This window comes from Gymnoscopelus microlampas (assembly GCF_963454915.1).
Source record: "Gymnoscopelus microlampas genome assembly, chromosome: 12".
In the NCBI taxonomy this organism is placed as follows: Eukaryota; Metazoa; Chordata; class Actinopteri; order Myctophiformes; family Myctophidae; genus Gymnoscopelus; species Gymnoscopelus microlampas.
This window is the reverse complement of record NC_139949.1, coordinates 35942852-36087030: the sequence shown is the minus strand read 5'-3', so window position 1 is coordinate 36087030 and position 144179 is coordinate 35942852. Positions and strand designations below refer to the sequence as shown.

The window sequence follows — 144179 nt, the reverse complement described above, 5'->3', positions numbered from 1 at the left end:
GGACTTAATGCAGAGTAAAGATGCCTGCTTATATGCTTATAACCCTAGCATTTGCCAATCCAAGTTAACTGAAGTTCAAAACTCAATAAAGTAGCCCTACAAACAAACGATATTAACGTAATATTGTTTGTTTGTACTTTTTAATAACGTCACATAAATAAAATAGGCCTATGCCAGCACTGCAAATCAATGGAGATCATTTCAGGGGCAAGGGCCAGTTTGTGCAAGGGCTGACGGCACAACGAAATGACGGGTGGCTTATAATATCGCCAGTTGCAACAGGCTAAATAGCCTACATTGAACGGCCATAGGCTATAATATCTGGGGGCACGTGTTCTCTTATTTTGAATGGTCACCTGTGTTGGCTAGTAGTGATTCTAACACACTGCATCGAATTACCCATAGCCTATTCTAAATGGAGGTTGAGCCAGTAATTATTAGTGTAGAAAATTAGCAGTTATCCCATTGTGTTGAGGTAATGTCAATGTTTAAAGTTATTACAAAACAATATACCTTCCGATTCTTCAACATAAATTCAAATACCAGGCTACGTGAATGTAGCTATAGGGCTGTGATAACACAATTAATTCCAAATTATATGTCTAATCTTTGTAAAACATAGCCTATAAATATAGCGTTGCATTGACAGTAGCCTATGTTGACATCAAGTCAATTTTCTTCGATGGGGTTGGGCAATCTTGAAAATAAAAGCACTGCAGCTGCGATTGAAGTATACTAATAGACGAATTATTAATGCAAATGAATACAAAGAAAGACCGAAACGCAGACAATAGGTCAAGCTAAAACGTATATGCATAACAATCTTAAGTCTCCACTTTTCACATCAAAATGTGTGTGTGTATATATATATATATATATATATATATATATATATATATATATATATATATATATATATATATATATATATATATATATATATATATATATATATGTGTGTGTGTGTGTGTGTGTGTGTGTGTGTGTGTGTGTGTGTGTGTATACAATGCATAAATTCTAGGCATGCGGCAATATAGTCCGATTTTGCGCGGAGGAATTGCACATTAGGACAACATTAAGTCCTATTTATAATCTATTTAATAACGAGCCTTTTCAAACTAATGCTGCAGAAGGACATAAGGTCTCATATAAATATCTCGCCATATATTCACATTCACGGTTCCCTGCTCATACTACATCACACGTGGCCAAGAGCCACGGAGGAGGAGGAGGAGGGGGGGGGGGGGGGGTATGGAGGGGGCGTGACGTCACCAGGAGACTCGCAGAGCAGCGGTGTGGTGAAGAAAACCAAGGCAGCGCAGCACTGAGGCGACCAAAGCGCTCATTATCTCGGACATCACGACATCTACAGCCCCACTAACGTGGATTTATTGAACACCTGCATGGGGACATTCTGAGCTTTTATTCCTTTTTTTGTGTGTGCGTGTGTGTCTGCTGCCACTGCTGGGAACCAACTGGTGAGTAGGCTACTAAATCGGCCTATATACTGTTAAATGCCTGAGTATTTGACCAAAAAAAGTGCCTTGCAATTCATATCATCCGACAGCCATCCGATCCGTCCATGTTTGGATACCGCGTCTGAGATGTTTATTATGTGCGACAATAAATCGAACCTATAGTGCGTGGTAACCATAAAATGTTGTAAATATTGACACCTATACCTATACCTATACCCTATTACCAGAGTGCATGTTTTAGATGGGGTCACGCGGGTTTAAGGCTATTGCATGACTGCAGTAGGATATAGCTTACTCATTGAATGGACATCAGGATGGTAGCCTATATATATATGGCGTTTTTGCAAAAGGAATGGCTATCTTTGCAGGAAATCGAAATGTTTTCAGTTGTAATTACAATCTTTGTGCCAACATAATGACACATAGTCGGCTGTAGGCTATGGATGCTTTAACCCAGTGGTTCTCAAAGTGGGGTCCGGGGACCGCCAGTGGTCCTTGAGAGTGTTCCAGGTGGCCCCTCAGCAAAATGAGTTAGTATAGCATCCATGACCATGTATCAGTTTAACCACTTGCCTTTAAACCTATATACATCAGCTATTTGAAAACGCAAAGGCGTTGTGAGCTTGTAGATTTGCTATTTTCAAAAAAACTTGAAATTCTTTGGAAAATGTTGACTATTTTTTAAACATTTTAACAACACAAATCTTGTGTGGGGGTCCCTGGCACAAAATATTTTCTGATGGGGGTCCGTGGCCAAATACATATAAATTGTGGGGTCCTTGGCATGAAAACGTTAGATAACCACTGCTTTAACCGACCACACAGCTCTAATAAAGAAATTGCCTCCTGCGATTGCAAGAATGTACCATTTGTCTGGGATTGTTCCACTCACTGCAGTGAAATGACAATAATCGCTGACTGACATGGATCATATGAAATGACAATAATCGCTGACTGACATGGCAAATTAACCAGATGAGAATCTGTGCCAACCAACCTGTGTGCGCGCCACGACGCGCGCGTGTGTGAACGCCGAGGAGCGAAGGAAAATGATGTGAAGATTTACGGTCGACGTAGAATGAGCAAAGGGATTCCTGGAGATAAGAGGGGTTATGTGTGTATACATCATGGCAAAGATAAACTTTTAGCAACGTCAAGATAGCGATCTGTGAGTGTCACGGCTACATAACACGCACAATATAGCCTACTGGTTGAAGCATTTAACCACTGGGAAGTTGGAACATCTGAGGGAATAATTCTCTAACGGTTATAAAAGGTTTACATGGCTTATCGTTGGCTTAACAATACGATGTATATATGCATGACCTATAATTTATCCACCATTTGATGAATGTGGGCAATTCATTATCTATAGGCCAAACGCAATAGATTCCAAATGATTTGACAGTGAGATATGTGAATTTTGATGTTAATTATACGTTTCTCTTGTTTTCCACCCTGCAGGCAACTGGAATGGAACTGAATCTGTCAAAGAATGTAATCTCTTGCGGGGACCCAGGTATGAATGCATGCACGTTGTGCAGAGTGTATAATTCAAGTCCTGTTTTGTCATTTTAGGGAGCTATAGAGATTTGCCTTTTGAATGCACTGCAAAGCGTAAAAGTCTAAAACAGCAAGGTTGTTGGAACAATAGCGAGTGTGTGAGTAGCAGTGCAACCAACACGTCGCTATAAATCACTCCTATTATGCGGAAACACAGTGATATAATGCAAAAGTGATCAAGATTAAATATTTGAATAACATTTTCGTATCCATGGCCAATGAAAGAAAACGCGCCGGCAAACATTTTTTAAACAATAGCTTGTTAATCCTGGGTCATGTTCCTGATATGACTTCTTTGAAGCCCACATCATTTTCGTCTATAACCACCAGACCATATCAGTGCTGCCAGAAACGTTATTTAAAATAGTCATATCTAATTGGGATTAAAAAGAATTCCCTCATTGTCTCAGAATATCTGCGTAAATCGTATTTTCAAATCTGAATTAAATTTGTCACGTATAGGCCAAGCCTACTTCTTACTAAAATAATTAAATTAACTTCCAACATAATTAGGCCTACAAACTGTTAGCCTAAAATTTTAGGAAAGCATTACCTTGACTAAAGGGTACCCTCCAATTCACCCCCCACAGCAATATATAATATATATATTAATATTTTTCTAATGAATAATATCTATCAAGGTTGTTTTTATGTTAGGCCCATGCATTCCATCAGGTGGCATTAGAATTATATTTGTATTTTTAGACTATATACTTTACTTAAAGGCTCATCCTTAGTACAAAGTACGTGCGGGTAGACACGTCACTGCTGTCTCACTTAAAGCTGATGGACAGAATTGGGGAAGGATTGACAGCATCCTACACATAATGGACAGTTCCTCGTCTATTGATCTAAAATGTTTAAATGTTTAAAACGTTTGTTTTGTTGGGTAAAACACGAGGGTAAAATAGGCCTGTATAGTAGGCTACTGTCTGAGAGTTATAGGTAGCCTACAAGTAGTAGCCTATAGCTACAAATTAATCTGAAATAGAGATGTAATGGATCTTACACACCGGCCCGTGACGTTCTTCCAGAGGAATAATTCCCCGCGTGTTGTTGTTGGTTTGTCGGACCGGCGGGGTCAAGCAGACCCGGACCGAGTGTCCAGTACCAAGGGGACACGATCGCCAGGGTGATAAAGTCACATCACCGTCCTGAGTGAGTGCTCACATTACCTGCCGTGTCCAGTTGCATCTGTATGCCCACGATCCCTCTCCTTTCAAATGAGCAAACCAGCTTTAATTTGCTATACGTTACACCTTATAGCTTGTTTGTTGACTTTCCATATAAAGATAGCGTGTGTAAAACAAAAACTCTATACCAAAAAAAAAATCAAATTCCCGTTTTGTTTGGTTTATGATTAACGACAGTCGTCGGGTTTATTTTTGCTTCTTGGGGGGAAAAATGTGAGTGTTAGACTACCTTTAGCACTTTGTTAGACTAGTGTTAGTGTTGCTACTGCCCTCGTTGACCTAGCCTGCCGGATGAAAAGGCTTTTCATGTCATCCTTCACACGCGAGGCGAAGTACACACTCCTAACCGGCTAACACAGCTCCTGATGGGCCTATTTAGAGAACAATCCCCAGCATTAGCATAATCATTGCCACTGGAATCGATTGGATTGTAAATTCATAAACTCACACAACACCAGCCGCTCCGCATGTCTAAACACACACCGGCGGTATATTTACGCACGGCGTTTACGCACGCTCGATGACACAATGAAACCCCAAAATAACGACTTTATAAGTCCGGTTGGCCAACTGCCCTACTGCTGCACAATCACCACAGTAAGAAGAGGGGAAAAAATAAAAGATTAAAACACATGTTGACACAATTTAGAGACCGCAGCCACACGGGATGAACACATCTCTCTCTGAGGTAATTTATTACAAAACGGTGGAGGTTCGCGCCTTGGTCATCATAGTTATTATTATCCATAACTCGTCGACGTCACTCAGTTTGACTGTTCTTATAGTCACGCACTAATGTGTAATTAATCAATTATGCTGATTATTTCTTTAATTTTAGGAAAGGGGCTTTGAAAGCCGACGCATGTTCTCTTAACAAAAGCTACAACCATGTCGACTACAAAACACAAATTTAACATAATTTTTACAAATTATCTTATATTAGTTGTAGGCTATATTGTGAAAATAGCTGAATCAAAGAAATGCTTTTAACAGGACAGATTAGGATTGCATCATCAAAAGCACGCATTAAAACAACAGTCTAGTGCTCAAGGCTTTGTAAGACAAGAAGTCACTGCGGTTATAAGAAGGCTTGAAAAAGTATACACGGGGAAAAGGCAAGTGACTCTTGAGAGGCTGTACAATTGGCTTTTGAAAGGGCCTTCAGGGAGTTTTCCAGTCGGACGGGGTCTCATGTCAAAAGTCACTGTCATACAATGGCCTAAAATGCTTCGTACTGGCGCCTGGCGTGATCTTTGGGCCAGACGGCGCACTGAACAGGCCTTAAGCCGACATACATTATGATTACCTGATACATGCAGGTTAGCCTGGGCAGGTCAACGTGCGTAATTGCGCATAAACTATAGGAGAGGAAGAAGAGGAAAAAAACATAGTGCTTTCAACCAATTAACCACTTTAACCTGGTGTCCCTATTTTGGCCATGCCATTACAAGCGAAGATAAAGAAATACATGGATTCATAATTATTTCCTCACCCAAAATAGTAGATCTGTTGTTTTCACGACACCATTTGAAACTATGGCGTAAGTGGTTAAAACTAATATTGAGTATAGGTACTATAGGTATATCTGTCTCAAATAGTTTATAAATTATATTCCACTTCTCCGTGAGTGTGTAAACTAAACTGTTCGCCCGCCTAAGCCCAGAAATGTAACAGCACAGTGTCTATAGTATAGATAGGCCCCATATGCTGACGTCAAAATAATTGGCAAAATGACATTTCGCCTGGGTAGTTTTTGGCCAGCAGGCGCCGCTGAATTACAGATGATTGTGTGTGGCAGCAGACTAAGTTTGGACATCAAACAAATCAGTTCCATCGGGTTGTGCTCCTGCCTCCTGCAGAAAATGGCCAAGGTTGGTAGTTGGTAGTGAGAGTTCGTATAGTGCTCTGTAATACTGTATGTGTTCTTGCGTGTTTTTTGGTCTGCACTACACAAGTATGCTACTTAACCACTTAAAACCCCAAGCATCCCTATTCTGGGGGAAATATTAACCAAAAATAGCAGATCTACAAGCTCACAACATGCTGGGTTGCGATAGTGAACTTGTAGATGGCTATTTTTGGCAAAGAGATTTGGTGTAGACGGAGTGGTCCATGCAAGCAACTCAGGTCCGATTCACTAGGGTTTAAGTGGTTATTAATATGTTATACTCCCCTTTTGGACCAAGTCGCACCTGGCCAACATATCAATCTAACTCCTATTCTATTTGATCAGGTAACACCATATTGCAATATCAGGGATTTGATATTGACAATAAACCCCTTTTAAAAAGCTTTTTTGGCCTCCAGAGAAGGTTGATGTCACAGGGACGCTGAAATGCCCCCAGCCATTAAGTGATTACTTTTCAGATTACATATTCAGTAATTAGCAGGACACTGGCCAGACGCGCCATCAGTGTTTGTGGAATTTTATATAAGAAATTTTTGTTCAGCTTGAGGGCAGTGGAACATGTGGTTCCAATATGCATGGCTGGAGTGCAGTTCTTGACGTTTCAATACGTTAGGTCCGTATTCATTTGAATTGTATTCATATTCATTTCAATGTATGTTGATTGAAGCAGAGCTGCATGGGGATCGATATGTGATGCATTATGGCTTGTTGTGTCCCTGGCTGTGCCACTTTCTGCAGATTTTTGAGAAGTTTATTCAGCTGTCAGATGGATAATCCAGTATTATCATGATTATATCCTGCAGCAGTTTTAATTGATTGTGTTTGGTCCTATACGATAGGAAATAGAATGTTGACATAACAGACATTTTGTCGTTATCTTTGAGAAGACTAGACATGGCAAGCACTGTGTAGCGAGAGAAGGCGTGAGCGAATGGGAGAGAAGGGAGGGGGGGTCCTGCCTTACTTTTATTATGCGTGATTGTTTACATGTCGTAGAAAAGAAAAGCCAACTAAAATCTCTCTGCCCATAAAACGATAGAACGACACTTCATATACTATAAATAAAGCTCGATAAGAGAGTTCTTCCACTTTTCGTGCACTACTTTAAAAAAAACACACACAGGGTACAGTAACAGGGCAGACCTACATGGCAAATGTTTATTCAGCTCCGCACATATTCGAGATATACATTGTGTGCGAGTGTGTATATAAGCGCACCCAGCCCAGCTGCCCCGTTCCATTGCTTTAGCTTGCTTTGGGGATGTATTTCAAACATGCCTGCACGAATATAAAAGACCCATTTTTACTCCGCAAAGTTTCCAGTGTAGCCAGCGCAAAAAAAGAAAAGAAAAAAAGAAAAGCTAAAGCAAGCGCGTCACCGTCACCCCGTGCGCTCCCGTGAGATAAAACTCCCCTTAAAAAGCACTATCCGCAGTCTGTGCTGTGCTGTGTGTGTGTGTGTGTGTGTGTGTGTGTGTGTGTGTGTGTGTGTGTGTGTGTGTGTGTGTGTGTGTGTGTGTGTGTGTGTGTGTGTGTGTGTGTGTGTGTGTGTGTGTGTGTGTGTGTGTGCGTGCGTGCGTGCGTGCGTGCGTGCGTGCGTGCGTGCGTGCGTGCGTGCGTGCGTGTCAGTCAGTGGTGGAAAAAAGTACTCACATTTTTTACTTAAGTAAAAATCAGTAGAAATACTTCACCTAGTCTAGTATTCAGAATTTACTACAAAAGTATTGGCATCAAAATATACTTAAAAGTACCAAAAGTGAATAATCATTATGCAGAATGTCCCATTTCAAGTGTACACATCTTTTGAAAATAGCAGATCTACAAGCTCACAACAGGACAAGATGTGCGCTTGGAAATATCTATAGAGCTTAAGTGGTTATGTTTAGTAATAACAATCTAAATCTAAAAAGTAACTGTACTAACTAAAGTTTTCAAATAATTGTAGTGGAGTAAAAGTACAATATTTTCCTCACAGATGTAGTGGAGTAGAAGTAAAAGTATTGAAAATTGGGCAAAACTCCACTAAAGTAAAAAAGAATACCTAAAAATTGTACTTAAGTACAAAAGTAAATATACTTAGTTACTTTACACCACAGTGTGTGTGTGTGTGTGTGTGTGTGTGTGTGTGTGTGTGTGTGTGTGTGTGTGTGTGTGTGTGTGTGTGTGTGTGTGTGTGTGTGTGTGTGTGTGTGTGTGGGTGGGACTGGCTGAGTTCTGGGAGGTTAAACACAGAAGATGGGTGGGTCTCATCTCTCTGGCTCCGAGAGCGAGAACTTCCACTCGATCACGACAGACATTCTCACCAACGGAAAGAAAGAACAGTAACAACAGCAGCGCGGGTCGGTCTTCATTCCTTCTTGGAAAAGAAACCCAGGGGTGCCGTGTATTTTGTGTCACGAAACAAAAAAAATCGCGTGGACATTTTTTTTTTTTGCATAGTTATTGTCTTCTTCTTTTTTTGTATTCCCCTTGCGATGGCTTCTATTTGGCAACGGGTGGATACTTTAATAGCATATAGCTGTTGAGGAAAAAAGATCCCGCACACACAACCAAGTAGGATTCACATCCTTTCCTTTCCATTACGCATCATTCTTTTTCTAAAGGTGGGATGAATTTGGACAGAATCGCGGAGGCCGTGAGACCACCGCCGCAGCGCGACGTCGTGGCCCCTACGTTTCATTTGCCGAGATCCACCACAGCCGCCAACAACAGTCGAGAAACGTTAGAGAACTCAAGCAGCGAGTCGTCAGACACAGAATTAGCAGGTACATTACACTCACATGGTGCAAAATGGCATTGCAATAGCTCTGCAATAACTCTGAACTCTCCTTGGTTGCTAACAAGTAATTTCATGTTGACATAAGCACGCCTATAATACCGTGAGCTCTATATACAGGGAAATGGGTGCAAGAAATCAAACTATGTGTGGGGCTTATTATACAGAATACAACAAAGTCTGTCCATATGCTGGGGCTCCACTCTTCCAGCATAACACTCACGTTTGTTATACGGGAAATAAAATGGTCTAGCTTATTGTTGGTTGACTTATATTTTTAAAAATCCATTCCATGCGTATTATGCCGAGCAAAAGTCTTGGCAGGATCGACAAAGCAAAATCAGCAGTGTTTAACTCTCTGAGTGTAAAAATGAGGGTCCATTTTACACAGAGATAGATGAACACTGACGATTTTACTGTCTAGGCCTGTCAACAAAAACTGCTGCCAATTAACTTATTGTGATTAGCCTCTGAGTAATATATGCTATATGCACTGCGTTGCGCTATAGGCTACTAAAAGACCAAACGCCTGCATTGTCAATAATGTGAGCAGAAGCTTGATGTGTTCGAGGTTTGATTTGTATGTTCTATACAAGTTGGCCATATTATATTTGCAGGCAAACAAAGACGCATTGTTCATCGTTGAAAGTATGCAGGCCTATTGTATTATCTCTATACATGAGCAAGAAATTGTGTTGTGGAAACAGCATAGATTTAAGAAATAGTTCTTTGAGTTTTTGTAATCATAACACTGTGATTCATTATAGGGCCTAAATTAAATGTGTTATATGCCTTCTTTTAATTGCTTTTTGGGTGCGAGATTTGAACAGACCTCTGCATTTGTATTGAACCTTGTGCAGGCCCTTCAGTTTAATGGGCTATCTTGAGGGAACATGAATGTAAGATAGTGGAAGTAAGATAAGAGTGGACAAACTCCGCGATAAAAAGGAAAATATTGATCTAAAGTGGAGCGCGTTATTAAGAGTGTATGTGAGACAGAAACAAAGTTGTATGCAATGGCAATGTTTGGTTTAATTCTTATAGATATGAAACCAAACCAGATATTTCCTTTCTGTGGCATATAGTATATTTTCTATGCATTATATTATTTTGCCTTTTGACTTGCTTGCACGCAGGATTAACCTTTGCAGACCTAGACGGCCTGATAGGTTAGGTTTGTTTTGCTTGTTGTAGCAGCGGGGTGCTGCCTTTAATTGTAGTGCTTTCCTTAACTTTAACATTTTGGGGGAAGAAGATAACACGTTTGGGGCCTTATAAGTCATCCAAAGTGACATGTATACAACAAATAGTTCCTGTTTTATGGTTCCACAGAAAAGGAGCGGAGTGTCGAACATCGAAGCGATGACGGGAACGCGGACGACCCCAAAAACAAGAAGAAGCAGCGACGGCAGAGGACTCACTTCACCAGCCAGCAGCTGCAGGAGCTGGAGGCCACGTTCCAGAGGAACCGCTACCCGGACATGAGCACCAGGGAGGAGATCGCAGTCTGGACCAACCTCACCGAGGCGAGGGTCCGGGTAAGAAAGCCAGGCCTCATGTCCTACTTATAATGTATAGTAGGCCTGCAGTGGTTCTCAAACCCCCAAATTAATATGCTTGGCCGGCGGTGCCCCAAAATGCCAAACATTTGTGCCAGTATAGGCTAGGGCCTATACAATATATATGTTTTGTTACATTTTTCAAAATATATATATATCTTTTTTTACCTAGCAGATCTACGTGATGCATTGTGAGCTTGTCGATAGGTGTTTTTTTTTCTTCAAATAGCCTACTATAAATTATAAGTGGGGCAGCATAAGACCTGGCTTTCTTACCCGGACCCTCGCCTCGGTGAGGTTGGTCCAGACTGCGATCTATATGTTTAAAGTGTTTTTTACTCATTTTGTTGGGGACGTCACCCAATGGAAGACCTTCAATGACCCCTGGTGGTCCCCGGACCCCACTTTGAGAACCACGATGTTGGAGAACGGTGTAGCTTGCCACAAAGAACAGATCTGCAAGATAACAACGCGTCGCATCGTTCATCACCACGCATTGTTAGCTTGCACGCAGACCCATGTTCTTTAAAATTAGTTAGGGTGCATGCATTTGAAAAAAATAAAAAATAAATAGCCAACACGTTTTTCAAAGGCAACACAATTGTGCATGAATTTCAATGTGTGAATGCATTTTTGGAAATATATTACTCAAAAGTAACATTATCTGACAAAGACAAAGGGCCAGTTAAAGTGTTTTGCGGTAGGTTGATTGGCTTCAAGGTTACAGATTATTTCATCATTATAATTACAAGGTATTGAGGTAAAAGTGACATATTTAATTTCCCCTCCCCCAAGCGCCATAGTCACTGGTTAATCCTTGTACCAGAAGACAACCTAGTAGCCTATAATAAACATTATGACAATAATAAACATTATAGATTGAAACAATGTTTATATTATTATATATAGGCCTATACCATTGATAATTTATTTAGTCTATTAAAATAGATGTTTCCATAGACAGACGAGTTCAATAAATCTGTGTTTATTAAAGAGATATTCTGTCTGTCATAAAAGAGAATTCTCATACAGATAGGATATTCGCATGAATTTATAATTGAAAAAAATAATTCAAAAGTTGTGAACACAAACTCTTTCCAAGAAGAGCCTAGAACTATAAAGCTCTGTAATGTTATTGGGTCAATAAATAAATAAATGCAAATGCTATGTTGAATAAATAATTAATCATTATAATATTCTTTTATTTTTTAGGTTAATTAATGGCCAGATCAATCCATTTTGGTTGACTTATAGGCTATCGCGCACGACATGGAAATATTGCATCAATCTGTGCACACTAATAGCCTAAATTGGCCTAATACGTCAACATTTTGTTTCCTATAGAGCTAATGAGAATTTTCCTTGTGATGAGATCATAAGTTTGGTCTGTGCTTTCACTGCTTTGCGATAGGCAATTTAATCATGAGAAGAGTACGTACGCAATTTAAGAGATATATATAGGCCTAAACAATTGTTTTTTATTTTAATTGATTTTCCCAATAAAAACGAACCAACAAATTAGGCTATATTACAGACCAACTAGGCTAGTTTCTGCATTTAGACATGTATGCATATAGCTTTTCGTATTATTTTGAAGAAATCAATTAACCTATATTCCGTAGCTTCTATCTAAGTAAGAGATGATGTAAAAAATCTTTTATACTACCTACTGACGCAATCTTTTAGTTTTAACAGCTGGCGCCTAATTTTCCACCGTGAATAATACAATGCAGAAACACCACGCACACGCGCACGCACACACACACACACACACACACACACACACACACACACACACACACACACACACACACACACACACACACACACACACACACACACACACACACACACACACACACACACACACATTTTGATTGCTTATTTATTTATTACTCGTATAATTATACATTTACTTTTATTTTGATTTTACCAAAGAGAAATTAATTTAGTCGACTATTTTACATTACAGCCTGCTGCAGTCCAATGCATACTCCTCAGCGTCACACGTATGGCGCCCTAAATATTTCAAATTCATTATGGGATGATAGAATGTGTAGTTTGGACAATTTAAATGGTTGGAATAGACCTCTGTATACACTCTAAACCTGGAAAGATTGACATTTTGTGGTGTAACGTTGCAGCGGGCTATTAATCCATATGAATGATATTATTACAGTATAAACTGTTTTGAAAGTTGTTAATAAGTCGTTCATTAGATTTATTAAGTGTGTATACCGAGTTGTTGGTTCGGTATATGTTAAAACCCCACGCTTACTCTACGCATGTTGTGGCAGATCTACAAGCTCTCACACACACACACACACACACACACACACACACACACACACACACACACACACACACACACACACACACACACACACACACACACACACACACACACACACACACAACACACACTTGCAGCGTGGCCATTTTCGGCGCGCTGCACCGTCGTACGACGAACTATAACGCATGTTTTAGAGAAGCTAAAAGCACATTGTTGCTGACGAGGCTTTTTCTGAAATATACGGTGCAGTCCATCGCCCTCCGTAGAGCTCCTTGGCTTGTGTCACATCGCTCATGTCTTTGTGGACAATTTGTCAATACCACCATGTTCCCTGCACGACTATAAATAGCCCCGCGGGGCCAACTATAAATGATGCTGCGTATAAACTGTTTCTACTGAGAATTAAAAAATGAATCGTAAAGTGGCCTGCGAAGTGGAGGCTAATGGATAATATGTCACATTTTCATAAGGAATGGGGGCCATGCAGTCGTTTTTTTGTGATTTAGGGATATCAACATGTATTATCCTGTGTGCATTGCACGTCATTTTAAACGTGTCTTTTTGATGGCAATATGCTCTAAACGCCAATAGGCCTATCCCAGGCTATAATTATACATTAGACATTATTCGGAAGTGGGTTAATAGCCTACACCTGATTCATTACATCTCACTTACATTCCACAATATTGACGTCAGTGGTGTATAGTAACTATAAGTACATTTACTCATGAAGTGCTGTACTTAAGTAACATTTTGAGGTAGCCTACTTTTACTTTTATGGAGTATTTCCAATTTACTGTACTTTTACTACAGACCTCTGCATAATCTCAGAGGCAAATATTGTTATTTTACTCCACTACAATGATTTAGTTACTTTGTATTTTGTATTATTTGTACAAAACATATACCATACTTACATCTCAGCCCTACATTTCGGCCATTTGAAAATAGCAGATCTGCAAGCTCACAATGCAACACATTGTGAGCTTGTAGATGTAATAATTTGAAAATATTTGCATTTGAAAACTTGTGAAATGGGATATTCTGCATAATGAGTACTTTCTACTTGTGGTACTTTAAGTACATTTGATACCAATACTTTTGTACTTTTACTCAAGTAAATGTTGAATTCCAGACTTTTTGTAACAAGAGTATTTCTACATTGCAGTATTGATACTTTTACTTAAGTAAAAAAAAAATGAGTGTACTTTTTCCACCACTGATTGACGTTCCCAACCACCACCTCCAATAGGTCTGGTTCAAGAACCGCAGGGCCAAGTGGAGGAAGAGGGAGCGCAACCAGCAGATGGACCTGTGCAAGAACAGCTACCTGCCGCAGTTCAGCGGCCTGATGCAGCCCTACGACGACATGTACCCGGCCTACACCTACAACAACTGGACCAACAAGGGCCTCGCCCCAGCGCCGCTGTCCACCAAGAACTTCACCTTCTTCAACTCCATGAGTCCGCTCACCACGCAGTCCATGTTCTCCGCGCCGAACTCCATCTCCTCGATGACCATGGCGGCCTCCGGCATGGGCCACTCGGCCGTGCCGGGCATGCCAACCCCGGCGGGCCTCAACAACATCGGCAACCTGAACGGCATCGGCACGTCCGGCATCAACTCGGCCATGTCCTCCTCCGCCTGTCCGTACGGGCCGCCGGGCTCCCCGTACAGCGTGTACAGGGACACGTGTAACAGCAGCCTGGCGACCCTCAGACTCAAGTCCAAGCAGCACCCGACCTTCGGATACAGCGGCTTGCAGAGCCCCGGTTCTAGTCTGAACGCCTGTCAGTACAACAGCTGACGGGTCGGCAGCGACACAACGCCCTGATGATTGATAATCACCGATAATCGATGGGAAGGTCATCGTGCCCTGATCGCTGCCATCCGTCATGGGGACAAACAAGACAACTAAAACTGGATTAGTTGCAATCATTTTATTTTTCAAAAAAATGGATTATGCGGGTTGTATGTGTTTACCAAATGAACTTGCACAGCAATTTAAAAAAAATGTCCAAGTTTTTGGATTTTGAGTAATGAAGACGTGTTACACATTGCTGCATTTGATGTACATAGGCCGAGCACAAAGAGACAATGGAGCGGTTGTTGCTTTTTATTATTATTTTTTTTTCTTCTGCTCGCTTTGCTTTGAAGACTCGCACCAGTTTGAACATGGTTCTTATGGGGGGGTTCCTCTGCTATACGCACGGATTAGGAAGAGAAATTTCAAACATAACACGAATCCGGATCTGGTTAAAAGAAGAAATATATATTGTACATAGTTAAGTAGACTTTTATATTGCTTGTTTGTGATTTATATCCCGTCTATGCAGGGGGGTGCCTGCCACAGGCCCGTTTTAATGCGAACCGTTTCAGTGACTTTACTTTTATATGTTTTGTCTGGACTGGAGGATTTTCGTTTTACTTGTTTGCTGAAATAGAAACCACGCATGCTTTATCTCGAGTGCAACGTGTTTTGTACAAGTTGGTAATAATGTAAAACTTGCAAAAGTAAGTTCATTAGCCTATATATACAAAAGGTGATTCAAAGTCTTCATGTGTTTATGGTAATATGTTTGTTTGAATAAACAAAAACAAAAAAATAGAGGTTCATTTCAAGTAGCCCATTCTGTAACATTTTTTTTTACGAGCTCAAGGAGACAAATTTAAAATATTTATTTTCAAGTAACCACTGGTGAGGAACGAAGTGTTATTGAGGGGGGGAATAAATAACGGAATGCTTTTTGATCGATCCAGCAAGAAAAGATGGTATAGGCTATAGGAAACAAAAAATCGCCTATACATGTTTTGTATAGGCGATAAGTAGACTAGACAGCAACAAATAATAGGCTATGTTGCTACCAAATTTAACAAAATGCTTAATTTTGGTCCTTTCCTGTGTTCTCGCACTTTTTATTTGTTAATTTGACATCACAATTTCTGTTAACATAGGTTTTTTCATGTTCCCCCAACCGCAGAGGAGAAACAGACGCCCTGTAACGGAATTTAGCCTGCAATTTAGACTGCATACTCGCTGTGTGAGAGTTGAATACGAGAGGCAAGTTGGCACTAAATTTCTCTTTGGATTCTTGATATAATTTCTTAAAATGTGTCTGTTTCTTTCTTGTGCAGCCTATTAGGCCTGTTTAGTCTACTTGATGTGGAACACAAGTCAACTTGCATGCAACAGTCTCACCACAAGGAATGGCAAAATACATCCACTGTTCTTGTGTCTCAGTCAGATTGTTCAAAAAGGGCTTATCGGTCAAAATTCACGTAAATGTCTCTCTTCAGCATGCATCTTCAGTCAGAACCCTTCCACATCAATGGACGGCATGTTGTATGGGTTAGCTTAAGGACGACCATTTAAAACGTTCAGTCAATACGATATCTCATTTTTGACACCTGCAGAAATCCCCATATCTATATTACCAACCATTAGACTGATATTAGCGCTTTGCAGGCATGTAACAGCAATGTTTACTCTCAATTAATGGAACTGATAGCCCTTTGAAGGGAGTTTTGACTAAGAGTATAATACAGTCCTCATTTGATATTGACGTGGTGTTGCAAGTGACATTTGTTTGTGAAATATTTTGATATTTTTTTGTCCAAAAGTTGAATGATAGAGTTAAAGCTCTATAATCCGTTGTCATTGCTATAGTGTTTGCTCAATAACAGGGGTCTCCCCGTATTTCCAGCTTAGTAAACATAAAATACATGCTCATGTGGGTTACACATTTCATCCAATCGGGAGAGAGAACCCGAAAAAGATCATTTATCAGCATGTGTTTGAGTTCTATTTATTTGTTTAATAAAAATGTCACTTGTTTAACCTGTATGGGGTCTATCCTGATTGGATGAAATTGGTATCCCAACCTGAAAATGTATTTTCTGTTAGAAAGATGGGAAGACCCATGTTATTGAACAAACACGCAATTATACAGGAATATGGAGCTAGCAATTTAACACTTATTACAAATATAAATAAAAATCACTTTGGAGCCCCTATAACTACTAGCCTATAACATTTTCCAATTAGCCTTTAAAACAAACTTAACAGGGTTTCATGCAATGTTTGATGTAAACCAGGGGTCTTCAACGTTTTTCAGGTCAAGGACCCCTTAGCTGAGAAAGAGATGAAGCAGGGTGCACACTACATTGCACAAAATTGTGTTGAAGATTAAACTTTTTCATAGATTTCTAAGCTTCATTGACTATCATCAGTGTTGTGTAAATTAATGTGTTTTCTTCATTTCAGACATTTAACCACTTAAACCTCAAAACCTCAAACCTCTTTCCCAAAAATAGCTGCTGCAAGGTAGATCTGCTATTGTCGGCTAATGTTCCCTCAGAATAGGGATGCTAGGGTTCAAGTGGTTAATGTAAAAAAAAATAATCCTATCACACGTATGTCTTGCAGTCTGCACTGCAGGGTGCGCCTGTATGCAAGGGTGAGAGTTTGCTCAGATCAGAAGGAGCATGCGCACATACTGCTATAAAGACTGTAATTGTAGTCAGTGGTGGACTCACATTTTTTACTCAAGTAAAACTAAAATTATCAATAATGCAATGTAGAAATACTCTGTTACATAAGTAAAAGTCCGGAATTAAAAATGCACTTGAGTAAAAGTAGGCTACAATAGTATTGCCAAAATGTACGTTAAAGTACCAAAAGTAAAAGTACTCATTATGCACAATGTCCCATTTCAAGTTTTCAAATGTATAAACATCTTTTGAAAATAGCAAATCTAAGCGCACAATGTGAGCTTGTATACGGCTGAAATAGTGGTTAATGTATGTTTTGTAATAATAATTTAAATCTACAAAGTAACTATAGTAACTAAAGTTTTCAAATAAATGTAGTGGAGTAAAAGTGCAATATTTGGATCATCTGAGATGTAGTGGAGTAAAAGTATTGGAAATTGGAACTACTCAGAAAGTAAAGTACAAATACCTCAACATTTTTACTTAAGTAAATGTACTTACTTTCCAACACTGATTGTAGTTATCTGCCTTGATTTGGAAATATTTGACGAGATAACAAAACGAATTCAATCCTCATAGAGATCACAGCGGCAAACAAAGCACGATTGTCGTAAATGCAATAATATACCTTGTAATTATATCACAAGAGCTGTATATCACTTGAAAAGCAGCTCATGTAACAGCGAATAACCCGGAGGGTAAAGTTCAAAATGTCACTTTATAGCCGGTAAATATTTGAACTAGTATTCCCCTGCTTGCAGAGAAGGAAGTCCTTTCAGGTGCGTTAGCTTGTCCGGACTTAAATCCTAGCCAGAACACACTAGGTCTACCTAGATCACGTTATGTAACAGCAAACAGCAAACAAACAACAAAGAATAGAGGCGAATATGGAATAGAAAAACAAAACAGAGACTATAGAACAGAACCATAATTATTATTTAGCCTGGGTCATTCTATCTTATCATAATAGGCCTAAACGTTTTTAAACTTGCGAAAGGTGAGGACTCTTTTCAAAAGTTAAACTTCTGTTTCTGTACACAGTAGACAACACAACCCCACTCCCAGCGGTGGAGGGAGAGTAACTAAGTACATTTACTCAGTACAAATCTGAGGATTTTTTTACTTCACTGGAGTATTTTAAATTTTCAATACTTTTACTTACTCCACATCTCAGAGGCAAATGCTGACATTTTTACATTACATTACATTATTTTAAAAGTTTATTTACTAGTTAGGCTACTTTGTAGATTTGGATAATTATAAGAACACATAGGCTTCATTAACTACTTCAACCCTATATATTTCGGCTATTTGAAAATAGCAGATCTACAAGATCACAATGGCGTTGTGACCTTGTAGATCTGCAATTTTCAAAAGATTTTGTAGTGAAATGGAACATTCTGCATAAGGAGTATATTTTGATGCCAGTATTTTTGTACTTTTATTCTGAATACCGTACTTTTACTTGTAACAGAGTATTCCTACATAGTGGTATTGATACTCTTACTTAAGTAAAAAAAGAGTAGGCCTACTTCGTCCACGACTGCCCACTCCCACTGTGTTGCACTTGCTCACAACAAGGTGTTGTCCGGTATGTCAGGCAGTATTGTCACCAGTAGAGGGTGGGGCAGGTCTTGGGCAACATATCAGTCAAACATGCACAAAATATAACATTGATTAGCCCAGTGGTTCTCAAACTTTTTCATGTCAAGGACCCCCAAAATGATATGTATTTGGCTGCGGACCCCATCTCAAAAATATAAAAAAATATCAAGCTCATAGTAGGCACTTGGTGCTGTGCTATGAGCTTGTATCTGCTATTTTTGAATAGCCGAAGTATAAAATATAGTTTAAGTGGTTAAAATGATTGTGATGCTATATTAACTAATTTTGCTGGGGACCCCCTGGCAACCCCCTGGGGATCCCCGGACCCCACTTTGAGAACCAATGGATTGGCCTACTTGCTCAGATAGTTTGTTCGTTGTAAACTATTTTCAATTGCTGCCTCATCATGCGATATGCTATTTCATTTGAGATATTATGCTTCCACAGAAAATAAAAATGTACAGGAGATAAACACATCGTCCTTCACAGTGCAGGTTAAAATAGTATAGCCGGGGCCGGGTGTGCTTTTTTTATCATCTAAAACGGAGCTTCCTTGCCAAACTTTGAGCCAATTTGATCCTTAATTTAACAGATCTAACTATTTCAAACTGAGCTGAACCCTTGATTAGCTCTGGTCTAGGAGTTCTAACGCTTTTGATTGATTGATTGAATACTTTATGAACTGTTAGATTGTACAGAGGTAGTTTACAAAGATCTTTAAAAGGATAACACAAAAAGCCCTGGGGGCTAGTTTCCATTGTGGTCCTGTGTGTTCAATTCATTGAATACTATAGACCAGAGACATGGACCAGAGCTACCCCTTGATATCAAATCAATCACAATTTTGGGAAGAGAACATGAAATCCAAGACAAGACTAAATAATTGACCTTGAGAATGTTGGCACAAGATGGCATCACAGTCAAATGTAGGCCTATGTTTGTGCTTTTCCTGTCAGCCAGTCACGAGTAAGCTCGAAAGTAGCCGACCTACAAGCTCACATGTTGGTTGTGAGCTTGTAGATCGGCTATTCAAAACAAAGTATAAATCGGGCCGTACTCCACAAGCATACCCCCCTGCCCCCCCCCCCCCCCAATACAGCAAACATGCACAGTGGACATGGGTTATAGTGTTCCAGTGTCTTTCCATTTGAATATGTAAATATGGACATCCCAGAATTCCCTCATGACCTAACTGCCCCACTCTTCCTTTAGTTAGCATATGGTTTATGTAAATAAACAGAACATATGCACCTCTTGAGGCAAATTATTAGCAAATTGTACATAATAGCATTGTTTTTGCTTAAAGCAGCACCATGTAACCTTTTTGTTATGAATAAAATGTAATTGTGTCCAATCTGTATTGTAGAGTATGCTAATACAATATAACTTACAATTGGAGTGGTTGTATTTTGTCTCCCTGCTCTGCTATTGAGACATTTAGATCGTGTCAAGGGTCATGTCTCACCTAGACACAGGATTTGACACAAATTTAAGACCTGATGGGTAAGATTCAATTTATCCCCTAATGCTCCATTAGCTCAATGGTAAAACATTCAGCAATTGTGCAGAGACATGGGTTCAAATCCAGGGAAAGGAAAGTTACATAGTGCTGCTTTAATTCGGCACAAAATGTGTGGGGTTTGCTACGCAAGACAATAGAATGAGCATGGTAAAAGTTCCAATGCACCAATCTTAAAAATGTAAAGCATTGGAATTGTCTTTCTATAGTCATCACCACTTACCTGTTACATCCTTATGAAACAAAATACCAATAATGTTTTGCAGATACTTATTGCTGGGTCAGTATTTACAGGTCAGCATTATGATAACTTTTAACTGTCTCTTATCTGTCTCCTCTCTGTCGAACAGACATTCTCCTCCAGGAGAGCTCCAGAACTTTAGAGCACCACGATCTCAGACTCAAGAATACAGCTGGTGTATCCCATAAACAAGGCCAAGTCATCCTTATAATTCAAACGTGTCATTTATATGAGAGCCTACACCATGATGGCAATATTGGCCCCATAATTAAACATACTGGGGGAGCATTAAGGTGGCTATGGCTGTGGTGGCATTTATTTATCCTGACATGAGTGATGTTTATATTACTGGATGTGAGTGACCATGTAAGCAACAGCTGTCGCTCCCTGAAAGGAAGCGACACACACACACACACACACACACACACACACACACACACACACACACACACACACACACACACACACACACACACACACACACACACACACACACACACACACACACACACACACACACACACACACTCTCAAAAGCAGGCAGTAGCTTTCACACCATAGAGCCGAGGTAAGCTTAACCCCTAGGCCGATAATTGACCTAATTTAGCCCCTCTTCATCCAGTGCCATGTTTGAGAAAGCTATTGTCACCCCTGTTAAAATGGAATAGCCCTGCTCGATAGGACGGCTAGCTGACCTGGTACTGAATGTACGTATGGTTACGGTGACTTTAGGGCTTTGCTAACGGTTAAAATGGGTTCTGATGCAGCTTTCCTTGGGTTAATTACACCATGAAATGAAATGACTAGTCTGCTGCACAGTTGATGATTAGGGTAGGAATAATTATACACACACACAATAGTTATACACCAAAAGCCCTCAGGCCTGCTCCAGTACTGGAGTATCTTTGTTTGTTTAAAGAAACAATAAGTACAATGGAACGAGTGATGTGAGGCTTTGTGCAAGCTTGAAAAACCCTGGAGGTGAAACATGTCTGTGTTCCGATGTACTCTTTGGTCCAACGAAACATTAAGTAATTGAATATGAAAGTACTGGAAGTTTCAGAGTGCAGCTGAATAACAATGGCAACTTCAATATGCTGTACAATCAATTAAATTAGCGTTTTGTTCTGAACGTACATAATTCGATTTAAATAAATATTTTCTTATGACACACTGTGTCGTGCACACACTGACTTGGTTCCAGTAGCCAAAACTATGATTGAAAACTTGCCTAATTTAACCACCTTCAACTTGTCGTCCCTATTTTGGCCATGTCATTACAGGTGAGCTTGTTGATATTGTTTTCACTATTCGTCGTTATTCTTCGTATGAGTGGTTAAAGCACTGCTGCTCTTTTTACTCCCCTTTCTCAATCAAGTTATTGTTATTGTATTATTCTTTCCATGCCAACAACATTGGCTACATTTTATTATCTATAACTGGAAATCCAATAAATGTGACTTATCAACAAGCACATACAAATTACAAATGTTATCTTTACGGGTGTGACTTTACCCTTTCATCTCATTCAGCATAAAGTCATCATAAACATGGCCATTGTCGTATTTGGAGTAATAAACTAAAATTGATACTGTGCTGTAAAGGCATAACCTTAGAATTATGGAGCTAAACATTTATAACCAAAGGTAAACAGCAAAGCTGATTGGGCGGATGACATGCAGTCAAATGACTGCATTCGGCCAATGGGTGCATGCTGTTGCATGCCCCAAGTACAACAGCAAAAATTACTATAATAATACACATCCTGAGAAAATGATGTAATTACCCTCAAGACTTGGGTCTCTGAATCAGGGTAAAGCTGACACATGACATTCATTTTGGGATTAGCGACTGTGCTGAGTCTAGCTTCGGCGCACAGCATACTTTTGTAGCCTACCCTTTAGCCTTAGCCTGTTTGTGCTTGGCTAACTCGCTGCTGTCTGCAAAAATTATGCATGACCAAACGGAGTGTTCTGCCACTGCGAACGGTACTCCAGAACTCCACTGATAAATTAAAGGCGAAAAGCAAATAAGTGTGAAAACACTACCTAAAGGAAAATGGACGGCCCCTCCCCCCGCCACACACACAATTTTAGTCGTTATGCCAATTTCCCATTTCCTTTGTCCCTTGTCACTGCTTAACCCTACTAGTCTGTTTACTATGGAAGGTGTACATGAGCATGTGTCTCCTCCAATGCACGTGAAGTCACCAGCCACTTCTATTCACCTGACAAGAGAGGGGTTTCACTGGGAGGACGAAACGTATGCAAAGGAACACGCTATTCCTCCCATTTCATCTCCCCACTGACCAGGCCGCCTGACCAACCCATAGGAGTCGCTAGTGCAGTGACAGAGATCCCTGCCTGGCTTCCCTCCCACCAAAATACACCCAATTGTGCTCGTTGGAATGCCCGGCTTAGCCGGAGGCGCCGTGGAGGATTCGAACCCCTAGTCTCCACAGCTGGCGGTGGGCAGGAACGTTTACCCCTGTGCCATCCGAGTGCCCGGAAAATTGACATCTGACATGGTTACGGCGCCATGCTTCCTGAACAGATTGATTGATAACCAAATTGTCAGAGACAATTCAACCCTCACAGCTTATCAGTGCCCCACCCCCACATCCACCTCTCTCTTTGGACGGTCTTTCCATGTCTCTCCTCCCTGTCTACAAGGCCCCTTGATTCAGACTCTGAATGACCCACAGGTGACACCAGAGAAGATGTAGAGCAGGGGTGGACAACCTTTGCGGATATGTGAACTACTTTGCCTTTTCCAAGGCTAGGGAGATCTACCATTGTCAGCCAAGCTGACGGCAAACATATCCAACGCTTAGCTGCTAATCAGAATGATGCAAACACACAATAAGTCAGTCATTTAACCACTTAAGCCCCATTTCATACTTTGCCGTGCAATGGCATCAGCCGCGTCACGTGGCGAAAATAACCGATCTACAAGCTCACGACGCATCATACGACGTGTTGTGAGCATTGTAGATTCGTTTTTTTGATGGCCCAAAATAGGGAGGCCAGGTGGGAAGTGGTTAAATTTAATATGTCAAAATATGTGAAGAAAGATTTTCTGCACATCAAGAAATTAATGGAAGTTTTTTTTTGTCTGGGTTTGTAAAATTATCTACTTGGATCTCCTTAGAGCAGCGATTTCCAACTCATGGGCCGGGGCCCATTGGTGGACTGTGAGGATATTGCAAGTGGGCCCCCAAATAATTGCCAAAACACTAAGATTTGAATGGTAATACAACATTAATATAAAAACAATTATGTACAAATATGTTATGGTATTTTCTTCTTTAAAACTTAATAATGAGGTTTCATCATGATACCGAAAAATTACTTAAAAAGTATACTACGTTAGTTCCATTTATCTAAGCCGTAAAGAAACATGCTTGCCCACCTCTGGTGTAGAGCATACGGCAGGTGTCTGGGTTTTAATATGCATCTGTATCAGCCACAAATACAATTCTAAGTTTGAGACAACAGAGATACCTTCAGCAAAGACAGAGACTGTATGAGCCGTCATTCCTTCATCTCACTCTGGGTGATGCTGCATTAAGTGGTGTAACATGAATTATGAAGGGGGGGGGGGGTAATACTGAGGACAGAAGGTATACGTTTATATATTCCAGTGGTATTTAGAGTGATGGATCTATGCACCCTGAAGAGGTGGTATAAACGGAATGTAAACCTTTGTTAACTTTACTGCACTTACAGAAGGACGTGCTGTATACATACACTTTTCCTTATACTAGGGTGGGCAATCAGAGTAAATGTAATTTTATCACATATACCCCAGCCTTTATTTTCCCTGGGTGATGGGAGTGATAGGTGGGAGGGAGGGTGATAAGGCTAGCTGACCAATCAGCGCAAAGATGAAGTGCATGCTGAATGGTCAGTTCACTGCAGAAGGAACTTGGCTTGTCAACTTGACAAGGGCCAAATGGGCCACTAAACACTGTGTGTGGCCCATTTGGTGTGGTCAAATTCATGGCTGTGGAGACATTGGGGTTTATCTGAGCAAAGGCACAGCAACAACAAAAAAGAAAAAAGAAAAGATTGAATGGCTTCGTACCAACAGGGGCGAGGCCATTATTTCAGCCAACTCCCTCCCCACACTGTGGGGAAATCCCAGTGGGACTACCATTTCCTTTGCCGAGTCAGTCCCTTGTTTACAGTAATATTCATCTATTCAATCAATCAGAGTGTTGATCAAATGCAAATTGTTGTTGTTGTGTTTGCAAACCTGGCATCCTATATTTTGGCATGTCATTAGAGGCGAAAATGCTAAGTGATGTTTAAACATTTTCACAAATATCAAAAGTGGTAGATGTACAAGCTCACAGTGCATCACTTTCTAAACTTGGCTACTATTCGTCGTACAACAAAGTATTTAGGACATAAGTGGTTTATAAATAAGGCCATGGTTATGTGATGTCAAAGGATCGCCCGGCATTCTTCAGTGCCCTATTCAATGTACAAATGCACATTAATAGTATATATCACAATATATTTTTTTTGTCAGTAATTGTCCCTAATCTTTAATCAGTTGGAAGGCGTCCTGCTCTGTATTTACAATTTTGCTCTCCTCCGGAAATCAGGGAAAGCAGTCTTGTCCAATGATTTGCAATGTCTACAAAGCTGTGTGTATTTGTATAACACAAATATAAAGCAAGATACTAAACGATACGATACGATAATACGATAATACGATACGATACGATAATACTTTATTGTCAGTTCACACTGAAATTTGTCTTGCGACCCAGCAGCCATGTATGCAACAATAAACGGTTCACACATTTGACATGACACAAGAAAAACAAAACACAATACAAAATACATACATAAAGACATACAAAGACAAGAGCAATGTCCACCTCTCAGCCTACCCTTGGCCTATAAATCCTGATTGAGCCTCAGTGTCGTCTGATGGACAAAGGACCTCTTCAGTTTGACCTTATTGTATGTAGGAACACCGTATCTCCTTCCTGAAGGCAGCAACCTATATTCTCCATACAAAGCATGGCTAGTGTTTGAAGTGATATTCCTTGCCAACCTTATCATACTATCATTATACGTAGTTGTATAGAGCCTCTGAAGTGGCTGTCCAACAATCTTTGAAAAGAGATAAATACATTTAAAAAAAATCTACCAGGAGACAATTTTCTACCGTCACATAGTATATCGTCATACTGCTTAACACAATTCTAACCTTGAATATATTAAGCATGGGTATCGAGCAATGGTTCTCAAAGTGGGGTCCAGGGACCCCCAGGAGTCCTTGAAGCCGTTCCATGGGGTCCCCAGCTAAAGTATTGATAACTAGGAATTTATAGGAACCAAATGGACCCTTACAGGTCTCCAGTTTTATGAATAATTCAGGAAAAGAGCTGCTTTGTTTTGATATCTCACGTTTGTACACATCAGGTCTTAATATTGGAGAAACTCCCTCCGATAATTCACTCCGTTATCAGCCCTAGATCCAATACCAGTATTAGTATGAAAAATTGCTGGTTTCACAACGCATGTTTATTCAATTGTTTAGCTAATGAGACAGTTGTTTTGTTTTCCTATGATAAATCAAACCACAGAGTGGTGACAACCTTTATTCCAAATGGAAAAAGACAGCATAAAACATTCATTTGTTATTTGAAATTACTCCAATATGTTTTTGCTCAGCGAAACAAAGAATAATCAGTGACTGTCCAGTAGTTTTTGGCAGACCACATGGCATGGGAGTCGAGACAAACCATGCATTAGATCAAAAAGCAATTGACATACAAATGTTCCTGCAAATGTTAAGGCTCCCTATAGTTTTTTTGGCATGTACTGCATGTTGTGATTGCTTTCAGCACCGCGTCTGCTGTTGCAAACCAGAAAGCAAGGCAGCAAGGGTACTTGCTGCTAACCATTGGCTGACACGATCCGATAGAGATTTGGGGCAAGTAGTAGACTCAACTCAAATTTTACTCTCTATGACCTTGTTATCTTTATTCACCCGTATCAGATTACAACCAGCGGCCTCCCCCGCAGTAGCACATGGCCAGGGAGCAGAACTACTCTTCACACACTGGAGGAGAAATATGGGCCGCTATCACGCATAGCAGCAGCTACTTGGAAGAAACCCAGAGACCCTCTCTCACTCTCTCCCGCTCATGTCTTTTTCTGTCTCACTCACTGCTGAACCTCCACCCCCACCTCCCACATATCTCTCTTTCTCTCTCTCTGTCTCTTTCCTTCTCTTTGCTCTCAGGGGCACCAGACATTTATGCTTGAGAGAATTATTATTTTTCCATCTCTAGGTATGGAAAAAAAAGAGAGATGACATTATTAACTCCCCGGCTGCCCTCCGTCTCCCTGGCCTCTCCTCTCATCCATTGTCAGGTCTTGTTTCCATTCGTCGCTCTCCGTTTCCCTCGGTTCGCCTGCTTCTCTGAAGATTCTTTCTATGAACTGTCCTACATGGACCGTTCCTCTCTCTTTGTCATCCTCGTCAACGTGTCTGTTTGTCCAGCTTCCTTTTTTTGTTTAGATTGCAGGAAAATCCGGTTTCTTTCTCAAATCCGATCTTTAGGACTGACTGTCATCATTCACACTATTATTTGCAAGAGATCAGATCATATTTGTGTTTTGAGCTTGTAGATCGTCTATTTCCGGTGAGTGACACCGATTTGTATGACAAAGTATAAATCACAGTTGAGTGTCTGGGCCACAGACAATTGTCAAAACCACCTAGGAATGTGGTTCAATGTCTGATGTAGTTTTGTGCTGTTCAGACTTGATAAAAAACAAACCAATTCCAATCTGGAATGCACAGGACACAAATCTGATTTGGGCTGCCAGTCTGAACGTTGCCTAAAGGGTCTGTGCAGAAGGGTATACTGGTGGTTGTGAAAAGGAATGGTGGAGCAATAACTTAGCACTAATGGGGTGCTGGGCTCCCTGTGCTGGAGTGGCTGGGCTCCCTGTCTCTTCTGACCATAAACATGCGGCCAATTATCTGAAGGGTTCACATCTAGTCTGGCCTGACTTGGCTTGACCTGCCAGGGCCCAAATGTCTGGTGCCTCCCCAGACAGAAGAGAAAGCAGGGCAGCAGGGTTAGATTGAATCCAGCCCCACAAATCAGTTGTTTTAATCTTAGTGCATATTTTTTATATTGAGTTGCTGAAGATTACCAGTTTTTGCTGGGACTAATGGCTGCCTGTGAGGGCTTTTCCTTTCCCCTGAATTAATTGTGGCCTGGTCCATTATTATATTTACCTCTTGTCATTCCTATAAGCAATCCACTTTAATCATTTGGGTACATGTGAACAAACACAGGCCAACAAACTGGCGAGTCTAATCAATTATTGATTATTGTAAAATGAAGATGACAATTAGTTATTCATGAAGCTGGATCCAGTTGGTTAAACCCATAGCAATAGAAGTATAATAGAAGTTGAATTGCCATTCAACGATGCGCAACACATTTGTTCAATATGATTGTTGACTATAGGAATGAATGTTATCCATAGTGGTCTCCCGGCAAAGTAGGTGACTGTGAACTCTTTAGTAAACAGAAAATACATTTTCAGGTCAGGATACCAATTTCCTTCAATCAGGAGAGAGAATCCAGATCAATTTTATGATGTTCCAGTTCCAAAACCAGCTCAGTGGCCTTGTGGCCTGCCCTGAGATTGGGAGGTCAGAGTTCAATTCCCCAGCCGGGTCATACCAAAGACTATAAAAATGGCACCAAATGCCTCCTTGCTTGGCGCTCAGCATCAAGGGTTGGATTGGGGCTAGGTCCCTGTGACATCTAGCATTGTGTCCAGTGGGTGTACTTGTACATGACTGGGGGATGTAGTTGTACATCAAGCCGCATTACGCTACAGCAACATGAGATAGATTCCTGCCCTGTGGACCACATGGCTCAGCTGTTTCCCAATGTTACTTAATTACTTTTTTTTGTTCCAACTTCTGTTCCAACCACCACTCATCCTGTATCCTGTAGTTCTCTCTCCTGATTGTATAAAATTCATATGGAGCCTGAAAACATATTTTCTGTTTTCTAAAGAGCTGGACAGATGGGGGCATTTCTAAAAACAGCCACATGCAACTCAGACACATGTGTACAGTCATAGCTTCAAAACAAAAAGGTGACCTAAATGGATCTCTCTAATGACCATGTGAACAGAACACACCTAAACGTAACAAAAGTTGACCAATCTCTAATGACCATGTGAACAAAAAACACCTAAATGAATGGTGGTGAAAATGTGATTGCAGTCCTCTCTCTCCAGATTCTGCAGGTTAAGCCACAGATCTGTCAAGACAAGAAAAGACAGGACAGGACAAGGGAGAGGTCCTGCACTCTACGTAGAGCCCACTGCACTAACACACACTGAAATGTGATTAGTCATGGTGAAACCAAATGCAATTTGTTTTTAAGACATCACTGCGATCGCTTACGTCAGTGAGCGAGTGTTGGCAATTCAACACTGTGGGCAATGTTTGTCAGGTATTCTGGAATGAACAAGGAACAGAACAAGGAAGATGTTTGTTTTAAACTACCTTTCTTCAGACAACGCTCGGCTGGCACAGGGGTGAAGTTCCACCCGCGGAGACTAGGGGTTTGAATCCTCGTGGTGCATCCGGCTTAACCAGGCATTCCAACAAACACGATATGCCGGGTAGGGTGGGAAGCCGGGCAGAGAGGGCTATCTTTGTCGCTCCACTAGCGACTGCTACATGTTGGTCAAGGGAAACAGCCAGAAGGGGTGTTGAACTTTGAGGAATAGGCTCTGTTCTTAACTGTACTCCAGGTTTACAAAAAGTGGCATACCCGTTTCCTGTTCCAGTAAAGTTTCCCATAGCTTCATTTGATTGGCTCAGCAGCAGATTTGAACCAAATACACATATTAATGTGTCATATTATGGGAGGAGGCCAGTGGTTCCAATACCATCCTTAGGCCCAACTAGTCCGAAGACCAACAAGTAGTGGTCAGTGACAAGACTATACAAGTGTGTGGGGGATTCTGGAATCAGTATGACTAAAATAGGAGAACAGGAAGAATAATTGGCCCCAAAAAAGGTAAAAAAAGTTTTTCAAAAGGGTGAATTACCTACTACCAAGCCACTTGCATTGTTTTTCCACACGGTTTCAACTTGAATGGCATGTGAAAGATGTTTAGAAATGTAGTAGGCTTAGATCTAATAAAGTACTGTATATATTGTATACACTTAGGGTATGTACTATGTACACAAAACCTTTTGAAGACAGGGGCAACCTTTGAAGATTGATAGAAGTCAACTTTAGACAGGTAAGGTCCTTTAAGTTCACAGTGTAAGAGACACAGAGGTAGAAAGCAAGACATGCACAGACACAGACAGACAGGATAATTTGTCCCCGTAATACCAGTAGGACATGTATGGACTTGTATTATTCTTGACCTTGAGGTTGTCCATCTGAGAGAGGATGTGGAGATGGGGAACTTTTGATGTTGTATAATCTAACACAGAACAGATGTAAAAACTGCCCGTTTTGGGTCATAACATGACTATATGGATCTTTTTTATTTTTTTATTTTTTTATTTAACCTTTATTTAACCAGTAAAATCACATTGAGACCAATGTCTCTTTTACGAGTGCGCACTGGCCAAGAGAAGAGGCAAATAAATGTTACACAGCTCTGCCAGTAACAACATAACAAGACATAACAAAGACAAACATGTCATCCATAATACCGAAAATCTACTACCAAAAGCACCAAATACAGACTAATTATTAAAAGGCTAATAACAACAATACATCTTAAAACTATTAAACTAATACAAAACTAAGATCACAGCATTTGCTACTCGTCAAAGCAGGAGCAGTGGCTGGAGAATGTGCCCATGTGCCCATGGCAATCCTCTTAAAATGTATGAATCAGGGTTCAAGTGCTCACAAATCATCCAAGTAATCTAATATAGATTTAACCACTTAAGCCCTATACAATACAGTAGGAAAAAACAGCCCATCTACAAGCTCACAACAAGCTTGTAGATCTACTATTTTTGGAAGGGGGGGAATATGTAAATAAATAAATTCATTAATTAAATTTTATTTTGTGACATTCTTTGAAAATTCCAATATAATTTTCAAATAAAAAAATTGTCCTACATGGCAAGATAGGTACGTCAGGGTGAAAGTAGTTAACTTTGGTCTTTAGCTCAATAATATAGCTAGGCTTTGGGTTATTATAGCAGAATTCTGAGCCCATAAGATCACAGTCCAGGTTCTACACATCAGGTGCAAATCCACCCGAGTATGAACACGTCTAAAATGTAGGTTTCATTGTTTAGAACGGAGCGGCGACAGAAGACCTGCTGTCCTAACAAACACATTCTGTGCAAATAACCTGTCAAAATGTCATGTCTCTTGTCATGTTGAGACCATTTTGGACTACAGTTGACAGGTTGATGCTGGTCTTGAAGAACATTGTTTTCATGCACACTGTACATAAAGTGGCTGAACAACTTACTGTAAGATATTTTAATACCAGAAGAAACACGGGGGAATAAAGGCGCACCTGCATGGAATATGGCGTTATGGCAAACTGGTTAACGGCAAAACTGGTCTAGCGGGATGGACCGTCTAAGCTACCTGGTAAACAAACCTTCGTTCGCTAAATAATCTGGCGTACCTATTTTGCGCATTTGTGTTTATAAGTGAACATTTTAAAAAGTTTCAACATTTTAAAAAGTAGCAGATCTACAAGCTCACATTGCCCTGGATGTAAATAATTCTGAGGTGTACACTTTCAATGACGAAAATTTGTCCCAGCTGGCCTCAAACTTGGCGGGAGTCATGAATACTAACGTGCGTGTGCAGTGTGCCAACAGTTTCATAGAACCGAAAAAAAACACAAATATCTACATGTGTCTGTTGCACAGGTCTGTGGAGGACGCACCCAATCTCTGTGTGTTTGGGAGGAGGGTGGGTACTGGCTTCCCTGATTGGTCAACCAGACCCGTTGGCTTAAAGGTTTGGCTGAGCATCGAGTCACGTTTGAGCTGCTGCGCTATTGTGTTTGTTACGTGGGCACCGGCTAACCGGATTGGCTAACGGGACCTGTCAGCTTAACATAACGGCTGTGCTTTGCATCACGTTTGTACTGCTACGCCAATATAAGTGGTGGCGTGTGAGAAAATGTGAGATGCGTTTAAGACTCCAACATATCAGACAACATCTATAACGACTACATCAGTAAATGAGTATTGCACACTTGCATTGTTCCAAACTTGCATTGTTCCCGAGTAGATGGAAAACATTGAAAAGCTTTTGTGCAAGTGTCCCCCATGAGAGAACATTGTCAACATCTGTCATTATTTTTTGAAAATAGCCAAAGTATAAAATAGGGCTTAAGTGGTTAAACAGTTCCTCTTTTTGCTGGGGACCCCCTGGAACCACCTCAAGGACCAAGGACCCCAGTGGGTCCCTGGACCCCAATTTGAGAACCAGAGATTCAAATGACCACGGTGAAAAGGTATCCGGAAGTTATTTACACCATATACAGTACAGTACACAAACATTATTAGAATACAGCAAATGCAACCACAGAAAATGTCAATCTGTTGTTTTGGTCCATTCTAGAGTCATTCAATAAGAGGAAACGCCATATAAGCGTAATTTTGCGTACAACACCGGCACAACACAATTACACATTCATAACTGCATGCTGCCTGTATGGCTGTAGTCTTCTACGGTTGTCCAATGAGCAGCTCCAATAGGCTACAGTAGCTGAAGGGTTAACCACTTAAGTCCTAACTTTGTTGTACAACGAATACAACGCATCATGTTGCGACTCGTTCTGAGCTTGTAGATGTGCTAGTTTCACCATTTTTTAAATTCGTTGAAATTTTATGGCAATTCGTTTTTTACATTCTGAAACTTTTCACCTATAATGACATGGCCAAAATAGTGAAGCCAGATTGAAAGCAGTTGAAGGTCGTTGCCCAAATGCCCAGTGACAAGCTAACTGCTAAGGGAAGAGAGACGCAGCCACAATACTAGAGGGAGGGTAAACAACGATCTGGCAACACCCACCTATAGAACAAACATGGGTAAATTCTCCTACAGCACTGCCACCCAAGTGTGGTTCACTGGCTTCCTTTAAAACAGCCCTGAAAATTCACCTCTCAGGAGGCCAAAGGGGGAGGTAATTATGACTTCTTCCTTAGCCAATTCTTCCTTGGCCTAGTGGGGATGTGCATACAAAGTTTTACGGAAATCGGAAGCCATGTTCACATAAGCCATTTGTAACACTCATCTTTTAATTATTATCATTATTAACTAATAAAAGAACCCTTGTTGTAAAACAAAACTAAGTTGTCCTTTAAATGTGACCAAATTCTATTACATTGTATTAAATGAGTTTGAGGCAATGTAATCCCAATATGACTATACGGTGCGACTGAGTTTTGCCATGAGATGGGACTGAAAGCAAACCGCACGATAGAGATATCCTGTTTAGGTTATGTCACGTGGCCTCAACGTTACCAAGCAATGTTGCTAAGCGGTTCTACAGTAGTACTGTCAGTGGGATGTTTTGGGGAAAATTCTGACAAGATGACTTAGTTCCTTTCTGCTGCAGTTGGAATCAGTCAAGCGAGGTTACAATCTGTATTCTCTGTAAGACAGCCAAACTAGAGAACTAACGGCTTCATGGGTAAATACAAGTTTAATGATGAATGGCTTGAGAATGGCAAATACTCAACGTGGTTAAAAACCTGCGCCTGGTAACGTCTCCGAAACCCGCAGTATGTTTATTTTTGGTGCAAGTTTAGTCTTAAATTTAATTCGAGGTGACATTCAAAAAAAGTCTTGAAGTCTTAAACTTCCTGATAAGTGCAGACAAGCTGCACACGTTGCCAACATGACAATGGTCATACTGATTTGGTCTCTCACACTCAATTTAGGCCCCAAATAGAAAATCTACAAGCTCACAACGCATTGCACTGCAACGCGTTGTGAGCTTGTAGATCAGCTATCTTCGCTGCGCGACACCCAAGCGCAACTGAGTACTGTATATCTCAGGCTTTGCTCTTTGCTGATGCTCGCCCAATGGCTTCCCAGTCAGGAAATCACAGTAGTGCTATCTGGCTCAGACTAGATCGTAAATCGAATAAATCCACTCCTACTGTCTTTGACCCCTTCTTCATTTTTGCTCACATTTCTTCAGTGCCAAAGGGAGGAGACAGGGTCTGGCCAAAGCAAGGCGGACCGTTGTGTGTGTATCCTTGGCAGGCAGACATCAGGGAGTTCATAGTGGTGAACCATGAAACCATTAACGTCCATTCACTTCCAGTGTTAAAAAGCAATCATGGCTGAACAGCCGAACACACAGCATTGAAATGGAATCTGCTGGATTCAAGTTAGGAATGGAATTCTATGTCCAAAGCATAGAGACCACTCGCAATGCAGTTCCCGTGATTCCACATGATTCAAGAGTCAAGGACAGGCTATAAAGCAGCATGTATGCACTATTGATTTGCAAATTTATTCTCAAAATGTAAAGCTTGTACAATGTATGCTGTAAATGAAATGTGTTTCAGAAGAAACATATAGGCCTACTGAAAAGAATGCAATGGTACAAAAAAAAACATTTGGTTGAATTTACATACTAATCACAATTTTGTCAATAAACTTGGCCATTTTAATGTCCCGTTTCGACAGCCCCCCACAGTCATGTGTAGTCAGCGTAATCTGGACCTGTGGACAATATGAGAAGTCATAATTTGCTGGCAAACTATTATAAAGGGAAGCAAAACATATAAACATTTGCGTTTTAAGAAGATAGAATACAGAATATAACACACTGCGGTAAAGTACTGTGGGGTAGAATCCGAGAGGACAGAAAAGAACAAAACTGGAAAACGTGAAGAATACAACGGTGCAGAATGTAGCACAGTAGAGTAACGGTATTTTTTCCACATGTTTTTCACGAACCTCAGTGTTTTTGTTTTGTTTTTCTGCACGTCTACAGCTCAAGTGCTGTGAAGGCCCAGAGACCTGCGCTGTGCAGCCGCTTTAATAAGGCCTGGATTAGGACTGGAGTTCCTCTCAGAGAGCCAGGGTTCCGCCACACAGTAACTCAGTGGCTATAGCCTAAAGCCTGATTTACGCTCTTGTCGTACGACGGTGTCGTGTGCCAAATATAGTAGACCTACAAGCTCACAACGTGTCTCGGATGCGACGCGTCGTGAGCTGGTGGGTCTGCTATTTTTGGCCAGCGAAACCGTCGTACGGTGCAGCATAAATTGGGCTTAATGCTGAGAGATTTTCAGGGACTCTCTTTGTCATATCAGCCACTACTTTTCCCCCTGAAGTGAGGAAGAGAGTGTGAGTGTGTGTGTGTGTGTGTGTGTGTGTGTGTGTGTGTGTGTGTGTGTGTGTGTGTGTGTGTGTGTGTGTGTGTGTGTGTGTGTGTGTGTGCACACACTAGGGGGATGGGGAAGGGACTGCAGTTATGTGCAGAGCTTTTCATAAGAAAAACGATGGGATTACGGTTCGAAGCTACTGCCCTTTTTTCCCCTCAACTCCCCGTGTAGCTCTGAGTCACTCTGCGTGTTTTGGGCTTTTGAGGGGCGCAGAGGAGAGAACTCCCCAACCTGCTAGCGTTGTTTGACATGAAAAATCTCACTTTATCCCAGGCTGATTGATCTGTGTGAGTGTGAGTGTGAGTGTGAGTGTGTGTGTGTGTGTGTGTGTGTGTGTGTGTGTGTGTGTGTGTGGGGGGGGGGGGGCAGAGAGCTCGAAAAACCTCAAATGAACCATAGAAGTGCAAATACGGCAGGAAATCTGTAATCTCTCATTGACGTTACTGTTGTATGATCTTATGAACTGTGATTTCAATGTGCGTTGATGACAAAGAAAGAGAGAGAGAGTATACTGGATGTCAAACCAGTCATAACACTGAAAAAAAATAAAAACAGATTTTCTTTCTTCGCCGTTACCATCTTTTAACATGGTTAGCTATAGCTTAGTGCTGGCTGATATCACTATATATTTTATGGACCCGTTGATACTCAATAAAGTCACATTTTCTTTAAACCTTCATCATTATACAACAGCACACTTTCATATTATGCTTGTCCTTACTGCAAACAAATGGCAGAATAACAAAGCATTAGAGAGAGAGATGATAGAGAGATCCTCCTGGTGAATCGTTTATCCTTTCATGGTTCAAAAACACATGAAAAACTAGAAAATGTTCTATATTTTGATTGGAATTCTTCATGTTTCTCCTTAGAGATGTATCACTACCCTATTAGAGGACTATACTATTAGAGGACTCAAATGATCACCTTATTATAAACGTTGAACCATTCCGGATGATGGTTCATCTTCTCTGCTTGCAGCGCCACCCGAGACATGAAGCCAAACGCCTGGTTGAGAAAGACAGACAGACAGACAGACAGACAGACAGACAGACAGACAGACAGACAGTGAGACAGAATATCAGAAACCACAACTGAAGTAATTTCTGTCAAGTCGGGACTTTCCTTCAAAATTAAAACACAGAAAAAAGGCGTTTACGGGCAATCTTTTAAAAAAAATGAAAAAGGAACATTAGCAATGAATGATGGCTGACATTTTGAAAGTAGTGAGGTCGAAAGCAAATGCATCCCAGCCCTCGATGGAGATACCCGCCTGACTCACGAGAAGTAAAATTAATCAGTTATGATGACAAACTCCGCTATGTGACAAGAAGCAAACATGGTGGGCTAACCGTTGCTAATAAAAGTAAAATGGAGACTAGAGAGGAGGGGATAAATGTATGATATACAATAAGCCTGATGTTTGTTTCAGACGTTTAGCGGTCGAAGCCCACACCATAAACGGCATCGCTGCCATCTGACCCACACACACACACACACACACACACACACACACACACACACACACACACACACACACACACACACACACACACACACACACACACACACACACACACACACACACACACACACACACACACACACACACACACACATCATAGAAAACAGCCACATATACACGTGCTAACACACGTGTATAAGCTTGCACACGCGCATAAACACGGACGCACACACACACACAGCATATTTTTGGTTGAGGGGACATGTGGTTTTCTCCAATCACAAGCCATCCAGGGAGTGATTATGGTTATTGTAATTATCTACAAAGAGGAGAGTGAAATCCCTCATCATGCTCACCGTGAAAAAAGAGAGAGAGGGGGGGGGGGGGGGGGGTAGAAAAAAAATCAGGTAGAGCTATTTGAGAGCAATTTCCCACTGCAATCTCAATTAAAGCCCTAAACACTTCCTCCCTGGCTAATTAAATCAACTGAAAGTCCATTGTTTACAAGGGAGCAGCGCTGTGGCCAAACCTGCTGCTCCGTCCAGCCTCTGACATGACGAAACACAATTACTCCAGGAGGAGGAAATTGAGTTTAGTCCCTTTTTCTCTGGTGGAGGGGGGGTTGTGCTGGGGGAACGACCGCCTGTGCCCGGCGTGGCGTGGCGCGTGTAACACGATCGGCCGCTTGATCAAATTGGTTATCAAGGAAGCCCATCTCTCCCGATCAATTTAAGTAATTGGCATATTCCTGCAACTTGACCCCAGCGGCACCAATTTGAAGAACGAGGCGGTCTGCTTTTTCTCAGCCCTCATTGGCTCTAATGGAGACGGTTAGGAAGGCCGTCATGTCAGGTGTTGTCCAAACACGTCCCCTCTCTCGGGGGGCCGGCTCGGGGCTAATCTGTTGCCGGGGAGAGACAGACTGACAGGTAGATGGATCCTCTGTGAACAACAGTCAAGACAGGGTTCCTACACGTTTCCTTTTCAAAATTACATGTTTTTTTCTCTACTTCTATACTTCTGCTATTTTCGCTATGTTTGTGCGACACCGTTGTACGACAAAGTATGAAATAGGGCTTAAGTGATTAATCAGACTAATTGATTTAGTCGAAAAAATATATATATTTTTTTATATTCGTTGATATATATAAAAAAACATGCTCTCCAATTATTCGATTAATCGAAAAATGTATCGATAGACTAATTGCTAATGAAATAATTGATGGTTGCAGCTCTAGACAAATGCAAAATGAACGGCTTTAGTTTTCCACTTTTTTTTGTGTTACCAAACTTTTCAAAATCTGGGGATTATCAAATTCATTTTCCATACTTTTCCCATACTTTCCAGACCTCCATCTGAGCTACGTAAAGAAGCAGTTACTCTCAGCCTATATATATGATCCAACTCGCTGTCAATTCAATCAATTCAACAAGTGGATTTTCTTCCAAATTCAAACACAGAAAACCCTTTTTGGCATGAGGGTTGTGTCATTTCCAATCCATTAAGAAATAATTGAGAATGAATGCTCTATCATTAGCAGATGAATTGCCCATTTCACATTTTGAAGTTTGTTTTGAGTGAATTGATTCAAGCCGTGGCTTACGTTTTTTTTTTTTCAACAAAACCGAAAATGGCACAACATAGAAACTGCTGGGATTTTTTTTCTTTAAGCACAGTTTAACATACACCATCTCATATATAAAACCTCCTAATTTCATGACACCGTTTAGGCCTAACAGATGTGTACATCAACTGCAGAATGTAAATTGGAAGCGAGTGGAATGTGAAACATAAAACGGGTGTTCAACATATAGAATCAAGCCTGAAAAACACATCCTACATGTTCCTCCTCTCAGTAAGAGCCTCGGGGGCCGTGGGTGAGGAGTAGGGAGACACAATACTCAAACGGTGGTTGGGTGGGGGTAGGGATGGGGGGTGGGGGCGGTGGGGTGAAGCTCCCCGTCTGTCACCGTACAGGTCATCACAACACAATCCACTTGGGTCAGACAAGAAAACAACACCCGACTCTCAACTCCTGGCTGAGGCCCTGATGTCAACAGAGGTCAAGGGCTTTCGCTCTCGGGCCCTCTTTGTTTAGCTTGTTCTATTGTACGGGGCCACACTTCTGGAGCCAACAGGTCAGCCATCCAGCCTGCCGTCCGCCCCGTCTGTCCATCCATCCCTCAGACTGGCCCACTCCGCTCAACCGGCCCAACAAGCTGTAGCTGTCATGGCGGGCTAATTTGACATGACGCTTCGCAGACCCCCGTCTCAAATAATAAGAAACACCCGATGGCGGGGCACCCCCCCCAAAAAGCCCTCGACCCCCCCCACCCCCCACCCCACCAGCCCTGATACGTGTTCCTCCGCACACTGCCTTTTTGAGGGGCCATTTCGGCGCTATTACTGCGTGATTGTCATAAAACACTAGATGAGACAATTTGACGTCGGAGCGGAGTGGTGTTCTCTCCGGTTGCGGCCGTGGGGCTGCTGGAGCACAGGCCTCAGTTTCAAACACATGTGTGTTATTTACAGATCGGTTTTCCACCGCCGCGCAGTCCAGGGGCTTAGGGACGCCTGCTCTGCCTGCCAGGAGTAAGTGCATGCAGATTGTGCCTACTCTTGGTAGCCTCTCGCGCATGCACACGCATGCGCGCACACACACACAAACACACACAGATACATACAGTGTATCTGTGTGCACATGAGCACCGCATACAAGTAAATGTACTGTATGTGTGCACACCCGTCTCAACAGACACTCAACTATACACACACACACACACACACACTCTCTCTCTCTCTCTCTCTCTGCAAGCCCTCTCCTATATTATGCACCACCTCAACAACCCAGTGATTATCATGCGAGCCCCATCATCACTAGCACCAGCGTCAGCCCCCTGGAAAACATCTACTCCTCCACAGTGAAAGGCAAGAAGGCTGTGAATTGCACGCCGGCGGCGGTGGCGGTGATGATGATGATGACGACCACACCTCTTACACTTCAGATTTCTACACTCCCCCCCCCCCCCCCCCCTGCCTCATATACGGCAACTTCAGCTGATTTCCAAATTGGCCGTGCGAAAGCGCTCCCCCTCAAGACAACGGGTAGCTTAAAGGAAACTCTGAAAAGAATTCTCGCGTGAAGCTGCCAAGTACCGCGGTTCTTTGATGTAGCAGGGGGAAGGTTTTAGGCACGTGGGAATGTGTCACGTATCGACATTAATCTCCTCAAATCATAACGCCACTCGCAAGACGCAACGCTGAAAAGCGCAGTGAGGGGGGGGGCGTCGATTTGATACGCCTCATCAGAGGTGACACACACTCCACCGTGGCTATGAGGTGGCGTGTAAGTAAACTTGGTATCGCGCGTGACGAATCCTTATCAACGTCAGCTCCTATTTATGTGCGGAGTGTCATGTAATTCTCTGGCATGGCGTTAAGGCCCTCTTATGCAAACTCCTGTTTAACTATGGGGTTACTACACAGGGGGGCTTTAGAGAGACACTGGGCTCGTCAAAAGGCAGCAGACGTCACAGCCATCTTGGTTTACCACAAGGACTGGGAGCCAGATTATTTCACCTCCACAGTTTGGGCGCCACACCTCGCGGCTCCCCTCCGGCCGTCCTCGCGAGGTGAGATCAATGCAGTGCCTCCGGTTCCCAGGGAAAGTGCCATTTTGGAGGCATAGGTGGGAACTGAACACCGCTGAGCCGATTACCCCCCCGCTCACTCACACACTCTTTCTCTCTGTGTAGAAGTTGGTGTGTGTGCGTGTGTAGGCCATGTGTGTGCTTGCATGGGCGCATGTGCAATTGTGTGCGGAGTACCGCACACACATGTGACAGTGTGTGCGCGCACAGCTGCACACGCACATGTGGTGTGTATGCATATGCACGTGCGGCGTGTATGCAAGTGTGTATCCCCTTGCGTATATATAGAGGGTGGAGAATGGAGATGGCCTTGAGAGTTGAGGTTTATCCAGGGGGCTCAGTTTTAGTTGTAGGACAACCTATTCAACACAAGCAGAGCAAGGCCCATAACGAGAGGGAGAGGCTTGAGAGGAGATTTGGCGGAGAGGGGAGCCCCCTGACACAGAGTATAAAAAGGAGGGATCAGCTTTGTAGAATGGACCTGAGGGACCAGAGGCAACTGTCTGTGAGCAGAGAGCGGTTACGTAGCCTGTTCTCTGGAGCAAACGTTTTCAAACGTTTGAATTTCAAGGACCCCCAGTTTTCTTATGCATTTAGGGCAGTGTGGTTCCCAAACCTTTTAGCTCGAGACCCAGAAATTAAGACGTTTCCCCCGGGACTCAAACTACTGAAAATAGCAGACGTTTTTTTATTTATTTTTTTATTTATGGATTTAAAAAAAAAATGTATTTATGAAATACTTTTGAAAAAAATTGGAATTGTTTTTAATTGAAGAATAGTTGTTTTTTTTGTTTAAACTTTTGAAATAATTAATATATATATTTATTTTTCTTAAATGTAGGAAACAAAAAAAGGGGATATTTACTACTCATAAAAATTGGTCCGCGACCCAAACATGGGTCCCGACCCACTGTTTTGGAGGTTAGTTAATTAGGCCATACCATGGACCCCTATAACTTTCTGATTTACAGACCTGTAAGAGTCCATATGGTTCCTCCTAACTATCAGTAATTTGGCTTGGGACCCCCTGTAACCCCATCAAGGACCCCTGGGGGTCCAGGATGTCACTGCTCAGGAGCAACGGAAGTGAAGTCTCGGTTAAAACTGTCTATGGCTGGCTGCGCATCTCACCGTCTTTGTGATGTGGTTCTGTGGTGAAGCTGCAACTTCGGTGTTGTACATGTCACGTTAGATTTTCTTGACAGTTTTATCATATCAAGTTGTGAATGTTGTAAACGGCTCGCTGTTTACGTATGCATGGTTGGTAAAGTACAGGTTTTCAAAAGTCAAATTCATGCGTTCTTCAAACAGAGTCAAATGTTACGCCAGGATTGCGCAGTTTCAGTAATTCTAAAGCCACACCTCTCTAATGACTCTCTCCTCAGCTGTATGTTCTGTGAGAGCATGTCACAGTGATTAGAATCATTATCCACACCAATTAAGTAATTTAGAGCATTTTCCAGCTTTTTTGAAAGAGTATTGGCATTCACAATAACACTGTTGAGGAGTAATTTGGCATTTTAGATGATTGGCACAAAACAATAATATGACGGAACCAATTAAAATAAGAAATCTGACATTCTATATATTCCAGTGGGAGGTGTGCTAAATGTTTCAATTTGGAGCAATTGTTCACAACAATTTGATAATCATGATGTACCATGAAGTGCTCATTCTGAGAGACAATTAACACAAGCCCCTTTAAACTGCCTTAGCTAGGTAACCTCCTACCTGTTACAGGATGAATGTCTACACAATTAATCTAAACTCATTTAAATAAAGACAACGTTTCACCAATGGCAGTGCTGCTTATCTCAGGGTGACAGAAAGATGTAATAAAATGAAAATATTGAAATCCAGAGTAGACTAAAGTTTTTAATCCCCTTGCTGGAGCATTTAAAGTTTGGGGGGGGGGCAATCAGTGTCAACTCCACAGTCTCCAGCTAATACTATAACAGCCCTATTTGAAAAAAGAAAGCGCTGATCTACAACCTCCAACGAGTTGTGATTGTGATGCGTTGTGAGCTTGCCGATCAGCTTTTTTTCCCGGCTGCACACAGCTGACCTCCTGTGTAGTAGGCCGGGCTGTTAAGCTGTGTCGCATGAACGTTTCCAACTCTCCCATCCACTAGAAATGTAAAGCAGATGGCCATCTCTAAACATGCACAACATAGAGCTATGTATATAAACAACATCAGTTGCTTTTGGAATCCGGAATAATCAATGACTGCAACTTCAAATATGTGCAAAATCAACCCCAAATTTACCCTGTGAGAAGCAGCATTGGGGCCTGCAAAACGAAGGCATGGGATGTTTCCGCACATGTTGATTGCTCGGGGATTCTCATCGACTAAAGCGGGTCCAGAGAAAGGATTTCGCCTCTCAAACCCAATTAAATACTCCTAGACTTGACGAGGAAAATGATTCGCCTCTACTCTTCAGGCTGCTGCCAGCGGGGACCCATTGTCCACCCGCATGGCAGAGGATAAATGACCAAGTTGGGTTGTAACAACATTGCACCGCTTTCCACTTGCTGTAATCAAAGAAAAATAAACTGCACAAAGCCAGTCCAACTGTCATGTTCCCTTTGACTTAATTGGCAGCTGTGAGTGGCGTCAGCTTCCACTCCAGTTTTGCACCGTGGTTTTGCGGACAAGCCATGAGCATGACTCTAGCACCCCTTAGAGGACGAGGAGGGGAAAGAAACCACAGTCCTCTTTGCAGAGAGAGGGGGATTTGTGCCTCTCATTATAAACTGGAGGAGGATCTGATTACTCCAGAGCCCATCACTGGGAGATAAAGTGGTGAATGGAAATCAGACAGCGTGTCGTGCCTCATCTCCGTTCCCCTCCGGTAAAAGTGCCATGAAACTCCAGCTTTTGAGATTTGTGAAGATGCATAGGAGGATGGTGGGGTGGGGGGGTGGCGGGTGGGGGGCAGAGAGAGATGGAGAGTGAGAGAAAAGAATTGAGAAAGAGACAGACAGTTCAAATTGGAACGACGTGAACTCATCATCCTTACCACTTGGTATCAGCAGGGACTAGGGAGAGGGAAGGGGGCGAGATAGACACACAAAAAGATAGAGAGGAAAAAAGAAGACAAGAGAGACGGAGGCATTGAAGGGTGGATAGAAAAAAGGAGGGAGAAAAAAAAGGAAAAGCACATGTAACCAGGAGGAATGATGGGATTGTTAGCGGTTTCTGTACCAGATGAAACATTTTAACCAATTTGATTGTTTGTGAAAGAAATCATTCTGATCAAGACCCCAATTGCTGCCAACTGGGAGCCTGTTGTGCTTCAGGGTAATGCTGCTTGACGTGCCGGGGTAAGAGGAGAGGGTTTAGAGCCAAGCGGAGGAGATGGGGGAGGTCAGAGCGCGCCTTGTGACTTCAAACGCGGGGAAGTGTAAAAACGGAGTATGTTAGGGGCTAAAACAACTAACTACGGGATTAGAGGAAGTCCGCTAAGTGGCCTTGAGATGCTGCAGTTTACTTCAGCAAATACAAGGCAGAGGGAATATGGCCTAGTATGTTGGCTACCAGACCTGGGTCCAGCACTTTTTTTTTAGCGTCAACGTTGACACGATTAGTTATTATTTGAGATACCTTGAATTATGTAATCATACAAATGTATTGTGTAATGCATATGCTACTAGCCCTCATATGTACACTTTCTACGTGAACAATAATCAATATGTATAAATCTTTCTCCCTATAAACTGCTATATCAGCCTCTACAATCTACAGTGAATTACAATTGATATCGCTATAGTCATTGTATATTGCATATTGCACATAGTTTCTTGAGATTTCTGTTTATATCTTCTCTTCAGTGTAATGCAACAACGTCACTGAGACAAATTCCACAAATGTGCGAACACCTGGCAATAAAAATCGTTCTTATTGTAGTTCTGATTTAACGCCCGTTCAAAGCACTATACAGGTGAAGTTTTCCCACATAAGACAATATAAAAGACAGCATAAGAAAGCACTTGAGAATAAATTACCTCTACTTTTTCCTAACTGACAAGGCATTTCATACTAATAGCAGGATGAAGGTTTTGATGTGACCCCCCCCCCCCCATTCCATTTAAACTCACTGAATTATTTGCAATTTCTTTTTGACCTACATCTGTCAGGTACCTGGCTGGTAGACTCTATGGAGCAATGCCCAGTCAGAACTAGACTCTCCCGGGGGAGGCAATCCCGTCATGTAATGGTTACAACGTCAACCATATAACTGCAAAGTCCATTCTGGGTCAGGGACCTGCGCTGCAGGACGTCTGTCCTCTGCCTCTTCTTATACTGTCCTATTCATAGTAAAATCAGAAATGCTTTAACAGAGAGATTTCCTGTTATGTCGAATGTCTATAGGAATGCAGAGCAGTGTATGATATGCAGTGGCGGATACAGAACATGTCTAATGACTGGGCCTGGAAGTATCTGGATGGGCCTGAGTTTTTTAAGGTTAGATTGATACATATTATAATGACTGGTGGATGATGTCAATATGATCATTTCTGTCACTATTTGGCTGCTTTCCGCAAGTGGCACACTCCAACAAGAGAATAGGCACGTGTTTTTAGCGGAGCGCGTGCAATTACTGCTTCTGCGATATGCCTGAAACGGGTCTGGTGGAATCGCAAGCATTGTCTAGACCAGTGGTTCTCAAACTTTTTCATGTCAAGGACCCCTAAATTGACAATTATTAACCCACGGACCCCCATTTGAAAAGATATGCCAGGGACCCCAATAAGAGAAGATTTTTACAGCTCTCTAGTCTCTTGCAGTGATTCTCAACCATTTTAATTTCAATGACCCCCAGTTTAACATGCAGTAGGGCTACGGACCCCCATTTAATGGCATTTATATCTCTGGGACCCCAATTCTTACTGTAAAATCAATGTTAATTTAACTCTGAGAGTGTACAAATTTGTTACAGACCCATAAGGGTCCATTTGGTTCCTATCCATCATTTAGCTGGGGACCCCCTGGAACCCCCTCAAGTACCCCTGGGGGTCCCCGGACCCCACTTTGAGAACCAATGGTCTAGACTCTGGAGTGGCAGCGATCAGCTGCGGCTGCCGCATGTCTAGCGCTTTGCCTTGTCCCATAGCATTCTGGGACCGGGCAATGAGACATCCTATTTTTCTTGCACCAATTGATTTTGTACAAAATAACGTATTGCTATTTTGCCATCATTGTTGCCCCATTGCTAGTATTTACCTTATTCTATATATTTTTGTCTAATCTACACACTGTTGAGGAAGTACAATCATTTCACTGCCTACAATGTTGCTACCAGCTGTATTATTAACTGTATGTGATAATAAACACTGCCGAACCTTCAACATTAGTTCAAGGTTGTCTTCAAGACAAAAGTAAAGGGATACTAATTTGACTTAATACGAAACGTGTGCATTGATAGCCGTCTGATGATAATTTTAATTTAAAAAATGGGTAATTTTTTTCCTTAATGCCTAAGCTAATCAGACTACACCTGACAACCTTCAGCACAAAATAGGCCTACCCCCAGGGAGATAGGAACTAAAAACCAGGAACCAAAATATAAAAGAAACCCACAGAAATAAGACAAACCTGTCCCTTGCTACACCTGCAATCAATCAGTCTATAAACACACGTGAATTTGTGCGCTTCCGCTCAAATTCATGAGCAGAGCCAGCTGTGCGTCTGGTGGTCTGTCCGTCATGATTCATGTAAAAAATAAAAAAAAACTCTACTCGCCATAGTACTGTGTAGCCCCTGAAAGACTCGAGAAGCTCACCAATGTGGAGACACTGATAGCTCACTCCATTTATAAGACAGACATCCCACATGCTGGTATGTGAACTATCATGTCACAGTAGGGCTGGGCGATATTACTTCAAATCAATGTCACGAAAATGTAAAACTTTTGCCTTAATTACGATTAATGAACGATTTGAAAGAAAAGTGAAAATAGCAGGTCTACAAGCTCGCAACGCGTCGCATCGTGATGTGTTGTGAGCTTGTAGATCAGCAATTTTTACATGCCACTATTGTACAACAAAGCATACTGTAATACAGGGGTTAATCAGACAAGTGGTTACTAAGACCAATCGATTTAGTAGAAGAAAAAAATCTGTTTGAATTTCTTTGAGTGTCTATTTGCTGTTTTAGGCCTATAAAAAGATTATCTTTTAAAAAACTGCTTCTCAACTATACGATTAACCTACATGAGCACGATTAAGTTGTTTATATATATATTTTGATGTTAATTGCCTAGCTCTACATCGCCGTACTTCATAACTGGTACTTTCATGTTTCTGCTTGTCTTTCTTTTTTATTTATTCATGTTTAACTGGGAGGACGGGGAGCACTTGAATTACACACAGCTCAACGGAGAGAACATTCCTGCTGGCGTTATTACTGTCTTTGTTGGCAATAACTGCAATAACTGTAGAAAGGTTAAGACAAATGTATTTTTTTTTATGTGGTGCTTGGTGCCAGTTTAGGTCAAATGTGAGTGTAATCAATCTTAGCAGACACAAGCAGACCTATGAAGAAAGACACACACACACACACACACACACACACACACACACACACACACACACACACACACACACACACACACACACACACACACACACACACACACACACACACACACACACACACACACACACACACACACACACACACACTTTTGTATTACTACACTTGTGAGGACAACATTTTAGGCCACCAAATTCATGAATGCCATTTTTGAAATAACCCCGTAACCCTAAATCGGAAAACAGCCGACCTGAGTTTGTAGACCTGCCTTTTCTGTGCATGACACCCGCATGCACTATGTATAAATCAACCATAACTCCAGCCCTAACCCCACACCTAACCTCTAAATACTTAATCCTAACCTCAACCTGAGTCTTTTCCCAATTGTAAGCCTGAAGGCCTGCACACACCGGGAGCGTAATGACCTCACCTCTTGACCAAACAACAAACAATGTCTCTTGTGAAGACCAGGGGGAAAATGGTCCTCACAATGTCTATTTGTCAAATTCTACTATACTTATGGGGATGTTTGTATAGTAATACAAGAACACACACACACACACACACACACACACACACACACACACACACACACACACACACACACACACACACACACACACACACACACACACACACACACACACACACACACACACACACACACACACAGGTGTGGGGGTCAAGTGGACACTACAGTTTCCAGTTGGCACTGTTCCTGGAAAGCTGAATGCATACTGTGTTTCTGGTGCGCACTGCGCACACACACACACACACACACACACACACCTGGTTGAAGGTTTTGAAGTGCAGTTCTTTGTAGATGGCGTCGCGCTCTTCCACCTCCACCCAGCCGGTGGCTCTGAGCTCCATCAGCAGCTGCTCTCTGTCGGACGAGGACAGCCAGTGAGAGTCTGACGCCTTGGGAGGGAGGGAGTCACGCACGCCACACGCACACGCACACACACACACACACACACACACACACACACACACACACACACACGGTTGGAAACTTCAGGAGTTGTGAGAGCATTTTCATAAAACCTGATAACATTTAAAAATATATATATACATATATATACACACACACACACACACACACACACACACACACACACACACACACACACACACACACACACACACACACACGCGCACACACCTGTGTGTGTGTGTGTGTGTGTGTGTGTGTATATATATATATATATTTATTTTATATATATTTATTACAGTTTTCAACCTGGCATCTCTATTTTGGGCATGTCATTATAGGCAAACATTTGGAAGCTTCTCCTACAAGCTCACAACGTGGCATTGTGAGCTTGTAGGTCGGGTAGTTTTGCTATTTGGCATACGAAGAAGCAGGGCTTATGGGACAGTTAAATTATATTTGTTGAAATCATGACTACAGAAGGTAAAAGAACCTGAGGTATCAGGTCTGTTCAATGTTCACAATCATGATTCATGTGCCCAAGGCTTGTGTGATGTACCTACATGTCCGCCAGGTGGCAGTCTCACATTACAATCAAATCTCATGATGATGGAACAAGTGGCGTAAAAGCGTAACAAAAAGGGCAAAATCGCTACACGTGATTCTTTACCACAGGAATGTTTAGTGCAACAAAAATAATAATAATCGAAGAAACGCTTGCTGAGCACACCTTCTTAATGCATGCAACGTAGTCACCACCACTTAATGATTAGCCTACAGCAGCTGTCGCATCATGGTCTTCCTCTCTCATAAAGTGTCAGCCTTACATAAAAGCGTGGAACACAATGCGAACCTTCTTAAGTTACTAGTTCACTTAATTGTTAAGGCTATAATATTCCACGCATTGTATTGTTCAGCATCGGCTATATTATACAGTTACTCAAAGAACTGTGATCTAATGTCACTCACCATTTTGGATGCAGATCTACTGGCCAGCCTCCAAACATGACTTGATGATCCCAGTATGCAGCTGTTCCTAAACATTAACCCCAACATACCTCCGGCTTCAGTGGCTAACTATTCCTATCCAATTCTGACTATCCATTCACTCTGCCTGCTCCCTATGCTGCTCGTGTTTAATAACAAATCTTATAGTGGTTCAAAATAGTGCCTGATGAAAAATGCCAGTGTCAGTGGTTCTCAAACATTTGCATGTCAAGGACGGGCCTCCCCACCATAGCGCTATATGGCCTACCTACACTTGAAAAATATTTTTGTGCCAGAGGATGAGGATTGAGGAACCTTTTAAGAGAAGATTTGTCAACATTATTTTGTCAAGATTTGTGAACTTTTTTTTAAAATAGCAGATTTACAAGCTCTATTTTTGAATAGCCAAAACAAAAAAATAGGGTTGAAGTGTTAAAACTGTTCATTTAGCTGGGGACCCCCTGGAACACCCTCAAGGACCCCTGGAGGTCCCCAGACCCCACTTTGTGTACCCGTGGTCTATGGTACCTACTACACAGCAAATTCCTCAGCGTTAAAGCTGCTATCCGGAAATTATTTCAATTAATAAATCTTTATTTTGTCCAAACAGTATGGTAATGTTACTACAATATATCTTGCAATGTGGTCTCCCTTCTGTTCCTTGGAGAAATGTAGACATTTGTGGTGCTGTCAGGTAGCAGGACACCTCATAATGAAAACTATACATCACACAAACTGGTACACGACACAAGTCATCCACACATAATTTATTCATCTTTACAAGTCTTTACACGACAAAATAAGCAGCAATTATTTAATAACAAACAAACCAAATGCATTTACACAGTAAAGTCCTCAGTGTTCATTTAATTCTGAGAATGTACAAATGGAACCAAATGGATATTATTATACCCTTTTCTTTATTATTGTTATTTTAGCACAGTATTGTGGACCTTACCGTACTTGCATTTTGCTGCTTGTACCTGTATGAGTAGTGTAGAGATGAAAGCGATATCAAATCTCACAGCTGATGTTTGTTAGTTTTAGTCCCAATCTGTGAAACTGCGTAAAAGACCCCCCCCCCCAAACACACACACACACACACACACACACACACACACACACACACACACACACACACACACACACACACACACACACACACACACACACACTTTCCTAAACAATTAGCACAATATGTAGAATTATGATGTTTAGGTATTATCATTCTAAAACTATGTTCTTGCTGTTCTACATACAGTCAACCAGTTGAATACATGTTGCAGTTGCTTTTATGAAATATCCAAGACCATTAGGGTTTGATGGAAGATGCTTCTGAACATGTATTCTACTGCTAGTTGACCCATTCTAATACACTTAAATCTTATAAAAATGACTGAAATCAGTTGTGGTGACTTAGAACTTTAATCCATGGTAGTGTCAAATAACCAGGAGGATCAAAAGGAGGTCACGCACATCCACAAACCAATTAAAGGCATGTGCTGAACTCAAAAGAACATGCGTTTGCACACTGTAGCTCCCTGCTAGAACTTTATTGTGGCATCCACCAGAAAAAGTGGAGTTTCGAGCAACACTGGTCTGAAGAAGAGCAATGTTGCACGAAGCGTCACTTTTTCTGGTGGATACCAGGGAGTTACAATGTGCAAACTCATCTTTTTGCCTTTGATTAGTGTCAAATAACCCCTCTTCTTCTTGGACCCGTATGGGTCTGTAACTCAGAGAGTACAAATGGAACCAAAAGCCAATTGGTCCATTTGTGTTAATTTAACTCACAGAGGTAAATTAACACTCTGGACTTTACAGTGTAGGAAATCATTATTTACATCCCAATCATTTCAAGTCCATTCAGTCCTGGTGCTCGTGTTCCTGTCCTGGAATCAGCCAGCGTATACTGTCGGTGCGCAGGATGGCGTACACCGTGAAACCAGTGATGAAAAGTATAGAGAACACCAGCAGCCAATCAATGCTCTTCAAAGGAACGCTGGAGAGGGGCCCCTCTAGGTCCGCCTCTGTCACGTTCTTGTCGGTGCTCGCCTCGAACCCTGGGAGGAGGAAAACCCAAAACACTGGCTATTTACCATGAAGGACGTTACCCCTGAGGCTGACAATGGTCATTCTTTCTACTATTATTGTTTTCATTACTACATGTATTATAATTGTTATCTCTCTCTCTTCCCTCTGACACAGTCGAGGCAGATGGCCATCCACCCTAGAGACTAGTTCTTCTCTAAGTTTTTCTTTGCCATTAACACTAGCTCAGGGAGAAAACATCGGGTCTCTGCTCTATTATATAAAGTGTCTTGAGACAACTTGTGATAGAATACAATTGGATTGAATTTAAATGCATTTTGACTCTTTGTGTACCTGTCTGATTGCATATGAAGGAGGAGAGTGTTTCCAGGGTTCTGTCTGTGTGGTTGAAGCGGGCCATGGGTTTGACTCCCTGGAACAGCAGGATGTTGGGCACTGCCACGGTGCCAAACCGAGTGGACAGACTAGCAGGAGACACAACCACACAGAATATGAGGATCACTGCTTTTTAGTGTTGTGCCAAAACAATACAATTTACAGGTTATTTACCCAGGATAATATATATATACAATAACTTTGGTTTTGACGTATGACATAAGTTGCAAGGGAAAGGCTCATTGAAAACATTCAAGACATGGTGACACTTCCTACAACATATGGACAGTCTGCCCTGTTGCACCAGATAATGAAGAAAGCTAAACACCCTCTCCCCTTTTATAACCCCTTTTCCATTCATATGTTACTTTAAATATTTAATCCATTATCATAATAATAATTATTATAATTATATTGTTGTTTTTTCCCCTTTACCCATTATGACATTTCACATGGTGTCCTGGGGTGGACAGAGAGAAGGAAGGTGAAAACATCGTTATAGTCCATTTACCTGCTGTGCTGCGAGGCGTCCAGTGCCAGGAAGTGCATGCTGGGAAAGACCCGGGGCAGGGCGTTAAAGTGAGGAGCCAAACCGGCAGAGAACTGGCACCAGGTGGTGAAGAACAAGACCACAGAGCACTCTGTGCTGTTAGCATTGAGGAACTCCATCAAGTCCTGGAGGAAACACGCATCATTTAAGGACCTTTTTTGACGAACTTCATGTCAAGGACCCCCAAATTGACCCATTTAGACCTGAGGCCGGTTTTAAAAACGCCTTCTAAATCCTAACCTAGGTTTTCTGAAAAACTTCTACATTTTATTGTAATAATATTAATATTAAATTAAAACACATTGGAACATTGGAACAATACACATTGGTCAACTAAAATGACACAGATTCTTTCCCGGTTTTAAAAGGTATAACGTATAGCCTTTCCAGGTCTTATTTATGCTGGTGGTCACTCACCGCCGGACACAATGCTGAGATTGAGAAGCATTCTTCTAAACAGCATAGTGCCAGCGCTCAGCACCATGCTTTACCCACTGAGCTGCTAGTTATCTTATGACATGACAACAGAACTACCTGTGAAGCGTCCAGGACCAGCACGGTGAAGTTGTCCATTCCTGTGATGTTCCTCTTGTCACAGTTGACCTTGTAGGTCTTGGTGGTTTCTGTGGAGTTCTGCTCCTCAGCGGACGACGCGTCATCTGCATGCACCAACTGCAAGATCACCTAAAAGCACCCAACCAAGGAGAGGTCAACTGTTGTTATTATGCAATCCAATCTGTATCTTTTGTTGCCAGGGGAACAGACTTGATGTCTGCCTGAATGGGAGTCTGAGAAGCCCAGTACCAACAACTACACACAAAGGTATACAATAACATCTCAGAAGTAGTGAGTTGGAAATCTGTTTGAATACAACACTGCTTATATTGCATTAGTGGCAATTAATTTGCATTTGCCTTACTGTCTATCACACGTCTAATTGTCCCTGATTAGATCAGGGACAATCATAGAATGTCATAGAATGACAAGGACACAAATTAATTGTCAGTAAGGGTCCTGAGGACTGGATATTGGATTGGACTGGATTGAGAAGCAATGCTTTAGAATGGACCTGCTCTGACCTGCTCTGTTGTGTCCGTGCTCCTCTCCTCTAGTGATAATTCAGGGGCAGCACACTGCGCGTCATTCTCGTCACACGGCGGGGAGAACCCTGACTGGAAGTCTTTCACATCTCTGGGGAAGAGAGATTCGAGGTCGGATGGATTGATGGGAGTTTCCGTGCCCATCAAGGCGTCTGCGATCTCAGCGGTCTTAAACTGTCTCTTTGGCTGAGACTGAATGTCCTCTGCCTCCACAAACTTTGGGCTGTTCTCCAAGTCCTCTGACAACTTGAATTCCGGTAGCTCGTCGTTTTCTGTTAAGAAAGGGAAAAACAATAAAGAAAGAACACCAATTGAAGTTCTGTAGACAACTTGACTGCTGACTGGCAATTATGTTTTTGTTTAGTACAAATTATCATTACGGACCATTTGGTCCATTACGGACCAATAGAATTGCAGGTATTCTACTCCAGAACTACACCAGGCAATTGAACGAAAACATGCATACATTCAAAAGCCCTCAGTTTGGAAATGATGGCACAACGGGGGGGGGGGGGGCAGTGTGGTGCGGTGACTAAGTGGAAACCCAGCATAAGGCACCTCTGAATAGACAATGAGCAATCAATGAGCATACTTAGGTTTCAAATGAGAGATGTAGTAGTGATGAGGAGCATATACCCATGTTCCCTCAGGCAGCCCTGAGCCCAACCCTGGGGGAATATAGGGGGAATATAGAGCTGAGGGACTGTAGGGCTGACCCGTGAAATAGCTGCCTTTGAATAACGCAATGAGGAATAAAATAAGATGAAACCAGCTGTCTTTGGTCAATTTATTAAATCGTGGCGATCAAACAAAAGGATGCAAGCCTGCTCCACACAGTGGTCAGAGTTGCACTGAGAGGAGTCAACACCCAGCCCAGGTGGCCTTGAGCAGAGCACGCAGGCCCACTGAGGCACACACAGACAGTCCATTGTGAGATCATGATGTTACTTTCAGTCACACATGAAGCAATGAGATACAAAAACATATAGATACTGTGTTATAACAAAGTATAAGTAAAAGAGAATCTCTGTATACATGCCAGTTCAGAGGCAGAGGAGATTCTAGCTATGACGACATGGTTGGTCACAACAACAACCCTTGTCATGGATAGCCCTCCTGGCCTTAGGTCCTAACTGACACATTAGTAATGGGTGTCTCCTCATGCAGAGTTCTCAGGTCTTAACTCTGTACCTTAGTAATGCATGTCACAAAATGCAATCAGTACTCATGGCAAAAGTCACGTAGGAACCATAAACAAAAGTGTTTACACAAGATGTTCAAACAAAAATCTGTTAGTTCATGTCAATCTGGACAGATCTTACTTATATAGAGGTTAAGCATGGAAAATTACTCAACACTGATTGTTATATATCTATCTAGGTATTCATTATCTATCTATCTATCTATCTATCTATCTACAGAGTAAGTGAAACAGAGTGAGTGAGTGAGTGTGTGTGTGTGTGTGTGTGTGTGAGAGAGAGAGAGCACACACTTGTGCATCAAAGTATAATAATAAACTCAGCCAATATCATGTAGTAACGATAACTGAAATGTTTTGTGTTGCTCAAACTGAAGTTCCATTTCATCTAGACTTCACAATAAATGATAACAGTGAAAAGATGGTTTAGTTGAAACAGTCTTTCTAGCACTGTCTCAATTCGCCGTGTGTTTTGCTAGCAAGCAGCTAGGTGACAGACTGGCTCTTACCTTGTGCAGTCACAGGCGACATCTGTAACCAATCAGAAAGATAAAACATAAACAATAAAATATATACAAAATAGAATTTATCTGAAACTTTCGCCATTATTCAGTCGATTTCTATCCGACACTAGTAGGAAATCATGTTCCCTTTTCCAGACAGGAACAAATATTTCGTATCTAAGTCGTCGGAACGAAAACAGCACGGACCATCATTTGTTTTACTTCCGGGTCATGGTCCCATTCATTTCTAATAGCAGAGATTCCAGCTAATCGATATATTATAACTCTATGATTATAACTCTATAATTATAACTATGATTATAACTCTATGCAGCTAGTAGATCCGCCATTTACATTATTGAAACCTGTAGGTTTCAATAGAAGTAACATAACAACTGGAGCTACTCATAGAATGTATCCACTCACTCAGTGATTAAAACATCAAATCTTCCAGATAGAACAGAGATGTTCATATTTATACTGGTGATATGTTGTGGATTGTACATTTATACTTTATTTTTTATTTTTCATTGATAGACTATAATGCATTACTATAACTTGGTCAGACCAAGTGCAGAGGTCTCCTCTTACTGTCTGTATATAACTTGTAATTCATGCTTACTGTGGTTGCTGCTGCGTTGAGAGCTATGGTTGAGAGCTTGTAGATCTGCTATTTTCAAAAACAATCTTGAAGAAAATGTGGAATATTTCTGAAACATTTTAACAACACAAATCTTGTATGGGGGTCCATAGTATGAAATATTTTCAGATGGGGGTCTGCAGACAAATACATGTTAATTAGGCGGTCCTTGACATGAAAATGTTTGAGAACCACTTAAACAACATGGCACAATAAAAATAAGCAACCCAAAATAAGCAACTAAAGTCACTTATAATAAGCAGACATGGCAACGCTGGCTAGGGCACTGGCTTTCCACACAGGGATCAATAAAAAAATGAAGGTTCATGATCATCTATCTAGTATCAATCTACATTCTACAGTATCCCATGGCATGTAGCCTAGTTGAAGGCCTTGTGAAATAACGTGTTGAAAACGTTCTTTAAGTTTAAAATTTATTACACAACTTTTGAACATTCCACGACAATCATGCAAGAATAAAGCAGAATATATGTACAAAGGTTCAGAGGTTAGAGGCTTGGGTGATTATTACACCACTGTGATAACTGGGCTTCACATTTCCCTAAAGACACTCAGTATGTGAGAGGTAATCTCTATTAAAGACTGAAGTTAGTCTATAGACCTTGGAAGAGAGAGAGGGAATGTAAAGGAAACCACCTTTGAAAGGGGACTGTTGAAAATGGAAACAATAAAACAATAATTCACGTTTATACTTGTGATAGCCCATGCACAATGAGCTGCCCCTTCCCTACAACTTGTATCACCTTTCTCTCGTCCTCATAGGAACAAAGATTCATAGCCTCAGTGCAACGTACACATTCAACAATAAGTAAGAAAACTGGTTAAATGAAAATGTTAAGGTGTTCAGAAGCAAACTTTTGAAGGTTCTTTCAACTCATCGTTACAACTAAGGAAAACTGATATTTCTGAGTAAGATATTTATTCAAGTGTTTAGATACACACAGATACTGACAGGGTATTGTAATGCTGTTATTGTAATGTTAATTTAGCATTAGTATGACAAAGTGATTACTTTTGAGAATATAAACCATCTAGAAGATCATTAAACACAAAACAGATCAAGTGTTCACTTGTTATCGACATAATGTGGTTTGAATGGGAATTTGTGAACAGCGGACACTACCTTTCACTAGTTGAGGCCAACTCATCTGTGTGTATCTATACATTTCGCATTATATCAGAATAGAATAACAAAATCATATGCGCCAGGGTAAGAAAACGACTTATGTCCATAGTCCAGAGGCTGGCACATTCCAAAATTCACTAGCCACATTCACTATTTTGCCAGCCAACTACAATGGGACCTCCGAACAGTGACTGGTTACCAGCCAAAGAGGCTGGCATGTACAAAGCTTCCATGTCTGCTGGTTGATGTCAATTCTATCCTGTTAACCATTCCGTCATAAACATTATATAAACCAAACTTCACAAAATACACAATTAGCTTGCGTGCCATAACAGCAATCATATTTACAGTAAGAAATATTAATATTGAGTGATATGTCCAAATAAGCTACAGTCTTATTAATGAAAAAAATAATTATTATTGTACCACAAGGTAAAATAACAGATGAATATAAACAAAGAGTTGGGTATGAGGGTGACGACGGCAGGAAGACAGAAGTTACATTGTGACAAAATAAAAATGTATTTGTTAAATTTATAATTGCCATGTTCATATTTTTTATGTTGGTTACACATTTCCTAAGCAGATCACTAGTTTATTTCGTACTAACAAATTGATACTAGCATTATCATACGAATATGTGCCTTGTCAATTACACGTTACATACTAAGTTATATTTCAAGTTTAATTTGATATTTTCTTTTAATGTCCTGTTTTGTTATCAAATACACACTAGTACAGAAATGTTGATAGCTTAGTAGAAAACAAATTCTTTGGTATTGGATGTATATGATGGCAAATGTGTTTCTAATAATACAACCAAACTCAAGAACACTGTACACCATATATTGGTTTGACAAAATAAGTGCTAGAGGGTTGTGTACACAAGTATCAAAATACAATATCAAAATTGATAGTATCAAATGTAACACATAGCACATTACAACCAATGATTGCACCCAAATGTTTAAATGATGAATAGTGCTACTGTTATGCATGTGTGGGTGAAAAGATAACTCATAATAACACATCTCCCATCATATCAGACCACTGTCCTTTAGGAATTAGCGGTTAGCTAAATCAAATTTATGGACTGATTTGCCAATCTTAAGTGTATTATTATTTTAATGGAATGTCATCACTTTGTATTCAATTCTCTCTGGATTATGTCAGATTGTCTGTAAAACGTAAAATGCAAATCATAAAACCCATATCTTTTTGGTTTATCTTCAGCTGTGAGGATGAACACAATTTATTTGAGGCCTTAGTTTGATGTCAGTCCCTCTATATAAATACTGTAGAACAGGGGAACAAACTAAATAACAAACAAATACAAAATGAAAGCAATAAAACTGCAATCAGATCATTACATTCTCAATCACAGGGGACAATTTAATATTTAGAATATTAATCTGTTATTCTTCATACATCTGACACACTGCAGAGATTATGTTTCTATTTCAGCAACCACAAAGCTGGCTTGTTGGCTTTCTTCACTGAAACCAGTGGGCAAGGCCACTTGGTTTAAATGAAGACCACAAACAACACTGACATATCATACCTGATGAAGGGAAAATGTTTTAGATATCCCTTTAACACTAAACACCTGATGTAAGGTGTAAATAGTTTCAAATATTGAAAAGATTCAGTTATAGACATATTTTGTTTTAGGCATTTGGTAGTTCTCGCCCGTCCCGTTTTTAATGCAAGAATTTCTGGGAACTCAGATTAGGCATTTGGAGGAAAGAACTAAACTTGATTTGAGCATCAAATCAATACTCATGACTTAATTGCAAGTATAAAATATGTGCCTAATTAATATTTTATTCATGAGGCTTGGAGCCACACGTATATCCTCATTATTGTCAGCACTACACGATATCACCAACATGATTTTTTTTAATGCCGAATGCAATCTTGACATTAGGATGTAAATAGAGACAAAATTTAAATATAGTACTTTTTCTTGAAGTATCTCTGTTGAAATAAAACAAGATTTTCTATGACATCCAACTTGATTTGTAGACATGTTGCTTCTACAACATAAAATGCGTTATTTAGGACGCAATTCAAAATAATCTTTTCCCCCCTTCTTGTTCACAATTTTCCAGCACTCATGGTAATGTTTTGTGTCACACCATGTGCTAACTCAGGTGCTTCAATGACATCTGCATGCAAGTGACACTAAAGGGAAAATACTTGCAGAATATGAACAACATAAATGATCCTTTCAATTTACCCACCAAACTTTCAAAAGGCAGTTACAATACTGTGTATGTTAGGTGCCCAGTTGCAGAACTGAAGACCTGAAAGTTCAGGTAACAGGCACACAGATGACATCAACAAAAGTAACACAAAAAAAAAGAGAAAAAGAAAATAAATCCACATCTCCTCTTGTTCTTGTAGCTGACTAGGACTGAAAATAAACACGCTTGGTATCTGATAGCAAGTTGAAAACATGCGTCTGTCATTCCATGGTTTGAGGGGGTAGACATGAACGCAAACATGCCAGCTCATCTACTCATTGGCTGCCTTCTCTTTGCATAAGGGTTCACAGATGCCTTCTTTGTGTGGCAGCGGAAAGGGGAAATTCGCTCCGCTACAGGTGGTACCGTAAGCCAGTTTGTTAAGGCGGGACAGGCTCTTGATACTGCCGGGGGGCCTTCCAGGACTAACCTTGTACCCCGCGGCCTTGGTTGTACCTAGCGGCCTCCCTGGGCTAGTCTTGAACCCAGCGGCTCTGGTGGTACCAAGAGGTCGTCCCGTACTGGTTCTGTAACCAGCCAGCTTTGTGGTTCCTGCTGGCCTACCGCGTCTCCCAGACTTTCCTGTAGCCTTCTTCTTCTTGGACCCCTCAGACGGCTGAGCGCCATTTTTGATCCCTCCCAAGTTTCCTTGCGGCGGGCAAGGGTCAGGCCCTAACCCTTCTTGTCTCTGACAGGCCATGGATTTGTGGGGGTTCTGGCCCGGTAAAGGAATGGGGCCCAGCGTCATCTGGAGGGACGGCGGTGGAGGGGGGTAGAACTTGCTGGACTGAGAAGCGCAGAGGTCAAAGTGGCTGGCGGGGTGATGGCCGTCCTCTGCCAAGCATGACGGCCTGCTGCTCATGCAGAAGTCATTGGTTGTCACCTGGCGCATCATTTTCTGCCAGGGTGGGAACATGGACAAATTTGTTCAAATGTATTAATATCCATATAGCTACAAATGGTGTGTGTCTGTGGGTGTGTAGTGGCGGGGGTAACCTTTTCTTTCTGGGCCATAGTCACACAGTGTCATTGTTTTAAGCTCTATTTTGTATTTAAAAAGGTAGGGTAAGTGACATGTTTTGGTTTAAACAAAATGTTTTTTTGTCAAAAGGTTAAAGCTCTATATTCTGATAGTAATCATCGCTATAGAGCGTTTGTTCAGTAACAGGGGTCTCCCCAGCTTTTTAATTAACAGAAAATGGGTGGCCAAATTTCAGCCAATAAGGAGAGAGTGCCCATTTATCAGTTTCAATTTTATAGTGTTCCAGTTCCAATTTTGTCTGCTCATTTCTTTGTGTCATCACTTCCAATTTCACTTGTTTATTCTTTGGATAAAATTGGTATCCCGACCTGAAATGCATTTTCTGTTTTCTAAAAAGCTGGAGAGACATGGAGACTCATGTTACTGAACAAACACTATATGGCAATGAATGATTACAGAATAGAGATATTTAACACTTATTTTAGCAAATAAACCACTCACCATACCTTTAATAAAAATAGCTGCTCTACAAGCTCACATATTGCACTTGTAAATCTGCTTTATTAGCCTAATATTAATGTTTTTAATTTTCAGATATAATGACATCCAAAAGCTATAGTGGTTAACAGCCAAACAGTTTTGGAATAGAAAGCCTCCTCCTGACCACATCTACCTGCGTGTTGTCGGTCTTAATTCAAACCCTTTCTGATCACTAGGAATCCTCAATCAAAACATTTGAATTCTGACATTAAATGGGGAAGCAATTTACATTGCATACAGTATGTCACAAAGAAAAGGGTGATGATAAACTATCAAGTCGGCTGCTGCTGCTGATGAGAATATGTTCTGCTAACTGTCAGAGGACATGCAGGGGGAGGGTACTTTACGTTGTAACTAAAGCACATTTCATTCACAAAACTTGAGCATCTGGATGTCTTTCCGTCAACCTAACAGCCTTACGAGCGGCACAATGCCTCCTGTGTAACAAAATGAATGCAGCAGCATTATTTTAAACAGCTTTTAAACAAAGGCATCGTTTTCGCATAAATGAGAATATTTTAGTGTCTACCTAAATGGGTTTAAATCGCGTAAAAAAGGAACGCAAAAGTGCATCCCGTGCAGATAAAATATCATCTACTACTGCCTTTAATATGCACAAATTACAATGCAGAGGCCATTAGAGGAAAAAAAGCATGCGACTATAAGAATAGCACTATACCAGTGGTTCCCACACAGTGGGTCGGGACCCATTTGTGGGTCGCAGGTCCATTTTTATGGGTCGCGAGTAAATATCCCCTTTATTTTTACCTTTCCTACATTTTATTTTTAATAAAAAAAAACAATAATCACCCCCCCACAGAATATCTAAAATAGTCATGAATTAAAAACAAATTCAGACATTTATCCAAATTATTTCATAAAATAAATGCCCCAAAAATACATCCATACATTTGAAAACAAATGTTTAAGAAGTAGTGGAAAATAGCCAATCTACAAGCTCACAATGTTGTGAGCTTGTAGATCTGCTATTTCCACTAGTTTGGGGTCACGGGGAGGCATTTGTCTTTTGGGTGCCGAGCTAAAACGTTTGGGAACCATTGCACTGTATACTGTACCTCAATTGTTTGCAGATCATGGGAGGCAAAGGGTTAAAAACAAAAACGATACATCTTTCATCCTTCAAAACACGATCGAGTGGATCGACATTTTTCGAGAACGAGCCGAAAAGCAGCGGCGACTACAAAACGCTGGTTCGCGTCAGAACGCGCGTTAAATGCATGGATTTCGCGGATTTTTGTCCCCTCAAGCAGCTCCGCAGGTTTAGATGAGAAGAAACGCAGCCATTTCCCATTAAAAATTAATAAGACTGGACGCTCGTCTAGCAGCGTTGCCATGTTTTGAGAGAGAAACAAGCAACTGGGTCTATGAAAACAAGCCCAAAAGAAGCGAGCCACCTTCGCCCTTTAAACATAATTACATTGGCTATTTGAAAATAGACGATCTACAAGCTCACAACCTGTCGCGATGCAACGCGTTGTGAGCTTGTAGATCTGCTATTTAAAAAAAGAAAAAACATTTTAGGAAGATTGTTTTTAACACTTTAACAACACAAATCTTGTATGAGGGTCCCTGGCATAACACATTCTCAGATGGGGGTCCACAGACAAATACACATTAATTTGGGGGTCCTCGACTTGAAAATGTTTGAGAAACACTGGTTTATGAACATTAGGGGAAAAGCCTAAATAAGCAACTACACTTTAAAAACAAGCCCAAAAAACGCAACCCGCAACTGCCAATAATTATTACAAGCAACTTAACAGAAAAACAAGCCCACAGTCGCTTATAATAAGCGGACATGGCAACGCTGGTCTGGGCATGCGCAGAACATTCAAACGGGAATGAATATATATTAAGGGATTTTCCATCCGTTTCATTTTAGTACCGTGGTGTCGCTTGCCGACAAAAAACTGGTCTACTAATACTACTACAAGCTTGGTCAGTTACCATGTAGCTCAATGACCTTTGTAGCTCAGTTAGCTTGTGTAGATCAGTTGTTTTCTGCAAGTGACAGTCTTGTTGCTTAAAGGGCAAGCAAGGCTGATAATACAAGCTGGCAAGGGCCATTAATAATTTAGAGAAAACCAGCATTAAAGCACATTCTGAAGAATGTATTTTTCATTTGTAATTTAATCAATGATATTGATTCAGTAAAGACCATGTTTATTTCCTTATCAACACTTGGCTTTATTTGGTGACTTGGGGGAAACAGAAGTAAAAACATCTTACATAGTCCAGGCTTACTTTTAGAGATGTCTGTGAGAAATTACTCAAAAATGTTCTTACGCTCAACATCTGGAGATATCTGAAAAGGCGAATCAAACTTAGCTCATTCATTGTGGTTTTACACAAATTTGGAAATCAAAATAGTCTAAGTATAGAGCCTAAAATGATTGACAATTCAACTGATGTAGGGAAGAAACAAGAAGAAAATGGCCAACATAAACAAAAGCAAACTATGGTAAATGAGGGGACACAATTAAAAATGCTAAAATATGTTACAAAATATCCACAGACAAATTGTAAAGTGGTAACGGGTGACAGCTGAAGACGTAGAGCGCCCTGAGTCTGCATGTCTTCTTCTACAACACTTTGTATCTGCCCTTGCTGGTCGGCTGGTAGGAATTTTGCTGCAAAGAGAAGAAAAACAACAAATAAACACCGAGACATCTATTATGATAGTCAGTGGTGGAAGTCAGAAGCACTCAAGATTTCTTTACTTAAGTAAAGTAGCAATGCCATACTGTACATTCCACCGCCTTAGAGAGGCGATCATCCCTGCCCCGCCCCCTCTTTCCTACTCTGTACATATAGTGTTTTATATTTGTGATGATATAGAATTTGAGTTATTTTTGTGTAATGTTGATGAATTGAATACATAGGACCCCAATGGAAACAAGACCGCAAGGACTTTTTTTTGTGTTGTACTCGTGCTGTTTTGCATTTCTGTCTAATAAAATATTCAATCAATCATCCACCACTGATAATAGTCATGCCTTCTGTTTTCAATAATGTCACAGACTCATGATTTACATAATAAGCATAATGTAAATAGCAGAATTTGAACTGAGCGAATAGGAACATTCTGTGCAAGCAAGGATGCCACCACTTTTCACTGTCAATATCAAGCTTACTGACTACCGATTTAAAGAGGCATTGCCACGTTCCTATTAACTCCTAAATAATGATCATTAGGTATTATTATTATTGTTATTATTATTATTATTATTATTATACGTATATGGAGGAAGATTTTATTGCAACAAAATCGTACAGTGCTCAAATGCTGTATTTCTGTGGACACACCACACAGTTCATTAATTATTCCAGGTTGGGACCTTAGGACCACAAACTTCATACATGTTTCATACTGTATGTGCACTGAGGCACTCTGCCTTTATTTTTATTTTATTTATTGAGTACACACCGAATGCATATTTGATATGGTTTTGTTATTTGCCATTTTCTATACTCCTATGATTATCAGTTTTTTTTAAACTGCTGTATATAGAAGATACTGTGAAGTTGTTTACATAAAGTAATGTGGCAGCTACTGAAAGAATGCTGTTGGTGTATATAATATACCAAGATCATATCATCACCTGTACATACACTGATGTTCTCTTTTTTTGAGTATTTCTTTAACGGTTATTATTATTACCTATGCTGCTGCATTGTCTGAAGGAAGCCGAGCAAAAATACGTGTTACCCTTATGTACTGTACCGTACCTGTACACAAGATGTAACAATACAGCACAACCTTGAACCCTAACTGCAATTCGTGGGAGCCTGTAGGCAATAAAAAGTAATTTCCCCCACTCTTGTACAACTGTACTGTGACGTGAAATAGAAGTTGACTTGTAGCCTCACCAAAGCATTAGACTACTCTCGCTACACTACACGTCTGTGTCGGGAGCAGGAACAGGAGTGCGCAATAGTCATCTTTTAAAACGCTTCTCCTATTTATAAAGATGGCTTCACAACAACAATGCTGGTGTGACATTAGCTGCAACAAATAGCGTTTTACATGCGTATGTAGCAGAGGGGCTAAGAGCCTCTGCCTGAAGACCAAAAGCGGCAAGCCTAATATCTCCCCTGGCCAAGGAGAGATTCCCCATTAGGCTATTGGTGAAGATGTTTGGTTTTAGCATCTCTTCCTGTGCGGAAGATCCGGGTTTGAATCCCGGGCGTTACAGATTATCAAGAGGTTCCACGTTCTCTTCATCGCTATACACACGATGTTACGGGTCAATATCAAACTAATCTACTAATCTATTATTACTTTCATTAAAAATATAGACCAGTATAAGTTTGCTCAGATATAAAAAGTGTGTGAAAATAAAAGAGTGTAGCTTTGATTTCTTATATGTTACAAAGTGTCTCTTGAATTATACTTTAGTACTGGGCAAATTACCCAGTACTGACTGGTGCTCTGTTGTAACTTATCTGCCCAACAATCAATACCAAAATGGCTGCATCCTTGTTTTCAAGCAACAGGGAAAAAAGAGCACTTACTAATCGGATGAGCTCTTCCTTGATGAGCCTGGTAATTTCTGCTTTGGCCTTCTGTACTGCCAGTTCATTTGCACCTGTCAAACAAACACATAACTTTAGCATGTACAACTAAATACAACAACACACTCTAGGACTGCATCAAAGGGGAGTTTCATTCACTCTCTACCCACCAGACAAAATATGCAATGAAATGTATATATTAAAAAATTCAATGAAAAGTGCGTTAAGAGCAAAGCAGTGGAGAGGGAGCGCGTTATTTAGTACCCGTCACACTGGCAGTTCAACGCGTTTTGTGGAGGTATTAATGACTAGTAATATTGTCTTCTACTGTATCTCAAATAACTTAAAGGTTGTGTAGGCAACATTCTTGTAGTAACATAATGTTAAAATGTCAACACACCAATGTAAATACAGCCTCTGTTATGCCTCTCCTCTGTATTTCGGCTCTCTAAAAGCTCGCCGCTCCCAGTATCTCTTGACCAACATAGATGGCACGAACTAAGGAATTGTAAACATTTGAAGACAGATACCTAGTTCATTTTATCTGGACAGGTTAACAGCTGTGTTATTTTGCCAAAGTATGTAGCTAAATAACATTTCAACATTTTATGGGCGGCTGTAGCCGAGTGTCTTAAGTGGCCGTCTGGGAATCGGAAGGTCACTGGTTCGCTCCCGGTCCAGCCAGTCTATGTGTTGAATGTCCCTGAGCAACACAATTAAGCCCTAACTGCTCCCCAGGTACTGTGGAGCAAAATTAAATGGCACTTCCCCACTGCTCTTAATAGTTGATATGGATGAATATGGATGATGATGCAGAAGACAAATTCCACATTTGTCCTCTGCATAGCCCAACAACAAATAAAGGTGCCACAATGTATTCATTTTTACACATCTAGCATGAAGTTCCTCGTTTCCCATTTCAAGTTCCATTTCCAAAATAGAATGGTCGATCAACATGTTCACGATGCGTCACGATGTGATGTGAGCTTGTAGATATTGGCCATCCTCTGTATTTTTGGCATGCCCAAAATAGGGACAGCAGGTTGAAAAATGCTGAAGAATGACATCCTTCATACGCACTTTCAATAGCCAGGTAGATCTTGCGTTCTCCTTCCTTGGGTTCCTTCCCTGGGGGGAAGTAAGTTCCTCTAATGGTGATGGCAGCCTCAGAGTATTCACCAATCCTCTGGAGGGCTTCCTTGGATGTTACCTTCCACCTGGCCGTCTGGAAGAAAACACAGCAGTGGCAAATGCAAGTCAGTTCCACGAATTTGCTTTCGCATTACGGGAGGGTGGGACCTATTTGAGGACTGCCAACCATGTTAACGACACATCATTTAGTTAAGTGAAATACCAGTAAAGAAACTTTAAACCCATGTGATGTGTTCCTCGTAAATTCCCTTCCAATTGGCTACGATTGGCTTTCAAAGTTTGCAGGAGGGGCCCATTTTGCACAATGACCAATCAGTCAGATTTTGCAGATTCCATTCCAATTGGCTATGACCGCCTTCCAAAGTTTGCTGGGCCTGGGTAGGTAACACCATAGACATATAAAGGTAGACGCCTCCCCCGACTCTGGGGCATCTGTATCGCGGCCGCCATATTAGAGGGGGCACGCTTCCTGACTACTGGCCAATCACAGCACGTCTTTTCCGAGACTTGTCAGAATCTAGTTGTATAAAAATACTTTATATTTTTATTTTTATACATTCTGACAAGTCCCGGAAAGGACGCGCTGTGATTGGCCAGGAGTCAGGAAGCGTGCCCCCTCTAATATGGCGGCCGCAATACAGAACTGCAGCGGCAAATGAGGTATCGGTTTCTATATCTATGGGTAACACGGCCTGGTGGGGATATTTGCTCAGAGGAGTGCACTTTCCGTTTTGCTTTTACATAATGTAATTGAATTTTCGCTGATCTTCTGAACTCAGATTTCTCAACAGCAGAAACAAGAGGCTAAAATGTCTACACTTAAAATTGCACAATTTAATTTATCAAGATACATGATACAATCAAATCATGAAAATAAGACAAATATGATATTTTCCTTCAACGCATCCAGTGTGTCTGACCTGTGGGAAGTCATTGATCTCCAGCTCCTCTTCGTATCTCTTGACCGTCTCGGCCTGCTCGGCCGCCTGCCTCTCCTCTTCCAGCTTTTCCACTGGGATATAGTTGAGCTTGGCGTTGATCTTCTCCGCCAGCTGCTCGGCGATGGTCTTTGCCGACACCGAAGGAGCCATGATGGTTCCGCCCCGCAGGATGGCGTTGGTGGCCTGCTGCATCACATCCTGTCAAGGGGATACACAGTGCTTTAGTAAGTTATTTTAAGCGATATATTTTTGTTAAAATAAGAGCGAAATAGCCCTGGCTATAGTCATGTAGTAATCATTGCTAAAGAGTGTTTGTTCTGTAACAGGGGTTTCCCCATCTCTCCAGCTCTTTAGTAAACAGAAAATACATTTTCAGGTAGGGAGACTAATTTCATCCAATAACGAGAGACAGCTCATACAGGATAAACAAGTGATTAAACAAAAATGAGCATACGACATTTGAACACAAACATTTGAGCTGATAAATAAATCTTTGTAATTTGTTAATATTGCATCACAATCATTTTAACCACTTTACCCTTATATTTCATACTTTGGCTATTCACAAATAGCAGATCTACAAGCTCACAGCGCGTCACTTTGTGACACTCTGCGAGCTTGTACATCGGCAATTTTTGTAATAATCTGGCAAATCTTCTCTTCTGGGGGTCCCTGGCACAAATACATATCAATTTGGTGCGTGATACAGCTTGAGAACCACTGAATTAAGCAATGATTATCTATTGTGTAAACTGTGGTATTATTGTAATGTCAGCCCACCTGAGCCTCAGCGCCCAGGTTCTTCTGTGCGTTGATGCGGAGCGCCAGCCTCTTTGCCATCTCCAGTTTCTGGATGTTTCCGGCAGACTGGTTGCCGAGGTTAGCCAGCCCGCCGGCGGCAGCCACCGCCGCCGCCATGGCTCCCGCGGGGCCCGCGGCCGCCCCGGGAGCGGACAGGTCCTTCACCCTCTTCTTGGAGTTGAACATGCTCTCGATCTGCTCGTCGATCTAGGACGGGAGAGAGAGAGGCAGGGGTGGAGATTATAGTAGGGCTGCATTTATCTTCTTAAATTAATTAATCAAATAACTATTTTTCTTTTTTATATACATCAACAAATCGATTAACCACTTAAGCGTTATTATACTGTGACGTGCGAAAATAGCCAATCTACCGTACCAGCTCACAATTCCTCACAATCGCATTGTGAGCTTGCAGATTGGCTATATTGACAATTTTATTGATTTGACTTTTCGCCTATTTTATGACATGCGAAAAATAGAGATAGATTATTAGTCGCTTAGTAAATTGTTGATTATCTATTTTTTTTTATCGATCAAAGCTGTATTATATAATTGTGTCCATTCTGTATGGTAGCTTATGTAAATGCAATATAACTTACAATACAATTGGGGTGGTTGTATTTGGTCTCCCTGCTCTTCTATTGAGTCATTTAGATCCTGTATTTTTTTTAACACAATTTATTTATGTATTTTATTCAATGTGTCACTCACATCCAGGGCTCCGTCCTCATCGTCAGAGTCCTGCAGTCCCAGAGCAGCTTTCTGAAGCTTCTTCCTCTCGTTGGCCAGAGCATGTTCCGTCTCGTCAAACTTAAAGCCCTTCCCTGAGAAACCACTGCTGCTCTTGATGGTCTTGCCCTCCTGGGGGAGTGGATAAACATAGTAGGAAAAAAAACAAAGACAGACATTTAAAGAAAGACACAAAAACTGCTGTGTTTATCTTGACAATTCATCATCATCATCATCATCAAACGAGTGGCTCATTCAAGTCAATATTGAATGAGCCAATATTCCCATAAATAGATCAGTTTTCATTTAGTGTAACTACTAACAGAGGTGTAAGTGTAACTAAAAAACATTGTATAAACTATCCTAGTGCAAATCACCTCAGAGTTTTAACTTTCTGAACTCAGTCAACAAAGGTCTGTTTCATTAACAATTACAAAACATTGCAGCTTCACAGTACAGATGAGACCAACAACACAGACAAAAATCCAGTTTTGTTTTGTTGTTCATACTAGATCAAACATAATCAGATTCAAATCTGGATAGGCCAAAATGTGGATTCTGGGAACATGTCCAGAGAGACACTTCCATTTCAACAGAACCTTCTGCTCTCGTCATCATACCGCTTTCTGCTGGTCTTTGAAGGAGCCCCAGAGTTGTTCCAGTTCAGGGGGGATAGGAGAGCCAGAGAGCTCCAGGGCCTTTATGACGTCCCCACAGTAGCGAACCTGGTCAGGGGTTATGAAGGTGTAGGCAAACCCCTGGGGAGAAGACATGGGGCGAGATCTATTGTAAATGTACAATAAAAAACACCAGATAGGAAGTGTTTTTTTCAGCAATGTCCTTTTGCTGTCTTTTGCTTAATTTCTTATCACCGATTTCTGACTCCTGTAAAAGAGAGAGCGCTCTCTGTGGCCTTAAAAACAACTAACAACTTTTTTTTGCATGCGAGGTGTCCCAAACCTTGTTGCCGGCGCGGCCCGTGCGTCCAGCCCTGTGGACGTAGTCTTCGTAGTGGTTGGGACAGTTGTAGTTGACCACCAGGATGAGGTGCTTGACATCCAGGCCTCTGGCCGCCACTGACGTTGCCACCATCAGACGGCACGCTCCGTTCTTAAAGTCGTTGATGATGCTGTCTCTGTCGTACTGGTCGATACCTGCCAGAAAGGGGGGTTAAAGGTTAGTGCCGACCTGACTTGCACTGTACTTGGTACTCTTTTGTCGATCTACAGCAAATCTCTAGCCGGTCTACACAACGCGCTACGACGCACTGTGAGCCTGTAGATCGGCCATTTGTACCGAATGTTACCCACAATGCTGGGGTTCAAGTGGCTTAATCGTTATTCTGCAATATCCCACCCGTGCGATTCAACTCGTTACTGGTCAGTTTTCACGCTAAAACAATGTGATTTCCGGTACCTCCGTGCAGAGACATGCAGGGGTAGGACGCCTTCATCAGATCTTTCAGCAGACCATCGGCATGCTCCTGTTTGTCCACGAAGATGATGACGGAGCCCTTCTCCTGGTAGTGTCCCAGGATCTCCAGCAGCTTCAGGAATTTCTTGTCCTCCTCGATCACCAGCTGGACAGAGAGAGCAAGGGCAGAAGAGAGAGAAGCAGTGATGTGATATCCATATTGTTGTTGTCGGGCAGAAACCTCTTATCTCCATTTTCTTTTCTTTTTTTTTTCCATTTCATTTACTTAAACCACTGTTTTTTAAAGTCTAAAATGACATGCCCAAAATAGGGAAGCCAGAGTTAAAGTGGTTAGGCAATGAAAAGTATTAGAGCTTTTGTGACTAAGAATGTCATAAGTCTGTTAGATCCATTCAAATGGGTTTTTGTCTTTTTCCTTTCACAATGAAAATGAAAGGTTTTGATAAAAGGTGTATGCCTGACAGTGACGATATGATAGAGAGACGTAATTCTTACCACGTGTTGCTCTACGTCGGAGCAGACCACGCTGCGACCTCCCACCTGCACCTCGATGGGCTTGGCCAGAATCCTGCGCGCCAGGGCCTCCATGGCTCTGGGGAAGGTCGCCGAGAACATGACCGTCTGCCGGTCGGGACGTATGTTGTCCACGATACGCATCACCTGGAGGATGAACCCATCACAGCTTTTAGGTCAAAACATTACATTCATAAAAATTATCTCGCTTTATATCTAAACTTTTCCATGCCAAGGACCTCCAAATATAACCCACAGCCTCTGGCTGTGAAATGGTCGATTGTTCTTATAAATCTCCCTGTTCCATTTACAACTTTAGCAGATAGCCTTGTGTTTGGTAAAAATATTAAATTCTAAAAACATAAGTAATCTCGCAACAGTTAACATTAAAATAAAAACAAAATTCAGGATCCGGTTTTATCCTATGCCTGTAAACCAACAGTTCTAGTATTCCCCTTTGCTAAGGGATTCAGGTTTGAATGATTATCTGGTACAGTAACATTTGGGTTTGATAGTGTTAAACCGGGGGTTTAACATCTACTGGGTTATGATCCGATGGGGAGACCCACCTGTGGCTCAAAGCCCATGTCAAACATTCTGTCTGCTTCGTCCACCACCACGTATGTTGCTCTGCGCAGGTTGGTGACACGACCTACGCACCCAGGGAGAGGAGCACAGGGAAAACAGTTCACCTCAAGAAGGGATGGGGATTCAAGCACATTCAACTGACTCAAAAACACAACAACTAAACTGAACAACGGTGAAATGCCCTAACCCAAGATAATACTGATGGTGATACTTGATGTGATGCACTGGTTTGAGGACTAATATTCTTTTTTTAAATAATTTATCTTTTCTTTCTTCTTCTTTTACTCCCCAATTTAGTTATTGCTAATTATCCCCATATGTATAGTTCCTGTTACTGCCAACCGCTACTGTTTGGTCTTGGGGAGACTGCAGACAACCACGTGTCTCCTCCGATACACAGAATTGCCAGGAGAGTTGAGGAGTTTGACCGGAGGGCATAACGGGTGCGGAGGAACACGCCATCCCTCCCAGTTCCGCTCCCTGCTGAACAGGCAGAATGACTCGCTGTCGCTAATGCAGTAACAGAGATCGCCCTCCCTGCCCAGCTTCCCACCAACAAACACAGCCAATAGTGTTTGTTGGGGTCGCCCAGCCAAGCTGGACGCACCGCGGAGGTAGCGAACGCCAGTCTCCGCGGTGGTGGGCAGGTACTGCGCCACCCAGAAGCCAGAGGAATGATTCTTAAGGGCCAGGTTATTTTGCATTTCAAGATTGTGGTTCTGTTCTCTCTGCTCTTGCGTACCATCTCAGAGGTATGAGGGACCTGTAAAAGTCAGAAAACAGCCTCTAGATACAATACAAGAGATGGAGCCACATCAAGCATTATCTGACCAACCGCCTTCTCACCTACAAGGGAAACATATTAGAGATTACCTCGCATGTGTGGAAGGAAATAAAAAATATATACTGTAGCTTAACTGTTCAACAACTAAAGATTTACATCATGTGAAGAACTAAAATGTCAGAAATACTAAACATTTCAAGGGCAGACATTTTCAATAATATTTAATACTCAAAGATGGGTAGGGCTTTACGGTGACATTTGTTCTCTTGCAAAGTATATGTGCTCCTAAACATGAATACTAAGGAGCATTAAGGGAATTTAGGAATCATCATTCTAACTTTGAACTTTATGCTTCTTAAATCCTCTCTTTATTCAGCTTTCTAGGTTTCCTGAATTTGTTTTCACCGTGGCATTGCGCTACTTTAATAACAAAACTGTAGAACCCAGGTTGGGCATGTTCTCTCATGCCAAAAGACAAATAAGTACAAGTTGGCTGACCTACTTCTACCTTGGCAACACATCTATAGCAGTTGGACTTTGGCTCTTGCCTGGAGCACCAGGAGCCATTGAGACAGCACCAAGTCCACCTACCTGTTCTTGCCATTATCTTCAGGGAACACGTAACTGTCTCGTGGATGTGACTGAGTCCCAAGGCGGTCAAACAATGTCAACAGTTTAGTAAGTGGTACTGGCTTGGTTCATTATGTTCTGAGTCATACAGTATAATCACATGCACAAGGATAATATGCCTGGGGTTTGTTACTAAGACTTGTGAAGACATGAGACATGGTGTTGGGATGGGAACTCACCACTGTTGGCACCTAACATGTCAATCATTCTTCCTGGCGTGCACACGATGATCTCAGCTCCTCTCTTCAGTTCAGCAATCTGGACCACAAAGAGAATTTTTATTTCATAACATTTTAACCACGTACCCCCTCCATACTTCATTGTACGACGCTCATCTACTGCACTGTGACCACAGTACACCAGTGTCAATATCTCACGTTATAGCTCTTCCTCTCGTGTATTGTAATTATTGCTATCTAAAAATTCAACCTGTGGATCTCAGGATCCACAAGGAAACAGCGTGGCTCCAATGTGGATCTTAGACTTCAGTGGACAGTCTGTGATGTCAGTCATCAATCATGTGTGATTCCAAATTTGGTCAATGTTTTAGCCCGATTCGAGCCCCATTGACTTCCATTATAAAATCAAAGTTATATACTTCAGGAAATAGACATATTTGAGAAATATGCTTGGAGGTCCAGCGGTGTGTGTGTGTGTGTATCTGTGGCTGTGTGAGTGTGTGCGTGCGTGCGTGTCATGGCTGTGCAATTGAAGGGAGGCCAAAGAATGTTTTGGAAATGTGTGTACATACCTGTTCACTGATACCGGTTCCTCCGTACACACACACCACATTGAGTAGTAGAGCTTTGGAGAACTTCTTACACTCCTTGGTGATCTGTAGAGCCAGCTCTCTGGTTGGGGTCATGATCACAGCTGTACAAATGGAGTTCACAGAGTCAGTTTGATTAGTTTAATTAACTGTGACTAAGTGTTAATTTAAATGTGACATTGTACAAACTCAGGATTTTGTGTAGTAGAATATAGTGGCATTTTACAGTGCAGTAGAATATATTGCAGGCAATACAATAGCCAGGTGCTACAATTTGGGAACCGATTATAATCCGAGGATGACCTACTTGTGCATGCCGAGTCAGTAGCAAAACCAGGATTAGAGAATCTGTGCTGTACTGTAATTGCCTTTACTTTAGCGGGTTAATCCATTTTGTTTTTACTGAATAAAACGTTATTTTGACTAATCTGTATGGTAGTGTATGATCATACAATATAAGTATATAGTTGGTCTCTCTGCTCTTCTATTGATCAATGTATATCCTGTGGTCAGGTAGGACCACTACTGGTTGACAAGAGGTATTGCATGAAGCTCAAACCGCAACTCATCCTCTGCTTAAACAGGCTTTCCCTTATTGCTGAACAGTGGACATTTCGGCACCCGGGTTCGAATCCCGGGTAGGACATTAAAGTTAAACTTGCAGTTTTAAGGTTCACATTCATCCCTCACGTAAACGTATTCTCATATAAGACAAATCCCCAAATCTCTTAAGTTCATCTCTCTAATAAATAAATGAATAAATAAAAAAAGACAAAAATAACATGTAAGGAAAAATAAAAAAGAGTGGGCCCTTACCGATGGGTCCTTCGCCCTCCTCCAGGGGTCTCTGGTCCATGATGTGTCTGAACATGGGCAGCAGAAAGGCTATGGTCTTACCACTGCCCGTCTTGGCGATGCCAATGAGGTCTCGGCCCGACATGATGGCGGGTATAGCTTGGGTCTGGATGGGCGTGGGCTTCTCATAGCTGTGCCTGGGTCAGCCGGGAATAGGAAAACCATTATACGAGCGTATCCGCAATGTCATGTGTTACAAAAAGCACAAGAACAGAGAACGGTGCAGTCTGAAAAGCATTTCATTTCCAATCGCTGGGATCACTTATAAGATCCTTACACACCGGGGGCGTTGTTATCGTGCAATCAATTTCCCAATGCAATTTGTATTAGCAACGTGGTTGCTTTTTCATCCTGAACAGCTTCAACATGTATGAATGAGGCATCAACTATAATAGTTTAATGCTGAATATTCACAGACGCATTCTTAGATTGTTTGTCACGCCTCCAATGAGTAAAACCTTTATACTGTAAAACCCTGAAGAGAATGTACAAAAGTAACCAAATGGGCCCTTACATGTCCATATGGTTCCTTTTGTACACTGTCAAATGCTCCATTTGGTTCCATTTTCTACACTCTCAGAGTTAAGTGAACACTGAGGATTATACTGTGGAACCAGAGGTTACCCAGTCTACCACTGTAAGAGAAGTGATGATCATCAGCTTTTACTCACCTTTTCAGAGCGCTGAGTATCTTCATGGATGTACCACACTGCACCCAAGTCTTGATGGGTTTTGGGCAGCCTTTCCCTTTGACATTAATACCCTCCAGCTCCAACCTGTATGTGTTCACGTCTGGATGCATACAAAGCAGCCAAATGGGCAGAAATTAGTCAAGTGGAAACTCTCATTTCACTGTCCCTCCTACGCACTGAAATCAAGCAATGGCACCAACAGTGTTGCAGTAATAGATCTTATTCTGCAGCAAACAACCGTTTGTTATTTGTTTGTTTTTGTTCCTTTTTTGCCCAGTTTAAGTCAATTCAAAAATTTCCCCACGCACATTCCTGTCACTCCTAATCCCTAGAGTTGGTTATTTGGGAGAGTGTAGAAGAGCATGCGTCTCCTCCGATACACATGAACTGGTCAGCCGCTTGTTTTCAACAGGCGCCCTGACTAAACTGTACAGTAGGAGTTACTAGTGCAGCGACAGCAAACCCTGTGCTCGTTAGAACGTCTGGCCAAGCCAGATGTACCGGAGGATTCACGCCCCTCGTCGCTGCAGTGGTGGGCAGAAACCTTTCCCCTACACTACTCGGATGCTCAACCAACAGTTGCCACTCGTCACTGGGTCATAATTCATGGTGGTGTGGATGGAATGATTATCCTTAGTGTTTTGTTCACGTACCCTCAGGAGTCATCTTGGTCAGCTCAGGCACCTCCACGTAGAAGTTCTTACGGTAGGGCTCATACTGAATCTTCTGGTGGTCCACGGGCTCCAGGACCTTCCTCTGCTTGGTCTGGTACCCTGTCAAAGCCGTCTGCAGGTCCACCTCTTCCTCCTCTGAGGAGTACTGAACCACACGTTACAAATAGAACAGAGATTTTAGGCAAACATCACAAGACTAAACACAGTTCTGAATCATTTTAATTAAAAAAAATCCTTTCTGTAGGTAAGATCTTCTGTGACTGACACAATCCAGGTTATGACCCTTTGTTATTGAGTGGATCTTATTACTGAATTGTTGAGGAAAATTGCAATATTCCCTTTGCTGTGCATGTGTCGTTTATGATGTTTTATTTTATTTTAAAAGATCATTATTTCTGCCAGTTGAAGAGTTAACTAATGGTATGTTACTTAAAAGTAAAAGCACTAAATACAAGAGAGATGTTTCTTCTTTCAGGCTGTAGTATACTCAGTAAGAAGTAGTAGTAGTTGTACCCAGTGCAGTATTCTAATAGAATTCTACGGCTGTGACTCAAGAGTAATGCAAGCCTGCAAGGATATCTTCACATGAACGATCGCGCAGATTGCAGCAATTTGAGCACAACTGAATGCACCCAAATTCCTGTAAGGACATTTCCTTTCATTGCATAGAGATTGGCTTGAACTTGAACTTTTATAGCGTTTTCACAATAACATGGTGCCAGTTGCTCTATTGTTTGTTCAGGGTGGACGATTGATGGTGCCACAGGGCTGGGAGAAAAAGACATAGTACATGGAGTTCTTCTCAAGTATACTGACGGTGTTGGGGAACATATTCCCTTGTGAGTATACAGCGAGTATACTGACAAACAATGCTGTTAAACCAGTGCTTCTTCTAACATCTTAGCAAGTCTACGGGCCCACTATCATTGGCACAGTGTTGATATGAATTCAAGGCTCTCACCTCCATAGCGTCCTGGTCATTTTCCATCAGCTCCCCTTTCTTCTTGTGGGTGTTAATACCTTTCTTGGTACTTTTAACCATTGTCACCATTTTGGCCACGGTCACCACTCCTTTCTGTTGCACATGGAGACATTTATATATAACAGTTATAGACTTTTGTCATCTCAGTGGACTGATAACACAACAAAACAGCAGAATGGAAGAGGAAGCTCTGAACCACGATGAATTCCCCATTTCCTGAAAATAACAGTTTTTGACATGCAAGGTTTCCATCGGACAGCGACAATATGTGACTTTTGTTACATATATTATAAGACAATGTGATTTCAGGCTTTGCGTTGAGCAGAACTCACCTTGTCTCCCTTCTGGGGGCCCATGTTGAACTTCTTCACCTCCTCCTTGACCCCCTCCATGTAGGCGTCCAGGGGGTCCACGTCGTCGTCCTCCTCCTCCTCCACCACCACCGGCTCCATGGGGGTCTCCTTCTCCTCATCCACCTTCTTCTTCTCCAACAACACCTCGTCCTCCTCTATCTCCTTCTTGATCTCCATTGGCTTGAGATCGACCTCGTCGTCGTCGTCTCCCTCCATGAGGGCGGGCCCTTCCTCCTCGTCATCTGAAACGGAGAGGGTGGCATAGTGAGGTAAAGGCTCATTTATACTGTGTAGTACACTGCAGTGTTATTGCTTGCCAATAATGTAACAGGGAACACCACTGTCCACACTTCAAGAAGATATAAAAATGCAATTCATTGGTGTACAGGGAAAAAAAGAGCAGACCAAGTACCGAGCCAAAAGGTCAAGTTTACAAAGTATTGACAAAACATGAATCCAACATGTAGTGGGGGTCCCTGCTACATCTCTCTCTCTCAGCTAGGGGGTCCTTGGCCTGAAAAACGTGGAAGACCCCTGTTTTAAGATATTCTTTATTTCCACTTTGAAATTACACTGTAAATAAAGTGTAGGGTCACCAAAAGATGTCCCCCATAAAATGGGATCGTGTTATAAAAGGTTGGAGAACCCCTGATCTAACTAGTCCCCAATTAGATAGCCAGAATTACCAGGAAGGCAGGTGACTGCAATTTTCTTTTAATTTACAGAAAACAAAGCAGAGGCCCCTGAAGAGAAAACCAGGGCCGGGAACTGTCACACGGGGCCACCTGGTCGAGGACAAATGTGGTAGACTGGGGAAATTAAACTTCACAATTTTGCTGTGTCTTTCTTTCTCACCATCATCGTCCTCCAGACTCCATTTTTTGCCCTGCTTCATCTCCTCCAGCTCTCTCTTGATCTCTCCAATGTTCACGATGGCCTTCTGCCTCTGCTCTTCTCTCCACTTCTCCACACGCTCCTTCCTCTTCCTCATCTCCTCTTCCAGCTTGTTCTGGTCAAAGTCTGCTTGCTGCTCGAACACACAGACATACACATATTCTTGTCATATTCTTGTCATATTCTATTAATTAAAATATTGCAGTAGAATAAAACGTAAAACTAAAATTAACACGTGATGAAGACCGAAGGAGCATTGTGCTGGACTTCACTTCACTTTATTTATCACATCACAAGATTACATATATAAAAGAGTGGCTGATTTTTTTTTGTACATGCTACCCACCAACTGCCATTACATAAATAATAATAATAGTAACATATTATTATTATTATAGATTATACAAATCAAATCAATATCAATATAAACAAGTCTATATAATTTGTCATATACCTTCACCAGACATACTAATACTAATGTTGCAGTGCCACCTTGTGATTGTGAATTAACACATCATCCAAACAAGTAGCGATTCCTCCATGGAATGTACTGTAATATGGAAGATTCAAAACACCCCGAGACAACGTTACTCGAATGTCATGGGGAGAAGAGATGTCTCTTGTGTTGATCTTATTTCCGTTTTTTCTGTTTTCTGTTAAAAAGTGGCATGTGTGCATTGGTAGAACGCTCAATTTACACTCCATTGTGGTAGGGTGTTGCTCGCCAAAAATAACACATCTACAAGCTAGCAACACATCACGATGCGTTGTTAGTTTGTAGACGTGTTCTTTTTGGCAAGTGACAACGTCGTACCAGTGAGAAATAAGGCTTTAGTTAGGCAACTTACTTCTTCCAGCAGCTTCTCTTCCGCTTTCTCTTCTTTTGTTTTATTTTTCTCTGCTGTGGGATCTGAGTTGTCCCTCTCCTTGCTCTTAGACCTGTCAACAGCCCGCCACAGCGTGAGAAACACTTGTAAAATCACTTACGACCTTTTTATACTTCTTTTCATACTATATCACAACATATATCTAAATATATCTATGTGGTTATTTCATGTGAACGTATATCGTTTGTTATCGTTGTAATGCATAGTATATGTATAGATTTCAATAGCCGATAATAGCTCCTGCAGAAAATATTGATTTATAAATGTAATACATTAAAATGTCCATTTAGCCAACATTGACTAAATTATTTAGGTATGTTTGGTAACTTTTAACCACATAAACCCTAGCATCCCTAATCTGGGGCGAACGTTCGACAAAAATGACAGATCTGCAAGCTCACAACGCGTTGTGCCTGTGATGCAATGTGAGCTTGTAGATCGGCTATTTTCCCGCGAAGAGATTTGGTGTAGAGGAAAATACTAGAGTAGAGCCCTGGGGGACTCTGGTCAGCTAAGTATATAGGGTTTAAGTGGTTTATAACTTTTAACAAAATGCAAACAAACGAAAAGCCAAAAAAAGAAAGTCATTAACTGGTAAATGGTCTATGTTTATGAAAGATATCTGGCCAGAGCTGTATGAATGGATGGTCCCTTAAAGTCTCAAATTATTATTTTTGCTATATAAATGTTCATTATGGTGGACATCTCTGAACATGACAGGTTGTTCATACTATAGCATTGGCACACCAGTAAGTAGCAATGTAATCTTTTGAGACAGATACTAATTGTCGCTTCTTTTAGCTACAGACAACCAAAAACGTGCACATGCGCAATCACACTGAAACGCTCTTCTGGTCTCAGACATGGGTGTTTTGATGTAGAAAAGGTCTACGGATCTAACTTTAGTTAATCGTGTAAAATGTAGGAGAAATCTCACTTTTCATCAGGTCGCCTGCCTTTGCTGGGGCTGCCGGACCGTGACCTACGACCTCTGCTTCTGGATCGCCTCCGCTCTCGACTCCTGGACCTCCTCCTCTCCCTGCTCCTGGAGCGCCTGGAGGAGAACCAACACACACCGACATAAGCATCGACACACATCAGCATGAGAACAGACACCGACACATACAATCAGGCTGGGCGATATGACTTCAAATCAAAATTTCGCCTTGATTATGATTATCGAGCTATTATTTTTAAGTGAAAATTACAGATCTACAAGCTCACAACACGTCGCATCGTCGATTTAGTCGAGTATAATATAATATGACATATATATATATATTCAACACAGGGTCCTCAGAGTGGTACTACTACAGGGGGGCCGCCAAATCTTTGTGTGATATGATTTTCTTTTTTTACATTAACCTCTTGAACCCTGGCATCCCTTTTCTGAGGAGAACTTTAGCCAAAAATAGCAGATCTACAAGCTTGTAGATCGGCTATTTTTGGCAAAGAGGTATATGTGTAGAGGGGGGAAAAGAGCAGATCAAGTAAAAAAACAAAGTTTCATCTGAAACACAATTTTATACAATATAGAGGGGTTCCCTGCTTCATCTCTCTCTCAGCTAGGGGGTCCTTGGCCTGAAAAACGTTGAAGACCACTGTATATTAAAAAACTGTATAAAAACTTGCTTCTCAACTATTCGATTAATGTAGGCCTACATTAACAAGATTAAGTCTGTTATTGTCGGTTTCACTATATTTTCAGTTAATAGCCCAGCCCTACCGACACACACACACACACACACACACACACACACACACACACACACACACACACACACACACACACACACACACACACACACACACACACACACACACACACACACACACACACACACACACACACACAAGCCTGTGAACAGACACAGACACAGCTAGGAACCACAGTATGAGTGGGCGTCTGGGCGAGTGCGTCTCTCTCTGTTACACACACACAAACCTGGGACGTTTCCTGTCTCTGGACCGGGACCTGCGGCGGTCCCGGCTGCGGGACCTCTCCTTCCCCCTGTTACGGTCCCTCTCCCGGTTCGCAGCCCGGTCGTCTTTCTTGGTCCGCTTGCCGTCCGGGGATCGGCTCTTGGACCTGCTACCAGAACGACCCCTGGATGACGAGCGCTTCCTGTAATGTCTGACAGAGAGTGATTGATGGATTGAATACTTTATTAACAGCTTGAAAAAAAAGTACAGAGGTACAGTTATACAACAATGCTAAAAGGATAAAACAAAAAGTCCTGAGGGCTTGTTTCCATTGTGGTCCTACGTATTCAATGAACGTTAACCCTAACACAATGAAGGATTACATTACAACAATGACATAATCAGTGGTTCTAACTTCTAAGTGGGGTCTAGGGACACTTAGGTTTCCTCGAGGGCGTTCTAAAATGGACCCTTACAGATCTGTAACTCTGAGGTGTGAGTTATGGGGGTCCTTGAAATGCAGTGGTGGAAAGTGACTAAGTACATTTACTCAAGTACTGTACTTGAGTACAATTTTGAGGTACTTTTACTTTACTGGAGTATTTCCAATTTTCAATACTTGTACTTCTACTCCACTACATCTCAAGAGGCACATATTGTACTTTTTACTCCACTACAACTATTTGAAGTTACTTTGTAGGTTTTGATTATTATTACAACACATACACTTCAGCCCTAGATATACTGCAAGCTCAATACTTCAAGCTCACAAGCTACAAGCTTGTAGATCTGCTATTTTAGATTTTGATACATTTTATACAATTTAAAACTAGTGCAATGGGACATTCTGCATTATGAATACTTTTACTTTTGTACTTTACGTATATTTTGATACCAATACTTTTGTACTTTTACTCAAGTACATTTTTTTGTATTTCTACTTTTACTTAAGTAAAGAATTGTGGTACCTTTTCCACCACAAAGTTTTATAACCATTGTCATAATAGTAATCTTTACCCCCAATCCAACCCTTGTTGCTGAGTGTCAAGCAGGGTTGCGGACTGAGTACCATTTTTATAGTCACCGGTATGACTCGGACGGGGATCGAACCCCCGACCTCCCAGTCTCGTTTAGGGCGGACACTCTAACCACAAGGCCACTGAGCTGGTGCTCCTTCAAGGTAGCAGGGTGGATTATTACACAAGAAAATGTCGAGTACAAAACATACCACCCCAGAGAAGCTAAATTAAATGAATAATAATTAAATGAATAATAATTAAGGAAAAATAATAAAGTATAAAAGAGCAAAAGAAAACAACTAGAAAATAAATACTTTATAAAAACACATTTGAATACAATTTAAAATGGTTATTAAAGAGAACAGAAAATAAGAAGAAATTAAAACAAAACATTTAATGAAATTAAAATGAATTAAGGTAAATAATAAAGTATAAAAGGGCAAAAGAAAACAACTAGAAAATAAATACCTTATTAAAAAAGACACTCGAATTCGATTTAAAATAGCAATTAAAAAGTTAAGAGAATATAAGATAAGAATAAGGTTAAATAAAATAAAAACATTTAAAACACGTTAATGAAGTCAAATGAATAGTTTTAATTGACGTTCCAGTGATTACAGAAACGTGTTAGCCTGGATGCTACCGTGGTTAGCTAACTACTATAACAATAAGAATAGACAGACAGGCGGCTCTCTGAATGACTTCAACAACATATTGAAAGGTGTCAAATGATAAGAAATTAGTTTTTATTAAATACCTTGACTCTCTCCCCATGTTTATATCAATGCCACGGGGTTTTGACAACAACACGACACTCTAAATCATTTACAACTAAACTCTCACGAATATTGTTTTCATGCGACTGCTGCTGCTGCTGCGCACCCGCCGCAACGTCATCGGCGTTGACAGATTTTTTGCGAGAGAAACAAGCAACCGGCTCTATGAAAACAAGCCCAAAAGAAACGAGCCCTTGGCCCTTTAAACATTTGCTATTTTAAAATAGCAGATCTACAAGCTATTTAAAAAAAAAACTTGAAATAAAATGTGGAAGATTTGGCAGGTTTTTGAAACATTCTAACAACAACAAATCTGGTATGCGGGGGGGCTCCCTGGCACAAAACATTCAGATGGGGGTTAGTAGGGGACAAATACATATTCATTTGGGAGTCCTTGACTTGAAAATGTTTGAGAACCACTGGTTTAGACAACATTAGGGCAAAAGCCCAAATAAGCAACAACTGCACTTTAGAAACAAGCTCCAAAAAACCTCAACCCGCAACTACCAATATTTACAAGCGACTTAACAGAAAAATAAGCCCAAAGTAGCTTATAATAAGCGGACATGGCCACCCTGAACGTCATCGAAACACGACAGGTCAAGCTTTGAGATAATGGCGATGGTGATATGTGTTTGCGCCTCTAGTGGCGGGGTGGCGTCAACACACTTTATATATATATCAACCTGCCTTGCCTGTGTGTGTAATCAGCTTACTGTTACCAAGGTTACTACTTATGTTTACTGTATAAGCAGTGGTGGAAACAATACTCAACCCCAGTATTTAAGTCAAAGTATAGATACTCCAGGTCAAATATTACTCAACTAACTACCAGAGAAAGGTGCTCTGTCAAATTTGTACTTGAGTTATGTACTGGAGTACTAGTACAAGTATTCAACACAAGTAGGCTATGTGCTTTAAAATAAGTATTAAAAAGTACAAATTACATTGTATTTTTAATGTGTTAAATAGAAGCTCATTATATATGTCACTATATTTGAAATAGGGCTTAAGTGGTAACTTCATGACATACATTTTCCCTTCCAAGGAATGTAGTGGAGTTAAAAGTAAAATATTTGTCTATGAAATGTAATGGAGTAAGTCATAAGTAGTATCCAAAAATGGGACTACCTAATCCGTAACCCTAACCTCACAGAAACTATGCCTAAACCTAACCTCAAAACCACGGCGACCTGGGCAAAACACCGGGCAAAGATAGTCCCATCCAAAAAATACTAGTCAAATAAAAGAATATACTTAAAGAACAGTACTCAATTAAATATACTTAGTTACTGTCCATCACTGTGTTTTATACTTAATAAGACTTCATTGAACACTAAATTAGGGAAGTATTTAATCTGAAAAGAGGCAACTGTGGCAAGTAAGTATCCAAGAACTGTAAAATGTTGCACAAGTCTTTATTTGGTTTTTAATATTTCATTATTCGTTCTGGTACACTTATGCAGTCTTACATCATGTTGACATTGACTGAATATTGAATTATATTTTGCTATATAAGGACCATCGAAAACAATTACAACTCAATAACTGAGCACAATTACTCTGTAAACATTATCAAAAGCAATCAAGTAAATTGTCAAGTAGTAAATCATACAGTTATACATGGAACCGTCACAGGAAAACTGAATAAATACATTTGGATGAAATGAGGAGCATGGACATAGAATGGAACATACTACTTAGACAGAGAAAGAGCACAACAAGTATGACCGAGTTTGGGACAAACAATATTTGATATTTGATATTAATTACTCGGCAAAACTGTACACACATCCAGGATGCTACTGCTTCACATATATTAGCAGTGACAATATAGACTTTTCAGTAACCCCAAAAACATTCCCTCCCATCTATTAGGGTTTGTTATTGTATTTTTATTTTATATTTTGTCAACAGGCCACAGTGTCTCAAAAATGAAATAAAAGTTACATGTAATAGTGGCTGATTATGCAGACAAATGTATCAGCCACATCCAGCATTTTGTAGTATTTGCAGATTTCCCACTCAGTATATGAATGTATGAAGTTTACTGTAAGCATAGAATGGTGCAAAAATTAAAATAACTCAACAATCACTGTTACCCTGATGGATATTTTCATGTCATCATGATTTAAAATGCACCAAAGAAAGAAAAGCTATCAAATGTCACCAAGTAAATGATGTGGTGGACCCGTCGGAACGCTGTATGAGAGCACAATGAAAGATGCCATGGAAAGCCTGGATCACATCTAGTACACTACAAATGATGCCATCACTATCCACCTTTCAACAACTTAAACCCTATTCTTAGTTGACTGGATTCCCAAGGCCCCTATACTTAGTTGACCGGGTTCTCGAGGGCTCAACACTTAAATGTCTTTGCCAGAAAATAGCCCAAAATAGCCTACAAGCTCACGTGTTGTGAGCTTGTAGATCTGCTATTTTAGCTGAATGTTTGCCTCCAGAATAGGGATGCAAGGGTTCAAGTGGTTAATAGAATAGATAGATCCGATTTTTCAGAAGATTATCTAATATTGCATTGCATTTCTTTAATCCATCGAAAAAGCTACCGTCTCTGCATTTTGCTTAAAGGACTGTAATGGTGCCCATACGTGACTGTATGCACAGCTTCAGCCATACATCTAACAAACAGACAATTTATCTGTTAGCAGCTTTATTTTTCGATTTTGACTTAACTGTAAATATGTTACCCAACTTCCATCCCGGCTTTTCGCTGCTAATGCGAGGGCCTTTGGGAAGTAGTATGGCACTTTACAATTTCTCCAGTGCCATTAAAACATTAACAAACCTACCTGAATACCTTACTCAATGTTGACTAAACATCATTGTGTAGTTTTTTGGGGGTCCTTGACATGAAAAAGTTTGAGCACCACTGATACACTGTAGCAACAAAGGTTTTTCAGAAAACTGTTAAGATTAAGAAGACATTTGTAGAATGGGCCTCAGGTCTTAATGGATTAATAAGCCATGAACGTTTGAATTCTTTGTAAATGCATCTTTTCTCCAAGGACTATTTTCGGCTAGACTTTTCAAATCGATCTACCCTTTAAAGTGGATTAAAATCCCAAAATAATGTAACGTTGACAAAGAAATAACCACACAATGACATTTAGTGTGTTGGATTACCTATCTCAAGCAAGTCTCTGCAATTTGATTTGAAATGAACAGAATCCAATGGCTTCCTCTAAAAACAAACCAGGGTATGTCACTAGTCAATGGGCTTATCTGGCCTGACCACCGGTATGGATGGTCTTTTAAGTCAAATATAGATTTCTTCCGTAGGCTATAACAGATAAAAAACTTCAGTAAGCCATTTAAGCACTACGACACCTTGTTAGCTTGAAGATCAGTTCCATTGTGCGATGTAGTATAAATTAGACATTACAGCAGGACAAAGCACTTTCAGTTTAAGCAATTCTGCTAATTATTCATAAACAGGAAAACCTCCGCTTTAAAAATGATTTTCTTACCAATGTATAAATAAATTGTTGAGAGTAACAGCTGTGTCAATATGTGATCTGAACATTCACTTTGAGTTAACCAACGTTCAACTTTCAAATAGCGATAAAGCAAGTATATAAGTAGTTAAGTCAACTGAAAGAGAATTGACCCCAACTCAACCAACTGAGACAAGGCCTGGAGGCACTGACCATGCCTGGTACATGTATTAATAGTGTTGTATATTGGTTCACAATACGACACAAAGCCCAAGCATATGTATTATAGCTGGAGTTAAGGAAGATGTATCAGAACTCTGGTGTTTCCCCTACACAGATTTATTTGTGGCTGACGAAGGAAAATATCAGAGGAAGTGCATACACACACTGCCAGGAACTTGAGAAATTTGTAGCCAGAATTGCACATGATTATACAAGAGTTACATGTGCACTTTTTCTGTCTGCTACACAACTCCCATCCCAGCCTTTCGCTGCCGCAAATAATCTGAAGCAGGGGACGCTGTTGTCACATTTAGCCTTATCTTCGTGTACTGAATGAGCACTTTACTAGCCAACGCGACCCTGATAGCAAGGCAGTGAGGTTTCGCTCCTCCCTGTCCCTTGTCACATACTGGCGCCAGCCTAAGGAAATGAGTGTGCCTTGTTGTAATGGGGCGGGGCGGGGGGGGGGGGGGAGGGACAAGGGTGGTGGGCTGTCAAGGTCGTTCCTGTCAATCAGGGAGTCTCTGGAGTCTCTGAGCCCACGAGTACCATGATCTCGTGTGAGAGGATGAAGGTGAAGAAGTAGACACAGAGATCGGCAAAGACGTCGCCCATCCTCCTGTAGGTGTCCATGGAGCGGTTGATGACCTCAGAGGGGATTCCCGACAGCAGCAGGGCGGCCGTCAACACGGTGGTCTTAGGCTTCTTGTCAACCTGAGGTGGAGAGGACATAAAATTAGGGGCCCGGCCTCTTGATTTGACAATTAAATGGTGTTTTCGAAGAGATTTTGTCTGCAAACGCCTTAAAGTCATTGGACATTGAAATTATTATTATTTCCTGTAATTATTTTATGTCATTTGTGAGTTCTTTATCTCACCTGCATTTCTCTTCTGTTTTCTAGGACTGAGCCAAATGCCATTTTTTTCTTAACAATGTTAAGATACATGCAGTTGGAGGCGTGACCACATGCACCATTATTGTATTAATATGGGAATAAAGCATGAAACAATGTGTGCTTACTACTAGTTCACTATGTGCTTAGTACCAGCTTACTATTAAAAGCTACTTATGGAATCATGGAATCGTGGAAAAAAGGCACTTCGTTAAGAGCATGACAGTAAACAGAAAACCTTTAGAAGCAGCACAAACACGGATAGCTCCCCCGTTTACTGCCTGACACCGGCGCAAATGGCCGACATGTCATGACATACACTTGCCTCTGTGGTTCATTTAGCATGCCTTAAGACTTTTCATGCCACGGCCACGAGACTGAAGAGCAGATACTGTATGATCACTTGGAAGTACTGATGCAGGGCAAGTATCGGTTATTTTAATAAATACAGTATAAGTTGTAAAAATGACATTAGAGCCCGTCAGCCAGTGAGGAGGAAAAGTCTGGTACTTCTCATAATATAGGACAATCCAATGCAAACAGTAAAACAAGTTCTGAAGAACAAAGATGCAATCAGGCCAAATGTTTTCATTTCAGTTATTTTCAAGTAAACTAAACTTAACATTAACCCCATTATCATCACTAACAGAATCAAATGAAATGTCAAATATGAACTCACCTTTGGAAAGTATTTGAACAACCCCATGTAGGCCAGTTCAAGGGTGAGAAATGGAGCAAATATCGACTAAAAACAGAAGAATGAGATAAGTTACTTTGCTAAGACTGATATATCTCAGCAAAACATATCTAAATATTCTCTTACACCAATTTACTCATGTTGGATATTGTTCAATGCCAAGGTTAACATAGGGTGCAATTCTGGGTCTTTAATTCAATATCTTCAATACTAATATCTGAAACCTAGATTCAGAGGTTAAGCAAGCAGTCTGGATTTTATGTTATTTTTTGCTTGTGTACAAAACACCTATGGTTTGAGGTCATTGGGGAAAAATCAATGATCTATAGATACTGTAGAAGCCACATGGATCAGCATCTCACCAGGTACTTGCAGACAAAGGCGCTGACAAAGACGGCGAGGAGTATACTGCCAACCAGCCTGAAGATCCTGAAAGGGTCCAAGTCGTCTGGGTCCGCGCCTTCGTCCTCGGCCGGCTTCTCGTTGACCAACTGACCTCGCAGCTTCATGGCGTCATCAAAGCGAGACAGGTACTTCTGGAGGCCGTGGCGTGGGGAGCCACTGGGGTCGTCGTCCCCTCTGGGTCTCTGACCCCTGAGTCCTTCCAGACCTCTTGCCTCGTCCTCCTGACCTCCACCTTGCAGCGGTTCACCAAAGTCAGGCAAAGGGGACCCCCTCCTCTCCGGCGTGGCGCTGCGGGAGCGGCTCTCTGGCAGGAAGGGGGACGGTCTGGGGGAAGCGGACGCGGAGGACGGCCTGCTGTCTGGCCGGTCCAGATCCAGGTGGAAGCGGGGCTCTGATGGACGCAGGGCGGCTCCGGATGCTGCTCGGGCCACATGGTTTGAAATATTCATTAGTTTTTTAGTTTGTCTTGGTTTTAGTTTTTCAGGTATTAGATATGACCTCAGAATCAGATATGGTGAAAAAAATAAAACTAAGATGATTCACATGAAATTCTAATTTTGATCCCCCCCCCCCCCTTCTTCTTTTAACTTTTTTTGTTTTTTTGTTCCAGTTAACACAATTATTTGTTCCCTTTATTCTCCGTTTTAGTTAACATTAACCCTGGCTGGGAACAGGAGAGCACATTACTAGGGACAGAAGGAAGAGAACAAAGCCTCTGAAAAGAGGGCAAACTGAGGAAGCCTGGTGATCAGTTGTTGCCCTACATGAAAAGATGCTCTGTCATTTCATCTCATCCTGATAACAACTGTTTTACTGTCAAATCCTTGCTTGCTCCCTCTGAATGGAGGAATAGTGTGATATTCAATTACAACGCACACAAATGTTCTATCCAGCATCCAGCTAACAACATCTTCAGTGCTTATATCCAGTAGTAGTGATGGCATATGATATAGCCGTAAGCAACTTAGACGCAGATACAGTAGCATCTTCTGGCTACATTATGATCATGAAAACAAGAATTGTCATGACATGAAGCTTTAGCTACAGTAAACATGCAAAATCCTGAGTATTCATTTAACCCATTTGTAACTCTGAGGGTGTACAAATGGAACCAGAAGCCATCTGGTTCCATATGTACACCTAGCTCTGGTCCATAGCGTTAGAAGAACTCCTTTGAATTGATGTTGGCACCACAACTCTCCATCATTTAGCATGGGGAGTCTGGGGACCACCTGGGTGGAACCCCCTCAAGGACCACTGGTGGTCCCCGGACCACTGGTTGAGAACCACTGTATAATAGCCTATATTAACACGTACCGATGTTTTCGGACTCGTTTTTAGTGTAACCCACGATCCTGTTCATTCTGTCTTCAGAATTCATGAGTAATTTCCTCCTCCTGATCTCAGCTCTCCTCTGCGCCGCAGACACCACAGCGCTCCTCTCTTCTCCCTCTGCAGCCAAGGACTCCATTATTATTGTTGTTCAATTAAATATAAGTACCTATAACGTTTTAATCCACAGTGGATGAAAGACTATAAATAACACAACAACAACTCACTAAATGCTCAGATCATTTTGACACTACAGGCTCTACAGCTAGAAGAGAACACCACAATGGGATCCTACGCCACTACGAAACAGAGTCGCACAGTGATGATCTCATCTCTGTAAACGTCAGTGGTGTCTGGTGTGTAAAGTAACTAAGTACATTTACTCAAGTACTGCACTTTAAATACAATTTTGAGGTTTTCTTTTTACTTTACTGGAGTATTTCCAATACTTTTACCCCACTACATGACTACAACTAAGAGGAATATATTGTACTTTAAAAAAAAAACTTTAGTTACTAGTTAATGTGTAGATTTTGATTATTATTACAATACATTAATCACTTCAGCACTATATGCATTTCGGTCATTTGAAAGTAGCCGATGAAGCATTGTGAGCTTGTAGATCTGCTATTTTCAAAAGATGTGCATACATTTTGAACAATGGACATTCTGCACAATGAGTACTTTTACTTTTAGTACTTTAAGTATATTTGGATGCCGATACTTTTGTACTTTAACTCACGTACATTTTGAATGCTGGAATTGTACTTGTAACATTGCAGTATTGATACTTTTACTTAAGTAAAACATGTGAGTACTTTACAGATCATTTCATGTCGTCATCACAACAATCCTTGGTAGATAACGTTGACATCGGCCGTTTTAATTGCTGAATTACCCTGTTATATATTTTTTTTTACTAAAAAAAAACAACTCGCCAGCAGAACATTACCTTTTAAGTGTGATATAACCATTTATATCTGTCCATCTACATGCAGACCTTCAACAGAGTGCCTGGCGCCCCCTGCGGGCAGTCTTTTGAACTCCAATCTCTCTGTGGTAACTTAGGAAGAAACTAAGGAAGGTAGGTGGTAGGCAGGCAGGTAGGCACTAGGCAGCCTGCCTAGGGGGTAAGAAAACAATGGACATTTAATGTAATTAATTCTAGTTTAATCTAATTAGTAATTCTGTGAGCTTGGACGAAGCTCTGGTCCGCTGGTAATGGTGACGTGCATCAGGAACATGGCAGGTCCAGACTCCAGTCTTCATTTTGTTGCCAGGTATTCATTCAAACCCAAATCTCACCATGAATCTCGTTCCATCACAAAAACAAAGCGTGTTTAAAAAGTCCCAAACATTTTATTTCATTAGCATCATTTCACCTTAATATGTTCATACTAAAATCATCAGCATTTCTTTACTTTTATATAATGTAGTCTTTTCAATATACAAGTATCAATAAGTATGATTAAAAGATCACAATGGCTTTGTTATGTCTGTGTTAAAGAATTTCCCATATCCTATTATATTAAAATATCTCATATAGTCTGTATTTAAACAGAGGCTTAATAATAATAAAAAGTGAGTTCCCATACAAGGCAATTACAGAATTTAATCAGATTGGGAGTCTCATAAATTAAACAAACAAACGGAGAAAGAAAGAAAAGAAAGAAAGAAAAAAAATAAGACGCAACATCATCCAATGTGTTTTGAATGTCCAGAGATACGGAGCGACAGCGGATGAGAGGACACAGTTTTCAGAGAGACAGGATGAAAGGACAGATGAGTTCAGACTGGGTTAAGCGACTTTCCATTCAACACACATCCACTCAACACATTCAAGGCAGTGGATAATAGCAAGATCAATGGGCCTTAAAAACTTCCTAAGATTTTTGCCTTTTACAACAAAGTCAACACATTGTTCAACTCACAATTATAATGCGGAAAAAGTAAAAAGCACAAGTTCCGTCCTTCACCACTAGAGTATTTGTTATAGCTCAGGTATGCCATGTATAAATGCTTGAGGTGACACCAAATAACAGTCTGAGCATGGGCAAAAAAAACAAAACACACTTCTCTCATCCACCAAGCCTTAACCACTTAAGCCCCATTTCAAAAATACTGAAAATAACCAACTACAAGCTGCCATTTTCGCTATTTTTGAACATTGTTAAGACATGCCCAAAATAGGGACGCCAGGGTGAAAGTGGTTAAGCATACATACATTATTACTGTTCTTTTTATTAGTAAAGACAACTGTGCTTTTTGGAACAAAAAGACTTCACACACCCATTGCCTGTCCCGTATCTGATCGATACTTCGGTTAGACAGCATTGTTCTATGAGAATAAACACTGATTTCATTCAATCAATCACTGTCACCCCCCCTTCCTCCCCCCAAATACCCTCAACAAGTTGCTCCAGCTGGGGAGGAAAAGTACCAACTCGGCATCGGAATGGAGATTTCCTCATGTCACTGTCCTCACAACGTCCACTGTTGTAGCTTCATTAGTTTGAATGGCAGTTCAGTTTGCATCGACTCAGCTCTGTTCAGCAGAGGGTTCTTTTTCAGGGGGAATTGTCAGGGATGGCTTGAGAGAGAGACAGCGGGAAATGGTGTGTCGACAACTGGAGATGATGCAAGACGATGATGCAAATGCGCGCAAACACATGAGCGCAGGTGTTGACACACGTGCAAACACAAACACACTTGGGGGGTGCGGGATCAGTGTTGTCTCGACTCCATAGTCACACTGAATGGGGGTTACTTTGTAACTTGCGCCTGGAGGTGAAGGAGAAATTCGTAGTAGGACAGGGCCGACTCAGTCCGGTCCTCGATCATGTTCTGCATAAAGCTGGCCTTAACCTGGCTGTCATCTCTGGAGATTAAACAAAAGGAGAAACATGTATCAGTACATGGTACACAAGCTGTCTGATCCAACTGATGGTGAAACATAGCCATGCATTTGCCATCAGTATGAAAATAAATATGAAGGGAGCAATAATAATAATTCTCCTCACGGAAGTGAAGTTCAAAATGACGTCATTGCAGACAAAACAAAAAAAGCATTGCTATGCCAAAGTTTGTTTCGGTACTTCTTATGCCTCCAAGATATTCTACCTAGCCAAACATCTCCACAGAGACATCAATACGGACATCTTATGTGATCGGTCAGAAACTCAAGGTGCGATTGTGATTCTTATTGTTTTATTTATGCAAGGTGCCGGCGGCAAACCATGGTCAGTTATGAAGAAAGGTTGTCTGTGGAGGTTAGCAGGTACAAACCTCTATAATCCCTCTCTGGGGGACTACAAACACAACCTGACGGCAATTAATGGAGGGAGACAGCACACAATTGTTCACTGGGTTCTGTGCTGTATTTCACTGCGCAGTTTTAATCAACAAAAACAACACACATGATCCCATTCTTCCTCTATGATGCTTACTTGATGATGTGTAGGGTGGGGTAGAAAGGCCTCTGCTCTCTCAGCCAGCCAATAAAAGCCCTTGTTCTCTGGGACTCTGCAGTGTCCAGCTCTGGGAGAAGGTACTATTGATTGGAGAATAAAGTCAAATGGACAATTAGGTGTTTAGCAAATTTCAAAATTAGTAAAATAGCCCATCTACAAGCTCAACGTGATCGGCTATTATGGCTGTGCGACACATTTGTATGAAAAAAAATACAGCTTAAGTGATTAAGAGCAAGACAGGTGTGTTCAAGTCCCCTACCAGGTTCTGAGGCACATCAGCGTAGTTTGAAACCCCCAGGACTTGCGTCAGGAAGTTGGCGTTGCAGTTCCTTCCAAGCCACAGATACAACACCTGATGGGAGAACAGAAGAGGCCAAGTTCTAGTCAGGATGATCCAATTAGACCTACCCACATCAACCCTAGCGTCCCTATTCTGGGCAAATATAGGCACACATTCTGCTAAAATAGCCAATCTATAAGCTCACAACGCATCGTGTCATGTTGTGATTTTGTAGATAGGCTATTTTCTGCAAAGAGATTTGGTGTAGAGGGGGAAAAGGAGGGGACCAGGTATAAACCCCTGGGGGACCACGGTTAATGAAGTATACACAGTGGTTAAGCAAGGCCTCTTTCCATTTCCCTGCATGTAACCACATCTGTAGCTTTACTTCCATATGGTTACAGTGTTTCTGGCACATTTGGTCTTGATGTTCAATTATGAGCCTCTTTTAGATATCAACGAATAATAATTCAAGTTTCAGTTTGATGACTGATGTCCTTCTCACCGATCCACAGTCCATAACAAATGCCCCCTCCCTATTGAGCTTCTCCACAGACAGCTGCTGCACTCTGGGCTGAGGAATGGTCTTCTCATTGATGTTCAGGGCCCCCTGTGGAGAGGAGAGAGCATTCATTAAAGTCCCTGTACACATGTTCCTTTAAAATCCTCAGATTAATAATCTCCATTCAATAAATGTACATCCAAATCATTTTTCTCCCCCAAAAACATCCATAAAAAGAAACTTTGCAGTACCCTTTTCTTTGCCCTCATTTAGTATTCCATATCCTATGAATTATGCATACAATTGATCCTCCAGAACTTGGGTAATCCACAGAGAACGCACATCAAATGCATCGTGACGAAAACAACAAGCCAGCTAAATTCACACTTGCCACGGGGAGTTGAGAGCAAACAGTGAAGTTGCAAACTAAATCAATTAAAATGAACAGTTTCGTGTTTAATGTCATGATAGTTCTGTCACCACACACTATTTACTAGGTAGTTATGGAGAAGTCTATCTTTGGAGTGAAAATAGCACACAGGGCTGCAATTTTTTGAGAGAAGGTGGCGGATGGTCACCACAGCGATTTCACAGCATTTATTTATTTATTTTGGAGCATTCTGAGATACCCCGTTTGAATTGAACGTAAGCAGCTGGAGTCTGGCAATGAGAGCTCACCCTTTTTGTCGACAGCTGACAATAGGTACAGTATATAAGAGGCAAATTAAACATGGGTAAAAAAAAATCATAAAACTTATCCTTTAAGTATACTATTCACAACAAAAACAGGAGCCTTGATTTAGAAATAAATTTAAAAACAGAAGAACCCTTCCCACACACACACACTGGGTAAACCATGTTCTCTCACCTCATCAGTCAGGTCATCGACGCGGTACAGGTTGGGGTGGATCATGGACATGACGTAGACCAGCGGCTGGTACTTGAGCTGGCACATGGCAAACACTCTGTCATCCAGTCTGGTGCTGGTGCCTGTCCTGAACGCTACCTACAGGTTACACACACACACACACACACACACACAGTGTCAGGACTGCAGAATCACTCCCCATTTTCTGCCGCAGTCTGAAAACTCACCTGACCCCTTGAACACCTCTTTCCTTGTATCATCTTTTGCAAGAGATGCAAGTTGAACTATGCAAGTTGTACTAGTATGCACTATGCAGATCTACTGGTTATTACTTGATCACATACTGTATGTTGTTTAGTTTGATTTTAACTTGTTTTTTTAGCTTGACCACAAAAGCTAAGAATGTTATTTGGGTATAGATGTTGTTTAGACCAATGCTAGGTTTGATATCCTAGTTTCTTGTAAGCACAACATTATTTTCTTTGCACTCATGTGACATTAACCCCATCCTTTCTTGACTAGGGTTCATGCCATTTAGTCTGATCTCACACTTGTACGTCATTCTGGATAAGTGCATCTGCTAAATGCTTAAATTGTAATTGTAAAATGAAACTGTGCGTTGCGCCTCGCATTCAAAAGAGAACAGTTTCCCATCTTTGCGTGGGAAGGTACATGTTTATTGTCAACATAATTTATTTTGTAATGTCTGTTTTACTGTGACAGCACAGTGAGGAGAAACAGCAAATTGAGGGTATCCAGGAGGGAGCCATGACAAACAACACAGATTCTTGAGCTGGAACTGAAATCTGTGACATTGTGGCCATGCAGATGATGCATTAACTGAATGATCGGGGCATGTTGCACTGGGAAGCTACAGTACGTGTTTTAAACCAACAGAGACTATGGAACATGCACATCTGACAATTGACCGTCAATTGCGGCTCCAGTATTTCCGTCCGTTCAGTCGACATTCACCGTCAGCCCGACGGACGTTTACTACGTTTTGCCCGTAGTACCACTGGGCTACAATGCTAGTTTCATAGCATTGTAACCTGTAGCCAGATTTTGTGAGAGAAATAAGTAACCAGGTCTATGAAAACAAGCCCAAAAGAATCGACTAGGCCACACATGAACAGTGGTGGAAAAAGTACTCAAATGTTTTACTTAAGTAAAAGTATCACTACTTAAAGTACCAAAAGTAAAAGTACAAAAATGTTTGAAAATAGCCGATCTACAAGCTCACAATGCGACGCGTTGTGTGAGCTTGTAGATCGGCCTATGTATAAAATAGGGCTAAAGTGGTTAATGTATGTTTCATAATATCATCATTTATATCTGAAAAGTAACTAGTAACTAAAGTTTTCAAATAATTGTAGTGGAGTAAAAGTACAATATTTGCCTCTGAGATGTAGAGTAAAAGTAAAAGTATTGGAAATTGGAAATACTCAAGTAAAGTACAATTACCTCTTTACACCACTGCATATGAAAATAGCAGATCTACAATATATATTTGAGAATCACTGGTTTAAATAATAATTGGCCCAAATAAGCAACTACACTTTAGAAACAAGCCCAAATAAAACCACAACCACCAATAAAAAATTGCTTGTTTGTTTACAAGCAACTATACAGAAGAATAAGCCCAAAGTCGCTTATAATAAGCAGACATGGCAACGTTGGGTACGTGCAATCTCTCTCTCCTAAATAACTATGCATGGTCCGTAAAGAACGGACGGAATCCCTCACCCCGTGACGGACGTTTCAGACCCATCTAGGGACTATGAACGGGCCTTTAAAGGAGTATTTCACCCCAAAGATGTTTTTTTTTGTTTTTGTCACATTCCTAAGCCAATAATTTGATGACCGGGTAATCGGTCAGTAGGAGACTCTTTGAGTCCCTTTGAGTAGACTCCAATTTTGAGTCGACTTCCTTTAAGCCCTATGTACTTAATTGCATGACAAATAGCAAAAATACCCAATCTACAAGCTCGCAACGCACGTTGAGGGCTTGTAGATCGTCTATTTTTGCAATTTATATGCCCAAAACAGAGACACAAGTGTTAATGTGGCTAATGTCCATGCCGTGTGCCTACCTGTTTGAGCATAGCCAGAAGGTAGAGCGGGAAGAGCCTGAGGCAGGCTGGGGCGAGGAGGCCTGGCTGCTGGATGGTCAGCACAGACGTGCGGTAGGAAGTCAGCGAGTCGATGGCCGCATTGGTCATCGCATCCCTGGCGTCGCTGAGGCTGGCCGACACAGAGCGGTCCACGGCTGAGAGAAGGAAGAGAATAAATACACCCTTGGGATGCCACAGTATATCGATCTAATCAATCGATAAATGCTAATTTAAAAAAAAAATATATATATATAATGATTTTTTTCTAAGAAGTTCAAAAATGTTGACAAATAATACATTGTGAGCTTGTAGATTGGCTATTTAAAGTATAAAATAATGCCTAAGTAGTTAATCGATTCGTCAATTTTTAATTCAAAGATAATTTGATCAATTTGAAAAAGTAATAATAGTTAATAATCGATAGTTACAGCCCTAATACACACGTGCACAGGAACATGTCAGAAACATGTTTCAGTGATGACAAAGAGCTTGTTATGGAAAGCGTAATACAGAGCTTATCTAATGGAAGTTAGTGTTGGTTCCACTTGTGTCCTGAACTAAAGTTATAACATTCTTCCACATTACAAGCAGTCACCTGACCCGGAACAGTATTTTCCTGCAGTTGCCTGAAAGTACTCTGCCAGCAAGCAGCACATGGGATAGATGTGCCATCATAAACAAATGCAGTTGCAAAGCAAAACAGAAAGCATTGCAAGTGAAATTTGGAGAATTCAATTCATCAGTTAAAGTGGTCTCTTGAGTAAAGATTAATTTTCTAAATCATACATGTGTGAACGGTGGTGGACAGCATTCACACCGAGTGATTTAGATAAGCTATACATTTATTTTCAAATGTTTTTTATTGAATTTGCACAGCTTATATTTCAAATAAAGACAAACAACCCTCTCACCCAACACCTCCCATCAAGCATACATTAAAAGGTAGGGAATAAAAAAAGGACAATGGAGGGGGTAAACAAAGTAATGGAAATGAAAATAAAATAAATAAATGACATAAAATAAAAAAATTAATCGCTACTCTTGAATATGGTTCTGTCTGTCAACATTCTTTTCATTTTGTCTGTTGAGGTTTAAAACGGAAATCCCACACTGCAGGGACTAATCTCCCATTCCAAGCAGGCTTCCCCTATCACTGCCACCTGTCAGTGCTCATAAAGAGAGGATGAGAAGTCTGTCATGATAATACCATCCTGACAGTCAAAAGACCTTACAATAAATGTTGTACTTTAAGGGGGAAGAAGTAAGACCTGAGGGCTTTGTGTCAGTGGCCCCCATTTGATTGGTCAGGTTCCCAAACATTCAAAAGGCTTCGTTTTTAAACGTGCACACTTTGATTGTTTGTGGTTGTCCGCATATAATCGTAGCCTAACTTCATATTTATAGCACTTAACATTGGCATGCACATCACAAGCCTTTAAGACAGTACAGCACTGTGACTGTATACGAATGACGCCACCTGCAAACTTACCTGGGGTTTATTTGTAGACTACAAAGCCACCTTTGAAGTTAATATAATAGATTTTGTGACCACCAGTAAGGCAGATATTTGATACAAAGATAATCTAACAGAATTAAGTTAACGTTAAGACACTATTCCTATTAGTTATGCATGGTTTTGGTGGGGTTAATGTTATCAAGACAAGACAGAAGAGGCCTGATAGAAAGTTGCTATCGGGGGCCAATTTGTCCATTTGGTTGGTCTGGACTCGACCATCCAAGGCCGCTGACATTATCAGAGTTATTATATCGATATACTATCAGGCACTGTCTCTTGGAAGAAACTCTATTTGCAGTGCATAAAGTGTGGTACATACCCATGCTCGAAAGCAGTCCAGTGATGGCTTGCACATCAGCTCCAGCGAAGATGTCCGACAGGGAGTTGACCACAGGCAGACACATGGTGTGAACGCGGATCCTTCTCTCTCCTTGGGGATGTGGAAACAGCCAAGTTAGGATGCATTAATTGATGAAGAGAATGTACTCAGGCTTTTCACACCTGGCTTGAAAAAAAGATCTCTATGCAGAATAGAACAGAATCAATAGACAAAGGCTAACTTTGAATCTAGCTTCATCACAATTATTCTGATTTCCTTACATTTCTATGATCCCAATGTATAAGACAATACACAAGTTCTCGTGTAGCTAGTCCTTGTGCTGGTAGTACATGTCTAAAGCATTGAATGGACACGACAAGCTGACCAAGTTCAAATAAGAGAAAGGTATGCAAAAAATTGAACATGTAATTTATTCCATTGTTACACAGAAAAGGCACAGCTACAACTTCCAGATAAACAATCATTCTAAATTCAAATTGGTGTTGATAGGTTAGCTATATCTATGTATGTGTACACAAATAATAATGTATATTTGTGTGCATGTACACGAGTGAGTGTGTGTGCGTGTACCTTTGCTGGAGGTGTAGAGCAGCGCTGCTTGGAAGGAGACCACCTGCATGTCTATCAGGTTCTCCTCGATGGACATCTGAACGGCGAAGCCTGCGTCTGGATTCACGTTGGGCAGAGACAGCAGGTCCGTGGAGCGCACAAAGAAGTTCCCGTGGAACGTGTGGATGGACAGGCCTGCACAGAGAAAGAGGATGTCAGAGATTTCCCGTTTGGTCTACACAAAAGGACAGACTCAGTTAACCTTTGGCACACGGCTGACCTTTGGTGCATCGTATCCTCATGACGGCCTCGAAGCCGATCTTCCTGGTCAGGTATCTCTTCAGATCCTTCTGGAAGCGCTCCACCTGGGCGGGGGTGTGCTGGTGGTGGTAGGAGGGGTAGTAATACACGCTTCCTGCAGAGTATCTGGATATACAACCTGACGGATGAGAGGGAGAACAGACGACACAGGAGTTAAGACACCTTCTTATGTTTCTCTCCAAATGATAAAAATAGATGTACACCGTACACCCTATAACCCCCCCCATTCACACTTCTCCCATAACCCCCCTCTCCTTCAACTCAACTTTAAGTTTATTGTCACACAAGGTGTAATCATTTTTTGCACAATATTATCAAAGTTGTATCAAAGTGTATTCATATGTACATAAAGTGACAACGCCCATGTAATGGTTTGTCATAAGACTGACATGGTGGCAGGGCTTGCTCAGGGCCTGTTCAATGGAATATGCTATATGCTATATAAAGACTGAGAACGATTTTCTTTCCTCGTTTTTGTTGACTGAATGCCATCTTAAAATAGAAATCAGATTTTTTTTTAAAGCTAATCCACACACCTGCTCATATCTTATCTATAAATATCAGAATGAAAGTATTCATCAGCCTCAAGAGCAGATATAGAGCACCGAAGTCGGACATCACTGCCGCTAGAGGGCGCTATCCGCCTGGGTCACAGCGTTATTTTTTGTATTGGAAATCCCATTGGTAAATCTTAGATTGCGTCATTTAAGAACTGTGTTCCAGAAATAAACAAAACAACCCAGCGATTTTCCTCATATGGATATTAAGCATCAACTGACAGTGAATACAAACACAGTTATCAAATGTAATACCTGAGAAAATTGCCAGCGTGGTTTGTTTATTTTTGGAACACAGTTCTTATATGACGCGATCTAAGATTTGCCTATGGGAAGTCCAATACAAAAAATTACGCCGTGACCCAAGGGTAGTGGGAGTGACGGCAAGACTTTGGTACTCAATTTGGGAAGTTCTGCATCCCCATCCATGTGAGGACTCACCTAGTGATGCCAGATCACAGTACTGCGCGCTGAGCAGGAATAGGTCCACAGCCACCTGCTGGCCAGAGCAGTCCAGGGCCAGTTTCTTATAGAAGTCTGTGGCCGGGGACAAGTGTTGGATGTCCTTTGAAAAAACAAAACACAACAGACAGGGAAACGAGGTCAACACTACTACAATAGACAGGGAAAGGAGGTCAAGTCACAGAGGCCCATTACAAGTAGCCGTGAGCACTCACAATGCACTTTAATGACCGATGCCACACACAGATAAAGCAGAATTTAAAAGTACACCCCACAGAGCCTTCTTTCATTTACACAATTTATAGTCTGACTAAATAATACACAGCCTCTAACACATTCATTCTTTTTTTCATAACTTTCCAAATGAAGTCAAAGCCAGGATACAGAATCATTCAAGACTTCTGATAAATGTTACAACATTTGGGATTTCGGAGTATCAGGCCTTGTATATGTTGTCAAACTGTTTAAACTTAAGCCAGTAATGTACCACGACCTCAAAGAGTTATCTGAGGCTTCTAATGAACAATTAATTAAGTAGCCTGCCTACTAGCTAGTGCTCCAGAGTGGAGCATCTAACATTTAGAAAGCCACCACCTTAATTAAATATGACTAAAACTCACACTCTCTCTCTCACACACACACACACACACACACACACACACACACACACACACACACACACACACACACACACACACACACACACACACACACACACACACACACACACACACACACACACACACACACACACACACACACACACACACACACACACACACACACACACACACACACACACACGCACTCAAGAAATGAATCGGAACAAGCCAAATGAGGCATAATGAAGATGGATCGCTAATAAGCTAAGAGGAAGTGGATAACAATGAACTTAATGAGAGCGTAATGAGAATACAAGAGGAAATGAGCAACTAGCTGCAGTTATTGTCTACAACAAGAGAGCAACATGTATTACCAAGTATAACACACTGACAAGCAATCTCTCTTGTGGAGACAGGAATATTTATCTAATCACTGACTGAATTCCAAGTCCTGTCCCTGTCACTTACCAAAGTGTGCATGTGGCAATCATGAGGATTAACGGCCATTATGAGTCATGGCATATTTTTTGCTGTTCCAACTTCCACTTTATTATTTTTCAAAATCAACAGTCAAGCAAAAGAAAACCTGCTGAAAAACCTCAGCCTTGTTGTTCATTTTCTTTAACCCTTTAAGACCTGAAGCCGATTCTACAAAAACGTAAGTTTCTATATCAGTGGTGCTCAATCTTTTTCATGTCAAGGACCCCCAAAATGATATGTATTTGGCCGCGGACCCCATCAAAATATTTTGTTCCAGGGATTTGCACACATTTTCACGATTTTTCAAAAATAGCCAAAGTGTAAAATAATGCTTTTTAGCTCAAATCTAAAAATGACACAGTTCCAGGTCTAAATGGGTTATACTTGAAATTGAGATTAATCTATGGCAGCCATCAATGAGAAAAGTAACTATCCTATCCTACCCAGGGCCCCTTACCTTGGCAGATGCCCGCAGGTTAGGATCTTCCCTGGACTTGAGGGCCCCCACCCCGAGGTTGGGCAGCTGCGTCTGAAAGATGGACATGCGACCTCCTGTGGGCGACACCAACTTGAAGGCTGCCTGCAGGGCCGGACCCAGTGCCGACTGGGTCTCCATGGTTTTCTCAAATATTTGGGGCAGGCTCTTCAGTAGGTCCTGCACGAGCTGGAGAAACACAAAGTGGGAACGTCCATCAATGATCCTCCTGTCAGCTCCTCTCACTCTCTCTGGTCCATTTGGTTTAATTTCTCTCGGAGATAAATGAACACTGAGGACATTACTGTGCAGTGTATCTTAGAAATGTACAGGGGGACATGATTAACAATGGCCCCCAACATCTTAAAGTGCTCCTGAAATCAAAGGCAGTGGAGTAAAACAATTGTACATGTACTAGTTTATGTTGCATCGCTGGACTCATTTATATTTGCAGCTGCACTCCCCCACCCCCCCACAAAAGTGCCCCTACATTTTAGCCCGAGTATGACCAAACCACACACCCTACAATCAACATTTTCTATGAACAACAACATAAACCTTATTATATTATATTATATGGTCCATCTATAAGGCTTGGGCTGGACATATAACATATGTGTAATACTAAATTCAATTTGTAAAGACCACCAGAAGGCCATTGTCCAGCATTCACTGGAAAATGGCAACTCATGTTACCATGGTTCAATAATCAAATCAGTCTCAAATATACTGTACACAGAGCCATGCACCACATCCCAGATTCATCTATTTTAACCACTTTGAACCTGGAATCCTTGTTTTGGGCATGTCATTATAGGCTAGAATAAATAAATAAAAGAAATCTAAAATGTACAAAACATAAAAAAGGCATTGCGTCACGTTGTGAGCTTGTAGATCGGCTATAACAAAGTCATAAGTAATAAGGTGGCTGATGATCACCCTCATGCACAGGATAATTACAGTATAGCTTAATTTAAGGGACATCCACACCAAGCACTATAACTATATTGTTTTAAAAGAAAATCATTCTAACTCAAGAGGATGGCACAACACTACACTACACCAACTACAATGCAGACAGTGGTAAACAATATAGTCATACTTAGTCCTTTAAGGACGGGTTCCTCACCTCTTTGCATTCATTGAGGTTGACTAGAAGGCTGTCTGGTGTAGGTAAAAATATTTCTGTGGAGGAAGAAGAAAAGACCAGTCAGGCTATATCTGTTCACACTACAGCATATAGAACCTCTTGAATACATCCATATTTATTGGAGATTAATCAAAACAAATGGAGCATTTATTATGGGAGATTAAGCAAAACAAATAGATCCATATTTATGGGAGATTAAGCAAAACAAATACATCCACTTTTAATTTAAACAATGAAGCTGACATGAAGTCACATGTGCCAGAGCACTGGCTCTCAAAGTGGGGTCTCGGGACCCCCCAGGTGTCATTGTGGCTGTTTCAGGGGGTCCCCAGCTCAATTATTGACAGTTTGGAACTGAATGAACCCTTACAGATCTTTAACTCAGAGAATATACAAATAGAACCAAATGGATCCTCACAGGTCCTCTTGGTTCCATTTGTACACACTCAGGGTTATGGGGGGTCCATGGAATTAAAAAGTTTGACAACCACTATGCTACAGACAGAAAGATAGTAGTTGTGGAAGCTGGCACTACTAGTACTCAATATCAATTAATTCAGTTTGACCACAGTGTTTGAGATATTTCACATTTGTGAAACTTTTAATTGAAAGCCTGAAAGTAGGCCACTTTCTGAATGTCTGATGTATCCAGATGTTTGAAGTGCACATCAGCATGCGGCTCGAGTGGAACAGCTTTGATGTCGGGTAACGTTCACTTTCCCACATTGTTATTTATTTATTTAGAACATTTTTGTTGAAAATTATTATTGTCGCTCGGGAATCCTACTATAAATTCACAAAATGTGTGTGTGTGTGTGTGTGTGTGTGTGTGAGTGTGTGTGTGTTTGTTTATGTACTCTATATGACCGTCCCAGGCATAACTTGTACGACCGATTTACCTCAAACTTGGTCAATCGATCGTACACCCGGGGGTGTACAGTGCCGAGTAGTCTGTCTGTCTGTTCTTTTCGGGGCACACTTTTGATTTTGGTGTAAGTTGAGTGATGAACATCACTGCAAGCCATTCAGTTGTTGTTTTTACCTGCTCTTAAGGTACCAAAATGGATCTAACGTGAATAGGTACTGTAGGTACTAGGCATGTCACAATTATTACATAATTGTCTAATCGCAATTATTTTCTGCTATTTTCACATGTATAAAATTATTAAATATGTCAATAATTTCTTGTAAATTTAAGTTATTTGTCATATCTGCCATGTGCAATTTTTTATTACGAAGCCTAAAAGGCAAACAGAAGTTAAAAAGTATTCATAATGTTCCAATGTTCAATGCCAAACACACAATTAAATCGTTAATCGCAATTATTTGAGTGACAATTAATCATCAACTTAAATTTGTAATTGTGACAGCCCTAGCGGGTATAAGGTAATTTGGGCGGTACCCTTAAAAGCACAGAGTTCAGTACACAATCCTAATGATGAGGACAACGTGCTCGCCATCGACCTGCCTCTCACCTTCAATGTCAGACACGATGAGCATCTGTGGTTGAGACAGGCCCTCCTGGAGGTTGTAGAAGTGGATGGTGCTGTCAAACGTGATGAAGCCTACCTTTGTCCGCGAGTCTCCAGGGAGCCTAGAGCAGACGAGAAGAGCGAGACAGATAAAAGAGGTGTGTGCACTGTGCACTAACAAATACGTTTTGTATTACCACAACTGTCAGGACAGACAACAAGAAATTCTGCCTTATTTCCTATCAATTACACACCACATGAAGCCTGGAATTCATGACTTTTTTTCTTTTTTCATTACTAAGCCAATAATTTGATGACCGGGTCATCGGTCAATAGGAGACTCTATAGACTCCCCAGAGACTCTGCCAGTCATCAAATTATTGGCTTAAGAATGTGACAAAAACTAAAATAATCACCATGAATTCAAGGCTTCATGAGGTGTAGAAAATAACTCATTTTTTGTGTGAACTACTCTTTTAACCTAACCCCTAACGTAACGCTTTGCTGAAAATTGAGCGGCAAAGTCCACCAGGATCTCCCTGTTCGTTCCATTCTTTTGGGGATATTTAGTTCTTTCAAGACAGTGTGGACACGTGCACGCACACACACACACACACACACACACACACACACACACACACACACACACACGAAAATAAGCTCACAGACAACCAGGCTGACCCACTTTCTGTTGTATCAAAGAACTCTCTGTCCCACACAGCAGTATATCATCCAGACTACCACTTCTGCACTGATGCTGAAAAGCCTATTTTAACAGCTTGTAAATATGTTTTGACATGAAGCTACATATCTCAGAGACAGGGAGTACTCCATTGCAAGCAAAACTAGAATGATGAGAACATTACTGCCACAGACGGAGCGGTGTTTCCTCTACAATAGCCTATTAACAGAGATGGTTTGGGGTAACTTGCTTTTGCTTGTATGTCCATCCATGTTCTTGTCCTAGTGTAGACTATTGAAAATAAGGGATGCCATTTTCTTTTGTAACTGACATTTCTTCTGGCAGCAGTGACCATTTGTTGTTGCACACAGACCGTTTCAATCAGTTTCAATAAATGCATGCAGGCCTATACACAGTGGCATATCTGTATATGCATAATGAAGTGACATTGTGATAAAAGCCAGGATTCTACATAAGTGTAAACCCTAGTTTATTAACACAAGATAGAGGAAATGAAATATGGTAAAACTAGGTCTTCTGCACTGGCAGCTGTCTCACTCTCATCACATACACATGTATAACAAAGTGAGATGCAGACGAAGGATGGACATACGAGTTTAAGTTGTCCAGCAATGACTGGCAGACCACGTTCAGGTAGCCCGTCTCCACTGCATTATGGGATACGTCGAGAACAAACAGGTAAACAGCAGGCTGTGGCGGTCGCAGCTGTGGAACAGATGTTCATAGAGTTAAGTCAAAAACACACGAGAGAACTTCCTGTGTGGTTTTGACAGTATTGATGCATGCAAAAAAACATTTATGACTTACAGAGGTGGTTTGTGTGTGTGTTTAAAAAAAAACACAATCATGCACTATGCCACATACCACACACACACACACACACACTCGGTAAACCATGATATATAAACAAATCATGTAATTGCATCATAAACAATATGATGCAATATCTCAAAAATCATAGCAACAAAACAGGTTGGTTCTCCAACACTGATGAATAAATCAACATTCAAGCCTAGTTCAGTTTCTGTCGATAACTCTGTATGCAACAAGAACAGGCAAGCAAAACCATACCATATATTCTGAGGGAGCGATGAACTCGATGGTGGCGTTCAGGACCTCAGGTCTTTTGTGTGGTTCTCCATATTGCCTACTAACTGGGTTGTACATGAACTCCTCAGGTACTGCAGACAGACAGACATACAAATTGCGTGAGGTCAGTACCCCAGTCGTAAAATGGTACATAGGTTGAATGCTGCATCATGCATGGGTACACAGTACAATGGTAAAATTGTGTGAGCCAACAGCCATTCTTGAGATAATACTATTAGCCTAACCAACCAGCTTGTAGAACTTAATATGATTTCTTTTATCAGCTAAAGCCATTTTCATCCATAATACAATATGTGGAAAAGGCATAAAAATAAAACTCAAACTAGCACAATTTCTTTTAGAATAAGTAAGTATTTGAGACATGCAAATACTCTCTTTTCTTTAGAAATTGAATTCTTGGCAACCGTGATTAACCTGTTTAGTAAAAATGCATTAGAAACACCACAACACTCATTTGATATTACCATCGTTGACCCGGAAGCAAAGGTTACATTTCCACCTCCTTTGGTCTAGGAAGGTGACAAAAGGGTTGATGTAGGTTCTGCAGGAACGACACCTGACTATTGTGCTGGACGTCACCACAGGAAGTTGCTGCCCGGACAAAAAAACAAAACATTTTGGTATAAATCTCAGAAGGCAAACTTAATTTCGATGAAATCATCAGAAATTGGTTACTGCATTGTCTCTATCCTTGAATAACACAGGAATGAGTAAGTCATCATTCTGACAGTGGAATTTTCCTTGAGGCACATCCTTAGTCAAGTACTGTATTATGTTTAGCAAAGAGACTAAATGTAAGCTTAGCCTAAAGGGTGTACTGCAGTGGTTCTCAGACCATGTGCCGAGGTACACTTTATTCATTTAAATTGTTTTCACAAATTCTCAAAAATCTACAAGATTACAGGACTTCACACTGTGACACATGTAGCTTGTAGATCAACATTTTTTTGTGAGTTATAGTGGCCATTTTGTACAGATATGAATACAGGCGTGCCTTGGGATTTTGACTTGCTCTTTGGTGTGCCTTGAACACAAACAGTTTGAAGACCACTGTAGTAGGCCTATAGCTGTATCCACTATGCTAGCGTGCATAGGTCTTTACAGCAGTGGTTCTCAAAGTGGGGTCCTTGGAGGGGATACAGGGGTTCCCCAGCTAAATGTGTTAATATAGATGGCAGATATACAAGCTCACAGCGTGGCACTTTGAACAATGCTGGGAGCTTGTACATCTGCTATTTTAGAAAAATTGTGAAATATATCAAAGATGTTTGGAAACCTTTGAATAATTTTTATATTTTTTTCTTCATAAATCTTCTCTTCTGGGGATCCCTGGCACAAAACCTTTTCAGATGGGGGGGGGGGGGTCCACAGCAAAATACATATACATTTGGTGGTCCTTGACATGAAAAGGTTTGAGAACCACTGCTGTACAGTACAGTGTGTGCGTGGTGGTGGTGTTACAGAGAGGTCTTTGAAAGGAGGGTGTAGCAGCAATACAGTGTCTGCGTGGTGGCGTTACCTACCGAGAGGTCTTTGAAAGGGTGTAGCAGCAGGCCCAGGGGCAGCTTGGCTTTGTTGAGCAGAGACTGAGTCTGAGGTATGCTGGTCAGCGTGCAGCGACACACCCTGGAGAGAGACAGAGCAGAGTGTGTCAGTGTGGTGCATGAAACCTTGCCAGCTGTCAATCTGTCTCCATCTTTGACACCCACAACACCAGAGGGAGTAACCAGTCCACGACCTGGTACCCCCTCAAATTTAGAACAAACATGGGAAAATTCCCATTCTACCACAATGTGGAATGCCCCGACACCATCCATTAATAACCCATTAAGACCTGAGGCAATTCTTTAAAAAAATCTAAATCCTAACAGTTTTTTGAAAGAAATCTAAAAAAAAAATGTTCAAGATTTTTCAAAAATAGCCAAAGAAATCTAAAGTGACACAGATGCGTTCCAAGTCTTAATGGTTTAAAGGATAATTATGAAACACTGGTTTCTTTCTAAACTGTCCTGAAAAAAGATCTATCAGGAGACCACAAGGGGAGGTAGATTTTATTTCCCATCGAAAGGAGGTGCCATTCACTGCAGCTGTTTTTCACTTTTCTCCCTTGTACATATAGTTATTTGTATTTGTTGATGACATGTATTAATAATGAGTTAATAAATTAATTCAATACATAGGACCACAATGGAAACATGTCCCCAGCACTTTTTTGTGTAATCCTTTTAGCCTAAGTGTCATTTCTGACTAATAAAAGTATTCAATCAATCAATCTGACGAGGCAAAGTCCTGTACTATTGTCTCTGCGAGTCAAACCGTAAGCATTTTCAATCTGGCGTCCCTATTTTGGGCATGTCATTAGGCTTTTTAACACACATTTTTGAAAAATGTTTGTCTATAATGTCCCAAAACAGGAACACATGGCTTGCGACAAAGTGACAGATCTACAATCTAATCATTTTTGGCTTTTTGGGAATTTTGGCATCACACAATGGATGCAAGTAAAATCATGATGTTTGCAGCATAAATAAATGTTTATGCTTTGTCAATAAAAAAAACAGAAAAGAATGCCTTGTTAAGAACCCAAGCATCCTGTATTCGATTTGGGAATACATGGCACGCAAAAAATTGAGAACTACTGATTTAGAAGGAATTTGTAGGGTCGGCCTCAGGTCGAAATGGGTTTAAACGTACTCGGGGTTGCAGTTGATCTTCTGCAGGTCTTGGGGTAGGCAGGGCGTAGGGGCAGGGACAGGGCCCGGGGGGAGCAGGTTCCTCTCCTGGAGCAGGTTGACTACTCTCAGGGACTCTGGGGTGCTGGACTGGAGGCTCAGCCCAGCCAGGGACGGGCTCAGCTGAGCTGGCCCAGGGCCGCCAGGTGGCTAAAAGGAGAGACGACCACACAACATGAGAATGAATACATACAACACACTGCGTCTACGGCAGCTCCCAGTTGGCCAAGAAGGCTGGGCTGCAATGACATAACATAGAAACCGTTCACCTGCCTGTATAAGTAGTCAAGAAATATTACAGAAAGACTTAATATATTACATTCTTACATCATTAAAACTATACAGTGTCATTGTAATTCTAATCAGGCACCTAAACAGCCTTTTTTTGCTTACTATTATGCAAATGGTTAAAGAAAATGCAAAAGCGTACTAGAAGTAAAGGGGGGGGGGCTGTGTATGCAAAATGTAATGCAATGCAATGACAATTTAGGCCTTTAGTACACAGTAGACTCTTATCCAGAGCGACAAATCAGAGTAAATGGAATGAACACTAGTCAACAAACGACAGGGTAAACAGCCACGTAGAGCGCAAAGAAAACACTGTAGTGCTTCAATCAAACTATTCCTGTCATCTGTCTCACCTGTTGGTAGGGCTGAGGCTGTGTGAAAGGCTGTGCTGCAGGTGGCATGGGGGAAGCGTTGGGGGGCGCTGAGGTGTTCTGGTACCCGGGAGGAAGGGACGGGTAGTGGCCCAGGTGTCGACCGGGGGGTCCCGGCTGGGGTGGGCCGGCTGGAGAACAGAGGAACGTAGAGACACAATTTGTTCAGGCTGACAGTTTGTTTGGGGTTTTTGTAGAAAACATTTCGGTTGCATATTAGGATAATACATAAAAGCAGTCAAATTAACCACTATTAACCTGGCATCCCTATTTTGGGCATGTCATCATAGGCGAAAATATTTTCAATTAAAAAAAAAAATAATAAATGTCAAAAACATTGGCCATTTGTGCACATTTTTGAATATAGGGCTAAAGTGGTTAGCAAACAAAAAAAAACCTACCCAATTTGTTGTCCATGTGATTGAAGCTGTTTGGGGGTTGTGGTCCATTGCCAGCCACAAGTCCTGTTTGAGTGCAAACACCAGAGTTGGTAAGTGTGAATAATGTCAGTGACACAACCTGTTACACTGCCTCCGGCAGCTTCTTGTACACAAGATCAAAGAGAAATGAAAATGGATGTGTGTAACATTTCTGAGAACTGGTAGCTTATTATACATAAGCTACTACTAGATATACACAAACTCGGCTGTAAAGAAATGAGCTAGATGATAATGGAGAGCTACTATTAAATGCACTATCAAAAACACACTAACAAAAACGACAGGAAAAGATGGAGACGGACAAAAAGCAACGATGACAGACGATGGAACTTGCATGTATGGTGAAACAGCTTATCTAGGCAGCATCTAATCTATCAAGTTCGATAACTGCTATAAAAGTATACGGCATAAAATGACGTGTTGAAACTAAACAAATAATGATTAGCCACAACCAACAGAAGTATTAGGGATGCACCAGCACTAACGAGGCAATACCTTGGTAAAACAGGACAGTTTGTCATTTTTGTTGGATTAGTTGAGAAAAATGCAATATATCAGAAATTCACAAGGGCCGAATCACTTTAAAAAAAACGTAACAATGGGTGCCGGTGCATCCTTACATACTGTATAACAAGGAAAAACAGCACAAAACAAGAAGGACAACACCAACTAGAACGTCTACCACAACACGTAGCTACTAGTAATAGACGTGATCACACCTGGACATTCAATATCCCCTTCCTGGGTTTCGGGCTCAGCAGGGGACTGAATGCTGTTAGCAGCACCCCCGTACTGAGCTAGCATGGAGAGATGGGAGGGGAGGGGACAAGTCAGACGATCAGACATACTGTCCACCTGACTCCAAACTGACACAACATCGGTAGGATCCCAATTGTTAGTATTCCTTTGGCGTCGTCTTTAACCGTATCACTGCACAAATCAGCATCAGCACAAATCCACACACAATGCAATGTTGTACCTCCGTCATTCCAAATCATAACACCAAAGCCACGGCAAGAAAATGGATGCAAAAAAGGCACATTTTCAGAGACTTACCATCGACCTTGTGGGGTGGAGGTGTGGCATTGCCCATTGGGGGTCCAGTAGGAGGTGGGGTGGGTTTCATGGTTGGTGGGGGCCCAGTGGGTGGGGGTCCGTAGGAAGGCCTGCCTGGCTGGTATGTGTGAGGGGCCATGGGATTCATTGGTGGGGGAATGGTGCCTAGGAAATGACCAAACAAAACATTACAATGACATTTTGTGCAATCAAAGCTAAAAACTAGGCACAGGACAGTCGGATAGGTAAAGGCTGCATGACCGTGTCTATGTTCAGAGTATTTCTCATGAAGCCTTCTCATAGTTAGCATAACCTCATTGCACATTGCTTCAGCAAGTTCAGTGCGCTGCTGTATTCTCAACTCCAGCTCCATGCATGTCTCGCTGTTTGATCACTTGCTAGCCTGCCATCACCCCTCATCTCTGTTCAGCCCACTTACAGTATGTGTCACTATACCCTGCGGCAACAAGTGTCATCGGGTGTCAGCAAGTTATGCTGCTATGGATGGAATGCACTTTTTTATATTCGCCTATGGACTAGGACTGTGCAATTAACCAAAACAATATTGTAATATTTAAAATACAATAACCAATGTACGTTATTATTGATTAATAGAAAAGCAGTTTTTTTCATTTCTTTCTTATACAGTATCAAAAAAACTAAATAATAATCTAATTGACTAAATCAATTAGTTTGATTAACCACTTAACCCTGTATTTTAATATCATACTTCATTGTACAACTGTGGCATACAAAAATTGTGAAAATATCCCATCTACAACCGCGTCGCATCGCGACACGTTGTGAGCTTGTAGATCTGCCATTTTCACAATTTTTCATTAATCTTTATCGAGGCAAAAGGTTTGAAATGATGGTGATAATTGATTTAAAGTCATATCGCACAGCCATACCATGGACACAATAGCATGCAAACTAAGCTTACTGGACTCAATGTTTGCTACTGTCAAGGTGAGTGCATTATGCAGTGTGTGGTGACTGGTGAGACCATGGACTTGGCAGCTGCTCAGTGCTCACAGTGTTTGCCTTGGATTGAAGCAACGATTTACTGCAACCAAGCAGGACAGGTTGGAAGTAACTGTTCTTTATAAGAATTCTGCCCTCATCTGGCGTGGTGCAGCGCCTAAACATAGAAGTACGGTAGCAAATGATTGAACGCCTGTATTTTAACCCATTGAGACCTGAAGCCGATTCTACATGTCTCCTAAATCTCAAAAGTATTCTGAAAAACGTACGTTTCTATATCAGTGGTGCTCAATCTTTTCCATGTCAAGGACCCCCAAAATTATATGTATTTGGCCGCGGACCCACATCAAAATATCTTGTTCCAGGAACCCCCCAGAAGCAAAGATTTGAGTTAAAAATGTTCGCTTTAAAAAATATATATTTTCAAAGATTTGCACACATTTTCACGATTTTTCAAAAATAGCAGATCTACAAGCTCGTAGCGCTATGAGCTTGTATATCTGCTATTTTTGAATAGCCCAAAGTGTAAAATAATGCTTTTTAGCTCAAATCTAAAAATGACACAGTTCCAGGTCTTAATGGGTTAAAAAGGGAAGACAGAAGAACCAATGGCTCTCTCTGCTCAGGTCACTGAGCTTATGTCAGCAGTCAAGCAATTTGAAACATTTTCTAGAAACACCAAGCCTACCCAGACTGATTTTACTGATGAGCCTCCAGCAGGCAATGACCACGAAGCCTTATGCTGGGCAGAATACACATGAAGATTTAAAACCCTGATCATAACCCGATTTGGCCAGGACAACTGATATTCAAGATCTGCACTGGTCTGCACAAATTAGGGCAAGTCACCATGGCAGCCAGGACATTATCGTGTAGTATGTGGAGGTTTGGGATCTCAATCAACCCTCATACCACTCGGTGCAGTCACGATTATTACATGAAACATGTCTTTTTTTTTATTACCGGATAAATCTGAACATGATCCTGTAGTCTGTGAGTTTGTGAGTGCGTCTATGATGGAGCGTACTTGTCAACAGCTTTAAACATCATTAAATGTGTGATGTCAAGGCTTTTTTTTCACAGAATTAAATGCTTCTAGTGTGTTTCAAGGCTTTAGAGGATGCGGGTTGTATGCCTTACAGCCGAGTTTCTGCAATGTTGGCAATGTAGGTATTATAGCTTATTCTACATCTGGTACACTGTTAAGCCTAAGACTGTCAGCTGTAATGTATGCCTAAAATGTTAAAATGTAATTTCAGTGTGACCTACACTGACTGGACCCAAGGGTAAAATTGCCTTTAAGATATGAGCTGACCAGCTCAGCAACATTAAGCTTAACCACTTATACCCTACACTTCGTTGACCAGGGTCACCCCCAGATAAGTGTGTCAACCACATGAACATGTCCCCCGGTTCGATTCCAGCTGGAGACCTGGGTGTCATGTCTTTCCGCCTCTCTGCCCTTGCTTTCCCGTCTCTCAAAATCATGCAAATGATGACTTTTTCTGAGCTATCGCTGTAATTTAGTGTCAATGCTGTATTTGTTTAGCCATGATATCCTATCAAAGCCTACACAAATGAACACAGATACTGCTGGACAAAACGTCCAATACAATTAAACAGTACAAACTAGACACATTTCACTCTCTGGTGTACTCTCTCAAGACAAGTATTCACATATTTTACTACCACATAAAAAACAGACATCATTGTAACCTATATAACTGCCACCAAATAATGCACACTGTCAGAATTAAAGAAGCATACACGCCTTTTTGACATGTGGGTGATTTTTCACTATTGCTACTCAAAACACATCTGACAACAGGAAATTACACAAAACTTATCACACTTCATCAAAATGCAATTCAGATGTTGTCACCTAGATTTCGTAACTTAGGTCCATTGTACCATAATCCATAAGGCCACTTTATTAGGTACACACCTATTGAGTATCAGGCAGGTGTCATCATCCAGTCACCTCTCTCACTTAAGAGGGACTGGGTGTTGGGTTTATTCAGTCTCAGTAAACTCTACACACTGTACAGGACTGATTATCAACCTTTTTAATTTCAAGGAAGTTCGATATGCATACGCCACGGACCCCCATTCGATTTTCCCCCTTCCCTCAATCTCTGGGACCCACATCTACACTGTAAAAGTTAAGACAGTGTTCATTTAACTCTGAGAGTTTAGTGTACCTACAGAACTAAATGGACCCTCGGTCTTTTCCACTTAGTTCCAATTGTACAATCTATGAGTTACACAGACTTGAGACTTGGTTCACAACTAGTATAAATCATTTAGCTGGGGAATCCCTGGAATCCTCTCAAGGACACCAGGCGGTGTCCGGACCCCACATTGAAGAACAAGTGCTGTACAGGAGGGTAGCCCTTTCAGAGATGCTGGAAGCACCCCGTCTAGCACTAACAATCATACCATGTTCAAAGTCACTTAGATCACGTCACCTGCTCGGTGCTCATTGTGATGTATGGTGGAACTGAAACTGTACCTCTTAGCCGCATACGATACTTTATATACCGAGTTGCAGCCACCTCACTTTCTGTGTGGAGGAGTAGGTTGTTTGCATTAATGAACTGGTGTACCTAATTGAAGTGGCTATGAGTGTACATACGCATGGGACTGAGAGGGGGGTATAAGCATAGGGCACAATGACCTAAAGTTTCCTAAACTATGAAATGTAGTTGAGAACACTTATATCAGAACAGATGAAGTGCTGTACATTTTGTGTGATTTCCAGGTGTTTAAGAAGTGTTTTGAGAGGCATCAGGCGTCAATAACAATCACAAATAGGTCGATATATCTCAATAACAGATATCAAAAATGTGTTTCGAGGAATTAAATCCTCTAAAAGTAATAGTGCCAAAGGACCCACATGTTAAAAAGGCTGGTAGCGTCTGTAAATTAACACTGATGACATACAGTGTACATAAAGCAGAAAAGCACAGTGAAGTTCCTGTAGTGTTGTAATGTAATGTTGGGTACAACTAGAAAGCCTGGGAGGGACATCCAACCTGGTCAATATGTGGAAACAGGGGACAATGTCCAGCTCCAACGTCAGACTGAGATAATAATAAAACACATCATGGAAGCAAAAGGAAGGAAATGGCATGATCAGCGTTGGCAGTATGCAGGCCAAGGAGACAGAAAAAAAAAGATGCTGTTTATAAGGACTCGACAGGCGTTACATTTAGATTTCCTTGATTTTAAAATGAAGATATCATCTGAACAGTCTTTTAATCTGTTCCCATGTGCCATTTCTTGGTAAATATTAAATGATTGATTATCTAAGTGCAGTTTTCTTTACTAGATAGATAGTCCTTGGAAATGCACTTGATGCCAACACTGATTTATTGTATTATTTAAAGAGTCTCTCTGCTGAAAGTGTTTTTATACTTCATGCACCGAGTCAGTTTTAACATTTGCCATGATCTTTTGTTTTGGTAATCTCAGAGGGGGAAAAAACCCACATTGGGTAGAATTGTCAAGATGTGCCGTATGGCCAGTTGGCCACTGGTGAGAAATTCTGAGAATCTTATCGATCTTTGGCGTGTAGGCGTACCAAACCAGAGTCACAAAGAAAGCTCAGATAATCATATGGGACTCCCATCACCCTTTACACAAGTACGTTTATTATGCTCCCCTTAGGTTGGAGGTTTTGCCACCCTAGGTTTCAACAACAGATAACACAGGGTCTTTTATCTCAACAGCGATTTCTTGCTTTCCTACTGCTCTCCGATAGTTCTGGTGACAATGCCGTCAATGACGAGGCGTTAGTTGTACATCTGTCTTAATGTATCTGTCTATTATTGAACAGTGGTGTTCCATTGATTTTTTGTGTGTTTTTACTGCTGCTGTAAACCAAATTACCCCTCTTAGGGATAATAAAGCATTACCGTACCTTATTGCAATTAAATCAATAAAACAGCGACACATTGGCTGTGCTGTGTTGTGTCTTTGGCCTGTGTCCTACCTGGCTGGGTGTATCCGTGGAGGCCTGGCCCTGGGGGCAGTGTGGCGCTGTGTGGTATAGGAGCTGCTGGTGCTGAGATGTACCCTGCTGACGATGGTGGAGGCGGCGGTGCTGCCGAGCTCGCCGCCAGATTCACGTGATTACCCATGGGGACAGGGGCTGGTGCGCTCATGGAAGGGGGCGCCGCCATTGCTGGAGGGGCAGGGCCGTAGGGCCAGGCAGGAGCCAGAGGCTGCTGCTGTTGAGGGTTTTGGTAGTAGCTATTAGCAGACACAGCAGGGGGCGGAGGGGTGGCCTGGGCAGGTGGTGGAGGGGTTGCCTGGGCAGGGGGCGGAGGGGTGGCCTGCGAAGGGGGCATCCGCGGCCCCGGACTGGGGCTGGCAGACTGAGGAGGGGTATGGGGCGGTGGACCTCCCATTAAAGGCCTGGTTAACAGGGGCTGACCTGGAGCGGCCTGGTAGGAACTGACGGGGGGCCCAGCGTGGTAGGAACTGGCTGGGGGCATGGGTTGGTAGTTGCTCGCTGGTGGAAAAGGCTGGTAGGGTCCAGAGTTATAGAGTCCAGAGGCAGGGGGCATGGGACCCTTAGCCTGCATTGGGTTGTACGGTGCCTGGTGGGTCATGGTGTATCCTGGCCCAGGTGGCTGCTGCAGTGTCATGGAGTTCTGTGAGGGACCTGGAGAAAAACACAACGCATGTTAACCACTTTCAAACTTTTGCACCTGTGTTAGTATGTCATAAGTTAAGATTTCACAAATAGCAGATCTACAAACACACAATGTGAGCTCCTACATGGTGAACGGTACTTCTTTACATATTTTATTTTACCGCAAATGTTCTATAACAAATGTTGCCACACTGTCGTCTAAATGCATAAACCTTCAGCAATCTTCTCTGAATTCACACTTTCAAACAGCATTTTCCAAATACTGTTTGAAGCACAGGTCAGAAAGAGTGTGCTTTTGAACAGCAGATAGCAGGGCTTTAGTATTGACTGCAGTGTGTGAAATGAGGTTTGTAAATAAACGATAACTGAATCCTAAGCTGGATCCCAATACTCAAACTTCCATCCTCACGCCCTCCACTCACATCGTTTCCTCACGCCTTAGCCCCGCTTCCGAGCGAGGAGGCGAGGCAAGGACAGAGGATTTGATCTGGTTCACTTTAAGGAATGGGAACGCTTCTCGCTCAGTCAGCGTCATTTTGAAGCGATAGCAATTACTTATGACGTGTCACACAGCTGGATTGGTGGACCACTCCAGAGCCCGGAGGGTTGTCATGTGGAGGAGGAGAATTTATACGTAACGCATTCCAAAGAAAAAACTTTGCAAAAGGAGACATGATGACGGATACACTTGATATATCCTCGCTGGTCCTCGCTCCAAGACGCTAATGGCGAGCCTCTTCTCTCCTTGCTTTCGAGTCTCGACTCCTTCAAAAGCAAATTAAAGCTGCACTCTTTAACTTTCATGTCCTGCCTGAGATTCGAACGCAGGTCCCCTGCGCATTCATCCAAGTGAAGCTAAGCTAATACAGCACGCCTGCTTGCTCGCCTGCTTGCTCAGGAGACATGTTGCTTTCGATTTTCAGGCTTTGACATTTGGGACGCTTTCAGTCTAGGTCACGCTGGACGACAGAGGCAGAAATTTGAGTATTGGGATTTAGCTCTTAAACACACAACAAATGGGCATTGGACTCATACAGTGATCAGGTGACTGACTCAATATCTGAGTGTGTAATCCCTTTACCTAGATTTTAATGCATAAACCCTAACCATACAGAGAACTTATTTTTAGTAGTAAAGTTAAAGCTCTATATTCCATTAATAATCATTTCCATAGAGTGTTTGTTCAGCTACAGGTATTTAACAGTTACTTGAACAAAACATTAGTTACACTTGACAACAACTTTCTCCTCAGAATGCACTTAAACTGGAATTGGATGCTAGGCAAACACTTGCACCACTAGGCTAAATTAAACCTCCAGTATATACTTAATTTGGAATTCTACTTGTTCCTCGTTTTCCCCGACAATTCTCTTCGGCAGAAATAGCCGATCTACAAGCTTATAAGGTGAACTCGTAGATGCAATTTTCACCAAACCTATTTTTGCTGAAAGTTGGCCTAGTATGATGCAGAATTTAGAACTATGATTTCATTGGAGGACCTGGTAGCCTAGTAAAAAAAACTGTTAAGTAATAAGTGTGTCAACTCAGGCAATTACACAGTAAAATCCTGATTGTTAATTTATCCATTTGTAATTCAGAGGATGTAACATGATACATTTTGTACACTCTCTGAGTTAAATTAACACTGAGGATTTTGCAGTGTACATATCATGAGACCAGATTTACTGCTGTCCACTACATTACAGTTCAGGTAGAGTTTAGTGGGATTAGAAGACAACTCTTCTCAATGACCGAAGATGAAGACACATAATCCTTCCCAAGACTTCATCCTTCCTAAGAGCAAGGAAGCTTGTCAGCCCCAGCTGTCGTCCAATGAGATGCCAGTCGGACTGGGCTGAGGAACCCTCTCGGCCAACCACAATTCAGCTAATTAACCACTTAAGCTCTATAGTAAAAATAGCCCATCTACAAGCTCACAATGTGTCATGATGCAACGCGTTGAAAGCTTGTAGATCGGCAAAAAAAATGTTTGAACATTTTACAGAGATTTTGAACCTACAATGACATGCCCAAAATAGAGACGCCTGGTTGAAAAAATGGAAACTGCAGGTGAAGGCAAATTAAGCCTAACTTTCTATTAATTCCAAGAAATTTGTACCAGTCTATACTCAAATCATTATATCAAAATGTAATTTGTGCTAACCAAGGTATGAGTACTGTAGACTAATTGATACTGGTCAAAATATGAGGAAAATTCACCAAAATTATTAAGGGGTATGGGTTAGATTGACACATTTTCACATTACTGGGCTACTTGCCTACTACAGGTTTTAGATTCAGAAGCCAATCCGAGGCAGAATACAGCATCAGACCTGTACTCTACCATTGAGTAACTAATTCTAGATTATCTTCCTATTTTCTTCCATATTGCTTTCAGATAAAGTAGGGTTCAAAGAACACTGTTGGTGCTTCAAGGAGATAACAGATTACAGGTGAATGTGATGAACTATTAGAGATCACTCACAAGTTATCAATAGTTACTTACAGTACAAACTACAGTACTTACAGTGCTTGAAACAAAGACAAGTCAGAACTGTCTCATCTTCACATGATAAGAAAAAGAACCCACGCAGTCAGTGATTAAACTGTTGTTGATCAAAACTTTATCCCGATATGTTTTAAACCTAAAAAACAGCCATACACTACATGTCAGCATTCTGAAACAGAACTAAGAGTCACCGACCAGCGGATCATGAAAAAAAAAAAAAAAACAGTTCTCTGGCAACAAATCTGGATCATCCCCAACATGCCACATGTACAGGGAGAAATGCAGAAAACAAAAACGCACTGGGCTTTAAAGCATACTATTATAGTAGGCTGCAAATCAGTATTGCACAACAATAAAGTCATTTAAGTTAGACTCATGTCATAGCTATGGGATTTCGTCATAGACTAAGAATCTGTCAATGATGAAAAAAAAAAGATTGAGTCACAAATGTCACGGGACCAAAACCAGACGAAAAAGACCCCTAATGTCTTTACTTAGATCAATAAGATCTGCTGTGATCAGAATCACACAGATCAGAATCACACGTACTGTATATGGGTCAACTGATACTACATTTATACACCATTGTGCAGTGTCGCTCGCCGAAAAGAGCAGATCTACAAGCTATGACGGCGTCGCTCTCCGAAAACAGCAGACCTACAAGCTCGTGAGAGCTTGTTGCACGTCTGCGATTTCCGACAGAGTACTAAATTAAGCTTGAGGGTGACATATTAGTGACATTTTGCGACGCCGGGCGTTGTTTGCCTAGATGCCTAAGTAGGCTACTACCTGACCTGTTGGCCTAACCGTGAACCACCACCAGACACTCTAGTCTGTAATTAAAATACAATCAATCAATCAATCACCAAAAGGGAAAGTTGGCGCTAGCCAACGACACTAGCTGCCCGGTTGTCGTGTGGCTAAAGTTGTAGCTTCCCCACACTGACTGACCCACTGTCCTCTCTTTACTCAGCACTAAATGGCTAGAATGACGCTATAAGCTAAGCCGGGGTTTCTAACAGGTTGTTGGTGAGGCTGTGGGTCAGCAGCACCGGTGTCGCTTGTCGAAAAACGAACAGATCTACAGGCTCACTACGCGTTGTGTGAGCCTGTTAGATCTGTTCATTTTCGACAAGCGGCGCCGTAGAATAGGAGTAAGCTAGCTAGCACACATAGCTTCCAGCAGTCCTCCTCCATTGCTCACCGTTCGCATACGGCTGTCCTCCTCCTCCTCCTCCTGCCCCGTTCTGGGAGTTGAAGCCCGGACCTGACATGTCGAAACGACCCGCTGACGGACAGTCACACGTCTGTCTTGGTTTGGTCGGTGTATATAGCCTGAATCCAGCTAATAGCGGCTAAGCTAGCCTGCTTGCTGCAGTCTGTAGTTTAGTTTAGTTAGTTAGTTAGCTAGTTTAGCTAGCTAGCTCGCTAACTGATGGTGATGAAACCAGAACAAACGACGTATCACTGGAGGAACACAAAAAAAGCCGGGTCCTATTTGTTGGGCATCCACAGTGTCGCATACATCACAGTGTCAGGACCACCGTGGCTGACGACGCCATTATTCCTCCGCCCCGGTTGGTTGGGTTCGGGTTCCGTAGGGGTGTTGTTGTGAGTGACGGGTGGAACCAACAGGCCTCCTCGTCAAGATGTGACACACTTCTCCTTCTTCTTCTTCTTCTTCCACAGGAAATTGGGATCAGTGTTGCCAGATTTTGTGAGAGAAATAAGCAACCAGGGAGCCATTTAGGCCATATGAGCACTTTAAATCAACAGCTATTTGAAAAAAATAAGTTCACAAGTTGTGAGCTTGTAGATCTGCTATTTTCAAAAACTCTTGCAATAAAATGTGGATTATTTGGAACGTTTTTGAAACATTCTAACAACACAAATGCTCAAAACATTTTCATGAAAATATTTGAGAACCACAGGTTTAAATAATAATAAAAACAAATAAATAAGCAAGTACACTTTAGAAACAAGCCCCAAAAACCGCAACATCTCTACAGAAAAAGAAGCCCAAAGTAGCTTATAGTCAGCCGACATGGCAACACTGGTTGGGATCTCCCAGGAACAACCGGATAAACGTCAAAACCTCCTCACTCTGTCACGCATTTATTTATTTTATTTGTATGTATATATTTTTTTCTGTATCTGTATTTGAATGCTTCGTCTTTGGTCTCTGCTTTTTTATTTTATTATCATTATTATTTCTTTATAATATATAATATGAAAAATGTGGTACACTCGTAGTCTGACTGTCGCAATTAATAAAGTTTGGAATGGGAGGGAGAACGGGAAAAAACTCACCCTCCTCAAGCATGCGCAGTATGTACACGTGGCACTTCCTCTGCTGTGTTCCCAGGAATGTCAGTGTACTGGAAACAAGTCAGGGATGAATGAAGAAGACAGATTGTGTGCTGTCTGTCTGACCGTTTTCTCAGGGGTTGATTGATTGATTGATTGGTTGATTGATTGAATACTGAAGTACAGTTTACTACAAATCTAATGCTAAAAGGATTGAACCCAAGAAAGCACTATGGCTTGTTTCCATTGGGATCCTGTAATGTATGTGTCCGTGGCAAGACCTGTCCTTGTCCGTGGTAAATTTTAGATTTTTTGTTTTTTACATAACAACATTATAAATAATGTTCTTGATTTTGATCATAAGACCCAATTACCGAATGTCAGTCTCCAGGTTTTCCTCAGAATATGTATTACACTGATTTACTATGATATGGCACATTAGGAGGAGTCCACTAGGACAGTGGTTCTAAAACATTTATTTTCAAGGACCCCCCCCCATAACTCTGAGAGTGAACATTTGAACACTCAGAGTAACAGACCTGTAAAGGTAATTTAAGGCTATAGCTCGCTATGTGTTTCTGGTAATATTATTGTCCACTCATTTGTATGTCCGTAGCAAAAATAGAATTTTGACAAAAATGTCAACCAGAAGCCAGCAGCATGGCGATGACCCCTGGTTTTACTCATTTACTGGTCGTTTGCTTATTGATTCGTCAATAAACTGCTCTTTGCAGGCTTAAAACCAGTCAAGATCAAGATGTTAATAATCTGAGAGCCCCCAATGTTGTAATACATTTAAACTGGCTCTTGCTATGTAAAACAATGTCAGTGAATACAAATCTAAGCATGGAAGGTGCGTAATAAGCTATGGCTTCATGGACCTCAATGGAAACAAGACCGCAAGGACTTTTTTGAACGGACCTTTTAGACAAAGTATTTTAAATGTAACTGTGCTGTTTTACATTTTTGCCTATATCAAACCTTTTTGGTCAAAAAACTTTTATTTATATATATATATATTTTTTGTATTACCTTACCTATGAAATTTTAACTATGTTAGCACAAAGTTGACTGAAATAAACTAAACTAAGTATGGAATGGAACTACAAAGGCATCAACTAAAAGCTCACTTTGTATTTATTGTAAAATGTTGGTTTACAAACAAGAAAGGAAAAAAAAATACATACATTAAAGCTGCACTATGTAATTTCCCTTTTCTACCCCGGATTTTAACCCTGAACCCAGTATGCTGCGCAAGTGCTGATTTTTTATTTTCTTCCTTTAACTAGTAGAGCCTGCCTGCTTGCTCAGGGGATAAATTGAATCTTGACCATCAGGTCAAATTCGTGTCAGATCCTGTGTCTAGGTGAGACACTACCTTTGACACGATCTAAGACAAAATACAACCACCCCAATTGTATAATTTATATTGTATTAACATACTCTACCATACATACAGATTGGACAAAATTACATTTGATTAATTAAAAAAAGTTACATAGTGCCACTTTAAACAAAAACAAAAACATTCATAAACAGTAAGAGTAATATTTACTACAAAAAAAAAATCACAAACATTACAAAGCATTGTTGACACAGCTTCATTGTTGACACAGGCGTCTTTCTTGCTTTCAGGAATAAAATATAAACTAGTGTGTATATGATAATTAATATATTATATTATATATAATATTTATAGCATAATACATAATATGTTATATACAATATGTAAAATATGATAAAAATAATGTATAAATATACATGGTTATTAATTAATATATACATCCATATATATATATATATATATATATATATATATATATATATATATATATATATATATATATAATATATATATATATATATATATATATATATATATAATATATATATATATTATGTTATATATAATATTTTGTATTGTTTTATTTTTTCATGTGATGTGGTGTTTTTTGGTAACCCTGCCCGGAAAGCTGAGTGTGAAACATCAACAGGAAGGGCTGTTGGAGCGACAGCACAGCCATTGCAGTGTCGTGGCTCAGTAACAAAACACCGAGGAGGCACACACAGCAGCAGCAGCGGCAGACCTCAGTTTGCGGACTCTCTTTTTCATCCAGGGACCCCGTTTTTCATGGTTTACACGAACAAAGCTCACCATTTGAATTCACCTATATAGACGTAATCAACGGGTAAGTTTGACAGACACGTCATCACCCCTTGAAAAGAAGAAGTGAGAAGAGGGAAAGGAAAGGAGTGCGTTTGAGACACATCGGCATCTGTGCGCTAGGAAACGCAGCGGCTAACGATGCTAAGCTAACGTGGCTAGCGGCAGGGCTAAAGCAGAAAAAGCTTCAAAAACGTATCCTCCGTCGCTTACCAGAAAGAACAGGTCCGTGCGACGCACCGTTAGCCTGTAGGTATGTTCTTGTTCGGCAAGCGACACCGTCTTATATCACGGAGTAAATCAAAGTTTTAAGGATTCAGCTAGTGTTAGCTTAGCATCGCTGCTGGAGCCTGTTGATGCAACGTCGCCTGTCTCTCTTCTTGCCTTGGACAACATAATGACACGTAGCTGCTAGCTGCTAGCTGCTTCATGCTAACGATGGCTAACTGGTTAGCCAGCCTCACCCTGTCTTCTTTAGATAATGTTGTCATATGTTTTTTAGTTTTTTTTATGGTATTACGTAAATACAACTGCCCCATACTCCCGTTGGATCAAGTCAGCCATTGTGCCCAGATTAGATATTTCTGTTTTTTATATCCTGTGGAATAATCATACTGAGCATTGTGTTGGTAGCTTTAGGTTAAAGACAAACCTAGCTGGATCTAAATGACTAGTCTTAGTTTGACAGCCATGTCAGTCAAACCATAATCAGTGATGAGTAACTATAACGCTAAATTAATGATTATTTGTTAGATAACTACGTTTGCATCGTTCTACTGAGTTGGTGATTTCACACACAAGTTGATTAACCACTGTGTAACTGTTGTTGTTAGTATGCACTATGCATAGTTAAACATGATTGAATTATCCCTGAACTCAAGATGGCAAGACTTATTATCATATCAAGCTGATGGTGGGGGTGCTGAGGCAGCCAGCTGTGATTTAATCTAATAGTGTATCTGTAACGTTATGTTAATGAAAACAAACCGTAGCAAGGTGAATGTTTAGGATCCCACCCTCTGATCTTTGTGAGTTTGACACTGAAAATGCTTATGAAACCGAAATTAATTTGGCTGGCAGAAAGGTTTGGTATAGTTTGATAATTACTGTCGCTATTAAACTTAATCAGTGGTTGACTGTCTTTAATGTATCTGCCTTTTTGGGGCAAGTTCAGTTTATTGCGTAATCAATACGTTTTCACTGTTAAAACACCAAGTTAACCCGTTCAAAACCAGTGAATGATTTGAAACATGGAATTTACACAATGACATTTTATTGAACCTGGTCTCAGGTCTTCATTGTCAGACAATCATATTTGGAAAAACTGGAGAAGATAAGGATAGGATAATTCCTTTTAACAGGTCGTTCATGAAAGTCCTTGCGGTCTTGTTTCCAATGAGAACCTGTGAGCAATTAGGGGTTAAGAGTCTTGCTCAGGGACAAATTTAATTTCATCGACACATATGCTGGCCTGGCCTGGAATCGAACCTGGGGCAACCAGGGCCTCTGGCTTCCTAGGCGGGCTCACTAACCACTCAGCTATGGCCGCTCCCTAAATCTTCTCCCTAATCTTCTCCAAAAAAGTGCATGTTATGAGGTTAGACATTGTGTGTGTGTGTGTGTGTGTGGTTATTGTAGTAGGCTATGAATGTTGTAGTTTTGTTTTGTTTTTGTCAACTCTCTTCGGCATCCACAGCTAACACATGTGTGGGAACCCCGGCCTCTGGTGCTGGCCCACAGCATAGCGGCACTCAGTCAGCTGTAGTGGGCAGACAGCGTGGAAGGCAACAAGTTGAACCAGAGCGTAGCCGCTGCTGACGTGTAGTTCTTGACCTTTGGCTGCCGTATACTTTAGCCCTGGAACTGTTTGCACGTTATGCAACCAAGCACACAGGTCGTCCCTAGCCTGAAATGTTACGATGCCACCCTAGCTGTCACAGAAGAAGTAGATGGTGAAGAAGGTGAAAGTGAGAGGGTTAGTGTGTATCTGTCTAGTATGTCAAAATGACAACTGACCTGATTCAGGATGTTGTTTCTGCTTCGGTAGCCTTTTTTCGTGGTCTCTGACTTTAATTTCCTATTTAGTAAGAGAGAGGGCAGTACTTCTGCCTGAGACATTTGATCACATGCGGATCATACAGTGGAAGAAGCATGATATATGACATGAAAACCAAAACAGTGAATTGCAGTGTTGCATCTGGACAGACACTAGTCTCTTATTGAATTTGTATGTTTGAAATGGGCTGTAAGTCAGTTATCATTTTTGTTACAAGTGAAGTGCAACTGGTTGGGTCCATTTACTACAAGACAAGAAGGTGTGACTCGGAAAACATTCTGCATTTTCAATGCCCTGGCTATATTTTGCAGACAGACAGACCACCACGTCTGCACATACACACACACTTCAGGTATTAGGAAATGGTCACAGTTTGTGAACAGTGCACATTGGTCTGAACGGCCTGTTCTACAGTCCGAAGAATCCCTACTGGAACAAGATTATCATGTGCCATAGAAAGACAGTCACTAACTGTCAGTTCTCTTATCACCTGTTGCTACAGTCTTCCAGATAGGCTGAGCAGATCTCTTCTCCACCAAACTGGTGACAAAGCATATTTATGAGGTCCATGATGACCAGCACTGATTTGGGCTGTGATTGGTGTCCCTATGTGATCTGCATTTTGATGACAAAATGAAACTTGTCGTTTTGTTTTCTAGTCTCTGTGGGACTTTGTAGATAAATTCAGCTGGCTAGTAACCCGACTGCCACCGAACAATTTGTGCCTTTTTGAAGCAGAGAGAATTATTATGCTGTGACTGGGTTTACTGTCAGAAGAACAGGTTAGACTGAGCATAAGACAAGATAACACAAGTTTACAGTACATTTCTAGGCAAATGAACAAGTTGTTTTCAGTCTTTTCCTCTCATCAGGTAGTTGGTCTTATTTTAAGTTAACCCATTTACTTACCGTAGGTAGTGAGCCCAGTGCTGCATATAAAACCACATCACTTCGAAAGTGTGATAGCCTCATTATTATAATATTATTGTCATTATTTTTGTATATTTGTACAGTACAGTATGCATCTTTTCTGCCTTACCTATTTTTCTCCCTGTTTGTTTTTCAGGATTCAACAGCTCCGGATATGTCCTTCATATTTGATTGGATTTATAGTGGTTTCAGTAGCGTTCTGCAGTTTTTAGGTGAGTGTTTATTAAAGAATCATCCCAATGCTCTGACAAAATTGTATTTCTATCCAAATGCCAAGAGTCCCTATATTTAGCCAAAGTGGTGTTACTTTATTATGCAACAACAGAGCCACAGTGGTAATTCTAGAGGTCTTGTTGTCTGCCTGATTACAACTTTTCATAATCACACAAGAGCTACTTTAAATGGGTAGAACCACTGGTCTCCCAGGTGGATAAGGATAAGGATAATTCCTTTTAACAGGTCGTTCATGAAAGTCCTTGCGGTCTTGTTTCCAATGAGAACCTGTGAGCAATTAGGGGTTAAGAGTCTTGCTCAGGGACAAATTTCATTTCATCGACACATATGCTGGCCTGACCTGGAATCGAACCTGGGGCAACCAGGGCCTCTGGCTACCTAGGCAGGCTCACTAACCACTCAGCTATGGCCACCCCTTAGGTGTTCACCGAAAAGGTGAGCCAGTGGTATGTCATATCATGCACAATAGTAGGCCTTGTTCCTTGGGACCCATGACGGTCCCTTTGTGGTAGTAAGTAGAGTTTGTGCAGGTGTTCGCTTACCATACGTCTGACTGATCTGAAACACACACTGACAGACAGACGGACTGATATCACCTCCTTAACGGTTGATTACCACTGCCACATTTCATGGAGGAAAATAGAAAAGCTGCCATTTTAGTAGAGGTGCAACAGTAAATCGGACTAATTTCTTTAATTGGTTACAAACATTAATCAAAATACAGGAAATAATTGATCTACAAGCTCACAACACGTCTCGATGCGAGCTTGTAGATCGGCTATCTTATGTATTTTTGCGCAACACCATTGTACAACAAAGTATTAAAAGTATTGTGGTTAGTCGATTTAATGTCGCGACGCGTTGTGAGCTTGTAGATCGGCTCTAACAAACACACTGCTCTAACAAACACAATTAGCCATGTTCGCGGGCCGTATGCCGGCTGAGGAGGGGGTCCTGTACAGGTTGGTTGATGAACCTGTTCAACAGGGAGCAGAACTGGGAGGGATAGCGTGTTCCTCTGCACACGTTATGCCCTCCCATTGAAACTTTTTTACGTGAAAAGAAGCAGCTGGCCCTTGCCAGATGTGGTTCTCTACCCCTTCCCCAGACTAAAGAGTCAGGGCTGGCAGTGATAAAGAACTATATTACATACAGGGGGCACTGACTATATCATTGTAAACTAGCCAGCATAGCTATAAATCGTTCTTTGGAGATCATTGACATAGTAAAGACTACCATGGGTTGAGGTTTGGGTTACCCACAGAAAAAGTGTGAGCAGTAAGTGCATGGCACTATGGATGAGACTGCCCACCAAATAACACACATGATGTACCCTATTTAAAAAAAAAAAGCCTCTGACAAACATGGCAGCAAATCACGATTTCCACAGCACCCTGGCTTGTTACATTTGTCTGTGACAGACTAAAGCCCAGCTCACGCTACAGGATATTGGGTCAGGAGCGGTTGGAGCCTGATAACATCATTACTGTCCGAGTGGGATGGCAGAAGTGGCGAGCGATAGAGACTACAAGGAGACAGACCTGAAGTGTATGAGAGGACCGTTGACATGATGACCAGTCAAAACAATCTGTGGTGTGTTGGACAGCTGACGCTTATCAGTGTGTTTTTTGGCAAGAACATGCCAGATACATCGCAACAATTTAACCGGCTCCGTTATTTACAATCTGCTTACACAATTTGATCACGTCAGATAAGATCACATGAGCTTGTCGATCGGCTATTTTCAGCAAAAGCTTTCCCCACAATAACAGAAAACAGAAAAGACACTAGTATAGAGCCCTGAGAGACTCCACTCATCCATATTAAGTGGTTAAACTTTGAAAGCTCTTGTAGTGTGAGCTGGGTGGAGCAAAATTGTGCGGTGTTGTGGTGGTGTCAAGCAGCTCCACTCCCTCACCCCTAGAGTCCACTGCTCTACTTTGAGTGTCAGGGCATGTGGAGGCGCTGCAGAGCAGTCGATCCTGCTCACCCTGTCAGACGGGTAGCTCTGTCACTGTGCTCCGATGAGCAACCATGACGTACTTAGTATCTATGAAGTATGAAGCGTCTCAACAGCCACAGCTGGAACGTTATGCTGACTGATAGGAAACACCCCCATACAAAGCTCTTTCATAACCCTGTCCTACAGAAACACACATAGGAGATCTTATTGGATTCTGAATATACAGTATGTTGTGTGTTTGTTGTGTTTTACGTCACCAGAGGTGTGGCATCACAGCATGAGAATGACCACTTGGTCGTGAACGGATATACAGTATAACAGATCAGTGCACTTTAATTTGGATTCCAATATAGTGTAGCCTTCAGATGTTTAATGTACTATATTATTATGAAGTATCCAAAGTGAGACATTTTTGCACTGAAACCTGCAGCAGAAACATGTTGGACAAATTTTGAAGAGACGGGGAGCTAAGTTTCAAAAAGATATGGAGGCAATACAAAAACAAACAAAAAGCAATACCTACGACTGCCATTACTTAAATTTTTATGAGGCTTCCATAGTCTAATTCCGTTTACACAGGCAAAGTTGGGTTGTTGTCTCCAGGTTGATATTTTGCTATATTTCTGACATGTTACTTGGATGTTCTTTTTCAGGACTGTACAAGAAATCGGGCAAGTTAGTATTTCTTGGACTGGACAATGCTGGCAAGACGACGCTACTGCACATGCTCAAAGATGACAGATTGGGACAACATGTGCCAACTTTACATCCCAGTGAGTTGGCTCTTAATTTATGCCTGTGCCACACCATGCTCACACTCAATAGCACTGTTGAAAGCCATCCATGCCAGCACGACACTTCGGATTTGTGCCATTTAGTCATAGATACTTTTTTTCTCCAATGGTTTAATGATCACCAACAAGTGACTTTAGTTGAGATGAAAAGACCTTTCCTTGGATTCAGTTCACTCATGCTTTCCCTCAGACTTGATACCAGATAAGAGACAAGATTGCACATGACCAAATTCTTCGCTGATATGATCCACCCCTGTACTGTTGAATATTTGTGTTTGATGTAACCATACTTCTTTTGCTACCAGCCTCGGAAGAGCTGACGATCGCTGGCATGACCTTCACTACATTTGACCTTGGAGGCCATGCACAAGGTGCGTGACCGTCTGTGTGTGCCTATGTGATTTATATACATTTAGTTGGCAAATGGTGTTTTAACCACCTAAGCCATGGGTTTTCAACTGATTATGAACCAGGGACCACCACCCTGACTGAGAATCAACCTGGGGACCACTGTTGTGTTGGGAGGGGGATATGGGCGTGGTGTGGGGGGAAAAGCTTGAAATTAAATAATGACTGTTAAGGCCTTTATTTAATTTGTTAATTCGAGTTGAATTAAATTAAAGCCCTTAACAGTCATTATTTAACTGAGATTATGCTAGTGGTCCAGAGCTCGGAAAAGATTGAGAACCACTGATCCATTCCTTTCCCATGTTTTCCCCTATTCTGTTCTCTTAACCTTCCATATTAAACTCATGTTAACTGATTCATTGCAACATATATGAGCAAGCACGTGCAATTGATATGGGCACATTTCCTACTAATGATGACCAGGTAAACCGGTAGGCCTACAGTTTCCCTTGAAATTCTAACTCCCATTTCTGTGGAAGTTCTTGAAATCCGACTTCCAAGTAACTGACAACATTTATGCGTCATCATACATCATACTGTTTCTCAACTACTAGTGGTCGATAAAATAAAATATAATACAAATCTTCACTTTCCTACATTACTAAATGCATGGTCAGGTACCACATGCAATACCTTCATGGACCACCAGTTGAAAATCCATGACCTAAGCCATATTTTATACTTACTTGTGGAGTGGTGTCACAAATCACAAGCTCGCATCGCAACACATTGTAGATCTGCTATTTTTGCTATTTCTGAAAATGTTTGAAAACTTTCAATGCCATGCCCAAAATAGGGACACCAGGTTGAAAGTGGTTTTAAAAAATGTGCTTTTGGCTCTGAAAGCTGCTGATCTCATCCACTGATTAAGAATTTGTACGCTTGAATTGAATTGGATGAAAGAATGGGGATGTGTTGACACTTGTATCTATGCATTTGCATACTTATCGCACAGATGGTCGATAAGCTTCAGGGCCATTTCTTGCTGAAATAATATAACATTTATCATTTCAGGTTCATAACCTGAACTAATAAAGTAAACTACAATTCCAGGTTACTTATTTTTGTTTGGTATTTTTGCAGTAATGTGCTTGAATTCTGAACATCTCATATAGTCATATCTGTAGAGAGTTTTTGCTTTTAAAAGTGGTGTTGATGGTATTACTGAAGTGCTGTCTCCATAGTATGTTATGACAGTACATACATATTAGAGCTCGACTGATGCCAGATGTTTGAGTCATATGCCACTCCCAATTTTGGAGTGATCTAACCCACTGATTACTAATGTTTTGACCCAAATTTTCAGATCAATTTAAAAAAAGATTTCATTAAAGACCTGAAACTCGACATGCGCATTGGTCAAATTGTTTGCGTTCTCAATGAAATTAATTTGATTCATTAAAAATGTATAGAAAATATATATATATATATATTTTCCACATGAAGACGGAATGCCATAGTCCCCCCCCCCCCCCCATGATTGTCTGCAATGTACCAAGTTTCTATTGTTGAAGATTTAACTTGTAACCAAAAAAATGTATTGGTCGGGCTCTAATACATATGCATAGTATAGAGGCACCTGTGCCCTTTTTAGGGGAGTATGAGAATGTTTGTGACACCACCATACACCTGCTCTGTTGTTGAATTTTGATTTTGTGTGTTCACCCAGCCCGCAGAGTGTGGAAAAACTACCTCCCTGCCATCAATGGCATTGTCTTCCTTGTGGATTGTGCAGACCACCCCAGATTGGCTGAGTCCAAAACAGAACTCGATGTAAGCATCCGACCAGAGTTTAATAAGAACACTGTCACCCACCTGTAATGACATCTGAGTCAGAAACGGTGCTAAACATAAACACTTGAAGTTTTATGATAATAGTTCTTTATTTAAGGATAGGTTTGGGTAATAATGCATTTATGACACTTCCTGCCAAGGTTGTTAGTTTTATTTCATTTATTAGGTTTTAAAGTGGGTTTGGTAATTTAGTTTAGTTTTCATTTTGTGAAAGGCTTAGTTTTTATTAGTTTTAGTTTGTCATTGTAATATGGGTTAATGGTCAGGGTAAAATTCTAAAAGGTCAGAATTTTCTTTTGTCAAATACAAAAACTTACCATTTAAGGTATTTAGAGCAACCACAAAAAGGAAGATAATGTAGCTTTCACAGCTAGCCAAAATACTAGACTTTTGTATGAAATAAATTGACAAAGAACAGCTGCATTTTCTCCATGATCTGTTTTATTTATTTTAGCTAACACAATGTTTTTTTTGTATTTTTATTTCAGTTAATATTCACATCTAGTTTTCATTATTTCGTTTTAGTTATCTATAATACCGTTTCTTCCAGCCAGGATGGTTATTAGGCCAGGCAATAACAATTTGTTTAACCTCCCTCTACCAGGCACTAATGACGGATGAGACCATTGGAAACGTGCCTATACTGATCCTGGGCAACAAGATCGACAGACCAGAAGCCATCAGTGAGGAGAGGCTGAGAGAGATCTTTGGATTGTACGGACAGACGACAGGCAAGGTAAGGAGATGACAACACAGCGCAGCTCCCGAAAAAGCACATTAGGCGTTAGACTAGACAATCCACAGTGTTGCAACCGGCTTTGACATGCATCTACACACACACAATTGGCCCGTGTTCGATGGAGGGAAGCCGGGCGGGGAGAGTGATAATTGTCACTGCACGTACTCCTATGGGCGGAGGGGCTGCACCTGTCAGCAGGGAATGTTGGGTGGGAGGAGTAGTGGGAGAAGGCTCTACGTCCTCCCGGTGGGGGCTCCTCACTGGCAGGTGAGCCAGTAGCATAGAACCGCAGTGACGACACAGAAATGTACGTGGGGAGGAATCAATTGGCATAACAACTAAATTGGGGAGAAAAAGGGGCTACGCTAAATTTGAAAAGAAATCGGAAAAGTAACCGATTAATTAATCGATAGTTGTACACCTTAAAGGAGTAGTTCACCCACAAAAATTCGTATTTTCTATCGATTACACACCTCATTTTTAGTTTTTTAAGCCAATAATTTGATGACTCGGTCATTGGTCAATAAGAGACTCCAAAGCAGACTCTTTGACTCCGCCGGTCATCAAATTATTGGCCTAGGAATGCGACAAAAAACAAAAAACTCCATGAATTCAAGGCTTCATGCGGTGTGTAATTGATAGAATTTTTTTTTGTGAACTACTCCTTTAAACACAAGTGATTTCAGGTCATTGCCACAACTCAAAGAGCCTGGGAGCAGTGCATTAAAGTGTGAGAAAAGCATGAAACAAAGCATGTTCCAGGGGGTCCCCAGCAAAATGATCGATAGTTGGGAACCAAATGGACCCTTACAGCTTCGCAACCCTGACAGTACAAATGTTACCAAATTCACCCTTACGTGTCCATTCGGTTCCATTTGTACTCTGTCAGAGTTAAGGGGGTTCCGTGGCCTAATGTATACCAAACAGGTGGTCCTTAAAATTTAAATGTTTGAGAACCACAGATCTGAAGATATGTTTTTTTCCTTCCCTCATCATCATCATCATCATCATCAGGGCAACATTCCCATGAAGGAGCTGAACACGAGACCACTGGAGGTGTTCATGTGCAGCGTGTTGAAGAGGCAAGGCTATGGAGAGGGCTTCCGCTGGCTCTCCCAGTACATCGACTAAAAACCACCCGCCCAGCACCACCACCACCGCCACCACCATCAGGGGGCGCTAAAACCGACCATCCAGACGCCCGCTGCCGCCACCAGTACCACCATACTCAGCCCCATGTTTGGTTTAGAAAAAGTCTGCCTCCACCATCAGAGCAAACGATATAACGTTGAACCCAATAGACTTTTATTGGTCGAACATTTGGTCAGACACACAAACAAATGTACCAATACATACATACATACATATACATATATAAACGTACACACACACTTTCATTCCTCTGTCATTCTTTTCCTAAGAGAATAACATAGCCTTGATTTCTCCAGCAGAGTGCAGTGTGCAACATCACAGCGGTGATTTCTTTTCTATATCGTTTTCCATTCTGTTTTTGTTTTTTTTCTCTCTGCCTTCTCCTTGCCATTTCTCCTCACCATTTTGCCATCTGTTGAGTGTGATGAACGCATTCTAACTGTACACGATACTATTGATATAGCTCCACCCCACCAACACCACTTCGTTGACATGTTTTGGGCCAGCAAGAGAGCCATAATAGTCATAATTATGTCGCAATAGTTTTTTTTTCTTTTTAACCAGAAAGAAATGTGGACATAGTATTTAATCAAGGCATTTTCTTTTTGTCTTACTCCCTTATATTCTACTTTTCTTTTCTTTTTTACATGGTTTGAATAAACATAGAACATGTGCGGCCACCTATATACAGCTCCCATCTATTAAGACATCCTGTGGGGCTGTTTGGACCATTTATTAAAAGGGGGTTGTGGATTAATTAATTAATGCGTTGGAAATGGATCCATTTTGTTTTGTTCTTTTTGTCACATCAATCTGAACTTAGGGTAATCTGATTTCTTTTGGGTGGGCGGGGGCGGGAGTTTTCTATTTGTGGGCAGGCATTGTAGAATTGGAATTGGTCTAAGAAGTCTTCTTTGATCTGTTTTCCTTTTTTAATTACGCAGTAAAGTGGTGTGAGGAAAAGACCATCTCCAAAACAAAACTGAAGATTTGTAATGCAAAATTATATTGGCTATAACTTTCTCGGCTCTTGTTGGAGTTTGAAATTGTTTGGATAGCACAAAACGAGGAATTCAAGAAATCGGAGAGGAATGGTGAAGATATTTAACTGAATGAAATTATGTAAAACTAGCTTGATAACATGCAGTAAGAGACCACGGTGAGGAAATGAAAACAAGTGGGTTGGCACGTTTTGATCTGGTAGCTGTCAATGTTAGAAGTCCATCTTACAGATGTGTTCCCTAAAAGCAAACCTTTTAACAGGGTGAGTCTAGTGACCAAGTGTAGATAACGGAGGACATAGTCCCTTAACGGGAACAGAGTCGGACCATTAGTCCCAATACATGTCTGTCCAATACGCTGTCTTTGTGATAGAAAGTCACATCAAACCACGCACCATTTTGTTTCCTTGCTCACCAGCACAGCACTAGTCTTGCGTAGTCGGACGATTAGAGTTCTCCACCTGCTGATAAGTCTGGTGACATCTCTAAATTCAACGTATGGGCTAAAACTGGGTGGAAACAGAATTAGGACATTTTAGAAATAACAGCACTGCAGAACCAATGGAAAGACTTTACGTCGGTCCTTCATTATTGGGATGGTGTCGGGACTGGTTTTCAAAGCAGTGGGTGTAGATTTGTACTGTTCTAGCCCATATATTGAATTTAGATGTCACCACAAGTATCTGTAGGCAATGGCGTAGATCTGATTGCCTGGCTACAATGAAAGTAGCACAGCTCTTACCTCAAAGGATGAAACTTTAGTTTTTCAGAATTATTAGGGTCTATTGTTCATTTTGGATTACACTCCGTCCACTAAGCGGCACAAAAGAAAAAGGCCCTACCAGTTGTCCCTTTGCTCTTGTTCGACCATATAGACACTGGCAGGAGGTGGTGACACACATGTGAATCAGTTTTTAAAAGATGACATTTTATTGAGCCAAGTGCTGCTTGATGGGTTGGAAATATGCCAAACTGCAGGGGCCCCAATGTTTCACTGAGTCCAAAGCTGCCTGTGAGCAAGGCACAAAACGGTTTTATGTGACCTTCTCTCCCACACACACAACGGCATGTATCGGGGCTGCGCTAGTTCCAAGAAACCTATAAGAAAAAGGGACCATATATATATATATGTGAAATGTACATGAACACCGTACATGGATTTTTTTATAAGCGGTTCCCCTTTGATCTATGTGCATTACTGAAAAAACTATTATGCATGCCTTGTTCTTTTTGACTTTTAATGACCATTACCCGAGAGTACATTGAGGGATTCAAATGCCAAAACTTACATTGTTACGGAATTGGAAAGCTGACGCTGTCTGTTTTTTTTTTTTTAAGAAAAGAAAAAATCAACAATGGAATGGCGTGTAATACACTTTTTCTGTTTCTGTCCCATAGTGTCTCTTAAAGCCTTATTTATACTTCATTGTACGATGGTGTCTTGCGCCGAAAATAGATAATAGAAGCTGTATACAAGCTGTAAGCTTGTATATCGGCAATTTTCGGCACGGGACACCGTCATACGGCAGAACATAAATTAGGCATTATTCCCTCATGACTCTACAATGAGCTGTTCCGACAAGCGAGGGCCTTGCTGTTGTTCGCATCATAAAAATTGTAATAAATGTTTGCAATGAATAACAGGCTTAACACAAGTCCCTGATGAAGACTTATTTTTGTTCATTTGTTAGATATTTCTGTGTACTCTTTACATGCGGAATAGCATGGGACACGATCACAAAAGCAATGCCTCCTGTTAACAGTGGTTTGTAATAAGCCTACAGATGAACGCACGCAAGAGCAAATATTTAACCACTTAGCCCTATGCTGTATACTTGTATCGCTAAGTAACAAAAGTAGCAGCTTGTAGATTTGCTATTTCTGCTATTTTAGAAAATGTTTGACAATTTTTGACTATTCTCACCTGTAATGATGTGGCGTGCCCAAAATGGGGAACCCAGAGTTAAAGTGGTTAAAGACAGTAACAGATCATTTTAAATGCTGGAATAATGTGAAAATAAACTTAATAATTTGGCATTCTCATAAACAATAAATATGTTACTCTAAGGTTTTGTGATGTAAGGAGTGGAAGAAGTACATGGTAAACTCAGCCACAGTCCTTAACGTAAACAAAAACAAGGATACTGAATGTATATCAATATATATTTGATTTCACAGTTAACAGTAGAGACTTCCAGAGCACTGTAAATATAGCTGGGTTTGACTATGAGACATTTACAATGTACATTTATATGCCATTATGCCAAATACATTCAATACACTGTACAACAAGCAACATTCTCCACTCATGACATCATGATCCTTCATACACAGACAGCAGCTGCTTCAGTAGTTATAGAAAACATTTCACATTTTAAGCAAGTGATATTATTGAGCTTCATATCAGTTCAATGTGAACCTGGTCATAGAAGAAGGCACTGTGCAATCTAGACCTCTAGAGGGCAGCCTTGACATGGAGAAGAGTGATTATTAAAAAAAAAAAAAATTGTAGTGGAGTATAAAAGTGCAATATTTGCCCCTGATATTTGTAGTGGAGTAGAAGTTTAAAGTATTACAAAATGGAAATACTCAAGTAAAGTAAAAGCACCTCAAAATTGTACTCAAGTACAGGACTTGAGTAAATGTACAGTTACTTTCCACCACAGTGGTATGACTCATAGTAAACAAAGATAACAGATTTGATAAGCAGAGCATATCTTTCTTTTGTGCCGCATTCTTTACCCCATGTCTGAGTCAGAGTGACGTGGCCGTGCAGGTCGCCCACTGGCCAAGCCCCCGGCCCTCCCATTAGCCATTTTAATATAAAATAAATTTGGGGTAGTTGTATTTGGTCCTAGATCCTGTGTCTAGGTTGGACATGACCTTTGACACAATCCGAGTAGCCTAATACTTGACCAGGAGTATCTATACTTTGACTCAAGTGGTATGAGTTGAGTACTTTGTCCTCCACTGGTCACTGCATATAAAATGTTAGTTGTCCTTACATACAGTATTCGATCATTCAATGGAGTCTGTGTCTTTCCCTCCAACTTTACAACAGTCTCCGGTGACAATATCTGCCACGCACACTCCCACAGCAACCAGAGGCGAGAAAAGAACCAGGAGCACAGCCACGATCAGGTGTCCACATGACCCACACCGCCTCTTCTTGCCCTGGGCCGTTTCTGTGCCTTCTCCCATAGCTCTTCCTGCAACCCTGTCGTCCAGCACAGCGCTCACTGTGGGCACTGGAGGTCCAGGTTTGGGCTGAGCGGCATGGGGTTCGGGAGGAAGTGGTCTTGGGTGGTGACTGCTACTCTGGGTCTGGGATGAGGTTCTCGACCCCTGCGAGTTCCTGTTGCTTGTCTGATGGAGAAGTATCTGTTGATCTGATGCGGCTGTCTCTCCCGTACCCAGAAACGGAGCTCCCTGACTTGGGTTTGGTGCGAGGACTTCTCCAGGGCAGACAAGGTGGGTGTGGGCTAGGCCTGCTGCTGGCCCCAGTATCAGTGGAGCTTGGCTGGGCATCATGCAGAACAACGTGACAGCCAAATCTCTGCTTGTTGTTGTTAGGAAGTTGATTCTGATCTGAAGAGAAGATGGAGGCCCAATCAAGTTTATGTACAGTGCTTCACTATGAAGTACTTTTCGGAATCACAAAAGCCAAAATCGTATTCACATCTATACATCCTCGCACTGTAATGCATGTTTAAGAGCTTATATTGCTTAATGTGTACAGTACAATGTATACGTTTTCCTATATCAGTTTTCAAATAACACAACTAAGAAAGGTCTTGGTTAAATACATTTCAGATAGAAATAGCTGATATCAAACACACATTTAAAGTAGAACATAGAACATTACAATTATTAAGTGGATACAAGAATACTATTAAAAATAAATCTACTATGGCTGGGCAAGGACAATATCAAATCTAACAATATTTTTCACTAAATGCCTTGATATAGATATTGTGACAATTATATCGTATTGTGACAATACCAATTCTTAATTGTTCTACAAGCTCACAATGCGTCATGTTATTTGAAAATATTAAATAAGGCTTAAAGCTGTATGTAGCTGATGTAACTTTCCTTTTCTACCCCGGATTTGAACCCGGTTTCCTAAGCAAGTGCTGATTTTCTTTTGACCATTGAGCTAATAGAGCCTGCATGCTTGCTCGGGGGATAAATTGAATATTGACCTTCAGGTCAAAATTGTGTCAGATCCTGTGTCTAGGTGAGACATGACCTTTGACACAATCTAAATGTCTCAATAGAAGAGCAGGGAGACAAAATACAACCACCCGAAATGTATAAGTTATATTGTATTAACATACAGATTGGACAAAATGTAATTCTATTCATAAAAAAGTTGCATAGTGCCGCTTTAACTGAAACAAACTAAAACTCGTCTCATATCACGATAGCTATAAAGTATATATATTGCCCAGCCTTTATGATATAATATAACTTGTGGTAGTAATAATACACAACCTACATAAAGCATATCAATATTGCTCTCCCACTTACCTCACCTTCTGTCTCAGGTCTCAGGTCTCCTGTGGGTCCCGCAGCGCTAGATTTGTTCATGTGAATCTGCTTCTTTACAGGGACATGAGGACAAGCAGGGGAGGTGACAATCCATTACCGGTGACATTCAAACAGCATGCAAGACACACCTTACCCGACACACATGCATAAGGAGAAGATATGACGGGCTATGCTTGTGAATACACAACAAAACATCCACATATCCATTTTAGATCTAAGTACATAACTACCTGATCCTCTTTTTGTGCTCAACATTAAAAGAAAACTGATAACTTGACGTGGCGGTATCTCTCTGATAAAAGAGTTTCACATGCAGATGCCAAGCATTCTCAGACACAAAGCACAATGATATGTGATGCGTGGAGAGATACGGAGAGCGAACATTTATTAATAGCCATTGTTTTTTTTTAACACACACTCCTTATTTAGAAACAAATCCTTTATCCTTCCCTATCGTTCACACATCAACATGTGGGATGAAATTATTTTTTTGTTGCCCCTGCCCACAGAGAACTTCACTGTGCACGCCAACTCGTATTTTCCCTCCTGCCAGTCCAGGGTTTTAAACCAACAACATGTGCACAACCTTTAAGTCTGGTTTGATTGATGTGTCCAATAAGACATTCATATATTTATTCATATTTCAAGCCGTGGTATGAGTTTGGGTAATGTGAGATCTGATGTTGAATACATGCATGAGAGGGTCGCAGGAGCTTAACCATGACATGAATTATATAAAGCCTGACCGATATATGGGTCTGGCCAATATATTTGGTTATTATTTGACTTTTTGACAACATCGGTATCGGCAATTAATAATAATAATACATTTTATTTGTAATGCACTTTATATTTGAAACAAATCTCAAAGTGCTACATGTAAAAAAAAAAAAAAAAGAAAACAAGAAAACAATAATAAAACAGTGAAATGAATAGAATTCAGATCAAAGTCAGCTAAACACAGAAGAAGTTTAAAAACCATCGGCTTCATCGGCTGCAACAATGTGTCCTGATTTGTTACCACTTTGAACCTCACATCCCTATTTTGAGCATGTCATCTGCTATTTTTGAACATTTTCAAAAATGTTCAAAAATAGCAGATCACAACACATGTTGCGAGCCGTTGTGAGCTTGAAGAGAAGCTATTTCTTTGCAAATTTCTGTATGGAGCTTAAGTGGTTAAATAAAAAGTTCTTTGTTTATTTTGATTTATTTTTGATGAATAGCCTGCAAGTTAAATGTTCTCAAATAGGAAATGTAACAAAATCCATTTCAAATGAAAAAATAATGCACTTTTTGACAAAATATCGGTCAAAACATTGGTAATTGGTGGGCAAGGACTCTCCAAAATTGGAACCGGCTTCGGATCCAGAAATCTGTTATCAATTATTGTATATACATCACGGTATCACCTATTATATAATTCAATTATTGTATATACATCACGGTATCACCTATTATATAATTTTATGGTTTAACGCGCTAATGTGGAGTTTCACTGTCTTTGTTTCCCTCCCTGTCACCACACACACACACACACACACACACACACACACACACACACACACACACACACGTATTTTTTGTCCCCTTTCTCTTTGTCCCTCAAAGACATACACATTGATTGTGTACACAGCCAGTAAAGGAAGTGTTCTAAAAGTTTCAGATTATACCCGTGGGCGTGTTTACTTTTCTGTTTTTTGTGGTTACCGTGGTACTGTATCCTTGATTGGTAATGCAATGACACCTTTGTGTTTTCTGGAAGCAATTGTCTTTTTTTGTTTTACTACATATCATAGCATGACCTTTTTTAAGACAGTATGGTATGCTGTTTTTGGATTATGCAGAATAATATTACTTCCTATGACTCAGTATACTATCAATAACCATCAACAGATGTGTGCTAGGCCTAAAGAATGTGACCTGATAGTAGAGAAAATTATTGAACACCCCTGGTCCAAACCCCAGCATCTCAAAAATGCTGTATGTTTTCCACATCAGAGTTGTACAGAAAACAGAAAAAGCTCTTTGAAAAGGATTGGAACTACATAAAATTACTGAGCAGTAGTTCAGTTAAGCTCGGAAGGCAGCCACATTGCCTAAAGGTTGAACATTCGATCCCTGACATGACATGAAGTTGTATTCTTCTTTAATATCAAACACAAGGGATCCCAACAAACTGAACAAACAGGTTGAGGAAGGCTAGCTCCAAGCCAGAGTTCAACTGAACAGTATAGTATGTGGGTGGTTGTGGAGGGGAGGATGAGGGGGAGAACCCTTCCAATCCCCTCTATATGATGAGCTAGTGAAGATGAGCAACACCTTCAGCCACGGACTCATCCCTCCTCGGCACACAACACAAAACACCTTGACTATTGACATTTTAACTTACTGACGCTTGCCCATGGACTATTGCACACAAACTACTATAGGGTAGGATGTACTGCACATTGCCTAACATTGACATTATGCTAAAGAATAACTGTTGATAGGCTGCACAGTATACCGGGGGCGGATTTAACAATTTGGGGGCTCCAAGCAAAGCTCAAGTTTGGGCCCCCCCTCCCCCATGAAAAATGCTTATCTAGAAGCTCAGCATCTAATAGGTCATATTTTAATGTCTTCATGCCAAAATATATAGCCTACATTTGCAAACATTTCAGTGCTGAGTAGACCATGTTATATTTGTACAACAAGAGAAGAGCCAATGCCATATTAATATTTGAACATTTGAAATGTCATCCGTTAAGAAAACTACATTTATGACGGCAGACAGTTTAATTGATGACAACACTACTGTATATATATATCACGGTATCACCTATTATATAATTCTATGGTTTAACACGCTAATGTGGAGTTTCACTGTCTTTGTTTCCCTTCCTGTCACCACACACACACACACACACACACACACACACACACACACACACACACACACACACACACACACACACACACACACACACACACACACACACACACACACACACACACACACACACACACACACACACGTATTTTTTGTCCCCTTTCTCTTTGTCCCTCAAAGACATACACATTGATTGTGTACACAGCCAGTAAAGGAAGTGTTCTAAAAGTTTCAGATTATACCCGTGGGCGTGTTTACTTTTCTGTTTTTTGTGGTTACCGTGGTACTGTATCCTTGATTGGTAATGCAATGACACCTTTGTGTTTTCTGGAAGCAATTGTCTTTTTTTGTTTTACTACATATCATAGCATGACCTTTTTTAAGACAGTATGGTATGCTGTTTTTGGATTATGCAGAATAATATTACTTCCTATGACTCAGTATACTATCAATAACCATCAACAGATGTGTGCTAGGCCTAAAGAATGTGACCTGATAGTAGAGAAAATTATTGAACACCCCTGGTCCAAACCCCAGCATCTCAAAAATGCTGTATGTTTTCCACATCAGAGTTGTACAGAAAACAGAAAAAGCTCTTTGAAAAGGATTGGAACTACATAAAATTACTGAGCAGTAGTTCAGTTAAGCTCGGAAGGCAGCCACATTGCCTAAAGGTTGAACATTCGATCCCTGACATGACATGAAGTTGTATTCTTCTTTAATATCAAACACAAGGGATCCCAACAAACTGAACAAACAGGTTGAGGAAGGCTAGCTCCAAGCCAGAGTTCAACTGAACAGTATAGTATGTGGGTGGTTGTGGAGGGGAGGATGAGGGGGAGAACCCTTCCAATCCCCTCTATATGATGAGCTAGTGAAGATGAGCAACACCTTCAGCCACGGACTCATCCCTCCTCGGCACACAACACAAAACACCTTGACTATTGACATTTTAACTTACTGACGCTTGCCCATGGACTATTGCACACAAACTACTATAGGGTAGGATGTACTGCACATTGCCTAACATTGACATTATGCTAAAGAATAACTGTTGATAGGCTGCACAGTATACCGGGGGCGGATTTAACAATTTGGGGGCTCCAAGCAAAGCTCAAGTTTGGGCCCCCCCTCCCCCATGAAAAATGCTTATCTAGAAGCTCAGCATCTAATAGGTCATATTTTAATGTCTTCATGCCAAAATATATAGCCTACATTTGCAAACATTTCAGTGCTGAGTAGACCATGTTATATTTGTACAACAAGAGAAGAGCCAATGCCATATTAATATTTGAACATTTGAAATGTCATCCGTTAAGAAAACTACATTTATGACGGCAGACAGTTTAATTGATGACAACACTACTGTATATATATATCACGGTATCACCTATTATATAATTCTATGGTTTAACACGCTAATGTGGAGTTTCACTGTCTTTGTTTCCCTTCCTGTCACCACACACACACACACACACACACACACACACACACACACACACACACACACACACACACACACACACACACACACACACACACACACACACACACACACACACACACACACACACACACACACACACACACACACACACACACACACACACACACACTTTGAGGAAGTTGTCATGATGAAAACTGATATCAGTGTATGTTAGTGGTTACGTATTTTTTTTGTCGCTTTTTTCTTTGTCCCTCAAAGACACACACATGCTTGTGTACACAACCAGGACATTGTTCTAAAAGTTCCAGGTTATATCCGTGGGCGTGTTTACTTTTATGTTTGTTGTGGTTACGGTGGTACTGTATCCTTGATTGGTAATGCAATGACACCTTTGTGTTTGCTGGAAGCCATTGTCTTTTTTTTGTTTTAATACATATTATAGCATGATCTTTTCTAAGACAGTATGGTATGCTATTTTTGGATTACGTAGTATAATATTACTTCCTATGACTCGGTATACTATAAATAACCATCAACAGATGTGTACTAGGCCTAAAATATGTGACCTGATAGTAGAGAAAAGTATTGAACACCCCTGGTCCAAAACCCAGCATCTCAAAAATTCTGTATGTTTTCCACATCCGAGTTGTACAGAAAACAGAGAAAGCTCTTTGAAAAGTATTTGAACTACATAGAATTACTGAGCAGTAATTCAGGTAAGCTCGGAAGGCAGACACATTGCCTAAAGGTTGAACATTCGATCCCTGACATGACATGAAGTTGTATTCTTTAAACATCAAACACAAGGGATGCCAACAAACTGGATTATGGAGCGTTGTGAATCATTTTGAATAATTTCT

At 41.1% G+C, this 144179-nt stretch overlaps 9 protein-coding genes across 16 annotated transcripts; 2 read left to right on the top strand and 7 right to left on the bottom strand.

Annotated features, from left to right (window-relative positions):
* The first annotated feature begins 1319 nt into the window (after positions 1-1319).
* On the top strand, positions 1320-16613 carry pitx1 (paired-like homeodomain 1). 6 transcript variants are annotated; one of them, XM_084074993.1, is made up of 5 exons: positions 1320-1478; positions 2943-2997; positions 8747-8908; positions 10252-10457; positions 14024-16613. In XM_084074993.1, exons 2-5 carry the CDS (start codon positions 2952-2954, stop codon positions 14576-14578), a joined length of 969 nt encoding a protein of 322 aa, XP_083931119.1. In that variant the 5' UTR covers positions 1320-1478; positions 2943-2951; the 3' UTR covers positions 14579-16613. The 6 variants fall into 6 exon arrangements, with proteins under 6 accessions (XP_083931119.1, XP_083931122.1, XP_083931121.1 ...); XM_084074995.1 differs by lacking the exon at positions 1320-1478 and adding an exon at positions 2628-2646; XM_084074994.1 differs by lacking the exon at positions 1320-1478 and adding an exon at positions 2736-2754.
* A 17625-nt stretch (positions 16614-34238) lies between these two features.
* On the bottom strand, positions 34239-48793 carry LOC311057489 (pterin-4-alpha-carbinolamine dehydratase 2). Its single transcript, XM_084074448.1, has 4 exons — positions 48604-48793; positions 47490-47621; positions 35973-36053; positions 34239-34377 (listed from the first exon to the last, which is right to left on the bottom strand). Exons 1-4 carry the CDS (start codon positions 48688-48690, stop codon positions 34282-34284), a joined length of 396 nt encoding a protein of 131 aa, XP_083930574.1. The 5' UTR covers positions 48691-48793; the 3' UTR covers positions 34239-34281.
* A 957-nt stretch (positions 48794-49750) lies between these two features.
* txndc15 (thioredoxin domain containing 15) lies at positions 49751-54566 on the bottom strand. Its single transcript, XM_084074546.1, has 6 exons — positions 54406-54566; positions 52678-52970; positions 52133-52282; positions 51560-51723; positions 51007-51137; positions 49751-50684 (listed from the first exon to the last, which is right to left on the bottom strand). The coding sequence occupies exons 1-6, from the start codon at positions 54500-54502 to the stop codon at positions 50488-50490; spliced, it is 1032 nt and encodes a 343-aa protein (XP_083930672.1). The 5' UTR covers positions 54503-54566; the 3' UTR covers positions 49751-50487.
* A 982-nt stretch (positions 54567-55548) lies between these two features.
* On the bottom strand, positions 55549-61207 carry LOC311056858 (UPF0461 protein C5orf24 homolog). The gene is made up of 2 exons (XM_084073699.1): positions 61031-61207; positions 55549-59330 (listed from the first exon to the last, which is right to left on the bottom strand). The coding sequence occupies exon 2, from the start codon at positions 59325-59327 to the stop codon at positions 58704-58706; it is 624 nt and encodes a 207-aa protein (XP_083929825.1). The 5' UTR covers positions 59328-59330; positions 61031-61207; the 3' UTR covers positions 55549-58703.
* A 924-nt stretch (positions 61208-62131) lies between these two features.
* Positions 62132-82003, bottom strand: ddx46 (DEAD (Asp-Glu-Ala-Asp) box polypeptide 46). The gene is made up of 23 exons (XM_084074976.1): positions 81868-82003; positions 80114-80302; positions 79106-79222; positions 78130-78220; positions 77243-77414; positions 76367-76629; positions 76014-76127; positions 75032-75197; positions 74358-74478; positions 73648-73823; positions 72814-72935; positions 72242-72320; positions 70630-70712; positions 70043-70207; positions 69530-69692; positions 69074-69267; positions 68734-68871; positions 68096-68245; positions 67364-67591; positions 66563-66781; positions 65571-65715; positions 64491-64564; positions 62132-62605 (listed from the first exon to the last, which is right to left on the bottom strand). The coding sequence occupies exons 1-23, from the start codon at positions 81882-81884 to the stop codon at positions 62558-62560; spliced, it is 3234 nt and encodes a 1077-aa protein (XP_083931102.1). The 5' UTR covers positions 81885-82003; the 3' UTR covers positions 62132-62557.
* Positions 82004-83316: 1313 nt separating this feature from the next.
* Positions 83317-89195, bottom strand: camlg (calcium modulating ligand). The gene is made up of 4 exons (XM_084073723.1): positions 88879-89195; positions 87519-87979; positions 87139-87204; positions 83317-86280 (listed from the first exon to the last, which is right to left on the bottom strand). The coding sequence occupies exons 1-4, from the start codon at positions 89030-89032 to the stop codon at positions 86080-86082; spliced, it is 882 nt and encodes a 293-aa protein (XP_083929849.1). The 5' UTR covers positions 89033-89195; the 3' UTR covers positions 83317-86079.
* Positions 89196-90232: 1037 nt separating this feature from the next.
* Positions 90233-120563, bottom strand: sec24a (SEC24 homolog A, COPII coat complex component). Its single transcript, XM_084074876.1, has 23 exons — positions 120109-120563; positions 115730-116404; positions 110752-110916; positions 109657-109719; positions 109238-109386; positions 108559-108746; positions 107388-107490; positions 106329-106455; positions 105826-105935; positions 105347-105459; positions 104055-104173; positions 102559-102614; positions 101412-101618; positions 99852-99975; positions 98813-98971; positions 98554-98727; positions 97963-98073; positions 96107-96282; positions 94014-94151; positions 93149-93253; positions 92623-92715; positions 92340-92443; positions 90233-91771 (listed from the first exon to the last, which is right to left on the bottom strand). Exons 1-23 carry the CDS (start codon positions 120176-120178, stop codon positions 91657-91659), a joined length of 3444 nt encoding a protein of 1147 aa, XP_083931002.1. The 5' UTR covers positions 120179-120563; the 3' UTR covers positions 90233-91656.
* Positions 120564-123245: 2682 nt separating this feature from the next.
* On the top strand, positions 123246-134210 carry sar1b (secretion associated, Ras related GTPase 1B). 2 transcript variants are annotated; one of them, XM_084073996.1, is made up of 7 exons: positions 123246-123400; positions 126498-126573; positions 129212-129331; positions 129658-129723; positions 131430-131533; positions 132159-132290; positions 133308-134210. In XM_084073996.1, exons 2-7 carry the CDS (start codon positions 126516-126518, stop codon positions 133422-133424), a joined length of 597 nt encoding a protein of 198 aa, XP_083930122.1. In that variant the 5' UTR covers positions 123246-123400; positions 126498-126515; the 3' UTR covers positions 133425-134210. The 2 variants fall into 2 exon arrangements, with proteins under 2 accessions (XP_083930122.1, XP_083930123.1); XM_084073997.1 differs by lacking the exon at positions 123246-123400 and adding an exon at positions 123485-123628.
* Positions 134211-136630: 2420 nt separating this feature from the next.
* LOC311057078 (uncharacterized protein) lies at positions 136631-139042 on the bottom strand. Of its 2 annotated transcripts, none has more exons than XM_084073994.1 (2): positions 138980-139042; positions 136631-138034 (listed from the first exon to the last, which is right to left on the bottom strand). In XM_084073994.1, exons 1-2 carry the CDS (start codon positions 139037-139039, stop codon positions 137465-137467), a joined length of 630 nt encoding a protein of 209 aa, XP_083930120.1. In that variant the 5' UTR covers positions 139040-139042; the 3' UTR covers positions 136631-137464. The 2 variants fall into 2 exon arrangements, with proteins under 2 accessions (XP_083930120.1, XP_083930121.1); XM_084073995.1 differs by having other exon boundaries at positions 138985-139031.
* Positions 139043-144179: the final 5137 nt, after the last annotated feature.

Coding starts and splice junctions, on each gene's coding strand:
- sar1b (XM_084073996.1), top strand. CDS start 126,516: ATGTCCTTCATATTTGATTGGATTTATAGTGGTTTCAGTAGCGTTCTG. Junction 126,574..129,211: donor TAGCGTTCTGCAGTTTTTAG/GTGAGTGTTTAT, acceptor GTTCTTTTTCAG/GACTGTACAAGAAATCGGGC. Junction 129,332..129,657: donor TGTGCCAACTTTACATCCCA/GTGAGTTGGCTC, acceptor TTTTGCTACCAG/CCTCGGAAGAGCTGACGATC.
- camlg (XM_084073723.1), bottom strand. CDS start 89,032: ATGGAGTCCTTGGCTGCAGAGGGAGAAGAGAGGAGCGCTGTGGTGTCT. Junction 87,980..88,878: donor AAACGAGTCCGAAAACATCG/GTACGTGTTAAT, acceptor TGGCCCGAGCAG/CATCCGGAGCCGCCCTGCGT. Junction 87,205..87,518: donor CCTTTGTCTGCAAGTACCTG/GTGAGATGCTGA, acceptor TTCTGTTTTTAG/TCGATATTTGCTCCATTTCT.
- txndc15 (XM_084074546.1), bottom strand. CDS start 54,502: ATGGCGAAAGTTTCAGATAAATTCTATTTTGTATATATTTTATTGTTT. Junction 52,971..54,405: donor GTCGCCTGTGACTGCACAAG/GTAAGAGCCAGT, acceptor CTTTCTTAACAG/AAAACGACGAGCTACCGGAA. Junction 50,685..51,006: donor CTTCATATGCAATCAGACAG/GTACACAAAGAG, acceptor TCCTCCTCCCAG/GGTTCGAGGCGAGCACCGAC.
- LOC311057489 (XM_084074448.1), bottom strand. CDS start 48,690: ATGTTGGGGTTAATGTTTAGGAACAGCTGCATACTGGGATCATCAAGT. Junction 36,054..47,489: donor ACTTCAAAACCTTCAACCAG/GTGTGTGTGTGT, acceptor TTTCTCAACCAG/GCGTTTGGCTTCATGTCTCG. Junction 34,378..35,972: donor GGTTCAACGTTTATAATAAG/GTGATCATTTGA, acceptor TATTGTCCACAG/GTCCAGATTACGCTGACTAC.
- LOC311057078 (XM_084073994.1), bottom strand. CDS start 139,039: ATGAACAAATCTAGCGCTGCGGGACCCACAGGAGACCTGAGACCTGAG. Junction 138,035..138,979: donor GACCTGAGACAGAAGGTGAG/GTAAGTGGGAGA, acceptor TCTTCTCTTCAG/ATCAGAATCAACTTCCTAAC.
- sec24a (XM_084074876.1), bottom strand. CDS start 120,178: ATGTCAGGTCCGGGCTTCAACTCCCAGAACGGGGCAGGAGGAGGAGGA. Junction 104,174..105,346: donor TTGCTGGACAACTTAAACTC/GTATGTCCATCC, acceptor CGTCTGCTCTAG/GCTCCCTGGAGACTCGCGGA. Junction 98,728..98,812: donor GAGGATACGATGCACCAAAG/GTCAGCCGTGTG, acceptor TTCTCTGTGCAG/GCCTGTCCATCCACACGTTC.
- pitx1 (XM_084074993.1), top strand. CDS start 2,952: ATGGAACTGAATCTGTCAAAGAATGTAATCTCTTGCGGGGACCCAG. Junction 2,998..8,746: donor AATCTCTTGCGGGGACCCAG/GTATGAATGCAT, acceptor CTTTTTCTAAAG/GTGGGATGAATTTGGACAGA. Junction 8,909..10,251: donor GTCAGACACAGAATTAGCAG/GTACATTACACT, acceptor ATGGTTCCACAG/AAAAGGAGCGGAGTGTCGAA.
- LOC311056858 (XM_084073699.1), bottom strand. CDS start 59,327: ATGATGCGCCAGGTGACAACCAATGACTTCTGCATGAGCAGCAGGCCG.
- ddx46 (XM_084074976.1), bottom strand. Junction 75,198..76,013: donor ATGACCAGGACGCTATGGAG/GTGAGAGCCTTG, acceptor CGTGTGGTTCAG/TACTCCTCAGAGGAGGAAGA. Junction 74,479..75,031: donor GACCAAGATGACTCCTGAGG/GTACGTGAACAA, acceptor GTATGCATCCAG/ACGTGAACACATACAGGTTG.